The sequence below is a fragment of the Elephas maximus genome, chromosome 15 (genome assembly GCF_024166365.1).
Source record: "Elephas maximus indicus isolate mEleMax1 chromosome 15, mEleMax1 primary haplotype, whole genome shotgun sequence".
Lineage (NCBI taxonomy): Eukaryota > Metazoa > Chordata > Mammalia > Proboscidea > Elephantidae > Elephas > Elephas maximus.
This window is the reverse complement of record NC_064833.1, coordinates 67,665,563-67,809,741: the sequence shown is the minus strand read 5'-3', so window position 1 is coordinate 67,809,741 and position 144,179 is coordinate 67,665,563. Positions and strand designations below refer to the sequence as shown.

Below are 144,179 nucleotides of genomic sequence, written 5' to 3'. Positions count from 1 at the left end.
CCCTCCATTGTGATCCCTGTCGGAGGAGTCAGTGGTAGTAGTCAGGCACCACATAGTTGTGCTAGACTCAGTCTGGTGGAGGCCGTGGCAGTTGTGTTCCATTACTCCCTTGGACTAATCTTTCCCTTGTGTCTTTGGCTTTTTTTTATTCTCCCTTGCTCCAGACAGGGTTACACCAGTGGAGTATCTTAGATGGCAGCTCACAAGCTTTTGATACCCCAAACGCTACTCACCAAAGTAGAATGTAGAACATTTTCTTTATAAGTTATGTTATGCCAATTGAACTAGATGTCTCCTGAGACCATGGTCCCCAGCCCTCATCCCAGTAACTTGATCCCTCAGGGAGTTTGGATCTAAGACTAGCTCCAAAATTTTGTCTGGGGCTAACATAGCTCCCTGGGCTGAGACTCTTCCCGAGTCTGTGGCTTCCCTCAAATGGAATTTTCCTGGGATGTGGAGAAGGCCGAATGTAGTGGGCTTCAGAGCCCCATGTGGGATGCATTTGCAATCCCTTTACTGTGGAGTACAGTCTTCTGCACAGCTGTAATTAACGCCCTGCATTAGAAGCTGACAGGGCAGGACAGGGCTTGTACTTACATCCGCACTGAGCCCTAGTCTCTGAGTAGAAAAGAGGACCAGCCTTCAATTCTCTGCAGCCACACTGGGGTACAGCATCTCTCAGAGTTGTTTAAGGTTCTCGCTGTCTAAACGTTCCATTCATTTTTTGGTTCCCGTTGTCTAAGTACAACTGTATGGCGGGGGGTGGGGTGGGGTGGGGTGGGGGAATAGAGTGAGGGAGTGGACTGTGTGCTGGGAGAAGGCACTTCCAGGTAGGAATACCCAGGGTTATTCTTCATACAGTGGTTGTGGTGAATTGCCATATCTCACCAAGGCCAGCAGTGCGAAGAGTGAAGTAGTGGCTGTGGGAGGCCACTTAGCGTCCTGCTCTGGGGTTGACCACAGCAAAATTAATGAATTCGTCACTGCAACATTACCACTCACACACCCATGGACTGTTCTAATCAGAAAAGAGGTGAGGATGGAGACACTGTTTTGGGGGGGCCTCTGACCCAGCGACTGTTCTCTTTCAAGTGTATGATGAAGGACAGCACCTCTTGTCTCCAAAGGACTCCCATCTCACTCAGAATAAAATCCATATTTCTTGCCACGACCTCCAAGTCCTGCGTGTGGGAGCCCCTCCTGTTCTCTTTTCTATCCTTCCCTCCAGTGCTTAATTCATGCCAGTCTGGCTGGCCTCTTTGCTGATCCTGGAACATAACTGGCCTAATCCTGTCTCTGGGACTTCGCACTTACTGTTTCTTCTGCCTGGAGTGGTTGCATGCTTTGCCCCCTCTCTTTATTCAGGTTGTCTGCTCAAATGCCATCTCATCAGAGAGCACCCTACCTAAAATACTGCCCTCCCCTTGCTCACCTCTCACTCCTTTGTTTCTTTTCTCAGCACTTTCCACCATCTGAACTACGATTCATTATGTGTTTGATATGACATATTAAGTGTCTGTCTCCATTACCCAAATGCAGACTCCTTGAAAGCCAGTGGCATGGTGTCTCCAGCATTAGAATAGTGTGTGGCACATGATAGGTATTGTTAAAAAACATTTTGGAATGCTTGTTGGATGAGTAGGGCCAGTTTTCTCAAAAAAGTACTCTACTCTTACTGCTTCTGCTTACTTGCCTTCTATTCATCCTGTAATTCATGGCAATGCATTGTCACCCCTGGCTGAATGAAGGCCTCTTGCATTCATTCAGCCCTTTTCAGTTCCTACTCAACTTGAATTTTCTGAGCCATAGAAAGGGTATGATGGACTTTGGAGTGCAGTGTTGGCCCATAGTAGGCCCTCAACATATAATCGTTGACTGAATGGATGGTGGGGTTAGTTTTGTCAGAGAAGACTGGCAGCAGGCTAGCTTACCCATTAGAACATTGAAATTATTGATAAATTCAGGTTTGCTTACACCATTGTTTCCCTATTACATACCACACGAGAACTAGTTCCAGACTTACTTTAGGCTTCAGTTTTTTTTTAGAACTAGCTCGGTTTTTCTCTTGAGTCAAATCTGAAGGAGTTCATTGGACTAGTTCACCCGTAGGTTCCCTTCCAACTCTGATACACTAAAATGACTTCTACTGGGAGTAGAAACCAAGAGACTCAAAGGTGTATCCCAGCTCTGCCACTAAGAAGCTGAGGGAACTTGCACAAGTCACTTAGCCTCATTGAGCTTCAATTTTCTCTTCTGTAAAATAGAAGGAATATTCTTCTAAATACCTACCTATAGGGACTAATTTAAAGCATATGAAAGCATCAAATGCAAGACAATTTTTTTTAGGATATTAAGCCATGTATTTCTACATTTTATACCAGTTTGAAATAAAGGAGGACAAGTGTCAATGGCTGCCTGGTCTTGCTATTTTGAATCAGGGAAGGCCGTTATTAAAAATTGTGGGTGAAGTCGTGAGGAAATAATGTGGTGTCCTTAAATAACCCTAAGCATTCAGAACATACCAGAAGACTCTCCTAGAAAAGTGGTCTTAGAATTTCTTTTTGAAACCCAGACAAGCTGAAACAGGATAAAATTCCCTGGGCGGGGGGGGGGGGGGGGTGTGGGGGGGGGTTGGGGTGGGAGGGTGGGACGGGAGGTGGCTGTGAAGGCTGGTTGTGTCCACTGTGCTGGGTGCCTCAGCTCTGTGCTGTATGAGTTTAGGGTGTCACACTGAACATTCAGCTGACATCCTCTTCTGGGGCCATTGACAATCATAGATGAAGATGTTGCTGCTGTGATCTGGAAATCCAAGAAGTCCTTGAAGAATGTTCCAGACATAGAACCCCAGAGGCTGCCTGGTTTAATAGGCGCAGAAATGAACAGGAAGTAAGGAGACCAGAGCTAGGGAGAGAAGCTCTCTGTGGGCAGATGACTTACTGAGTGACTCGTAATGTCAGGTCCACTGTCAAGTTCTGGGAGTACAAAGATGAATAAGAAATGGTTCGTGCCTATAGTAGAAGAGATTGGAGAGAGGGTTTGGCATGATCAGGGTTTGTAGAAAAGGCCACAAGGAGATGTGGCCCCCTCCCTCGATGACTGAACACCAGTGAGTGCTGCGGGACACAGGGACAAAGGCTGCCCTGGCTGTTAGAGTGTGGTGCTCGAGGAAGCCTTGTCTTATCTCCACCCCTGCAGCTACCCCGCCAGTAATTGCATGTCTGACAGGGTACCCATTCTCCCATCTCTATACCATGGTAGCCTAGCTGCCACCCAGAGGTTTAGAGGAAAAGTATGAGTATGGTTTGAAAATGTGAGCACCCTGAGAAAGTTATCAGTCACATATGTGGTTCTGTTTGGTGGACACCAAAGGCCCTCTCACTTAGAAATAACTTTTCCCATAAACCCAAGTTACCTGAACTTTCACTTTTACAGGTTATCAATGAATGATCATTTGAAACGTGAAAAATCCTGCAAATACTTATAATAGCTAGTATCTGCTATTTCCTGAATGACAGGCTCTGTTTTAAGTGCTATACAATTATTTATTCATTTAATTCTCACCACAATCCAATGTGGTAGGTATTATTATTGTGCTCATTTTGCACACGGGGAAATGGAAGCACAGAGCTATTAGAAATCCTATCCAAAGAAGGTTACACAGCTAGAAAGTGGTGAAAGTGGGATTTGAATCCAGACAGCCTGACTCCAAAGGCATGCTATTAACTACCACACTATTTTAGAAAGCACAGCATTAAGCCTGATTAACAATTAGTTCCTTAGTTTAAATCACATTAGCTAATCACCCTGACATGACTGGCAAATGTTAGGTTACAGGGAGATTGGCATGCTTATGCACTGCTGGTGGGAATGCGAAATGGTACAACCACTTTGGAAAACGATATGGCACTTCCTTAAAAAGCTAGAAATAGAAATACCATACGATCCAGCAATTCCACTCCTAGGAATATATCCTGGAGAAATAAGAGCTGTCACAGGAATAGATATGCACACCCGTGTTCATTGTAGCATTATTCACAATAGCAAAAATATGGAAACAACCTAAGTGCCCATCAACAGATGAATGGATTAAAAAACTGTGGTACATACACGCAGTGGAATACTATGAAACAATAAAGAACAATGATGCATCTGTGAAACATCTCACAACATGGTTGAAACTGCAGGGCATTATGCTGAGTGAAATAAGTCAGTCACAAAAGGATAAACACTATATGAGACCACTATTATAAAAACACATGAAAATGTTTCCACACAGAAAGAAACAATCTTTGATTGTTACGAGGGAGGGGAGGGGTGGAAGAGAAAACACTTAACAGACAATAGATGGGTGCTAACTATAGTGAAGGGAAAGACAGTACACAATACTGGGTAGATCAGCACAAGGTGACCAAGGCCAAGTCAAAGAAGCTTCACAGAAACATCCAAACTCCCTGATGGACTGAGTTACTGATCTGAGGGCTGTGGGGACCATGGTCTCAGCGGACATCTAGCTCAATTGGCGTACATAGTTTTTAAAGAAAATTTTCTACATTCTACTTTGGTGAGTAGCATCGGGGTCTTAAAAGTTTGTGATTGGCCATCTAAGATGCTCTACTGGTCCCACCCCATCTGGAGCAAGGGAGAATGAAAAAACCAAAGATACAGAGAAAGGTTAGTCCAAAGGACTAATGGGCCACAACTACCACGGCCTCCACCAGACTGAGTCCAGTACGTCTAGATGGTGCCTGGTTACCACCACTGACTGCTCTGACAGGGATCACAGTAGAGGGTCCCTGACAGAGCTGAGGAAAAATGTAGAACAAAATTCTAACTCACAAAAAAAGACCAGACTTACTGTTCTGACAGAGACCGGAGAAACCCCAAGAGTATGGCCCCCAGACACCCTTTTAGCCCAGTAATGAAGTCACTCCAGAGGTTCACCCTTCAGCCAACGATTAGACAGACCCATAAAACAAAATGAGTCTAAACCGGCACACCAGCCCAGGTGCAAGGACTAGAAGGCAGAAGGGAAAGGAAAGCTGGTAATAGGGAACCCAATGTTGAGAAGGGGAGAGTGTTGACATTTCCTGGGGTTGGTAATCAATGTCACAAAACAATATGTGTACTAAATGCTTAATGAGAAGCTACTTTGTTCTATAAAGCTTCATCTAAAGTACAATTTAAAAAAATTGTTCTAGATCCAACTGTGTTGAGTGCTGCCTGGGGTCTTAAAAGCCTGTGAGCAGCCATCTAAGATACATCTACTGGTCCCATCCCAGCTGGAACAAAGAAAATGAAGAAGACCAAAGACACAAGGGAAGATTAGTTCAAAGGACTGACTAATGGACCACAACTAACATAACCTCCACCAATTTGAGCCCAGAACAACTAGATATTTTCTGGTTACCACCACTACCTGCTCCGGCAGGGATCACAGTAGAGGATCCTGGACAAAGCTGGAGAAAAATGTAGAACAAAATTCAAATTCACACACACAAAAAAAGACCAGGCTTGCTGGTCTGACAGAGACTGGAGAAACCCGAAAAGCATGGTTCCTGTACATCCTTTTAACTTAGTACTGAAGTCACTCCTGAGGTTCACCCTCAGCCAAGATTAGACAGGTCTATGGATTGAATTGTGTCCTCCCAAAATATGTGCTGTAAATCCTAACCCCTATACCTGTGGTTCCAGAGCCCTGGTGGTGCAGTGGTTAAGAGCTATGGCTGTAAACCAAAAGGTGAGCAGTTCGAATCCACCAGCTGCTCTTTGGAAACCATACGGGGCCTTTCTACTCTGTCCTATAGGGTCTCTATGAGTCAGAATCGACTTAAAGGCAATGGCTTTTTTTTTTTTTTTTTTTTTAATAGGCCAAAAATAACACACATGAGGAGTGTGCTTTGTAGTTCATTTCATGCATAGGAGACTAATGGGCATGCCAGCCTAAAAGCAAAGGCAAGAATGCAGGACAGGACAGGAAAACTGGATGAATGGAAACGAGGAATCTGGGGCAGAGAAGGGGAGAGTGTTGACACATCGAGGGGTTGGCAACCAATGTCACAAAACAATTTGTGTTTTAACTGTTTAATGAGAAACCAATTTGCTCTGTAAACTCTCACCTAAAAAACTCACCTAAAGCACAATAAAAATAAATAGATCACATTAGCTAATATTTAACAAGCATTTATGGTGTGCCAGGCACTACACTAAGTGATTTTTTGTCTATTCCTTATTTATCATTAATAAAACCCAGTAGAATACAACAAGAAACCCAAACCCGTTGCCACTGAGACGATTCTGATCACAGCTGCCCCATTTGTGACGGGGCAGAACTGAGCTCTGTAGGGTTTTCTTAGCTGTAATCTTTATGGAAGCAGATCACCGGGAGTTTCTTACATGTTGCCACTTCGTGGGTTTGAACCTCTAACTGTTTGGTTAGCAGCCTAGCGCAAACAGTTTGAGCCCTTTAGACTTGACGGCACACAATGACAACGACGATAACATGCTATTTATTATCACTGTTTTACAGATAAGAAGAAATAAAACTTAGGATAAATAATTACTTGAGGTCACAGAGGCAGGAAATATGGAGCCAGAATTTGAAATTAGGCACTTTAACTCTGTACTTGATTCTATAGTATCCTCCCAAAATTCATGTCTGCTCAGAACCTGTGGATTGAAACGGCCAGTTAGATGTTTTCGCAGGGAGAGAGGGCACTCTGGGGAAGGTCAGTCCAAGGGTCCTGAGGAGCTCCTGAGGGGAAGGAGAAGTGGAGCAGTGTGGAAACAACCTCTCTCATCCACAAATTACACCTGGGTTGACTCTGCCCGTCACCGAGCTCAGAATTTCAGGGAATAGCTTCACACCTTAAAGCCTTGCTGAATAGGCCAAACACTGTATCATTGAACTTTAAAATCAGGAAGCATTTTTAGGACCTTCTATTTCTGGGTCTGGGTATTTTAACATCCCACCCCATGAGATATTCGGGATCCCTGACAGGTAACACTATTATCTCTCTACTTGTACATTCTCATTCACAGGAACTCATTGCTTCTCAAGACAACCATTCAACTGTTAGAGCTCTCTACTACTGCAAAATTATTGAACTGAAATCATCTATCCCTAGGTAATTTTTATTTCTACCCTCCCTGGAGCTAGACAAATTGGGCCCCTTTTCTTCTCAGTCTATCCCCTCACCTCATCTCATACTAGGTTCCCCCTCCTCTCTGTGGGCTTCTGACACACCAAATTTCTTTCGGGCAATCAAAAAAGCATGTTCACTGCTGCCACAGGACCTTTGCTCATGCTGTTTCCTCTGCCTGGAAGGCTCTTTCCTTTCTTCCAGCCTACTTGTTAATTTTGATGCTTTCACGTCAACTCAATCATTTCCTCTGGGAAGCCTTCTCTAGCCTCTTTGACTTGGTCAAATCTCTCAGTTACATACTTTCAGAATACCGTTGTCTTAGATTAACTAGTCGCTCTCAAGGCAATTTGGACTCTGTGAGCCCACGTGTGTCAGAGTAGAATTGTGCTCTATAGGATTTTCAAGTACAGATTTTTTGGAAGTAGATCCCCAGGCCTTTCTTCCAAGGTGCTTCTGGGTGGACTGAAACCTCCAACCTTTTGGTTAGCAGCTGAGTACGTTAATTGTTTGACCCACGCAGCCACTCCTTGTATTAGGTTGTTGTTTGTGCCGTCAAGTTGATTCTGACTCATAGTGACCCCATAGGACAGTAGAACTGCCCCATAGAGTTTCCAAGGTTGTAATCTTTACAGAAACACACTGCTACCTCTTTCTCCCATGAAATGGCTGGTGGGTTTGAATCACCAACCTTTTGGTTAGCTGATGAGTGCTTAATCACTGCCCCACCAAGGCACTTTATCTTAGATTAGGTTTTCTAAAAGCTGAACCCAAGGCAGGGATTTGTGTGCTCATGATTTATTGAGGAAGTGTACTCAGGAAAGCTGGAAGGGAGGGAAGGAAGCAAAATAGAGATAGAGCCACTCAAGAATGTGGTTTTGGGTAAATGCAGGCTTCAGCCTGGTCTAAAGGGGAGCTCTGGACTGTAAACAGAACTGCAGAATTTGTCCTGCTGAGGCAATAGTGGGGGCTTTTGTACGCCTGCTCAGTCAGTCATTGGTCATGGGCTGCTGGGGCTGGGTGAAGTTCCAAGAATTTCCCACCGGAGATGTCGATAGACAGTCCTCTGGAGAAGGTTGCAGGGATGAGCCTTGAGATGAAGACTGGCACAGCAGCTGGGGGATGGGCTCACCATTCCAACAAGTGGAAGCCTCTGAGCTCTGGGTGGACCACCAACAGTGTATGCTACAATCAGGAGCCTTTCCTTCACAGGACTTGCCCAAGTAAAAATTTTACATTTACACATGTGGTAATTTGATTGAAATCTGTCTTTTGCATTAGAGAGAAATCTCAGTGGAGGTAGGGGCTGTGTCTATTTGTTTGCTAGTGTGATTTCTATAGTGCCAAGCACGAGGCTTGTAGATAGTCGGTGTTATAGTCAGTATTAGTTGATTTTATATATGAACAAATGAATGAATACAGCCTGTTTCCTCTTTTAGATGATAACCATCTCTTTTACTTTCATATCACCTTTTCCACTTATCAGCTTTTGGACACTTTCAATTCTCTTCTGTCTTACAGAATCTCTTCCCCTGACTTCCCTGAATTGCCCTCTCCATCTTGTCTAAGAATCTGCATCTTGATTGTTAACAATCCAGGGTGTATAGGCTTGTCCTTCAAGTACTTGCCCTCCAGAATGGGATCAGCCTGCATTTATAACAGCTCATAATTGCTGGGAGCCTCAAGGAAAAAGATAAACACAGCAGATATTGCTTAGATCAAGAATCCTTCCCTCATGTTCTCTCAACGTTCCTTTCTGGGTATCGGGGCACACAATGGTGAATTACGGGTTCTTTTCATTCTCCTGGAAATTTTCATGACTAACTTCTCGTTGACCATCTGCTACATCTCACTACCCTTCCCGTTACTCTTAAGACCATTGAGGATTTTATTAATTCTTGATACTCTATCCACTGATTAATTTATTTGACCAAAATCATATCGATTTTTGAAAGGTCAGGATCCAGAAACAGTGGGATAAGAGAAGGCTAGTTTTGATGGCAGAGAAGCTGTTTGGAGCCTAAAAGCCGTCAGCATGCTGCTGTGAAGAAGGTGGACACATGAGGATAGTGGGTACTGTGCAGGGAGACCTCTAGTAGACGACAGAAGTTTCTGAAGCACAGCTAGTCTGGTTCAAAATTCTCTTTCAGAATGACTCTGTTTGTTGGTTTAGGCAGTGGAGCTCCAGAGCCACAGAGCAACAATTCGTTACCTGCCTTGCAGAAACGTGTGTGTGTGTGTGGATATTTCAGTCAGTCAAAAATGATGACAATGATCTACTGTGTGCCAGGAAGTGTTCTAGGCTGGGAGTACAGCAGCGAATGTGAGGACTAAATCCGTGCCTTCAAGGAGCATTCAATTGTGATATAAGCTCAGACATTGATTTTGAAAGACTTTCTTGGGCAGGTTGTTAACCTCTCTGGGTCTCAGTTTCCTCATCTGTAAAATAATAATGACACATATAGTGGAACCAGCTCCTGAACATTTTATTGTGCAATTAGCTTGGTCCAGGTGCACATTGTTTAAATTCAGCCAAATGAGAGTCTTGAGTAAATATAATACAACTGTCCATTATTATTGAATTTACTATACATGGATACCCTTTGCCATTGAGTTGATTGCAACTTATAGTGACACTACAAGACAGGGTAGAATTGCCCCATAGGGTTTCCAAGGAGCACCTGGTGGATTTGAACTACTGACCTTCTGGTTAGCAGGCGTAGCTCTGAACCACTATGCCACCAGGGTTTCCATACATGGATAAATATTATTATTTGCTTTTTCCTCTGCTGATTTCTTGTTTACTCAACTGCTTATGGGCAGTGACCATTCCTGAAACTGTGCATCACCCAAAAGGCGTAATTGGAAATTTAGCAATAATAGATACTTAATGAATACTTGTTGAAGGAACAGCTTATTTTTAAGTGAGACACTTTTAGTCACAGAATGATATTCCTATCTTGGTGGGTTTGTAAAGCAGCAGTTTTTGATTTCACGTCTGAAGTAGACAACTGTACTTCCTCAGGACAAACACGCAAAGTGGGACCAGGCTGCAGTGTTTCTGTGGGAGGCATGCTTGGAATATTGAAAATGCCTCGTGGGTGCCTAGACACAACAACTGGTCCCTGGCACAGCTGCGAGAACGTCGTCTCCTCACGGAAGGACCCTAAGGGACAGAAAGAACACAGGGAGGGTGACATTGGTGTGTGGGGACACAGTACGTGCAAAGGAATTTCTGTCTGTTCCTGGATATAACATGTCTAACCTGATCGGGTGGCTTAATGTACTGAGCAGAGTCAGAGGTTGGAGACTTGGAGCTAGAGGTCACGGCTTCCATACCCCAGTACTGTAAATGCTGTATGTGTCTGGCTGATAATCCTTTGGTCTGTCAATATCGGCTCCCTGTTGTAGAAGCAGAAGCTGATGACTTCGAAGCTGTGTAACAGCAGAAGAATGCCTGTGGAATGTGGCCATTACTCCAACTTCTGAAAAATGCAATCATGAGGATTCTCACTTAGGTCGTCTAGCTCCAAAGACATGGCTCCCCAGGGCTGCAGGTTTTATACTGGCTGCCAATGAATTTCAGACTCAGTGTCAACATAGAAACCACTGCACGGCCTTGGAGCCTCTTGCGTTGATCCTGCAGCCTAGCCTGTGATATCAGATTCCAGGATGATGCCATTTTGACCGTCTCTAAGTTTCAGACAAAGTCAGATGAGGACAGCATAGGCAGGTGTTCTCACGAGCCCTTGGTTTAGGGACTTGTCCCTCTGGGCTTGAATAAAACAAAAAAAAATTTTATAGCTCAGTAAAAATTAGGATCCTTTTATATGTTGTGGTTTTAAACTTTGTTTTTATTGCTTATTAGACTACTTAAAAGGCCCAATAAGATTCATGAAGAAAAATAAAGATTTCCATGGTGTGTTGGGCTGTGTTAGGGAAAAAAAACAAAAGGACTTACATTAAATTTTTTGGTTAATTGTAGAAATAAAAGAGTTTATGGAACAGAATGTCTCAAAACCACTGACTGGGGTCCAAGGTCCTCAGTTCTCAGTTGTTTTAAAAATTTAAACTACTTTTTAAAATTGGAAAATGGAAACTATACATTGTCTTAGCCTAGGAAATAGAGCTTGAAGAAAGTTCTAGTGCCAGTGCTTCATTGGGAGGTACAATGCCAAGGCAGCCAGAGTGAGGAAAAAGGGTGTGGAGGTAGGGAAGGACGGAAGCAAATAAAAGGTGGTTGCTGCTGTGTGAATGGCTTCAGCCAGTTTCTTAGCCCCATGGAATATCTCTCAGGGCTTCAAACTAGTTGTTCTTGTTTGAACCCCTGCTGATAATTTGCGTTTCTAACAGGCTTCCAGGCAATGCTATTGCTGCTGGCTGGGGACTAGTTCTGAGAACCACTAGTAGAGCAGTGGCTCTCAAAATTTTTAATACATAAGAATTACCAGGGGAGCTTGCTAAACCGTAGATTCTGACTCAGTATCTCTGGGGTGGAAATGCATATTCTCAGCAGGGGCTCAAACCAGCTGGAACTAACTGGTTTGAAGCCTTGATATATCTGGACAAGACGTGCAGAAACACCATGCCCTGGAACAGTCCATCAGGGGGTGACTGAAGAAGAAATTTATTTGTTGGCTTTCTCCCATCTCCTGTCCTCCCATAAGTTGAAGTTCACCCCACAGGGGGTTATTGCCCCTGCATGTCCAGCTTGCATCACCTGAACTCTTAGCAGCTATTGGAGAAGTCAGACCCCGCAGTGTGATACTTCATCTGAAGCCATGGGAGGAACCAGAGACTGTGGCCACTTATGTCACCTGGTAGACCCAGTTTTTCACTGTGGAAACAGGTGGGCAGAGCAAGCAGAAATCTGAGGCAGCCCATAGGAAGTGTTCCATCCAGACATGGCAAAAAAATTGAAGCAACACAAGCTCGTACAGTAATTAAGTGTCCCTTCAAGACATCCAAGTCACTATTCGTAGTTTCCATAATCCCCTATGTATATCAAACTTTCATCTATTTTATAAAATTCTATCAGAATTAGATTTTGCTGCTTGTAACAGCTTAAACAAGATAGAGCTCTTTATCTCGTATAAGTCAGAGGAAGGCAGCCTCTTTGGAAATTCCTCGTTGTCACTTTGCTCCATTATACTTAATATGTTTCCATTCCTAAAGTTGCTTCATGTTTCAAAAAAGTTACTGAAGCTCCAACCGTTGCATCCATATACCAGGCTGGAAGGGGCAGGCGGGGAGAAGTATACCTCCTAGCCAAGTTAACCTCATTTAAGCAGAGACCCCTGCTCAAGAATTTCTACATTTGCTGTCCCTAGCAGCAAGAAACATCTGTTGCCACTGAGTCAACTTCAACTCATAGCAACTCTATAGGGCAAAGTAGAACTGCCCCATAGGGTTTCCAAGGCTGTCATCTTTCACATGTTTCTCCCACAGAGCAGCTGGTGGGTTTGAACCACTGACCTCTCAGTTAGCTAGCAACCAAACACTTAACCACTGTGCCACCAGGGCTCCTTCTAACAGCAAGAGAGGCTGGGGAATAAGACCCTTTAGCAGGGTACTTTGCATTCCAGATGAAGTCAGGGTTCCGTTAGTAAGAATGAAGAAAATAATGAATATTGGGTAGACAGCTAGTGGTTTCATTTCAAACACCTTCAGCATCTTGCTTTTTAAATGTAATGTACCTTAGACATTGTTCCAAAGTAATGCAAATAGACTTACTTCATTATTTCAAATAGCTGCATTATAGTCTACATGTAGAAATACTAAATTTACTTCATATCTTCCCTACGGGTAGCTATTCAAGTTATGTCCAATACTTTGGCTTTTATAAACAGCGCTGCAATTAATATTCTTGTACATACATATTTACTCACTATGTGGGTATATAAGGAAACCCTGGTGGCGTAGTGGTTAAGTGCTGTGGCTGCTAACCAAAGGGTTGGCAGTTCGAATATGCCAGGCGCTCCTTGGAAACTCTATGGGGCAGTTCTTTTCTGTCCTATAGGGTCACTATGAGTTGGAATCGACTCGAAGGTTTGATATATGGGTATATGTCTGTAGGAAAATTTACGAATGAGGAATGGATGAGTCAAAAGGGCAGCTGCATTTTACATTTTATTATATATTGTAAAATAACTCCTCAAATATGGGAATCTGTCACAGTTCACAATTACAGTTCACAATATATGAGAATATCTATTGCCTTCCACCTCAGCTAACACTATGTATTATTAAACTTTATGACTTTTTCCAGTCTGATAGGTAAAAATGATACCTTGTGGATTTGAATTTCATTGTCTTGATTTTTCAGTCATTACCAATGGACAAAAACAAAAACCAAACTAGTTACCATCGAGTCAGTTCCAACCCATGATGACTCCGTGTACATCAGAGCAGATCTCTGTTCAATAGGTTTTTCAATGGCTGTGATCTTTTGGAAGTAGATTGCCAGGACTTTCTTCTGAAAAGCTGATGGGTGGACTCAAACTTTTTGGTTAGTAGCTGAGCACTTAACCATTTGCACCACCCAGGGACTCATCAATTCCACCCATTTCCTGGCCCTAAACCAGTTTGGATCAATGGATATTTATACAACTCATTAAGATTTTACAGAAGGGAAGATTTAAATTCTCAATTTGCAATTCATTTTAGTACTGAAATATTTTTTAAATAACAGCTCTACTGAGATAAGGTTTGTACCTCATAAATTTCACCACTTTAAAGTATATAATTCAGTGGTTTTCAGTATATTAAAGCAGTTGTGCACCTATCACCACTGCATAACTTTTCATCAGCCCAAAATGAAACCGAGTAACCATTTTATAGTCACTCCTGATTCCCTGCTTTCCCCCAGCCCCTGGCAATCAGTAATCTACTTTCTGTTTCTACAGACTTGCCTATTCTGCACATTTCATATAAACAAACCAATTTGATGAAGCCTAAGTTATTATTATTATTATTTTACATTAACAAACAGAAATTTATTTTCTCATAGTCTAGTAGGCTACAAGTCCAAATTTAGGGCATCAGCTCTCTCTCTGTCGGCACTGGAGGAAGGTCTTTGTCATCAATCTTCCTTTGGTCCAGGAGCTTCTCGGAGCAGGATGCACTTTGCTCCCGGCTCTGCTTTCTTGGTGGTATGAGGTCCCTCTGTCTCCCTGCTTGCTTCTGTCTTTTATACCTCAAAAGAGATTGGCTAAAGACACAATCCAATCTTGTAGATTGAGTCCTGCCTCATTAACATAGCTGCTGCCTACCCCACCTCGTTAACATCATGAAGGTAGGATTTAAAACATTTAGGAAAATCACATCGGATGACAAAATGGTGGACAATCACATGATACTGGGAATCATGGCCTGGCCAAATTGATACACATATCCTTGAGGGACACAATTCAATCCATGACAGTGGGCCAATGGAGTCTCTTGGCTGCATCATGCAGGGCAGGGACTCTGTTTCCTATAATTCTGCATCCCCTGCCCCACCCCTTCATTCCAGAGTCTGAGCCCCTGGGAAGAGCGAGTGCTTAATCAAAGTAAATTCTCAACACTCCAGGTTGCCTGCATGCCGAGCCACCTAGTGGCCTCTGTTGCCAAGGTGTTTGCCTAGCACATGTCCCTCAAGAAGGGCACAGCTACAGGAACACCTGGAAGAAGGAAGTCTACTCCCAACTTGGGTGAGCAGCCAAGGCAGAGTTCTTGAGATGCTTCATATGCTCAGAGCCACTCAGAAACGGGACAGAGAAACGTCCATCATTTGCCATGGAGGGAAGCAAATGTTTCCAAAGGAGCCTACTGACTTCTTTCTACATTATTTTTGTTGTTGTTGCTTGTACTTTTGGTGTCATATCTAAGAAGCCATTGCCTAATCCAAGATCATGAAGATTGATTACCATTTTTTTCTCCTAAGAGTTTTAAAGTCTGAGCTCTTAACATTTAGGCCTGTGATCCATTTTGAGCTAATTTTTGTCTATGGTATGAGTCAGGAGTGAAATTTTTAAAACCATTTTTATAAAACAAGAAGTTTCTTATTATACCTAACCAGTATATTTTCTCCGTTTTAGCTCATTTTCTTTCTGTAGAGATTTTATTAATTCATTCATTTAACAAGTATTTTTTGAGCAACTTCCTTGTGCCAGGTCAAATTTAGAATACAAAGGGGAATAAGGAGTTGTCTCTACTTCCAATGAGCTAACAGTGGAAGAGGGAAAAAGACATGGAAGCTAACAGCTACTGTATGATATAGGAAGAGGAGGGGCACTTATTTCAACGTGAGGAGTTTAGGGGAATGTTTCTCTGGAGAAATGATGACTGACTTGAGTATTGAAGAGTAAGGTACAGTTTGTCAGGTGGACACGTGGAGTGGGAGAGGAGTGACATTCCAGAAGAGGTGAGAACACGTGTCAGGAAAGTCACAGACCCCATGTGGAAGCATGATGTATTTGCAGAACTGAACATGTGGTTGTTAGCAAACATGTGGCTGTTATCACGCGAGGTATCATGTTAGGAATTTGTGGTACAATGCTGGTAGCAAAAAGCAAAGGTGAGAAGTTATGAGGGCCTCAACTGAAGCAGAGGCAGTGGAGATGAAGCAGGGAGGCAGGTTCAAGGAATATTTAGGAAAGTTGAATTGGTGGGACTTGGTGATTAATTAGATTTGGAAAATGACTTGGAAAGTCCAATTAAATTCCTTCCATCTGAATTCTTAAATATGGACAGTTTCTTATCCTATTGCTAACACATCACTGGGTCAGGCTCATATTCCCTTCTTTCTTTCCCTCCCTCTGTCTTTTCTCCCCCTCTCCTGGCCTCCTGCTTCCCTTTCTTCTTTCCTTTCTCAACACTCTTTTGCAAAGTTATGTGGAGCCAGTCTATTGCAGGCTGGAGAAAGAAAGAACCCAGGAAAGAACCGTCAACGACAGAACCCAAGAGCCCTCATTTCCAGCACTGCTTTCCGAACTTGCCGCGTTGAGATCCTTCCCTGTGCTGAGGACGCACCAGATCCCAGTGGAAGCAACAGAATTTGCTTGTCTTGCTGGTTCCTTGGTAAGAGCTTTGCATGAGACTAGCAGATGCCTCACAAGGAGGAAACGCTGCTTGTTAGCATAGGAAATGCAGATAATTGGCATGCTTCCTGATGTCTGCCGACACTGCCCTGAAAACCAACTGCCATAGAGTGAAGCTTTTCCTCAGTGCAGCTGTGGCTCCCGGAACTGAGAGTCTGCTCTTCGAGAATTAGAAACATATTGATCTGAGCTGTAAAAGCTGATGGCTAGAGACAATCCAATTGCATATATAATCCAAGAGCCTTTTAGATTACACGGCACCAAACTGAGTTCTTTCCATAGACAAGGTAGGAAGGAACTTTAGCAAAAAGTATAATAAAAATTCTCAAGGAGATGAAATTAGAGCTTGAGAAAAGGCTTTCTAAAACTTAAGAACTATAAAAAAAAAATTTTTTTTAAGGAAATTCAATATAATAGTTGCATTTTGAGCACTTATTACTGCAAAAGGCCTTATGCTAAGCGTTACGAAGAATACAATGAAGACTGAGACTGTCCCTTCCATAAAGGAGTTTACAATCTATTGAAGAAGAGAGACTTCTAACTAACCATGGTACAAAGGAGGATGACGTAAGAGTTTATGTGGAGTAGGAATAACGTGTTTTTGCATATGGAAAGCCAAAAACTAAACTTGTTGCTGTCAAGTCCAGTCTGACCCATGGTGACCCCATGTGTTACAGAGTGGAACTGCTCCATAAGGTTTTCTTGGCTGTGATCTTTATGGAAGCAGATTGCCAAGCCTTTCTTCTGCAGTGCTGCTGGGTGGGTTCAAACTACCAGCCTTAAGGTTAGGTGACAAGCACAAGCCATGTGCACCACCCAGGGACCTTTTGCATATAGAAGGAGCCATTAGTTCTAAATGGCAGATAAAAGAAACTTTACAGCAGAAGTGCTGCTTCACTGGATTATGAAGGATGAGAAGATTTTCAGCAGGGGGAGGATGAGGGGAAGGACAGACAGGATGTGAATGCTGGGCTTGGGGAACAGTGTATATAGACTGTGTAGGAGCTCTGGTGGAGTAGTGGTTAAGTGCTGGCTGCTAACTGAAAGGTCGACAGTTTGAACCCATCACCTGCTCCATGGGAGAGAGATGTGGCAGTCTGCTTCCATAAAGATTTCCAGCCTTGGAAGCCCTGTGGGGTAGTTTTACTCTGTCTTACAGAGTCGCTATAAGTCAGAATCCACTTCACGACAAGTGAGTTTTGTTTGGGTGGGTGTGTAGACCAATGAGGCTGGAAAGATATCAAGAGGGAGATGGTAAAATCATGGAGGGCCTTGAATGCTATGTTAAGAAATCTGAGGGCCATGGGAGTGTACAATGTTAGCCACCCTGAGCGGTTCCTTAGGTCTGTTGGTTTTGTGTGCTGTCCATTCCAACTCATAGTGGCCCTGTATAACAGAGTAGAACTGTCTCGTAGGGTTTCCTAGGCTGTAATCTTTACAGGAGCAGATTGCAAGGTCTTTTCCTTGTTCAGCAGTTGGTAGGTTTCAATTCCTGACCTTTCTGTTAGCAGCCAAAACACTTAACCATTGCGCCACCAGGGCTCCTGTTTTGACATCAGACACACTTAGGTTTAAGGGCTATGTGAGCTTGGAGGTGGTCAGGCACTCAGAGTGCCCTTCTGTAATATGGGGAGAATGATGGCATTGTTAGCATATTTTTTAAAAAATGTAAGGATTAGAAATAATATACATAAAGGGTGTTTGGTGTCTGCTGCCTGAATAAATGGCCCAGAGAAAGGTATGGACAAGTTATCTCCATTTTGTTGTAGAGATAATGGGTGCTGAAAGAGTTTAAATAGCTTGTCTACGTTGCCTCATGAGTCAAAATCGACTAAATGTCAACTGACAACAACAGCAAAGCCGCCTCAACAGGTAAGAATTCCAGTCTGTGTGAGCCCAGAGCCCACACTCTTCCCATTGAAAAATTCTGGTCAACATGGAGACGGGGTTAATGTGGGGAGCTGTGTAAGTGCCGAGTGTGGCTGCCTTCAAGGAGTTGCCATCTGGTTTCATTAACAAGAGAAGCCGGGCTGGGTTAACTAAAGCTGCCACTCATCTTGGCTGTTGAGGGGCTCAGCCGAAGGAGCAGTCCCTAAAGAGGCCCAGCAATGCTGGGCTCCCTTTTCAGGAGAGAACTTACTACCCCACCCCCCACCCCCTCCAGCTGCCTGAGGCGCTGATAACAGGACCTCCACCACCAGCCTCAGTCTCAGTGGAAGGAAACGGCCTCACCCAAGGCATCGCCTCCTTCCAGAGAAGTCCACCCCCAAGGGCCAATCAAGGCCGGGTTTACAGGCCTGGGTCCTCTCACCAACTGAGTCGATTCTGAGGGCTGTCTCAGCTCCAGCTCCCCATGATGTTAGCTGAGGTCGTTCTTGGGATTGCATCTCAGCTCAACTTCTCCCTCTGTCCACTACTGCTCCTTCCACCTCCTTTCCACAGGTGCTGACCCAAGAACAATCCCTGATTGACAGCCTGGTCACTACTCTGTCTCAGAGTTGCCATCCTGGGGACCCAACCTGCGGCATCCAGGAGGGGTAGCCTCTGATCTTTCTGACACCAAGAACCTTATACTGGAAAGGCCTGATCCCGTGAATTCGAGGCGGCCTGTTTCTCTGCTTTCTTCTAATTTTTAGGGCAGTGAAGAAGCTGGTGTGCATTTTTGAATGAGGAGATCACAGGCTTAGAGCTAAGTTTTAAAGACTTGGCTTCATATCTATGTCAAGTACTAGCAAGAGTGGCTGAGAGGGCAGGAGCAGAGGTTGACCTGGGGCAAGTCAGCTTGAGACTAGTTTGGATGCTTCCATGACACACCTGGTGAATCAGAATGGTGGCAATGGGAATGGAAAAGAGGAGATCCTTTGAGACACACTGGAGGCAGAATGTGTGGGAGTTAACAATCCGTTGGTCAGAGAGAAGTCCAGTTTCAGCCCTGGGGGAATGGAGGCTGATAATGTCTTTTGTAGGAAACTGGGAAGTCAATTCTCACAAACCCCATGAGACAGGCTTCAAAAATAGGTCTGGTTTCAAATTCTAGCCTTGTTACTCCTAGCATATGGGTTGGCAAGTCACTTCACCTCACAGAGCCTGATTTGTGCTTGTCGCTTTTTAATTTGTAAAACCTGGGCGATGCCTACTTTACAGTGATATTTATTATAAGGAACAAATTAAATGAGAAACTATCACAAAGCACTTGTAATAGGCCAGCACATAAACAGTACCCAATAAGTGGCAGTTATTCGGTAGAGTCTGATTAGTGCCATTTGAGGGTGTTGTGAGAAGAAGGCCTGTGGAAGAGAGGAAACAGTTCTACTTGACCTGGTCAGGGAAGGCTCATGGGGGAACTAGCATTTATACTGGCACCACTTCAGGGTCCCCCATGTTTTAAAAGCCTAACCCTCCTAAGGAGTCCTTGGGTGGTGCAAATGGCTAAGCTTAGCTACTAACTGAAAGGTTGGCAGTTCAAGTTCACCCAGAGGTGCCTCAAAAGAAAGGCCTGGCAATCTATTTCCAAAAATCAGTCACTGAAAACCCTATAGAGCACAGTTCTACTCTGACACACATGAAGGCCCCATGAGTTGGAATTGACTTAACGGCAACTTGTTTAACTTCCTAAGTACAGAGATGAGTCAATTTATAAAATAGTCTCTGTTCTTCAGAACAGATGCATATGACAAGCATGAATACTGCGGATAAATATCTTTCATACCTACAGAAGGTTGGAATGATTTTCTTCCTATTATGACTATTTTGATAGCAGCTGAGTCTGCTGCTTTATCCATAGATTTATCATTCAACTATAGATCAATGGACTTTATCACGGCTGAGTAGGTAGTCTTTCTGTTGTCTTGGAGATAAGATAACTGAAACACCATTTGTGAAGAAGAGATGTTTCTGGCTTTTTGCTTTCCCAGGGTGTACAAGAGTTTTAATTGCCTTTTTTTCTTTTTCTTATCCTGTTTTGTCTTTCAGTAAATAAATAGTGGATCTTTCCAGCTAGACAATGACTAAGAATACTGATGTACTTCAGGATTAAACTTCTTGCTGGTTTTTTGTTTGTTTTTCATTTACCTGTGAGTTCAGCCAGAGGCTCAATTGCAAGGAAGCTAAACACCAGGAAGGAAGACAAAGAAACCCCATTCCACTTTGTGGAGGAAGAGGACTGTGTGATAGTGATTAGCAGCTGCCTCTCTTTTGCCCTGGTACCAGATGGCAAGGCCCAGGTTCCTTTTTGTAAAGAAAAACTTTGACTCTTCATGATGCAGCCAAAGATAGGTTAAGCATTTACAGTAGTTTAATCATCGAATTCCTTATTATAACACAAATTAGAAAAATTATGTATTTGATGGGATATTCAATGGCCTCTGACTCAGTGATGAAACCTTTGAATACCTAACCAGTAAACTAGTTGCTAATGAGTCACTTCCACTCATGGCAACCCCATATATGGGTCAGAAAAGGCCTGTACTCCACAAAGTTTTCAAGGGCTGATTTTTTGGAAGTAGATTGTCAGGCCTTTCTTTTGAAGCACTTTTGGGTTTGAACCTCCAACTTTTTGATTAGCAGCTGAGTGTGTTAACCATTTGCAGCACCCAGGGACTCAAGCACCTTACCCGTTAACCCACTGCTGTCAAGTTGAGTCTGACTCATAGTGACCCTATAGGACAGAGTAGAATTGCCCCATATGGTTTCCAAGGAGCACCTGGTGGATTTGAACTGCTGACCTTTTGGTTAGCCACCAAACTCTTAACGACTACCCCACCAGGATTTCCTCAAACACCTTAGTAGGTAGTAAAAAAAAAAAAAAAAGTCTGAATTAAAAAATTAATTTCAAAATATTTTCCTTAATAGAAGTAATTATTTAAAAGATTTCAACTAAAAGAAAAAAATCTACTGAATGGAATGTTGTTAATTTAGGGCCCTGCTTTAATGACTGGATATAGCAATTTTTGAAGTGAAGAGCAATTGATTTTTTTTCACTCTGCATTCAGTACATATCTTGATATCAGAGTGTTCTCTTGAACTTTGGACCTGTATATCCATGGCATTCCATCCATTTGATACAAGTCACAGATACCTCAGGTCCACCATGTCTAATACTGAATATGGTGTCTTCAGTTCACCTTTGCACACTTGCTCCTCTTCCCACTTTCTCTGTTTTCATTAAGGGCAAAAACATGCACCCAGTCCTTCAAGCCAGACACCCAGAAGCCATTCTTGGATCCTACTTTTCCTCTAGTTTCCACACCTAATCAATTACCTTGTTGGGCTAATTTTATCTCCTAAATGGAAACCCTGGTGTCATAGTCGTTAAGTGCTATGGCTGCTAACCAAGAGGTCAGCACTTCGAATCCACCAGGTGCACCTTGGAAACTCTATGGGGCAGCTCTACTCTGTCTTATAGGGTCACTATGAGTGGAAATTGACTTGACAGCAACGGGTTACAGGTTTAAATGTCATTCTAAACTTTTCACCTCCGCAGTTGCCACTCTAAGGTAAGTAACCAATCAGGACCTCTCATCTCCTAAATTAGCTCCCGGTGTGCACTCTGCCATCCACTAATTCTAAATATGGGTCGTTTCAAGATGCTAAGCAATACTTTTCTTAACCGTGGTAGATAATTGCTGGCCTTTTGGATATATTATTAAGTTGCTTATCAAACCAATTTTACAAAGCACTCAGCCATCATTTTTGCCAAATGGAAATGAGTGATATTTCAACAGGATTTCTACATATGTTCAAAATATCGTACTCTTCCACAAAATATTCACCTATCTTCCCCATGTTCAGCAAAGTAATATTAACAATGTAGGGGGAAAAGTTGGCCAGTCATGTCCTCAGGGCATGTTTTGGAAGATGGCTATCTAAACACTAGTGTGGGTGTCCAAAGGCAAGGTTATTTCAGTTTTATTCATCCATTAGTTAACTAACATTTATTGACCATCTATATGTGCCAGAGAGATGGGACAATGTCCCCACCTGCAAGGACTACCGATTCTAATGGTAGAGACAGATTGAAAAACAGATGATTGCTAAGAATAGAGTAAGGTGGTATGGAGGCTCTGAGGAGGGTCATTCTTCACAGCCTGGAATGACCAGGGAAAGCTTTCTGGAGCTGGAAAGCAACAGAAGATCTGAATTTGAGATCCAGTGCTGATTCCAGGTTTGGCTCCTTGTCCATTTCTGCTAAGAATATAATCAATGTGGTAGCCACTGGATTTTAACAATTGCATTGCTATTTTAATTTGTATTTCCCTGGCTACCAAAAGGTGGAGCATCTTTTCATTTTCTCTTCTGTGTATTGACTATTTTTACCATTTGTGGAAAATCTCAATATTGAAAATAAATGCTCTGAGGCAGATAGGAAACTTGTCTGAGCGTCTTTGAAAGAATTTATTTCCTAAAACCTACACACATCTCCTGACAAAAATAGGGACCAGGATGTTTTCCTAAAAGCCGCCTTGCTTCCTGCCGGTCTCTGCCTTTTGTCTGATAATGAGGTTTTGTCTTCTTGCCTGGTGGTCGCTAAGAGAGGAGGTCAGCAGGACATGATGGAATTTGTATTGCAGACACTGTTGTCATCTTTAACTGTGTGGGGTTATTTTTCTGTCACAACTAGGGAGAAAGTTACACAGATGGACAGAGGGAGTTGTATGTAGGCTTGGGAATGTGAGAGCTGTCTGATAAAACTGAAGCATTTGAGTGCACAAATCTTAAAGAATGAGGTCCAATTCCATATTCAGTTTGAGAAAGGTCTAAAGGTAAACCACTGAATGGGTGTGAGGATGACTTATTCATATGATAAAAAATGCATTGCCTTCTAGCCCAGAGACCAATGTCTTTTCCCCAATTAGCCCTGAAGACTCAACCTTTATGTTAACTTGCCCGATGACAGACAAAGGACTCTACAACAGTGCCTTGTGTTTTAATCTTTTGGTGGCCAGAGGACAGAGTGGCAGCTGCCAGAGATGTAGGGGAAGGAGCACCCAGGACGGGGAGCCAGAGTCACCTAGGTGTGAGTGAGTCTTGCCTTTGCATTTGTCAGCTGTGCTTTAGTAAACAACCCTCTCCACCTCTGGGCCTTGGTTTTCTCATATGCAAAAGGGGGGAAATACTTCCTAGTTCACTGAGTTACTGCCAATATCAAATACCATGATAATAATCTGCATTATGCAGATGATACAACCTTGCTTGCTGAAAGTGAAGAGGGCTTGAAGCACTTACTAATGAAGATCAAAGACCACAGCCTTCAGTATGGATTACACCTCAACATAAAGGAAACAAAAATCCTCACAACTGGACCAATGAGCAACATCATGATAAATGGAGAAAAGGTTAAAGTTGTCAAGGATTTCATTTTACTTGGATCCACAATCAACAGCCATGGAAGCAGCAGTCAAGAAATCAAAAGATGCATCGCATTGGGTAAATCTGTAGCAAACGACCTCTTTAAAGTGTTGAAGAGCAAAGATGTCACCTTGAAGACTAAGGTGCGCCTGACCGAAGCCATGGTATTTTCAATCGCATCATATTCATGTGAAAGCTGGACCGAAGAAAAATTGATGCCTTTGAATTGTGGTGTTGGCGAAGAATATTGAATATACCATGGACTGCCAAAAGATCGAACAAATCTGTCTTAGAAGAAGTACAACCAGAATGCTCCTTAGAAGCAAGGATGGCGAGACTGCATCTTACATACTTTGGACATGTTGTCGGGAGGGATCAGTCCCTGGAGGAGGACATCATGCTTGGGAGAGTACAGGGTCAGCAGAAAAGAGGGAGACACTCAACAAGGTGGATTGACACAGTGGCTGCAACAATGAGCTCAAGCATAACAACAATTCTAAGGATGGCGCAGGACCAGGCAGTGTTTCGTTCTGCTGTGCGTAGGGTCACTATGAGTCGGAACCGACTAGACAGCACCTAACAACAACAACAAACTGCCACCCAGATGTTAGGTATATATGCATATATATTATTTTTCACTGTTTTTTCTTCTCATTTTCATACCATACATACAGTCAAGCAAAGAGCCTTAAATGTTATTGGTAGTTAACTCTTGTTCATTGCTTCATTAAACTCAGCAGTGGTTCTCAAATTTTGGACCTCAGACCAGCAGCATCCACATCACTGGGAACAGGCTAGAAATGCAAATACTCATGTCCTATCCCAGGTAGGTTCCTGGGTGGTGTAAATAGTTTGCACTTGGCTGCTAACCTAAAGGATGGCAGTTTGAACCTACACAGTGACACCATGAAGAAAGTCCTGGCAACCTTTTTTCTGTAAAGATTATAGCCAAGAAAACCCTATGAAATAGTTCTACTCTGTAACACATGGGGTCACTGTGAGCAAGGCTGGATTACCCAATAAGCAACGTATGCAGGAGCCCAGTTGTGCCTTCCCACCAATCTGCAGTGCAAAATTTTATCTGTCCCTCACCACAGCAAAGATGTAGTGAAACCCATGTGAAAGTGCTCACCACAGATTAACAAGTAAATACAATTAAGCCCAAGCATACCTTGCTCAGTGCAAGCCAGTGCATACCGTGCTTACTGGTTAGTCTGCGCCTGGCCATGAGTCAGAGCTTACTCTGTGGCAATGGGTTTGGTTTTACCCCACACATACTCAATCAGAAACTCTATCGGTGGGGCACAGAAACCTGTTTTACCTCAAGGTGATTCTGATGCTTATTAAAGTTTGAGAACCACTGAAAAAGTCTCCTTCAGGTTGTGGTCAACATAGAATGAGGTTTGGTGAAAGAGGGAGAAAATAAAAGGTGTGTGTGTATGAATAATACAAAACCTATCTATATCTAGAATAGGCAAATGCATAGAAACCAAAATTTATTAGTGTTTATTTTTTTTTTTACCAGGGGCAGAAGGGAGGGGAAAAAGGGAAGTCATTGTTTAAGGAGCACTAAGTTTCCGTTCAGGAAGATGGAAAAAATTGGAAAGACAAAGTGCTGATCATTGCACAACAAGACGAACATAATTCATGTTACTGAATTGTACGTGTAAAAAATGTTGAAATGACAAATGTTTCATTATATTCTTACCGCAATAGAAAAAATTTAAAAGCTATATAAAGTCATGGGGTAATTTTTATCTAATGTTAGCTTTTTCCGTAAAACAGTGAATGAAACGTGTTTGAAGCAGGAGAATTGTTTCCTGTTACTTATTGACGAAAAGCGCAAGTTTAGCTTCATGCAGGATTTGAGATAAGCTGGACAATGAATAAGGAAAACCAAAGAAGAATTGATGCTTTTGAATTACGGTATTGATGAAGAATATTGAATATACTGCCAGAAGAAGGAACGGAGTCTATCTTGGAAGAAGTAAAACCAGAATGCTCTTTGGGGACTGGAGGATGGCAAAACTTCATCTCATGTACTTTGGACATGTTATCAGTAGGGATTGGTCCCTGGAGAAGGACATCATGCTTAGTAAGGTAGTGGGTCAACGAAAAAGGGGGAGACCCTCAATGAGATGGATTGACACAATGGCTGCAACAATGTGCTCAAGGATAACGATTGTGAGGATGGCGCTGGACCGGGCAGTGTTTCATTCTGTTGTGCATAGGGTCCCTGTGAGTAGAAACCAACTCGATGGCACCAAACAACAACAATCCGATGTCTACACTGAACTGAGGCAGATAAGTTCTTATCCTCTCTTCTTTTACTCTATAAATAGGAATCGCAGAACTTACAGATTAATGGTTGCTACAAAAAAAAAAAAAGTCTACTCAGTTCTTGGAAGATCTGACATTATGGTATCTTGTCCTGCTATTATTTCTGATTAAATATATTTTAATCTTATTTAAAGCCAGAGCCATTTGCCTGTTCAGAACCACAGGATTAAGCACAATAGCTAGGCCAATTAATGCATCTCTACTTATCAGTGAGAATCATGATGTTCTGCATCCATCAGAAAGTTTGGTGCTACCGCCAATGGTATAATCCTGTGGCAGGCCTTTGTCAGGTCCATTTCTCATACACCTTAATTGCATCTTTTTCTCACGCAGGTTTTGTGAGTAACAGACATTAATGAATAGTTATACCTGGTGAATATAATGAGTGTTCTGCATTACTGAATATTACTAAGCCTCTTATGAGAAATACATCAATAATTACCAGTGTGCCTTCTGATGACCATTAAGAGCTTTGAAGTTTGTCTGCCCTTTGCTTTTGAGAAGGAATCCATTTAAATGTATAAGCTTCAGTTGATTCTATATGCAGGGTACATTCCTTAGGGCAGGACCTGATACCTAATGGCAGGTAGTTTTATTTCAATGAATTTAAAGAAGCACGGATTAAGTATTAAATGTGTGTTGAAGGAGTAAGTAAAAATTGCTGATAAAGGTGAGACTATTTGGTGTACTGTGGTGGCTTGTGTGTTGCTATGATGCTGTAAGATATTCCCCCAGGGTGGACAGGTTTCAGCAGAATGTCCAAAGACAGAGTAGGAAGACAGGCCTGGTCATCTACTTCCAAAAATTAGCCAGTGAAGACCCTATAGATCACAACAGAATATTATCTGATACTGTGCTGGAAGTTAATACCCCTAGGTTGGAAAACACTCAAAATACGCAGTGGCCACAACAATGGACTTGAGCAAACCAACAAGCACACCAGCAAGATGGTGCAGGACTGGGCAATGTTTCCTTCTGTTGTATACGGGTACCCACGACTTGAAGCTGACTTGACAGTAGCTAACAACAACAACGTTAATTGTAATAGCTCTACTATTTGTGCAGTCTACTATGTGCCAGTGAGTTTATTGTAATCATCCAATTAGATTCTTACAAAAACACTCTGAGGCAGATATTGTTTGCATTTTATAGATGACAAAACTATCTTGAGAGCACATAAAAATGAACACATGATGTTTGGAGCTAGCATGCCCAGAGAATATGGGGAAGAATCAAAAGGGAGTGTATTACTGGTTCCATAAAAATGGCATCTGGGAAATTGAATACTGGCATGCTTGCACTTAGGCCGTCTTATGCTTCTCTATTTGAGTTAATGGTCTTAAGCTGACATGGTTTTCAAACTGCATTGGTGAATTATATGTGGATAAGAATGCTACTTCTGGCTAGGGAGAAGGCACAATGGTTAGGTGAGCTGGAGAGTTCACATTTTGCAGGGCACTAGGAGCCCTGGTAGTGCAACGGCTAAGCACCCAGCTGCCCAACAGGTTGGAAGTTCCAACCACCCAGCTATGGGCCAGTTCTACGCTGTCACATGGGGTCACTATGAGTTGAAAATTGACTGTACAGCACTTAGTGGCAGTAAGCAGTGTACTGAACACACAGGCAGTGTTAAAATTCCCGAAAGCTTGAAACAAGGTAGCATATAGGTTTGGATTGTTTCCATTGTAACTTCCTCAGGTAGTCTTTAGACTCTCGAAACAAAACAAAAAAAAGTACAGGTAAATTATTAATAGTTTCAGTGAACCAATGGAACTCAAAAATACAGCCTAAGCTTTTTAAGATTGATAATAGTATTTTGTGAAGAAAAAATAGACATTAGAAAATAACAAATATTTCTATGCACATAAATTCTAATCAACAGATGAAAGATAAACTATGATGCTTACAACAGACTACTACACAACGATAAAGAACTATGATGAATCTGCGAAGCATCTCACAACATAGATGAATCTGAAGGGCATTTTGCTGAGTGAAATAAGTCAATCACGATAGGACCAATACTGTATGAGACCACTACTATAAAAACTCATGAAAAGGTTTACACACAGAGAGAAATTTTGATGGTTAAGGTAGGGTGGGGAGCGAAAAACACTAACTAGACAGTAGATACATAGTAACTTCAGTGAAGGGTAAGGCAGTACACAAAACCGGGGAAGCCAGCCCAACTTGACGAAGGCAAAGTCATAGAAGCTTCATAGACCCATCCAAACTCAAATAGGGATCGAATTACTGGGCTGAGGGCTGGGAACCATGGTCTTGGGGGACATCTTGCTCAATTAGAATCACATAGTTTATAAGGAAAATGTTCTACGTGCTACTTTGGTGAGCAGCATCTGGGGTCTTTAAAGCTTGTGAGTGGCCATCTATGATACATCTACTGGTCCCACCCCATCTCAGGCAAGGGAGAATGAAGAAAACCAAAGACACAAGGGCAAGATTACCACAGTCTCTACCAGACTGAGTCCAGCACAACTAGATAGTGCTCGGCTACCACCACTGACTGCCCAGACAGAGCTGGAGAAAAATGTAGAACAAAATTCTAACAACAATAACAAAAAGACCAGACTTACTGGTCTGATGGAGACCAGAGAAACCATGATAGTATGGCCCCCAAACACCCTTTTAACTCAGTAATGAAGTCACTCCTGGGGTTCACCCTTCAGCCAAGGATTAGACAGGCCCATAAAACAAACAATGCATGTAGCTCAACCATGTATACAAGACTAAATGGGCACGCCAGCCCAGAGGCAAGGACAAGAAGGCAGGAGGGGACAGGAAAGCTGGATGAATGGAAATGGGGAACCCAAGGTTGAGAAGTGGAGAGTGTTGACATGTTGTGGGGTTGGCAACCAATGTTACAAAACAATGTGTATTACTTGTTTAATGAGAAATTAATTTGCTCTGTAAACCTTCATCTAAAGCACACACACACACACACACACACACACACACACACAATCTAACAGAAGAAAACCAAATTGTAAAGTAAGCAAATCTGGGGAAATAAAAATTGACACTGTCAAATGAAAAACTGTGTGGAATTCCTGAAGATTTCTTGTTTCATGACAAACTAGTTGTAGAGAACATCAAACCTTATTTTGATCACAGAAATATTTCATTTTTTTGATGTTTTCTTGTGTGAAATTACTTCTCAAATTCTTAGTTTCAGTGGACTACTGAGCAACAATGACTTACGTGACATTTATTCTTTTGAATATTGTATAAGTTTTCTAAACGCTGCTAGATTTTTATTTGGCCCAATTATCTGATATAAAACTGCTTTTAAGATGCTACCTCTGGTTCTTAGGTGCTAGATTCCCCCACCTGTTAGCTCTACAATAGTGCTCTGTTTGAGAATCTTCTTGGCCTTTATCAACTTCAAAAGCAGCTACGTGAACTCTAGATAATTGTTTTGATTGGAAGCTGTTTGTTGAAAGATGCCCAGAATATAAGAAAATTAGGTGACTTCTGGTTTCTTTTCACTTTTGCTTCTGTTTTTACTGCAGAGGGAACATATTTACCAGATTTTCTTCCAAATATGTGCCATAAATATGACATATTATCTTGGAACTGAAGATATCTATTGCTTTCCTTTAAGCTAATTATTACCATGAATTCCACTGGATGTTCAATATTGTTCTTGATATTTTATGCAGGAGTTAGCTTGGGGCAAGGCTGGAGACAAGGAAGGACTCGTCCATCAGCCTTATAATTTTCCTCTACTGAATTAATCTCTGCCTCCAAATATTTTCTCCAAAATTCTTTTAAAAGACTGATATACTCTTTACCCAATAACAAATCACAGGGTCACAGGGTCACTATGAGTTGGAATTGACTCGATGGCAACTGGGTTTTTTATTAGTGGAATTAGCACAAAAGTGAGGATCTGTGATTTGTTCAGGTGGTGATCGATAAAGCTGTTCATTTACTGGGTAGTATCAGTTTTTTAAAAGAACTTTGGAGAAAAGATTTAGAGGCAGAGATTGATTTAGTGGAGGAAAATTACAATGCTGATGGACAAGTCCTTCCTTGTCCTCAACCCCAACCTAATAGTTTCGTTAAATCAGACTTGGGATTCAAGAGACTATCGAGGACTATTTTGGAATACTGAGATACAGTACCAAAAGAATACCACAAAAAATTCGCCTAAATCTCTTAGGCAGTCTAGGCACTATGGGCAATTTCCAGGTTAATCCTTGAGACCAAGTTCAAATACACACAATGAACACACAAAATTAATTTATAACATGCCTCTAACTTCAAAATAGGAAGACATTATTTAAATGGTAAACTTTCGTGAGTATTTAGTATTTTATAAGGTTTAAAAAGAAACATATATAAATACCTTACTCAAAGTCACGAAAACAGTAGGACTGTAAACACATATTATTCAGAACTTTTAATAGACTCTGATAATAGGCACATCAACTAAGCAGCATTAAGGAGCTTATGACAGAGCTATGGAAATGGGCTCTTTCAACCCACACTGTTACCTTGAATTTCATGGTGTTTTCCTGGCTGATGAGTGACAGTGGGAATAATGCTGGCACCATATATTATGAGAGAGCACAAGATTTAGAATTAGACCCTGGGCTCCGATATAGATTTTTATAACTTTTCGGCTACATGACTTTGAGCAAGTCATTTAACTGCAGGAATTCTTCAACGGGGATTTTGTAAGAATCTAATGAGGCACTGATGTGAAAGAAAGTTCTTTGTAACCCAAATGTCTGATGTTTCCTTACACGGAAAATCCCACCTTAGTGTAGGGAAGGAACTCTCTCAGTGTGGCCTTTGATTTTCACAGTCAGACAGACACACTAATTCCCACTGAAGAGACAGTCATCTACCTAATAATTAACCTTCATAGAAAGGGCTTTAGAATAGAGTCTCATTATATTTTTTAATGTGTTTGAGACACTAATAGAAATAATTTTTCCTAGTTCCTATAATTTGTGGAAACCCTGGTGGCATAGTGGTTAAGAGCTACGGCTGCTAACCAAGAGGTTGGCAGTTCAAATTCACCAGGTGCTCCTTGGAAACCCCATGGGGCAGTTCTACTCTGTCCTAAAGAGTCACTGTTAGTCACTATTAGTTAGTTCCTATAACAAATAAAAGCTAACATGTACAAAGCACTTACTATGAGCTAAGCACCACTCTAATCGCTATGCATAAATAAGCCCAAATAATTCTAACAACAACTCAGGGAAGTTAGTGCTATGGTTATGTCCATTTTACAGATGCAGAAACCAGGGACAGAGAGTAGAGAAGGATCCACAATCATGATCCCAGCCAGCATTTCATCCATATTCACCGCATTCATCCGTATTCACTGCACTGTACGTATTTTTGCTCTTTTCTCTGATTCCCATACATCAGACCCCTGTAGTGGTTATTACAGGATACAAAAGTCCTTTTCTGTACTTTGGGGGTGAGAAGGAATGCCAGACTCAGATTATTCTCAAACCCGGGATAACGAAACACAGCTCATGAACCATTACACTGTACTGGCAGAATATGCCGTGTCTCTGGCCACATATGAAATTGGAAAGATGAGGCTACCTGATTTCCGAAGCATGGGAGGAGAGCTGCAACCTACATCTGAACATGTGCCTGGGCACGTGCTCACTACAGGTCTTGAGAAGTAGTTATTGCAGGAGCGTGGTGAATGCTTCCCAGATGCCCAAACACACCAGCTGCATGCTAGCTTTGGCTTCCGCCATCACGACATGTGGTTCGGACATGAATTTGGAATCAGTAATCTTTGTAGCACCTTGTGCTTTTTTCCCCTGCCTCAGAATAGCTTGTTCTGTGTTCCATTCCTTTAAGATTTGCTAAGAGATTAAGAGTTTAAGTTGAGAAATCCATTTATACCTAGAGGTGGTAACTCTGTGTATTATTTTGCATTTTACATGAGTGTCTCCGATATTTTAGCCCTCAACAGGGGTGACTAATTTGGGAATTTAAAAAGCACCATGGCAACTCAATGGAAGCTATTTTGCAGATGGTCCTTTTATTATACTACACAGGCAGCTTGCCTACATGTCGAGCCAGCTGAGGCCAGCACCTTGGATGGCTTCAAAAGGAACCCAGTGGCTGGAAGTTTTAGTGGCAACAAGTTAATTCAAGTGCACAATGAGCCTAAGCTTCCAGGAGTTTGCATAAGCAGTAGGGGTCATTGCAACATATTAATTTATTTGGGGCACAACGGTCAAAAACTTTAATTAATTGAAAAGTACCCATGCAGGAGGGAGATTTACTTCAACTCTGAGTTTTCTTTAAAAATAGCAGCAGACTTATATCCCTGGGTAAGGCACTAATCCAATTAATGAAGATATTAAACAGTGCCATGAATCTTATGTTGTTTCACATAAATATTTGAAGGGCTCAGAATGACTTTCTGCCATGTGGCTTCTCTGTGCATTTTTTTGGTCTGTTTTCATTCCTCTTGTTAAATTTTCAGTAGATACGTCTTTCAATACCACCACCACCAAGAATTTCCACATTACTCAAGACAGTAATTTACTTGCAAAGGAAACACACCTACAACTTTATTAATAACCAACTTCTTTTTTTATTAGAGCATATACATTTGTGAAAACTGTACATTATACATTTTGGTTTCAAGGATTATAAATAAAGGAACTCACAGGTAGGGAGTTCTTTTTCACAGCAAGAAACTTTAAATAAACAAAGTCCTGTTTTATTAAGTACATTGGCAGACTTCATGTGCTATCCAAAATGTAGTGTACAGTATAACAACCCATTAGAAAGAGCCTTTCATGTAAAATACAGCTGTGCACATTTTAGAAAAATACCAACAATTTGAGCTTTATTTTAAAAAAGCTTATAAATCATACATATATTTATAAATGGAAACAACATGCTCACCTTATAAACATATCCTTTAGTTATCTGTTACCCATTATTTCCAAAGCAATACGTATTTTAAATAAACACTTAATAAGAGTAAATATTTTATTTTTTTTTTAAAAAAATCATCTTTCCCAGCATAAGGGGCTATGGGGTCAGGAAGGAGCAGTGAGAGTATTGAGACCGATAGGAACTTCAATGTTTGTTCTTGGGTAAAAACGTACTTCCTAAATTTAAAAGTCAAACAAAACATAAAAAATAAATAAATATACAAGTTGTAAATTTCGTTTGCTCTCTCTCTGCTTTCTTCTTTATTCCATATTGGTCACACCCAGGATTCTCAACATATTGTACTTCTGCAAAAAACACCACCAGGTTACTACCTAGCAGGTGGTGAAGCATTCAGTCCATGCGTGTGCTAACCTAGGAGCTGTCTCTTCTGCATTGAAAAGGTAGCTAATAAGGTAGGAAGAATCTCTGATTAAGCCATGCAAATCTCAAAAGTAGTTAGGAATAGCTCCCGCTCCACAATGTAGTGTTTTAAAGAAACTTAATAAGACACCTTTCCTCCTCTGATTTCTTTTTAAATATTTATTTTTATCATGACCATATAGTTTCTCTAAGTAAGCATGCTGAGTAATAAGGAATAAATTATAAAACAGCAAAAATCAGATTATGTCAGAATAACAGAGGACTTCAAAAGACAAATATTTAAAATAAAAATTCTAAGCCTCTAAAATTACAAATGGACTTTGAAAAACACGGAAGGCAAATAATGAGAAGCAGTGACTTAACGAGGCTTTACGTACTACCTGCACGTATGCAACAAAAACTGAAGTGCGGGGGGTGGGAGGGAGAAAGAGAAGCAGTTATTAATAGCATCTTGCTTAACTTCCATGGGAATTAACACAGCCACTGACAAGGTTTTATTTCGTCGTAAAGTACGTCAGCAATGAAACCGAATCCTTTAAACACCGATTATAGCAATCCACGTACGATTCTGACTGTATTTCTTAGAATTCAGTCACCTTCCCACTTTTGAAATTTAGCACTACCTAAGTGTTGAACTCACTCACCTCGGACGTGTTAAAGATATTTCAAATTAAATGATTCCTTAGGAAGATATAATGCCTTTGAATTGCTAAACTTTAAAGATTAATAGCCTTTTACAGATTTAGGACAAATACGTGACAAGGAAAATGATGTATCTGTATCAAAAGAAACACATTTTCACTAGCAGTTTGTTGTTTCTTTTCCTTGAGAGGCAACAAGTGTGCTTTTTCTGGCCAGGACCACATGTTGTCTGTGACTCTACATCATATTTAAATAAACGGCAAAAATGAACATAGTCGTGCACAAGCAAAGGAAACGTTGTCTCCCAGAACATTCTAGGAGATGTTAAAGCAGCAGGTCATGGCATAAGACTGGTGAGTGATGCTGCTACCTATTTCTTCTACTGAGATAGGAGTGAACGTTGGAACCACTTCCACAGCAACACAATCCCGCGACCGCGTTCCTCAGGCAGTCGTTTCCCAGCTCCCTACTAAAAACGTCAGACGGTAAAATAGTAAGGCAGCTGTTGACTTCCATCAAAAAAAAAAAAAAAAAAAAGAAAAGAAAAAAGAAAAAATGCAGCTCCATACATTTCCAGTTTAGTCACACTCTGCTGGGACAGATGGAGTAGCCAATGCCAAGAACTTCGCCGGATGGGGCTGCTTCAGTAGATTTTAAAAAAGAATTATTATTAAGTTTTGCTCTCCAACATGGCTGCTTCCTTCAGCCCTCAGAGGACCCCAAAGCCACAAAGCACTCCAGGGGGAACTGAACAGGTCCTCTGGCTGAATTTTCCAAGTTTCATCTCTCTCGCGATCCCATCCTAATTCCAAGCCTCCTTCCCCGTGTCTGAGTCTGACTGAGGTGTGCCACTTAAAAGGCAGATGACACCACTGTAGAGAATTGTGGGCTAACACCACTAGTCGTCATGACTTCACTGAAGGGTCAAAACAGTTATATCACTAAGTAACTATGCTGGATCACATTCAGGCACAGCCAAAATTAAAGTGAAGGGCACTAGGTAGTTGTAAAAAAAAAATTATAAATTTGAATATAAGAAAATGTTATATATATTAGGATTTTATAGAGGAATTAAGGCTCTTTTCTTACCTTTCCTAATTCCAGTCAGGTTAGAAAGTGAACAAAAAGAATGGCTAACCCGATATTCAACAGCATGACCAGGACAATCATGACTGAATTAGGGCCCTGGAAGGAAAACAGAATAAAAGAAGTGTAACTTTTTCATGTTAATATCAATGTATAAATCTGTTCACAAAACTGACTGCCAATATATACATATATATACAAACCGAAAGTGCTGGAGTAAAGAAGTCATGAATAATGACAGCCATTCCAAAAGGTATAAAGTAAAAATAGCAACACTGTATTTACTTATTTTTTGCAATGCTATATTTAGATGGAGCCATTTCTGAACTTTCAATTAGAAATGAGTCTAGTATTGATCTAGCCTAAAAACAATTCTTTAAACAATTTACCTTATCGATCACAAAACATAAGATGACAGTCTGGGGGGAGACAAAGTTCACTGAAACTGGAACTAGGTGCTAATGGGAACTGGATTGGTTCCCATTTGTTGCTAAAGTGTAATTCAGATGAGGAGGAAGACCTGATGCCTCACAAAGGCAGCTGGAACGTGAGAGTGAGATCTGTAGGACAATAAAGTCTCCAAGAGAAAATTTAGGAAAAACTCAAAATGAGGTTTTCTGATGCTTGCTTTTTCCTGCTCCTTTTTTGGGGACAATATTCCCTCTTGAAAGTAAAAACTGCAAATGCGAAGTTGAACACCTTCACAAATTATTTTGCCAGTCTACATTTTAATTTTTCTGCTGGCAAACCACGTTTCAGAAATCAAGTTATATTTAACAAACTGCAGAATCCTATTTTGATAAATACTACTATAATAAATATCAGATAGTTCAAGATAACCAAACTTTTTTTTTTTTTTTAAATAAAAAAACCTCCTCTGACACATCTTTTCAGGTCTGGCCATGAAGATACAATCTTGGTATTTACTATTAAGATAGTGTCTAATTCTTAAACAGCATTGAAAGTGTTTGAACCGGCCGTTAAAATTAGTTTTATTGTCCTTAATTTACAGATGAGGAAATAGTTGCACTGTATTTGAATGTCAGATACGACTACACTAAAACAATGTTAGACTCCTCAAGATGCTGTATTTTTTTTTTTTTTTTGAGGGGGGGTGTCCAACTGCCATTGGTAAAGTGCCCACCTTCTAGGGTCTATAATTTCCATAGTATCAGAAAAAAACATGAAATGTTGATAAAGACCAACTGCTCTTTTAGAATCGTTATGTCCTAACTTAATAGAAGTCCTTCTCAATTCTGGTTAACTTAGAACATATAAATAATATATGAAACTCTTCTAACAGTAAATAACTGAGATAATCTTCTATCAATGTGACTCAGCCCAGAGATTAATGAAAAGCTCTTACTTCTACATGCTTTGATTAGCTTTTATTCAAGAGTGTGTTAAGAACTTTAGGAATCACTTGAAGTCCTTTGGGTCAGTGGATTTAATTCCTAACCCCCAAAGGTAACTTTGTGAAATGAAAGAAGAAGAGAAGTATATTGGGTCAGAACAATAAAATGTAGACTTTGGTGTTTTATAGGAGTTCCAAGAAAAGAGGAAGAGGAGAGAAAAGCCAACTTCATAAGGTGTGCCTGAACCTTTGACTTCCATTTCATTTATTCATTCTCGTAAGATTCCATGCATTTCCCTAACCCTTTTGAGTTGGATAATTTTGGGTTTGGATATTCTCTTGAGTTTGAATTTAGCTTACTATCTTCCTTCAAGTGTTGGCTGCATCTCCCGGCACTGGTAATACAGATTCAGTGAATAATGAGTGCTTTATCCTGCATATATACACTTTTTTTTTTCCCTATTGAAAGCATTTTGTTGTTGTTAGTCAAAACTGAGTCCATTCTGACTCATGGTGACCCCATATACGCAGAGTAGGACTGCCCGATATGGTTTTCGAGACTGTGACCTTTCAGAAGCAGATCGCCAGGCCTGTCTCCCAAGGCACCTCTGGGTGGGTTTGAACTGCCAACCTTTCGGTTAGTAGTCGAGTGCTTAACTGTTTGTGCCATCCAGTGACCTTGGCTGAAAACATATACACATATGTACATATTTACCCTACCAGCGTTGCTCCATTTATAAAGCTGCTTTTAAAGAGGACTCAGTGAGGATGGGAGTAAACCAGCAAAGAGAGGTTCAAACAGCACCAGGCGAAACATAAATTCTGGAAAGCTACGTTTAATAGGCAGATATCAAGACATGACCTCTGTGTTCTTCAGATACCTGGGCTGGGCACAGGCTGGAAAGCTTTAAGGTGAAGGCCCATAAATATGACTGTGGTGGCCAGCAGTAGCTTAAAATAGCAAAATGGAAAAAAAAAAAAAATCAGTCTTGCTTTTCAAGACGGACTGAGACAGGTGCAATAAAAAAAGCTGTTGCAGGGCAAAATCTATGTCTTGATTGGAAGAAGATTTTCCGGTGGTTATAAAATAAGATGTGGGAGGTTGGAAATAGAAGTAAAGGTTTAACTCAAGAAATCTTTTTTTTTTTTTTCTTTTTTCCAAGAGAACGTCCCTTATTTAAAACTATGAGGAATTTTCTGCTGGAAGCATTAGCATAGTTTATAACTACTTTATTTATAACTAAAAGCACGTGAAAAGCACATGGCTGGATTTAGTGTTAATAGCAAAGTTTAGTTATATGTATTTACTGTTATTTTTTAATTGCTTTTTTTTTTAATGTGAGGTTCAGATCTGAAATGATAAAGATCTTTAAGTTTTACATCAATTCAAAACAAAGACCAAGTAAATCTCAAAATAAACTTGGAAGCTTATCAGAATGATGGCTGAGAAAAAAGCACAGGCAGTTTTCAGAACTGGTTGAACTTCCTGATTGGAAGGCCCTTCGCTCATCTATTTGAAACGGCTTAAAAGATGTCTCTACTGGTCCCTACCACAGCTTCCATGTTGCAAATCCTACAAAGATTTTGGTATCACATTGAATGTGCTCCTATGGGACATGAGTCCACATGTAACCACTGCCCACAGAGTCACATATTTCCTGAGGAAGGTTGTGGGGTAATCCCTGCCAGAGCCCCCTTTCTCCTACCCTCCTACTACTTTGTTTTTAAGATTTAGCCTGCGATCCAGAAGATTTGCTGTATTTCTCGGAGGTCAGCCCCTCCAGCATAATCCTGAGGATGGATCAAAATCTATAAATTATTTATGCTTTCACTAGTAAAGTGTTGAAACAAACATAATAATAAAATAGCCAATGTTTCTGAGTACTTACTATGTGCTAGGCACTGTGCTAAGAACTTTATAAATATTTATTCATCTCGTCTTCGCAACAATCCTACAATATAAGTACAGAGAAAACCAAGGCACGGAGCAGTTACGAAACTTGCTCAAGACTACACAGCCTGTAAGCAAAAGAGCTGGGCTTTGAACCAAGGAAGTTTGGCACCAGAGCTCGTTACTCTTAGCCACTAGCCTATACTGCCTCAGTGACATAAGTTGGTTGACTGGAATTCCAGATTCAGTTTGGTCTTCCACCCTAAATATGGTGGTTCTGACTCAAACTGGATCTCTTGGTCACCCACAAAAAGCATTAAATGATTCATTCCAGTTTTCTCTTAAATGTCTGCTTTAGTTTCAGTTCGTTTCTATGAACTTTTCAACAGTTATTTATAAATGGCTAAATTACACAGTGTCTTTCCACCTCAAAATTGTATGTCATACTCCCTGATTTTAAAGGTAGTTCAGTGACTACCTTTATAATGATTTTGTCCTTTTCCAACCCTCTCGGAAGAAAATAATCATCAGGAGTGTGAAAGTCAGCTTTCCGTTACTGTTAGGAAGACAACATTTATAGTTAAAATCTTCACATGAAGGTACCCAGTCCGTCTTGACTTCTTCCTGTCACAGCAGAGGCAGGCTGAAGCTCGGAAGGACAGGGCTGCTCGGCCTTCTCTCTCCCTTGGGGTGTGGAAAGGGACCCTAGTGACTTCCTGAGCTGGAGGACGGTGGGCTAACACTGAGAGTCAGAGTCAGGAGGATTCTGCACGTAAGCCAAACAGATGCTTTTTCAAATAAAAAGGCTATAAATTTATCAAACATATTTGCTAGGATTGTTTTACAGAAAGCCTGCTACAGATAACAGTTGGGTTACTCAACTTTTCCTTAATGTATAAGACACTAGGGCATTCACTTCCCTTTGTGGAGTTCTGGAAGTTAATTGAACCCACCACTGGGTACCCAAGGTGTGAATTATATGGCCTGCAGTATCTGAATTTGCCTTATGTAAATCAGGCAAACTAATACTAATATAGACATAAGGCCTTATTAACCTCTGAATATAAATGCTGAAGGTCAAATGAGAAGTGAATGATTACATTCAACAAATTCAACAGTGATAAATATTATAATTATAGTATCCGGACACTGACTGGCACTGCACTGGGTGTTTTTGGGTGGACACTGACATATGAATGTTAAAAAAATTAAAAAAATGATTCTTTATTGAATAGTCAGAATCCCATAAAGTTATTTTGTTTTAAAAATCATTTATATCTATGGAGGTTACTTTCAGGAAATTAATCCAGTTAATCTGATTAATTTACATTTAGATAAATAAAAAAATAAGAATTTTAAAAAGGTAAGAACTAGTGTTCTGTAGATATTAGCAAAATAACCAAACCTAAAAAATGCCAAATATACATTCAATTGCTCAACCCTATGAGTAAACTGAACACATAGAAGTAAGAACCTGGTAGTTGTATTATGTTCTCATTGTTCAAAATGTTAATCCACACCATTATGCAAATGTGTCTCTATGAAGTTACTAGTAAACACTGGGTTGGCAGAGCCTTCTTCCCTTATTTAAAACCCAATACTTCTATTCCAAAGGCATGCAGACCTTCTCAATAGGTCAGTCATCCCATTTTTTCTCTCTTTTATCAATAAATACTTAGCTTTAGATTTTAATTCTATAGAAGTCATTCAACAAATAAATCTCATTTGAATGAGACTGTAGACATTTATCAGTAACAAAGAGCTTTCTGGTCCAATAATAAATACCTTGGATACTGAAAAACTGATCAATGAAAATTACTATCATCTACTAGAAAACTGAAATTGTAAGAACATATACTCTCTGAGTAGTTATAAGAACAAAGTAATTTTCTTAAATTATTGAAAAATTTCATTCTCATTTGGGAAAGAAAAATGGTCTGTCTACAAAGTCTGGCTACTAATGTAAAATTCAAATTAAATATTTACAAGAATAATTCACAATCGGCCTAGGAACAATACACAACCAGAATGCTTCTGGTCAGTGATTCCAGGTTCTAAACAATTTGTAAGTGTTCAGTTTCTACTCAACTTTATCATCTGCTAAGAACTTAAAAATCACATTTTCTGTTCAGCCGTTAATGCTATGATCCATATTTAGTTTCATAAGCTTTTCCCCTGTTTTCAGTTTTGTTTGGTTTTTTCGGCTTGTGAATGTCATTGCTGTTTGTCGGTAAGAAATGTAAGAGTGGAATGTTAATAAATTTCAATTTAGTTCTGTATTGTCAAGAGTTTAAAAATTAAAAAATAGACTGGTTTATAAAACAAAGCAGCAAGGATGGGGAGACTTCGGCTCACTTACTTTGGACATGTCATCTGGAAATACCAATTGCTAGAAAAGGACATCACGATTGCTAAAGCAGAGACCAGTGAAAACAAGGGAAATCCTCAATAAGATGGACTGACACGATAGCCAGAACAATGAACTCAAACATACCAATGATCATGGAGATGCCTCAGGGCCAGCAGCGTTTGGTTCTGTCATATATAAGGTCACAATGAGTCAGAGCCGACTGGTTCCATCATATATAAGGTCACAATGAGTCAGAGCCGACTGGCTCCATCATATATAAGGTTGCCATGAGTTGGAGCCGACTGGACGGCAACTAACAATATATGTACCTTGTCAACAATCGTGGGTTTTTTTGTCTAAAGACGTTACTATTGCAGAGGTCAAAAGGAGGGCCAAGAACTTAGAAAATGATGGTGGAGACCCCTTCCTATCTGGAGCTCTAAGAGTGGCAGGCTCTTGGCAGTGGCAGCGATTACTTTTTTAGCCATCACGGCTATCACAACTGAAAGTAATGGAGGTGCTGGTAAAGGGTCTAGCTTGCTAAAATGTGATACATAATAAGCTGGTAAAGGCTTACCTATCTGAATTATGTCTAAGGTGGGTGGCCAAGTGAATACAGAGGAATTTCTGCCTGGAGAGCCTTGATGTCTCAAGCTACAAATGTGTTAACCTTTGCGTTAAACCTCTGATCAATTACCTGTTATTAAGATGCACAGTATCCCATGCTGCTACCAGAAAGAACCAAAGGACAGGAAGGAGAAGGAAACACTTCTTAAAGAACTTACTGAATTGGCTTCTTTTTCCAAAGAAGGGCATGAATCATTGCTTGCTGGGTTCTTTGGTATTGCAAGTTCAGACTTCTTAGCTTTTGGCTCAGCTTTGCTTTCTTTGGCAACTGGTTTTGTCACAGATTTAGGGGGACTCCACTTGTTTGGTGGTGGCCTGTGCACCAGTGCTGAGGACTGGCTCAATTCCTCACCTTCCTCCACATCTTCTGGAGGGTGCTGGGGTGCGTTCAGTTTCACGTAGTAGCCGTGATACTGAGAATGCAGCTCCCCATTGCTGGGGATGGGGATGTGGTGGCGGCCAGAGTACTTGGACTGGGACGCGACTGCTCCTGTCTCCTTTGTGGGCGCCTTTGACATCAAGGGCTTATTGACAATGGCCGTCACCTGCTCGTCAGCCACACTCTTTTTGTCTTGACTGAGTCTTGCCCCTGAGCTGGGGTTTTGCTTCTTCATGGGCTTTGGGGAGGGAGGCTGGGGAGAGTAACCTTGTTTGGGACTTGGCTCAGGAGACACTGGGGGTGTCGTGCCTTTGCGATAAAAATGAGGAGATTCCTTTGGTGAAGGTGGCTTTTCTGGTACCTTTTCTTCTGGTTTTTCTTTAGTATCTACACCTTCCTGAGTTCTCTGTTTGATGTAATCAGGGCCTGCAAAAAAAAGAAAAAAAAGGCAACAAAAAAGGAAGTGATAAAATAAAAATAAAGGGAAAGGGTTGCACAAATTATCCCTTTACCTATATCTATACATCTATGTCAACAGATACATAAATATACATACACATTTCTTTTTTTTCCTAAATCAGATTAATCTTCTCTTTTAGGTTTATTTAAACAACGTTTTGACTAGGCACGAGCACATTTCATTCCCCAGTAGAAAATATTACTTATTACTAAAAAGGCATCTGATCTCTAAAATCCACATGATACTGCAAAAACGCAACAACAAAAAGACAAATAACCCAATTAAAAAATGGGCAAAGGATATGAACAGACACTTCACCAAAGAAGACATTCAAGTAGCTAAAAGATACATGAGGAAATGCTCACGATCATTAGCCATTAGAGAAATGCAAATCAAAACTACAATGAGATTCCATCTCACTCCAACAAGGCTGGCACTAATCCAAAAAAACACAAAATAATTAATGTTGGGGAGGTTGTGGAGAGACTGCAACACTTATATACTGCTGGTGGGAATGTAAAATGGTATAACCACTTTGGAAATTGATTTGGTGCTTCCTTAAAAAGCTAGAAATAGAACTACCATACGATCCAGCAATCCCACTCCTTGGAATATATCCTAGAGAAATAAGAGCCTTTATATGAACAGATATATGCACACCCATGTTTGCTGCAGCACTGTTTACAATAGCAAAAAGATGGAAGCAACCAAGGTGCCCATTAACAGATGAACGGATAAATAAAATACGGTATATTCACACAATGGAATACTACGCATCGATAAAGAACAGTGATGAATCTGTGAAACATTAAAATAAAAAAATTTTAAAAAGCGCTTTTAAAACAGTATATACCATTATTTCTATTATTTTGATAGACATAAAAGTTAAAAAGTTCTGACTCTTCTAATAATTGCACTGTTCCTCCTACTTGCAGAGCCGGGAGGTGAAATTCACATCAACAGAGCACTGGTGACAAAACCATAATTAATTATTCAAATTTCATGATATAACTAAAACATTGAACATACACACTTGAATAAAGACATAAGCTGATTTTTGTCTGTATTTGAAAATTTTATAAAGTATCTACACAATGAGAGGACCTGCAGCTGCCATACTTTAATGATCCTTCATCAAGTGGGCATTTAAACCTGCTACCTAGGAACACCTGTGTGGCTTAGGCTGCACTACACAAAACAACTTCCACGTAGTCCTTTCATAACCGTGAACACGAGGGATTCGCATTGGCGGTGTTTCTGGGGTCATCAAAGTCTCAAGATTTTTTTTTTCTTTTTCTGTATGTTTCACGGTTGTTTATGACCATCATACCCTGTTACTGTCGAGTTGATTCTGACTCATAGGGACCCTACAGGACAGAACAGAACTGCCCCACAGGGATTTCAAGGAGCATCTGGTGGATTCAAACTGCTGACCTTTATGATTAGCAGCTGTAGCTCTTGACCACTGCATCACCAGGGCTCCATAACGATCACAGGCTATTTTTATAAATAAGAAAATTTTAATTAAAAAAAAAAATGACTGGTCCATTATTATTTTGTGGGGAAATCTGGGGGCCAGTGGTGACTAAAGAAACAAGTGAGCAGTGAGCACCACACGATGAGAGTTTAAGGATTATCAGCGGTCCAGAAATGGGGGCGGTGGGGGGAAGAGCTTGGGGGTGTCAAAGGTAGTGTTCTAGGTCAGTGCCCTCCTACTATGTACTTTATCTCTTATCCCCTTTCCTATAATAAGGGCACCTGCATCGCTGGGCTCAGACTCCATCCATGGCCATGTTGAATTTCACTACTTAAGGCCAAGGTTACACACAATGCAACTGACTCTCCTCTTTACAAATGGGCAGGAACTGGCAATACGAGTATACAAGGGAGAGACCTTTCCTACCAGTTTACTTAGAGTTGATCAGCTCTTGTCAATTCCACAGCACTGCATCTGTTCAATTTTCTTCCTCCCTAATCCCTCAACTCAGCCAAACTAACTTAAAATATTTACAGACGGGCTCAAGAGTAATTATCCTCAATTGTTAAAAAAATCCATACTGCCTATTTATACTTGTAATTGCTCTTCCAATGGTGGTCTGAGTAATAATTTGTTGCAATCAGACTGCTATTTATTGTACCAGGTATTTGCCAAAATTTAAAGCCTCAACGAAATCTTATAAGTAGGTGTTATTATCCAGATTTTACTGATGTGGAAACAGAGTAGCTGGAAAACCAAAAGTCACATAGCTCCTGTGTATCCTTTAAGGTAAAATATGAAATATCATGTAATACATTAAACTAGAAATGAGAACTCCCAAGTATTCACCACTGGAGGTTGTACACAGGGCCAAAATCATGATGGTATTTATTTCTTACTCTCCATCCTTCAGAAACCCTAGTGCCTAGTGGTTAAGATCTTCAGCTGCTAACCAAAAGGCTGGCAGTTCGAATCTACCAGGTGCTCCTTGGAAATCCTATGGGGCAGTTCTACCCTGATCTATAGGGTCACTATTAGTCAGAACTGACTTGATGGCAACGGGTTTGGTTTATTTATTTTTTTTTTCTCCATCCTTCAAAAGGTAAATTTGCCCCTCAGGAAGTCAAGTTTCCCACATACGTCAAAATCGCATGTTAACAATTGAGATTTCTTCTCTAAACCTGGTAAGTACTCCCTTTCCCCTTTTTTTAAATTTCCAATTTTCTTTTAAATCCTACATAAAAAATGGCAGTAAGAATTCCTGCTCCACTGTGAGCGGCCACCTAGGATACTCCACTGGGCTCACCCCTTCGGGAGCAAGGAAGAATGAATAAAACTAAAGATACAAGGGAAAGATTAGTCCAAAGGACTAATGGACCACATCTACCATGGCCTCCACCAGACTGAGTCCAGTACAACTAGATCGTGCCTGGATACCACCATTGACTGCTCTGACAGGGATCACAACAGAGAGTCCTAGACAAAGCTGAAGAAAAATGTAGAATAAAATTCTAACTCAAAAAAGAAAGACCAGACTTGTTGGCCTGACAGAGACTGGAGAAACCCTGAGAGTATGGCCCTCAGACACCCTTTCAGCTCAGTAATGAAGTCACTCCTGAGGTTCATCCTTCAGCCAAAAATTGGCCAGGCCCATAAAACAAAATGAGACTAAAGGGGCTCACCAGCCCTGGGGCAAGGACTAGAAGGCAGGAGGGGACAGGAAAGCTGGTAGTAAGGAACCCAAGGTTGAGAATGTTACCATGTCGTGGGGTTGTTAACCAATGTCATAAAACAATATGTGTACTAACTGTTTGAGAAACTAGTTTGTTCTGTAAACCTTCATCTAAAGTACAATAAAAAAACAAAAACAAAAAACAATGCTGGATGAAATAAGACTGGCTGGAAATACAAAAAAAAAAAAAAGAATTCCTGGCCCGGGGAAAGGCATCTCACTGGAACTAGGAAAGGCAAATATTTAGGTAGGACGACTGCAATCATTCAAAAGGGGAAGCCTTTGTTTCAGAATTCCTTCTTTGTGCCCTGGGACATAGTTCTGAGAGAAAGCAGCAGCAGCACAAACAAGTGATATTTCTCTATCCACAGACTTATAGCTACTTTTTAAAACACACTGAGATTATTTATATTGAACTTTCATGGAAAAGCCCACCATTATGCTACTGCAGACTTATTTTTACAAAACCCCTCCACCACCTCTTCTGTGATAAAGGACATTAGCTGGTAGAGTATGAAGGCAGTGTGTTGCTTACATACTTTCCCCTCACCCCTCCACCCCAAATTCATCTGAGCTGGCTTTATTTGTGTTTCACTGTTACTCAACTTTACAGCATTACTGAAATACCCATGTAGGTATCGTAGAGATATACTATGCAAAGATAACTAAGAGGCAAGGCCTTGGAGCCAAAGGAGTCTGAATTTAAGCCACACAACAATGATCCAAGTGTACAAGTTATAAAGTACTTTTTGTGTCTTCAATCTAAGGCCATAAATGCACAAAATACGGTTCCATAAAAATGCATATATATGTGCCTATGTCAAGCATATTAAAGCACAGTAAAACCTAGTGTTTAACTTAAATATGGATACAGAAGAGCGGAAAAAATAATCCACTCAGCAAACATTAATAGTTACAGACTCAAAGGTGGAAGGAAAAGAGTCACTGAACCATGAGGAGTAAAGCTGGCACAAAGCCCATGTGCTTGTTTTGAGGTTGTGACATCATGATGATGCAAACTACCTTAGAATTTATCCTGATGGCCTTCCATCCTACCTGCATTCACCGCAGACAGCAGGTCAGAAGCAGAAACGGGAGCTGCTTTGACAGATCCCAACAAAAGTGACAGCTGCCAGTAAGGAACGGGCTGATGAAACAAACATAGCTACAAGAGGCTATTTATTTAGGAGAAACAGGCAATCCAATAAATGTTTGTCCAAGAAAAACTATTAATCATAATAATTTTAAATAATAATAATGACTTTTTAAAGTCAGCACTTAAAGGGATATGTTTACCTATCTGGAAAAAGGACAAACCCGGTAATAAGTGCACACAAAACACATTTTCAAATGCTTTTAAAAATAGAAATTTCCCTACCTCTTAATTTATACTATCATTAATAGGCCAAGTTGAGAATTATTTGGTCACTGGAGGAACTTGTATTAATGGACTTATGAAGTCATATTTTGGATTAATTTTGAAAGTATTTCTTATAATGCTTATTAACTGTCTAATACCAGTCTAATCACTTCTTTAGGCTTTCAGAAATCTGATGTTTTGCCTCTTTGGATACAGTCTTCTTGTCCTAAATATATGACTCTAACATGATCACTTATGTCCACCCTTCTAAAATGTGTCTTTCAGGAGTATTCATTCAGATTGATCTGATGATGATATGCAAAATCTGTTCTGCTCAAAGAGTTTCCTAGAAGAGCGGAAATCCTTCTAGCACCAACTTTTGGATTTTTAAAAGAATTCCTAGCTCTTGTTAATGGAGTCCCTGGGCACAAAAGGTTAAGCGCTCGACTACCAGCTGAAAGATTGGCAGTTCAAACCCACCCAGAGGTGCCTTGGAAGACAGGCCTGGGGATCTGCTTCCACAAGGTCATAGCCTTGAAAACCTTATGGTGTGGTTCTACTCTGCACACGTGGGGTAGCCGTGAGTTGGTAATCCAATCAATGGCAACTAACAAGCACAACTTTTGTTATGTACTCAGGGATGACTGGCTAGGGGAATAAGTGGACTCTGCAGAGTAGTGCCTTCATCTGCTGCCTATCAGATGCTCCTGGGAGTGAGTCCCCAATTTTGATTTAATACATCTGAATTGAACACCTTAATGTGTACAAATGCTCTAAGTGAACCTGATGCACCCAGTTACAAGCATCTGAAAGAATGCAAAAAAAAAAAAACCAAAAAATTTGTCGACTAGAGGTGGACCTAAGTCCAGCTTCATCCAACTATACCCAGTTGGAGGAAATGGTTCCAACATGGCACAGTTCAGCGAGGACTGGCAAACTCAACAAGGATATACAGTTAGATTTTCCAGAGTAGGATTAAGAGCTTTTGAAACAAAACATTTAATATAACACAGAGGACAGGAGTTTTTCCTGGACTACTTAATCTTGGAAGGCACCCATTGAGCCTGCCACTTGTTCTGTGTAGTAATGCGTGTCAACACTGCAATGCCAGAAACATAAAGTTGATGAGATGCAGCAGTTCATTAAAAAGACTAGTCAGAAATCCGGCCAGGGAGGAAAGATACACATGTTGATAGTTGTTGCAGTCAGCATTTTCAGCTGATTTTATAGACAGTACCAAGGAATCCTAAAGGATATTTTTCTCCTGGGGATTCATGCTGGGAAGAAGTCAGACACAGGTCGTCACATAATATTAAACAGCATTCAGCACATGTCATCCACCAACACTGAAAGGTTACTTGTTAGAGTTGGCAACAATGCTCGGAACAGATATGGCAGATGGATAACAGCAGGTTATCTAGCTGGTTCTTCATATGTGAGCCTCAGTGGGCTGGCTATGGGCACAAGGAGCACCAGGAAGATTCTCCAAAACAAACGTCTACAAGGGCAGTGCCCATATCAAATGCTTTGTAGCAACAGTAGTAGCCATTAGGAAGAAATGAGATATTTCCTATGGAGACGGCCAATCAGTGAAAGAGGACCAGATTGACAGATTCTAAATAGATTCTATAATGGGTACTAGGATCACTTGCATATCCTATGTGGAAAGACTGCTACTTTCCTATAGGACTTTAAAGCCACATCTGTAACAATACCACGACTTCTGAGAACACAGATATGGAACACCCATTGTGGTGCCTTGTACACGGTTAGCACTCAAGACACATTTGTGAAACTGAATAGACCAGAATAAATAAGTGGTAAGAACCAGAATACTCATGAATGATTAATTTCATGCCAACTAATGGATTACTCAGGTTCCCCTTTTCTATGAAAAAATTTATTCAGAATTTTGAGTTTGGAAGGTGAGCTTAGAGTCATCTACTCCAGTACCCTTCCCTTTTCTTAACCAAAAATATTACATATTAATGATAGGCACAGGCAATTATTTAATGAAAATATGCTTTGATTTCTAAAGACCTCTAATTCATACCAGAAATGCAAGTCTAGTTAACACTATCCCGTAATAAGTGGTAATAAATACTTTAATTTTCTCCTTAACTCATCAATGTACCTGAGGGCGTGCAGGCTCTAACACAGTTAAACAAGGCTTGTTGAGGATGTTCCTTGGGAAGCAGGCTGGCTATCTCCCAAGGGGCTCAAGGTAACGAATGTACCACATTCCAGGGCAGTTTTTCTCAATCTTTTTTCACCAATGACCAGCTCCCTTGCCAAATGATAAATATAAAAATTTTACACCCCACTTATTATCACCTGAAATTAAAAACAAAATAAGTACCTTGATCAAAAGGAAATTTAAACTGTGTGAGACAGTGCCATACGTCTGGCTTTTCTTACCCAAATCCCCTTACTTCTTTGGTGATCACCCCCCTCCCCCGCCAAAGTCTTATTTCTGCCTTCCTGGCTTAGAAACTGGTTTCATCAGCACTTTGAAGTAGAGCCATCCCTTGAGGCAGACTCACATTACCAAAGCTCACAAGGCTGATGTATAATACCAGAAGGCCAATTCATTAGCTTACCATGAGCAATGTAAATGTCACATGAGCCAGGGGACTTGTGCTGATTCCATCAGTGCATGTTCTCCCTGTTGGCAGACCTCCGCCAAAAGCTTAACCAAAATTATGAGGTTCCTCGTGAACATGGAATCTGGACAAAGAGCATGAGATGAATCAAATAGCCAATGGTATCAGGGTGAGCTAGCCTGATACATCATTTCCTTGGTCAGGATGATCTTGCCAAGGAAGCCATATACTATGTGGCAGCTTCCTGCATCCTTCCCCATAATACAAATTCCTTTGCCAATGCGAAGCCAATACTCCAAGGTTTTCGCTAAGGCTTCTCCTTCTCTGGAAAATGTTTGGATAAATTCTCCAATTTTTGCCTCTGTGACTTTCTCTTTCCTCCTTGTTGTTGTTAGGTGCTGTCGAGTTGGTTCCGAGTCATAGCGACTCTATGTACAACAGAATGAAACACAGTCCAATCCCGTGCCATCCCCACAATTGTTGTTATGCTTGAGCCCATTGTTGCAGCCACTATGTCGATTCATCTCTTTGAGGGTCTTCCTCTTTTTCGCTGATGCTCTACTTTACCAAGCGTGATATCGTTCTTCAGAGGCTGGTCCCTCCTGATAACATGTCCAAAGTATGTGAGATGCAGTCTCACCATCCTCACTTCTAAGGACCATTCTGTACTTCTTCCAAGACAGATTTGTTCATTCTTTGGCAGTTCATGGTATATTCAATATTCTTCACCAATACCATAATTGAAAAGTATCAATTCTTCTTAGGTCTTCCTTGTTCATTGCCCAGCTTTTGCATGTATATGAGGTGATAGAAAACACCATGGCTTGGGTCAGGCATACCTTAGTCCTTAAAGTGACACATCTTTGCTTTTTTTTAGCACTTTAAAGAGGTATTTTGCAGCAGATTTGCCCAATGAAATGCGTCATTTGATTTCCTGACGGTTGCTTCCATGGGTATTGACTGTGGATGCAAGTAAAATGAAATCCTTGACAACTTCAATCTTTTCTCCATTTATCATGATGTTGCTTATTGGTCCAGTTGTGAGGATGTTTGTTTTCTTTATGTTGAGGTGTAATCCATACTGAAGGCTGCAGTCTTTGATCTTCATCAGTAAGTGCTTCAAGTCTTCTTCACTTTCAGCAAGCAAGGTTGTGTCATCTGCGTAACACAAGTTGTTAATGAGTCCTCCTCCAATCCTGATGCCCCATTCTTCTTCATATAATCCAGCTTCTTGGATTATTTGCTCAGCATACAGACTGAATAAGTATGGTGAAAGAACACAACCCTGATGCACACCTTTCTGACTTTTAACCAGGCAGTAACCCCTTGTTCTGTTCGAATGACTGCCTTCTGATCTATGTACAGGTTCCTCAGGAGCACAATTAAGTGTTCTGGAATTCCTACTCTTCACAGTGTTATCCATGAGTTGTTACGATCCACACAGTCAAATGCCTCTGCAGTCAATAAAACACAGGTAAACATCTTCCTGGCATTCTCTGCTTTCAGCCTGGATCCATTTGACATCAGCAATGATATCCCTGGGTCCATGTTCTCTCTAAATCCAGCTTGAATTTTATGGCAGTTCCCTGTCCATGTGGTGCTGCAATTGCTTTTGAACGATCTTCAGCAAAATTTTACTTGTGTGTGATATTAACGATATTGTTAGATAATTTCCGCATTCGGTGGGATCATCTTTCTTTGAAATAGATATAAATATGGATCTCTTCCAGTCAGCTGGCTAGGTAATTGCCTTCCAAATTTCATGGCATATATGAGTGAGGACTTCCAGCACTGCATCTGTTTGTTGAAACATCTCAACTGGTATTCTGTCAATTCCTGGAGCCTTAGTTTTTGCTAATGCTTTCAGTGCAGCCTGGACTTCTTCCTTCAGTACCATCAGTTCTTGATCATATGCTACCTCTCAGTTTGTTGTACTGTGGTGGCTTGCATGTTGCTGTGATGCTGGAAGCTATGCCAAGGGTATTCAAATACCAGCAGGGTCACCCATGGTGGACAGGTTTCAGCTGAGCTTTCAGACTAAGACAGACTAGAAGAAGGACCTGGCAGTCTACTTCTGGAAAAACTAGCCAGTGAAAACCTTATGAATTCTTTCCTTAGATGTTTTAATACATTCAATCAGGTTGTAAGCAAATCTTGCCATTCTTGAAGCCACTCTATCACTTAGGACCACTGTACATATCTCTGTACCAATGTATCACGGGCTCAGTTTAAAGTTTAACTCCTAGAGGACAATCTTATTTCTAAGTTCTTTGGGGGTGACTCACTGTGTCACTCATACTGATGGCAGTTTAAGTTTCCGTGTCTGTATGCAATGATCTCTACCACCCATCTGTCAGTTTGTTGTACTGTGGTATCTTGCGTGTTGCTATGATGCTGGGAGCTATGTCACCCGTTTTTCAAATACTAGCAGGGTCACCCATGGTGGACAGATTTCAGCAGCACTTCCAGATCAGGACAGGCTAGGAAAAAAGGCCTACTGATCTATTTCCAAAAGTTAGCCAATAAAAACCTCGTGGATCACAATAGAACACTGTCCAACTTGCTTGCTTTGGACATGTCATCAGAAGGGATCCAATCACTGGAGGAGGACATCATGTTAGATGAATTACAGGGTCAGCAAGGGCAAGGGAGACCCTCGGTGAAAGGATTGGCATAATAGCAGCAATGATGGACTTAAACGGGCTGGTGATTGTGAGCATGTTTGGAATTAGGCAACATTTCGTTCTGCTGTACATGGGGTCATCAGGAGCCCGAGCTGACTTAATGGCAACTAACAACAACATGCAATAATCTGTATATACATTCACATGCATACATTTGTATGCTTTTTATTATTTATTAGAACTTAACAATTTGAGTGGTACAGCCAACTCATATGGCTAGGTTTTTCCCTTCATTTATAATGGAACCGTAGAACAGTACAGTTTTGCACTAAGAGCCTAAGATTTAACTGAGATGGTAAAATATCTGGAATATAACTGAAAACAGACAACTTACCATGATAGTGTTCAAAATGTATGCTTTCACAGACATCCCTTTTCCTAGGGTTAACAACTTCTACGCACAACACACACATTCCAAACAATGGAAACATTTATATCTGAGCTATGTAAATGAAATAAGCAGCCTGACTTAGAAAAGTACTTGAAAGCCCTTTTAGAAAACGTCTATCTGATTTGATCACCCTGTTAATGCAGGGTGGAAAGCATGAGTTATGCTCCCTTGGGAAGATCAATAATACTCAGTACAGAGAAGGCCTTCTACACAGTTGCCTAAAGGAAGTGCTGGCCGCGGGTCAAAGGGGGTTACAGCCTTTACCCATAGCTCTTGTCCTAAATAGGCCCGTTGTCATCTCATGCTGCCGTGATGTATTCATTACTGACAAATAAGTTGCTTATATGAAACTGTTTTAGCTAAGAAAGGGTGGAATTACATTTTCCCACAATATTTTTTTTCCTCAAATGCTTTTAGACCATAAAAGGCTTTTAAAACCTTTTAGTCTGTGAAACCAGGGTTACCTTCCATACTATTTACCTCTTGGTAACACCCCATGGAAAGCTATAGGAACCCCATCCTTCAGCAGAATTCACAACAGAACGAAGAAGTTATCATTTACAGACAACGACAGGAAGTTTGTTTTCTTTCTAACAGTTCAAACCCAGCGCTGTTTTGTGAAAGGGCGTTGTCTCTAACTGCAGTGGTTCTTCACAAGGGCAGAGCTGCTAGGCAGGAGCAGAACAATCACTCTTGGGTAGCTGAATGCTTTCTGCAGTTCTCACACCCTGGAACAGGTAGTTCACTGATGGACCTCAGTACCAGGAAGTGTGATTTCCTTTCACTGAAGAAAATATTTCTACCAGAGGTCAATACAAAAATTGCAAAGTTTCCTTTTCTTAACAAAATACACATAATTATTAAATGAGTTAAATTCCATCTGATGGTATAGAAAAGATGCACAGGAAAGACAAAACCCCATTATCATTGGTTGCCTCCCTTGGATTTGAACTATCACACATGTCACTCTATGATGACTGTATCCATCAATTAGCCATCAGACTGGGCCCCCTCCCACAGCCTTTCTGTTAGAAAAACTGTCTTCTTAACCTGGCCTTTCACTGTCTTCTTTCTTTGCAGAAAAATAAAAACTTCCAGGTCATTTCCTTCTTGTTCCTACATCTTTTATCATAGCCAAGTTTCTAGCTTTTAGGTGGATCTTACTATTCTTTGCACTTTGACTCACCTTGTTCATTTGGACACAGTGACGCTATGTGGGTTCCAATAATGTGATCACCTTCATGTGAACAAAACATGTATTGAACACCTATGTTGTGCACGTTGCTGGGCTAGGGACAGGGTGCTAGTTAGACACCTTGATTTAATAAAAACCAATAAGGAAAATCCTTATAAAATTTTTTTTTTATATTTAGAAGATTTGATGGGGTAGGTCCCTTCACCTAGAAATCAGTTGATATCTCAAAAAATCACTAGGAAGATTGTTTATAAAAAAATGGAGAAACACATACAGAAAGGTGACTACAGCCACTTTGAAATATAACACAAAAACACCAGTGTAGTATGAAAAAGGATGGAAACCGTCTACTAAGAAACTACCAGGAAGTGAGTTTCTAAACCTATTGCAAATAATCATTTATTGCTATTTCATAACATTTGAGAGGCAGATAACCAAAATGCACTTTTTTGAGGTTGTCATCTCCATTTCTTCCATCAGGACACGCATTTTCCTCTCAATCTGTGCAGTGGTCTTTAAGTCGTATATGGCTTTATCTCCTAGCCACACTCTTTGGAGCTTTCATTTAGATATATTAAAAAAACAACAGTCACAATACTTACTGGCTCTTCTCACACTGCTAACATTATTGTTCCAGGAGCCTCTGAATTTGGGGTATTATAGTATCTGCATTGACACTAACATAATTTCTTAGAATCAAATACTTCTTTTAGATTCCGGTTTTGTTTATTGCTACTGGCTCAACGTTTGTTCCTTATGTGTTGCTGGCGAGGAGTGGGGAGAGGGGAAATACAGAAGCGAATAACGCAAATCTCCAGTGCTATATTCTGACTTCAGAAGGTATTTGTTACCACGTCCTCCCACTTGTTTTCCAGATTGCTGTGACTCAAGACTCCCAGACCTCGTAGTTAAATAAAGAATGATGATCTAGGAAAAGGAAACGTCAAAAGAAAACTAAGAGCCAATGGCTTGGCTCCTACGTCTCCTCTGAAAGGAAAACTTTTACCTGGTTGGTAGAAATCAGGCGACAGCTCCCTGGCCACAGCTCTCGCGATATCACTCTCCTGGCGGGCGGCCAGCGCAGCCTGGTCCGCGGCGTCTGCTTTAACCCTTGCATGAGCCGTCCTACACAGGGCACAAGAGGGCAAGTCAGCCAAGGCGGCACTCAATTAAGGAAACATGAACAATCTGAAGAAAAGTAATGTTAATTATGATCGTGGCCCAACACCTGCAACAGCAAATTTTAGAATCATTTTGTTGTGATATTTCAATGAAAACAATATGAATGAAACTATAATTGTCCTTGTTCTTAAAAGAAATGAAAGTATGAACAAAATCTGTGCAGCTTGATGCCAAATCTGGCTTTTGAAACTTTCTGGATCAAATCTCCTGTTAATTTTGGTTGGCGTCCCCTCCCAAATTACTGCTGGTAGAATTAAAGCATATGAATCAATATAGTGTTCATGGGTTTCATTCCTACGGTGTAGAATCAGTGTAAGAATTTGATTAAGAAGGATCTGCCCAGTGGTGTCCAGGCAAATTGGCTCTCTGAAACAAAAGCAAAACAAAACTGATTTATAATTTTATTGATTACCAGTTTCTATCAAGTCGATTCAGATTCATTGCAAACCCATGTGTGTCAGAGTAGAGCTGTGCTCCATAGGGTTTTTGAATGGTTGGTTTTTTGGAAGTAAATCATCAGGCCTTTATTCTGGGTGGACTCAAACCTCCAACATTTCAATTAGTAGCTGAGCACATTAACTGTTTGCACCCAGGGACTCCATTTGTTGACCGTTGTTGTTGAGCGCTGTTGAGTTGATTCCGACTCACAACCGCCCTACAGGACAGAGTAGAACTGCTCCATAGGGTGTCCTAGGCTGTAATCTTTCCAGGAGCAGAATGTGGAGTCTTTGCTCCATGGAGCACTTTAACCATTGTGCCACCAGGGCTCCTTGTTTGCTGATTACCATGGTGTAAATACTCCCACCATGGCAGATTCCAAGCTATCAACTTTATGTCACTGAATGTGAAGTTGGGAAGAAATGCATGTAATTGGCTTTCAGTACCCTACAGGAGAAGGCTGTAGCACACCACGGGATCTGCCCTAAGAATGTGCTCAGGAGGCCAGTTCTTTGATGTTTAAGTCTGTTTCTCGTATGAAAACAAAAAGGAGCCAAGCAAAGTTGGATGAGGAGGAATTGCATCTCTTTCAGTCTTCCATCTCCTCCCTGCCCCATCTTCACTCAGTGAAACCTATCTTCCTAGAGGACCAGGGCCAGGGAGAGGGCAGTAGGGAAAAGAATAGGTTTTCTTACAAGACAAGGCCCAAGAAGAAGGATTTGTAGGGTAAAACACAGAACTTTAGGCCACCCACTTCCAAAGCAGAAGACCTTGTCCAATTAGTATTTAGATGATGATCACAGTCATCTATTTCTTATAATTTTATAAATTCTTTATACTTTTATTAGCACTAAGAAGGGTTATAGGTTACTCTAAGTAAAAGCTTAATAAAAAGTCTAAAAGAGATGTTTGAACTTATTTTAGAGACACAGAAGAGAGGAAAAGTTGGGAAATGGCATTGTGCTCTAGCTGGTCTAAGGGGAGAACACACAGGTGGCAACTGGAGGAGGCCAGCAAACTGAATGCCTGGGACCACAGGAAGAAAAAAGGGAGGAGCTGACCAGAGCCTGTGGGGCTAACTGGTAGAGGCCCCATTCACAAATTACTTTCTCCGACTCTCTCCTCTCAGTTAGTGCTCACTGGGCCCATTTCACTCCTACTTAGGACCAAGCTGAGCTTGGAGGGCTGAGGTACTAGAATGTAATCTTCATGAAGGAGGGCATTTTACATTTGGTCCTCTACTATATTCCCGGAAGCCCTGGTGGCATAGTGGTTAAGAGCTATAACTGCTAACCAAAAAGTCAGCCGTTTGAATCTGCCAGGTGCTCCTGGGAAACCCTATGGGGCAGTTCTACTCTGTCCTATAGGGTCACTATGAGCTGGAATGGACTAGACGGCAATGGGTTTGTTTTTTTGGTACTATATTCCCAATGTGCAGGACAATGCACAGAATACAATTGCCTGGCACATAGTATTTACTGAAGTCCCACTTGGTGAATAAAGGAATTAAAGATGCTTCTTTACAAACAGCTAGGTCATTTCTAAAAAATAAATAGATCAGCTTTCAATCCTCAAGCTGTTTTTTCTGAATCATGGAGCATGTTTTAGATGATCTTTGTCTATAGGGTATCGGCCATAGAGGGGACTGGATATGAAATGTGAAATGGAAACAAAATCTGGAGGGGAAGACCATATTCCTAAACAATAGGCTATAGTAGTCCACACACAGGTGGCCATGACTTTGATAACAGATAATGTTTTAGTCCTGTGTGTTGGGCTTGAGATGAATGGATGCACTCTGTTATGTTCTTTTAGTTTCTCAGAATCTCAACCCTTTTCTTCCCAGAATTATTTTCCATTTTATCTGCTATTCTTAGCTAGAGCCTAATTATATTGATGTATCATAATTGATGAAGCCACAAGAATACAACCATGCTGCCTTATAACATCTTCTAGCCCTTCCATGATAAATTTACAACACTCGAGTACAAACAATTTATTCTGATACAATCATGACACCACCATTTAGTCAAATAAATAGTAGTGTTAACACTACCACTTTTTACAGTATGCTAAGCAGAAAGAGAAGAACAGGCAAATACAGCTTAATTTTTCTTACAAATATATTTTGGAAGCACAGCATCAGTGGAGCTTCAGGTGATTTTTATACTTAACCCTTTACTTTTTTGCTTGTTCTATCCTGTAAGACCTAACAGGAAGGTTCCTTTCCATCAAGTACACCTGCCCTGCTCAGTGCTACTGCACAATTCTTTCTAAGATGAGGCAAAATCACAGTCAAGCCTGAAACCAGAGGTCTGCTCAAGAGCTTTTCGTAGCCCTGGGCTTGACAACGAGCAGCAGAAAAGGAACCCATCCTAAGTTTGCCGTTACCACCAGCTTTGTGTGGCCAGGCCGCTGGCATGTCTAGGTTTTGCCTAGGAGAAACCTGGGCTTGACTCTGGCTCAGGTTAATGAATTCATGTGTTCAAATCCTAGGCTCAGTTCCAGCACTACACACGATCCCTTTAATCAGCCAACTGGTAAGACACGCCATTGTTCATTGTTCATGGGGTTGGGATTGGGGGTGGTCCAGGCCAGAAAGTCTAGGTGGATAAGCTAAAACTCAAAGTGGAGGCCCTGCTGCTGCAGCTGGTCCCATGGAAAACGTACGTATACAAGGAAACCTGGGTACCCAAGAAGCCTTTCATTTATTTAAAAGACTGCTGTCGTTCACAAGTTTTCAGATCCTTACAAATTATTACATATAATTTCACCCATAAAATGAAATAAAACAACTTCTTTTAGTTTGATATCAGCTGTAGGCTTTCTATTTTTTTTTTTAACAAATAAAATTTTAACTCATTGAGAGTTACTACGTTTGGGTGAAGCCATCAAAACAATATTGAGACATTGACCTCGGTATCTGAATAAGCTCATCCAGCAGCTAAGTGGCTCCCCCTTACACATAAGCCTTGCAAAGGTCAACTGTGAACAGTGGAAACCGTAAAGGGGAAATTTCTGAATGCTAGGCATCGCCTGCATCTAAAATAAGTATTTAATTATAAATTATTTTTCCCATCAGAAATCTGATGAGTATCTGAGTTTTTTTTTTTTTAATTGGCTGAAATAGTGTTTCATAAGCTGTCGTGTCATTCTACTCAGAACAAAATAATCTGGCTTTCCAATTTTTCTTAAACATTGAATAATGTTTTTACAAAAAACATTCAATAAGTAAAACTGTATACAACATTCAGGAGTTTTGCTATTTCTACTTTTTATGTATTCTCTTCCTAACAATAACCTGCTTCAAACAATATCATACTATTTTTGAACATCTTTTTTTTTTTTCATTCGTTACATATTAAATCAAAGTTACTTTCCTGAGTGCTTCAGCAGAGGGTATGAGCTAATTTGTTAAAAATAAAGGCTTAAAAGTATTCGTTAAAAGTAAAGGGTTACAGATGTCATTTGCTTGGGGGTCCCAGTAATTACAGAAAATTGACTATTAGTAAAATTTAAAAATAAGAGCAATTGCTTATAAAAATCCAAATCTCAGGAGATGGGAATACCATTCTTTCAGTTGCTGAAGCCAAATACATTTGAGTCATTCCTGCCACCTCTCTTTTCTCCTACCACCTCCACTCTATCAGCAGCTCCAGTTGGCACTACCTTCAAAATATATCCTAAATCCAACTACTTCTCGCTCCCCCATGGCTTCCGCCCTGGTCAGAGCCACTGTCATCCTTCACCTGGGTGACTGCAATGACAGGTCTGTTCTCCCTGCTTCTATCCTTGAGGCCCTACAGACCATTTCCCTTCAAGATGTCTTAAAAATGCCTGAAGATAATAAAAAATTCTTTCCTAGGGTATGATATCACACATAAAAAAATGCAAAAAATATGACCTGTTAGTCTTCCTTTTGGACTGTTACATTATTCACTTACAAGAGACCTAGATTTGAGAAACCCAATTAACTTGTGCTTTTTTTTTTTTTTTTTTTACAGTTGTAGCCATTTTAGAAGAAATTAGTCCACTAGGCAAAGAATACTCCTGATATGGATAAAAACCACCGGGCTCCACTGATCTTAGTTACATATGGTCAGAGCATGATTTCTAAGTTACCTGCACCAAGAAAGAAACTGGTCTTCCCATCTTGATTTAGTTCTCTGATAGCACTGACCCAGCAAGGCTCAGCAGCTCTTCTTCCTGCTAAAGTGTACAACTCAGATGTCTGTCCCAACTTCTAGCTTTCAATCTTTCACACACCCATCTATTAATGGATATGGCAGATAAAGATTCTAATCTCGATTGGACAATGATTCTGCTAATGCCCAACCTTCAGAAATCTGATTCGGGTAGACTATTTCTTATGGGTCCCCATCTTTACTATCAGTTCTTGAATGTTAATTTCTAAGTTACTTTTTTTTTTTTTTTTACACACATACAAAAAAAGATAGGATTTGGAATAGTAACTTCAAGACGGAATTCATAATTCCTGGTTTAAAAAATGTCACATTAGCAGCATATTGTTGTCCTTTTTCCAAGGCAAGAGCTCCTCTCTTCTTTTCCTCTAAAAGCAGTATCAAGTTGTATAGATATAAAATGTAAACTAAGGGCTATATAAGTTTGGCATGTGATCTTCTAAGAGTCCACTTTTACAGAGGTGTTAGGATACAGGCTTTGAAAGCATCAGTAGTCAGGGACTATGCTGAACCCACAAAGTCTAGGTCACAGACACTTCTTGTCAATGAAATAAAGTCAAACCACATTACTTTGGCTGTCATAGAAATGCCTTCATAGAATCGGAATTAATATCATACTGTTGGCTTTTTAACAACGGCACATGGCAGGAACCAAGATTCATATGAAGAATGTTTATATATACCTTTTGTAAAATGCTGCCCATTGTCATATTGATAAAGACCCTAGGTGATAAATTTCTCTTAAGAATTTAGTGCCAGGAAAAAACTGGTCTCTGATGATAAATGAGACTGTTTCCCTGTATCATACACTAAGAACTATATAATCGATTGTTCCTGTTTTTGCTAAGCCACCAGGAAACCTGCAGTAAAATTATCGTCAACATATGTGTATAGTTCTCTAATTACATGGCTTTAACTCCGTGGACCCAATGTCAGGAATGCTATTATGTATGTGACTCATAACACCCTGCAAATCCTTTTTGGAAACTGACAGGATATTAAAAAACAAAAAAATTTACTCCTGGATTAATAAGCTCTTGTTATACTAAATTTTTTCTGAACCCTAGCTGCTCACAGTGTGTTAATGCTCAGGGGATGTATGAAATAACTTTGTGGGACAACAGAACCTACTATTCAACCTCTTTTATGAGACTTTTTTTTGTCTATAATCAGAACATTTTCAAATTTGAAAAATGAGTCCTCCTTCTTAAGTGCTTTACAGACTTTATTCCCTAACACTTGACCGTAAACTTAATAAGCTTAAAGGCAAGATTCTCTGGATACACTGGCCAGCTTAAAAGCACATTTTCTAATTCTCATTTGGAATATGCCAAGTACTTGGCTTTTACTTTATTCTGGGCTTTATACAACTTGTCTAAGATTTGCCTTCCTATGTTATGTAGTACATATGCATTGAGAAAAATCTGATGTAAACACATTTAAGGAACATTTCATTCTTGAAATGATTTCTGGAGAAAAGTTTACTTTTTTAATGTGGGTCATTCTAACATTAAAAAACATACCATTAAATGAGAATACAACTTAAAATATAATCACCTGATGTATACGTATTTATTGAGCATGCTATGTGCCCAGAGGCGGGTAAAAAAAAAAAAACCCAAACCTGTTGCCATGAAATCGATTCTGACTCACAGTGATCCTACAGGACAGAGTAGAACTGATCCACAGGGTTTCCAAGGAGTGGCTTGGTGGATTCAAACTACCAACCTTTTGGTTAGTAGCTATAGTGCATTGTAGCTTTTAACAACTGTGCCACCAGTGCCCAGAGGAAGTGAAGAGAAAAGACCAAAGGTTGGGCTCTCGGATGAGAAGTTGCTGCACTAATCCCAGTCATGGCACGATAAGGGTTAAAGAGGGTAATGGCAGTAAAGGAACAAAATAACCAATGGACACTTTAAGGGAAGAAGCGTAGGAACTTGGAAACATGAGGACAGGCTCCATGCCTGTTTTGCTAGCTCTTACCACACAGCTTGGCACAGAGGCTGTCCTCAACAAATTTTCAGTGGAATGGATAAATGAATAAAGAGGAGATAAAAATAAATGATAAGTCCAAGATGTCGAACATGGTATACAGACAAACGGTCTTACTACAGACGGAAACTGGCAGGTGGGAAGAGGAGACGGCTAGAAGAAGACAAGCTCAGCTTTAGAGAAGGAGAAATTTACATACCACAGGCATACACGGGGCTGTAATGCAAATTAAAGGTCAAAGCACAAATGCGGACATTATGAACACAGAAGATGAGTTCATGAAAGGTAGATGAGTCCACCAAATAAGTGAACCAACAAAGCAATGAACCAAGGACCAAGAAAAAAGTGTTCTAGGGACCCAGTGAAGGAAACGGCGAAGTCAACAGAGTGGTGGGAGCATGTAGGTAAAAGATGAACTTTCAGTAGGACTCTTCAAAGTTCTTGGATCAATCATGTGCCCCTCCTTAGAGTTAAGGGGGCCAGGTCCAAACGCGGCTTCCCCCTAGGGGCATTTGCACTTTTATTTCCCAGCTGATTGGATGATTTATGTGCTGTCATGAAACAATTACCATCTGAAGAAGGAATGGTTTGTTAATCCTGCAGTGTGCTGGAAAGGCTGAGCAAGGTGAGGGCTGAGAAATGGTTGCTAGACTGGATGAGGACCTTTGAGAGGCCAGTTCTACTTGAAGTCATGGCATTGGCCAGGCTGTAGGGAGCTGATGGGGAAATGGCAAGAGGAAGTAGAGGAAGCAGGTGTGTGCTACATGCTGGAGACTTTTGACCCAGAAAGGAAGGACAAAATTTGCACTATAACCAGAGGATTAGCTGGGTCAAGTGAAAAGACGTTTTACCCATGGGAAAAAGAGCTGACTACATGTCTGAAGGTGGGAAGAAAGACGCTCAGGGAACAGGAGAAGATGAAAAAGCTCTGAGAACGTGGCTATTGTTGGAGTCAGGTCCTAGATGAGCAGAAAGAAAGAAGGACTTCCAGATTGGATAGCAGGAAGCAAGGAGAACAGAGAGAGAAAAACACTGATGAGTCGATGCAATGTCTTGAGGTTATTTGAAGGGCTATCAGCTTCAAGGAGGCCAAGAGTGCTATGGGCTTTGGATCCAGACTGATCTGGTTATCATTTATTGACTGGGCACCTAAGCCTTGATTTTCTTTCTTGTAAAATGTGAACAATATTTAATTGTAGGACTGTTCTGGTATGAGAACTGATTGATATAAGTATTTAGCACTAATAGATAAATGGCCATTATTAGTACTCTGGTTAGGAGAATCTGGGGCTTAAAGCAAGAGGAAGATTTAGAATCAGCACCGTATATAAGTTCCAAGGAACGGAAGAACGGAGTATTGGAACTGCTGAATGAGACCAGGAGGCCCCGACTTCAGGCCCACATAATTCTGCATCTTTTTCTAGCAGGGCTCTCTTTGCTGAGAGAGGCAGAGAAGGTGGTAGGTGGCTGTGATACAGGGTTAGAGACTGGGAGAAGGGAGGAGGGGAGCATAACATAACTAACCACAGAGTTTTGGATGGGGAGGAAGTATATGTAGCCCACAGTGGCCTTTAGACCAGATAAAGAGAAAGGGTTAGGTTAGAATCAAGAGGAAAATGTGAAGGTAATTTGAAAATTCCGAGAGACTTAGGAATATATTTAAAATCACATAGCTATTCAGTAGGATGAACTGGGTGGAACACAGGTCTCTGAACCTTTACGATACAGCCTGGTAACTCTGCTTTGAAAAGAGATTTCTTCATTACGCTTCTAGATTTGTGCCTTAGCAAAAATTTGATTATTAATTTTCTAGTTATTTTTTCTTTTTGCTACAAAAATTCATTTATATCCATTTTTCTATCTTCTTATATTCACGCTTTTCCTTCAGTTTGAGCACCCTCTTCACTTCTCTACGCAATTCTTTAATAGATTTACAACTCCTATTAAAAAATGCAAATTTTGAGCTTTCTTCTACTAATATTTTTAAACCAGTTGGCTGACTTTCAAGTAAAATAAACACAGCTTAGAAAACATCTTACTAAAGATTATAAGAAAGATTTGGTTTTCATCAAGGTTATTCTTTAGCAGGAACATTTTTAGGTGGTATTAAAAATATATGGATTCATCCAGCTCATAGTTGTCTTCCCCAAATTGGTAATTAACACCTCCAAGTTTAAAATATGAGAAAATCATCAAGTTCTTCCTGAAGTCTTAAAAAGAAAGTTTTCTTCTTTTTCCTCACGAGGGTCTCAAAACATTTTCTCTTGTGATTTTATCTATTTTCAGCATTTGCTGTGTTAAACTGAGGACGGAAATTGTTCATTCCAATAAGCAAGAGAAAAAAATGATATCCAAGGATATCGAGAAAATGGAGGCATCAACAAATACCTTATTTTTACACAAATAACACGTGCCCTCCGTGTTTGTTTGCTGGGCACACCCTCCCTCCTAGAGGCACCCTCACAAGTGCCACCATGCCAATCCTCTTCCACATGTTACTGTAAAAAAAAATTAGCATAGTGCACTTGTGAAATTACTTCAAGGGAGAGGGCACAGCCAGTGAACAAATGCAGAAGGTACACGTTATTTGTGTAAAATACAGTAAATAAACCAGGGTGTTATGGATTGAATTGTGTCCACCCAAAATGTGTGTCAACATCAAACAGATACATGCATACCCAGGTTCACTGCAGCACTGTTTACAATAGCAAAAAGATAGAAGCAACCAAGGTGCCCATCAACAGGTGAATGGATAAATTATGGTATATTTACACAATGGAATACTACGCATAGATAAAGAACAATGATGAATCTGTGAAACATTTCATAACATGGAGGAATCTGGAGGGCATTACGTCAAGTGAAATCAGTGAGTTGCAAAAGGACAAATATTGGATGACACTACTGTCATAAGAACTCAAGAAATAGTTTAAACAGAGAAGAAAATATTCTTTGACGGTTACAAGACTGGGGAGGGAGGGAGAGGGGTGTTCGCTAATTAGATAGTAGACAAGAACTATTTTAGGTGAAGGGAAAGACAACACACAATACAGGAGAGGTCAACACAACTAGACTAAACTAAAAGCAGTTTCCTGAATAAACCAAATGTTTCGAAGGCCAGCGTAGCAGGGATTGGGGGTTTGGGGACCGTGGTTTCAGGGGACATCTAGGTCAACTGGCGTAATAAAATCTATTAAGAAAACATTCTGCATCCCACTTTGGGGAGTGGCGTCTGGGGTTTTAAATGCTAGTGAGCAGCCATCTAAGATGCATCCATTAGTCTCAACCCATCTGGATTAAAGTAGAATGAAGAACACCAAGGACACAAGGTGATTATGAGCCCAAGAGACAGAAAGGGCCACATAAATCAGAGACTACATCAGCCTGAGACCAGAAGAACTAGATGGTGCCCAGCTATAACCGATGACTGCCCTAACAGGGAACAAAACAGAGAATCCATGAAGGAACAGGAGAGCAGTGGGACGCAGACCTCAAATTCTTATAAAAAGACCAGACTTAATAGTTGACTGAGACTAGAAGGTCCCTGGAGGTCATGGTCCCTTGACCTTCTGTTAGCCCAAGACAGGAACCATTCCCAAAGCCAATTCTTCAGACAGGGATTGGACTGGACTATAAGACAGAAAATGATACTGGTGAGGACTAAGCTTCTTGGACCAAGCAGACACATGAGACTATGTGGGCAGCTCCCGTCTGAAGGGAGATGAGAAGGCAGAGGGGGACAGAAGCTGGCTGAATGGACACAAATACATGGTGGAGAGAAGAAGTGCGCTATCTCATTGGGGGAGAGCAACTAGGAGTATACAGCACGGTGTATGTAAGTTTTTGTATGAGACTGACTTGATTTGTAAACTTTCACTTAAATCAAAATAAAAATGAAAAAAAAAAGTGTGTCAACTTGGCTAGGCTATGATTCCCAGTATTATGACTGTCCACCATTTTGTCATCCGATGTGATTTTCCTATGTGTTGTAAATCCTATCTCTATGATGTTAATAGGTCAGATTAGCAGCAGTTATGTTAATGAGGCAGAACTCAATCTACAAGATTAGATTGTGTTTTAAGCCAATCTCTTCTGAGACATAAAAGACAAAAAAGAGAGAAGTGAGCAGAGACATGGGGAACTCATACCACCAGGAAAGCAATGCTGTATTCTCTGGACTGGGGTTCCTGGCACTGAGAAGCTCCTTGACCAGGGGAAGATTAATGACAAGGACCTTCTCACAGAACCGACAGCCAGAAAGCCTTCTGGTTGAGCTGGCACTCTGAATTTGGACTTCTAGCCTACTAGACTGTGAGAGAATAAATTTCTGTTTGTTGAAGCCCTCCACTGTGGTATTTCCATTATAGCAGCACTAGATAACTAAGACACAGGGCTACCTTTTTTTGTTTGTTTGTTTAATATCTTTAAATAAAAGTACTACTTTGTATAGTTTGGGTGGGCAAAGGCAGTTTTGAAGATGAATGCATGTACATGGAGAAACTTCATTAGAGATATTTCATTAGAGAAATGCAAGGTAGGATTCAAATAAAGTAAGCAGAAAAATCATGTTAAACTTTTTGGCTCAAATAATAGGAATCTTTTCCTCCTGGTTCTGGTGGATTGTTAATGATCTGCTTCAATATTATGGTGCTTATAATACTCGGAATATTCTTGACCAGGAGCCAGCTGTCAGCCTGGGTATCTACTCTAAACACATTCAATGAACTTTTAACCTTTAAGTATCTCCATGGTAGAATTAATTAATTCTGGGGCCCAGGATGCCATGACTGCTGGTGGGATTGATGGAGTCCTGCTGCAGTCACTGAGGAATGTAGGGCCTGCCTTCCTAAGCTCCATTCCTCAGAGACAGATGTAGTACCCTGAATGGAAATATTCCTCACCAATAAGAGCTTCAGACCAAGTCCAAAAACTTTCAAGAAGAATTCCAGGCACCGGAGGAATGCTGTGCATTCCAAGAACAAGGGGGAAATTTAGGATGTGATTTCCACTGGGTTAAGGACTTCCCTTGAAGGCCAGGAATTCAGAATCTAGTGATTGTCATCTTGTAACTAGGGAATGTCAGACTGAACTCTGAAACAGCAGGAAGAACTACCTGCCAAACCCCAAAGCCTGCCCTTCTCAGGGTGGAGAGTTGTTCAATGGTATTATTCAGGTCCAAAGCTTTACCTGCTGCTTGGCTCGTATTTGACAGCTGCTCTAGTTTCTCTGGAAACCCTGATGGCACAACGGTTAAGTGCAACAGCTGCTAGCCCAAGTGTTAGCAGTTCGAATCTACCAGGCGCTCCTTGGAAACACTATGGGACAGTTCTACTCGGTCCTATAGGGTTGCTATGAGTCGGAATCAACTCAAGGGCAATGGATTTGCTTTTTTTTTTTTTTTTTTTTGCTGGTGTCTCCAGGTTTGCCTCAGAGCATTGGGCTATAATTTCCATGTGAGATTTCCCAAATGTGCTAAGTTTTATCTGGTAGTAGATCACCGGAACTAGTTCTTCCTTCCTTCTCAATACAGTCACATTAATAAAATGACAATAGACTTGGCCACCCAAGGACAGGCCCTCACCTTACTGGCTGACCCTGTCCCCACCTGAACCAAAAATGTGAAAACTCCCCTTGCACATAAGGCAGAGAACACTGCAGCCATGAGAGGCTCTCTAGAATTCTGATGGAAATCTGTAAAACATTAATTATAATTTTGGATCAGAATAATGCTGCAACAGATACAATGGGGACTGAAACGTCACATCCCACTCATCATAGTTTCCATTCTGGCAGGATAAAAATGCAGGGCACAGAAAGCCCTTTTGCTGTTTCATGTGGAGTCCTCCTAGTTACCCTGAAAAGACGAGGGACATCGATGACCCCAGAAGTCTATCAGAGCCAGTCACGGTGGTCAGAAGAAGCCTATCCTAAAGGAACCTCCATCCCCTCAGAAGTAAGTGTGGCCCCTGCTGCGCTGCCCTGTAGACAGAGCTTCTTCCAAAGAGGAACTGGAACGCCCTGGGAGTGGCATTCATTTCTCAGAGTTAGAAGGGCACTTAAGCCTCTTTCCAACCAAGAAAGGAGCAGGAGACAGTACATAGAAGCTTGGGGTTGGTGAGCTGCTTGCTGTTCACATCTGTGCTCTGTTGGGGCTTTCACTAATGTTATAAACATCCTGCTGTTCCTTTTCTTCCCATTGACACTTTCAGGTTTCAGATCACTTTTGAATTTGTGTCTCCTAAAACAATCACTCCTGGCCTATCATTTTTTTTTTTTTTTTTTTTACTGCTGCCCAAATCCTCATTCTGATGTCCAGTATTACAGTTCTTATCTTTTCATGATTAACTATTGATATTTTTCTCCCTCAAACAAAACCTCAACATACTTAATGATTTACAAATGTCTAAAAGAAAGGCCTGGCGATCTGCTTCCAAAAATTAGCCAATGAAAACCCTATGGATCACAATAGGATATTGTCCGAAACAGTGCTGAAAGATAAGTCCCCTAGGTTGGAAGGCAACAATGGACTCAAGCATGCAGGTGATTATGAAGATGGCACAGGACCAGGCAATGTTTAGTTTTGGTCTGTGTGAGTCTGAGCTGACTCGAGGGCAACTAACAACAACGGCAGAAATGCTTTTAAAATACTGTATTCACTACTCAGGCACACAAGTAGAATGTAAATATCTGCTAATTTTTCTTTTCCTACTTATTATATATATTGCACACAACACCATCCTGCTCTGACTACTCTACAATTCTGGTGGTAGAGTCAAAGCTTCTTATCCCTTAAATTTCTGGTAGATGGTCACTGGCAGCAATAATTATTTATAAACATGAAGTTTCTCTGCAACACTTTTCTGAGATACCACAGTATCAACATCTCAAATGAGTGCTCTTATATGACACAGTGAAATGAAAAAGGTTCTGATGCTGGTCTGAGGTAGACGCTGCTGTCATACCCCGAGCCCTAAGACACTATGACGTCACCCCAAGTGACATTTTTTTGTATGATAAATAGCTTCTTCAAAGTTTACTCATTGAAATAACTTTTCCACGGTACCAGCATAATTTCAGAAAACGGCTTGTCTACCTTGGTTCTAAGACTCTGACTGCGGAAAGAATACATAAAAAAAATACATAAGTACAGGTAAATATATACATACATTTTTAATATGTTCTTTCTGGGTATATACAGTGAAACCTTCGACAGCTGAACTTGGCAGGATTGCCTTGTTTTTCTCGGTCTCGAAAGTTTTCCGACTTTGACAGGGTGCAGTTTATTAGTGGAAAATATTTGAGTTAAAAACCTTCTCTGACAGGCTTCTGCCTTACATAGATTCCAGCTTTTGCAGGTTTTACTGTATCATATTTGATTGAAACATCTGCACCAACAAATAACCACTATTTTGAGTGTCTGGAGGTTATTTTGTTTGTTTTAATTTGGGGCAAATACTTAACTGTAGCTATTATCTTCTATCTAATAAAACGTTCATTGGTTTTTTGAATCTGAGGGAACATGACAGAGTTGACATGAAGAAAAACTAAAAACCAACCAGCCAAACAAAGAAAACACTTCAGGAATGAATAGCTTAACACAAACACTAGATAAAAATTCATGTACTCACCGCTACCACTGCCGTGACAACTAGTTAACTCAGGGATGCTCACAATTTCTAATTATAATTTCATTATGTACAGTACCAGGCTCCTTTGTCAAATAAGGCTTTATTACAGGGTTATAATGTAATTCAATTCACGGGTTAAAAATATTTCCTACGCCTGGAAAACCTAATTGCAATGGTGTTGCCCTTGACTTGATGAGAAAACATTGAGGCTGCATTTCAGTCACCAGACTTAATTTTTAAAATAAGCATACAGTACACTTTATTCAGATTTTTAAATGTCGTTCTAAACTTCTGAGTGTTTTCCCCAGTCTTCTCTTCTCTGCTCTGGAAGTGTGTGCTGGACGGGATTTAAGTTATGAAGCAGAGGAGCTAGCTGCTGCTGTTACTCTAGCCTTTAACATCTATCTCAAAGCCCGTTTTTCCCATCCCTTGGCCAGCTCTTGGCAAAGAGCCTCACTCCCTGCCATTTGCCACTTGTTCTGGGCTATTTTAATTCTGGACAAGCTGTGGTAGTAGGCTATATTTAAATTGGCCTGCTCTGTGAAGAAACACGGCAAGTGCACGTGGCACCTTTTCCCTTTTTGACATAATCCAATCGGGCTCTGGCTTTGAACCAAGCTTTGTAAGGTTTTAGAGCATACATACTAGCTTGCCTTACTCCCCTCCCCCACTCCCCAGGTTTTTATCACCCCATAGGTGGGGCAGTGGTAGTCTCCTGGGAAGGAGTACCCATGGCAGGGGCCGATGGGGCAGGCACTGAAAATTTAAGAGTAAACTGAGAAAAATGAAGAATAATTAAAGGAAAAAAGATCTCACTGGCTCCTGGCTGAGTGCAATCAGAATATTTTTAGAATAATTTCTCAAAGACAAATTTCCTGACCAGGTTTGAATTTTGTAGTCTCTTAATACATTTCCTGAGAGAGCCTTAAGAGAAACTATAAAACAAAAAACCAAACCGACTGCTATCGAGTCAATTCTGACTCATAGCAACCCTACAGAACAGGGGAGAACTGGCCCATAGAGTTTCCAAGGAGCACCTGGCAGATTCGAACTGCTGACCTCTTGGTTAGCAGGCATAGCACTTAACCACTATGCCACCAGGGTTTCCTAAGAGAAACTATATGCGCATAAAAACCCAGATTTCTCATTTCTCAAGTTTCTGAGCTTTTGTAAGGGGACATTTTAACAAACACTTGGTTCTAGCTGCACTCCCCCCTCCTCCATCCGCTGCGATCATTTATACACTCCTGTGCTAGATAGGGAGTCCCTGGCTGGCATAATGGTTAATGTGTTTGGCTGCGAACCAAAAAGTTGGCTGTTTGAGTCTACCCAGAGGTGCCTTGGGAGAAAGGCCTGGCAATCTACTCCCCAAAAACCAGCCATTAAAAACCCTGTAGAGAACAGTTCTACTCTGACACTCTGTCAGAACTGACTCAACAGCAGCTGGTATTGGTGCTAGATAGAAAGTATAAGTTCTTGGCTGGAGTTCTGCTGTTGCCTGGGAGAAGAAAAATGGGTCAGAAATGCCCTCTACTCATTAAAAATTAAAAAAAAAAATTTAAAGAACACCAGCTGCTGAGATCTTATAAACTTTCAAAGCTATCCTAAAGCCAGAATTATCAATCTAGCATGAAGTTAACAATATAGACAGTTAAAACTTCTAAGGAAATATTTTACAAGTCAAGTACTTTTACCTAAAGATCTTACTGTACGTGAAGCTAGTATCGATCTACTCCTTTTGCTGGCAGTAGAATTAAAATCCAGACCAGTTACATACTCATATCCATCTAGTAGGTTTAGAGGAGCTGAAATACAGAAACCCAGATTTCTGCTTATTTACCTAATTTGCCTGCTGTCAGCCAAGTTTCTACTTGATTTTCTGCTGAATAAACTTGATCTTTGAGTATCCCAGAGGTAGTAAATAATAGACTGCGCTTTTGTTTTCTGGGATAAGCCAGAAAACCACCTTAGAAATGTTATGTGAAAAAAAGTATTCATCTATATAGACTAGGCAATTAATATGAAACCACTTTTAAATGCCCCTAACAAAGAAGAGGCCATTAGTAGACTTTTTGGTTACAGGTAATCAGGGCTAAGGACTTCCAAACTTATGTAAATAGTAGCAAAACAAAGATAAGGGAAATGAATCAAAACAGAGATGTTTATTTTTACTAGTGGGTACACAAGTGCTACTAAATATAGCTGTGATTTGAATATGACGAAAACACAACTCAAAATAAATCCCATATCACTTCTAGTGCTCTATATGCTTTCACAGAGCTAATTCCAACTTTCAATAAACGTCATATTCTTTCCTGAATGCATTATCAGCTCCCTGGTATTGTTTTAGGTAAGAAAGTTACTTAAGTTCTTCCTAGCTTTTCTTTTCTTCACCTCAGATATTGTCCAAACTCATTCTCAAAGGCAGCATGACATGAAAAATGTGAGACTCTTCTGCCATGAACTATACCCAGTAAAAACCATGAACTATGCGTAACTGTATTTAGCAATAAGTCATGTATTTACAAGTCTGGATCAAGAACCTGCCATGGAGATGCTGCCAATGAGAGTATAATTGTGGCTACATCACAACAGATAACGGGAGTATGATGTTCCTAAAGGAGCTTCAAATACTTTAATGTAACTGCGCTAACAGCCATCAGGATTTTCCTTGCATAAAAATATGTGAGGAAGACTCTTTCCTACTTGCTGGTCTGAGAATACAGGAGACAAGGCACTGAGAGAATTCTTTTTCCTAGGTCAGAATGAAGGAGGAAAGAGACAGCGACCAAGTCTGACCTCTTTTTACAATTTCAGTGATTACTATTAGCACTTTTAAAGACATAGTCCTAATAACTCGCTTATGATATCTTCTGCTTCCCTGAAATTACTATCATATAAAATAGGTACATATATAGATCATGTACATTCCTAGATTAACATAAACAAAGGAGTTAATGGGTCATTATTTCTAAGAAGGAGTCCCTGGGTAGTGCAAATGATTAATGCGCTCGACTGCTAACTGAAAGGTTGGAGGTTCACATGTACCCAGAGATGCCTCAGAAGAAAGACCTAAAAAAAAAATCAGTCATCAAAAACTCTACGGAGCATTTCCATTGGGATACTCACAGGAACATCACGAGTCAATCAACTTGATGGCAACTGTTTTTTTTTTTTAATTATCTCTAAGAATGACGAGGTAATGGAGGCGTTAAAGAGAAATTACATCACACTTCTTAAGGAGCCTAGAAGGAGAGGAACTGATATCAACACGCTGCTCTGAAGCTGAGAAGGTGCAAGCAGAAGATGACCTGTCACCTCTGCCCTCTGCAACGTGGGGTCAGCTTCTGCCCCTAGCAGTTACATGGCAACAACAGGACCATGTACAATATACACATATATACACAGGCTCTCTTCCTAGTCAATGACTTGAAGTCTGTAGAGAATATCACTGGAAAAATATAAACATCTGGGATATATTTATTGTATTAAGAAAGTATTGACTATAATGATGCTGATGATAATAACTGCTAACATTTACTAAGAGTTTGTTACATGCCAGGCTTTATTTGAATTATCAGTTCTAAGGACTTCATGTGGAATTTCTACTGGAATCTACCGGGGTATTAGCCACTGAGTGACAATAGCTAATTCCAAAGAAGATAAGAACTGTACACACACACGCACATACACACACACACACACACCATCCTAGTAAAGAAGTAGATTTTTCCTCTGGTGGTCTTTCGATTCTGTCTGCAAATACTTGGTTTTCCTCCTCATCTGAATTACTAAAAGATACACATACTCTTCCAGATATGAATTTTTAATTTCTCTTAAGATTTCTCCTTTTCATATGGGTTGATATTTGTATGTAATAACCTTTTAGGCACAAGCACAACTTTTGTTTAGATAAAAGTACAATCTACTGTATCAAGTAACAAGTGATTGTTAGGGCACTAGCTTTTCAAATGATTTTACGTCAAGATAAGGAATTTTCCAGGCTGCGACATCTCTTTCACACACTTTTAAAATGTTGAGGTGTTGCCAGTGTTGCTGTCTTTCGCTGGGGTTGCAGTGGGTGGCACACACCAAGCCCTCTACACGGGCACGCCACGCCTCTGGTGGTGGCATATGAAGCCTTCGGCCTGCCAGGCCACCCTGGGGCCACATTTGCCTTCTCATCCTGGTTCCTGCCGTGCTCCCGCCATCTGGAGGCGCTGACTGTTCTCTCCACACCTACTGCCCTCTGCATGTCCTTAGGTGTCTCAGCATTCATAACGTTTGGCATTGAAAACCTGGAAACCACTTAATCTACAGCATATTGCTACAGCCACAGGATAAATGCAATCTTTGGATTAAAAAAAAAAAAAATTTTTTTTTTTGGATTAGATTAGCATAATGGAAATTTCACGGTCTCCCAGGACTGGCTATCTAGATGCAGACACATTATTATTCGGGATGTACAGACTTCAAAAGTACCAAACTAACAGTATCTCTTACATTTTATTGGAACACACTCAAAGTTGAGTTTCTTGCTGTTTGTTTAATTCATTCCTATTACCTGGCCAACCGGCTGGAAGACATATATATTTATGCTTATTCCCAAAAAAGATGATCCAACCAAATGTGGAAATTATCAACAATATCATTAATATCACATGCAAGCAAAATTCTGCTGAAGATCATTCAAAAGCAGCTGCAGCAGTGTATCGACAGGGAACTGCCAGAAAGTCAAGCTGCATTTAGAAGAGGACATGGAAGTAGGGCTATCACTGCTGATGTCAGATGGATCCTGGCTGAAAGCAGAGAATACCAGAAAGGTGTTTACCTGTGTTTTACTGACTATGCAAAGACATTTGACTGTGTGGATCAAAACAAATTATGGATAACATTGCAGAGAATGGGAATTCCGGAACACTTAATTGTTCTCATGAGGAATCTGTACTTGGATCAAGAGGCAGTCAATCTAACAGAACAAACGGATACTGCATGGTTTAAAAGTCAGGAAAGGTGTGCATCAGGGTTGTAACCTTTTACCATACCTATTCAATCTATATGCTGAGCATATAATCCAAGAAACTGGACTATATGAAAAAGAACGGAGCATCAGTATTGGAGGAAGACTCATTAACAACCTGCGTTATACAGATAACACAACCTTGCTTGCTGAAGTGAAGAAGAGTTGAAGCACTTACTGATGAAGATCAAAGACTTCAGTAGGGACTATACCTCAACATAAAGAAAACAAAAATCCTTACAACTGGACCAATAAGCAGCATCATGATAAACGGAAAAAAGACTGACGTTGTCAAGGAATTCATTTTACTTGGATCCACAATCAACATCCCTAGAAACAGCAGTTGCGAAATCAAAAGACAAATTACATTGGGCAAATAGGCTGCAAAAGACCTCTTTAAAGTGTTGAAAAGCAAAGACATCACCCTGAGGACTAAGGTGCACCTGACCCAAGCCATGGTGTTTTCAATCACCTCATACGCATCCAAAAGCTGGACAATGAATAAGGAAGACTGAAGAATGGACACCGTTGAATTGTGGCATTGGCGAAGAATATTCAATGTACCATGGACTGCCAAAAGAATGAACAAATCTTGAAAGAAGTAAAACCAGAATGCTCCTGAGAAGCAAGGATGGCCAGACTATGTCTTACACACTTTGGACATGTTATCAGGAGGAATCAATCCCTGAGAAGGACATCATGCTTGGTAAAGTAGAGGGTCAGCGAAAAAGAGGAAGACTCTGAATGAGATGGATTGACACAGTGGCTGCAACAATAGGCTCAAGCATAACAATGATTGTGAGGATGGAGCAGGACCAGAGAGTGTTTCATTCTGTTGTACATAGGGCCGCTGTGACTCAAACTGACCCTACAGCACCTAACAACAAGAGAGCAAGTTCTAGAACCAGAATGCATGGATGTGAAGCTATCACCACTCACTAGCTTGAAACCAGGGCAGATTACTCAGGCTTTCTATGTCTCAGGGAAACCCTGGTGGTGTAGTGGTTAAGAGCTATGGCTGCTAACCAAAAGGTCGGCAGTTCAAATCTGCCAGGTGCTCCTTGGAAACTGCATAGAGCAGTTCTAATCTGTCCTATAGGGTCACTATGAGTCAGAATCAACTCAAAGGCAATGGGTTCGATTTTGGAAACCCTGGTGGTGTAGTGGTTAAGAGCTACGGCTGCTAACCAAAAGGTCAGCAGTTCAAATCCACCAGGTGCTCCTTGGAAACTCTACGGGGCAGTTCTAATCTGTCCTACAGGGTCGCTATAAGTCGGAATCTACCTGATGGCAATAGGTTTGTTTTTTTGGGTTTTTCTATGCCTCAGTTTATTCATCTGTAAAATGAAACAGTGGTAGAGCCTACCTGGCAGGATTATAGTAGATGATACATATACAGCCCTAAGAACTAATAATACAGACAAAGCCTAGCATAATAACCCCAAAACCTAAACAAGCTGCCCTCGAGTTGATTCAGACTCATGGTGGCCCCATGTGTTGCAGAGTAGAACTGCTCCATAGGATAGTCATGGCTGTGACCTTTCTGAAGCAACTGCCAGGCTCTTCTTCTGAGGCATCTCTGGGTGGGTTCGAACCACCAACCTTTTGGTTAGTAGCCAATCACTTAACCGTTTGTATCACCCAGGGACTCCAACATATAATAAGCACTTAGTAAATGTTAGTAGTTACAATCATCATTATTATAGATAATATTTACTCATTTAATAAACTTAAAATATATTGTTTTTCAAATAATATATTCACATGGTACAATAAAATATATATAAAAAAATACTAACAATGCAAAAAGTCTTCCTCTCATCTTTGGCTATCATTTACCCAGGTGCTAACCCAGCTACAGCCAACTAGTGTTACTGTTTTTTTTAAAAAGGATTTTTCCAGAGTTTAGGTAATACAAGAAAATAAGAATATAAAATTCCTATCTTCCCCTTTTTTAAACAAAATGAAGCAATACATACACTTCTGCACCTTCAAGAAATGCAACCAGAGAACGACTGACCAAGTAGAGAATAAGGCAATAATACTGTGCTAAACTCCAGTTTTTTTTTTTTTTTTTAAACTCCTGTGTCCTACCTGTGAGAAGCCACAGTGAGGGCAACCACCAGGGTGTTATAAAACAATCACCTGCAGGGGCAGCAGAGAGGTGATGGGCTTTCAGTCAGAAGACCTGCTTCTGGGCCCTGCTCCCACCATTTGCAAGCTGTACCGATTACTTAAAAGTCTTGGAGACTCAGTACTGGTATCAGTAACATGTTTATTTTGAGGCTATAATGAGAAGTGTGTGCAATCAAAAAAAAAAAAAAAAAAAAACAAACTCGTTGCCATAGAGTTGATTCCTATTTATAGCGACCCTATAGGACAGAGTAGAACTGTCCCACAGGGTTTCCAAGGAGTGCTGGTGGATTCCAACTGCCTACCTTTTGGTTAGCAGCTGAATGCTTAACTGCAGCGTCACCAGGGCTCCATGTATGCAAAAATTTTGTAAATTGTGAAGCAGGACACACACATATATACACACAGTTATTACTAGTTAGAAGGTTATTACTATAACCCCGAAGGCTGCTCTTTCTACCATGGAAACAACAGTATATGGATGTAGAGAATACAAAGTCCCTATTTCTGACTCAGTCTCTGTCCTGCCAGATGACATTCCTTGTCTAGGGTCACAAAGACCTGCGTTTCCTTGAGGAAGAAAGACCTGGTGTGGGGTGAGCTCTGTGCCTTAGATTTACCTTGCTGGACTTTCCCAACGTGAATCCAGTTTCTTTTGGAGCTGATCTAAAATTTTGTACACAAACATTTTTACCTGGCACTAGGCCTAAGGTTTGAAAATAAATGAGAAGTAAACTGAGATGGAGAATAGAGGATGGCCCAAAGATTTTTTTGGCAGTTTTCACTTCCTCAGAAGCAGACAAATATGTCCCATCCTCTGTAAACATGGCTGACAGGCTTTTTCACCTCTATGCTCCTGACACAGGCTTCGGCCAGGCCCATCTCTTCCTCAGGGGTCTGAGCATTGTTGTCTAGAAGCTCTGCATGTAGGTTTAAGGGATTTGGATTCTATCACTGTTCCGTATCATTTATGACCAAAGACTTCTATACCCTGTGCTATATTAGATTCCTCATCTGTAAAATTAAGGGGGAGTCCCTGGGTGGTACAAACGGTTAAGCACCGGGTTACTAACAGAAAGATTGGTGGTTTGAATCCGCCCTGGGGCACCCTGAAAGAAAGACCTAGTGATGTACTTTCAAAAAATCAGTCACTGAAAATCCTATAAAGCATAGTTCTACTCTGACACACATGGGGTCAACATGAGTCAGAACTGGCTCCATGACAACTGGCTTAAAATTAGAACAATTCTGATTTGTTTCTTACAACAAAACTTAATGTATTCTCTCCATTCAAAATAAAAAACAAAAGTGCATATGCTCTGGGCTGGGGGTACCTATCTCCATGTCTCCGACCTTCTGCTGTCTCCTTTTAACAGCCCCTCAACGAAACCCAAAAACTCTGTGGAACACAGTTTGAAAACCACTAGAAAACTAAACCGTTTTAAAGTTTCCTTCATCTTGAATATTCAACGACTGTGGTCTCTACACTTCCAATTCTAGGAAACCTCATTTATTTTAAATGACTAAAAACCATACCTCTCTTTATTGTTTTTAAGTGATAATAGTCTTCCTACTAAGTCTGATGAATTATTTTGCTTTGGTAAATAAAGTTAGAGGCATCAGATTCAAATAGGGACAGGGGAAGGAATAAGAATAATAAAGAATCCTAAACAATGACCTCTATACAACAACGAAAAATTTAATGAAGAGTAAAACATGAAGTTATATATATTTTGTAACACCGCAGATCACAAAGTCTAGCAATAGATTTTTACGTCTATGAGCATAAAGCTCCAGGATTCACAGTTGATTGTTTTAATAAGGGGATCTCTAATGCAGATCGCCATTTATTTTTTTCTAATTGTTATAAAAATATACATAGCACAACATTTGCCAATGCCACTCAGTCTTTAAATAACTCGTAACCTGCTAATTAAACCTGGAATTATTAATCATTACAATGACATACTGCATAAAATCTGGAAACAGAAAAACGTTGAAGATCATTGAGTTCCAACTCATTGATGTAGCTCAGGGAAGCTGGGCCTAGAGTAGTTAAGGTTACACCACACACACACACACACGTTTGTGCACATTGAAAATGTTTTCATTATATGAACCCAGCCTCCTGAATTCCAGCTTCCAGGGCATCTGCGGTGACAGCATGGTAAGAGGCATGATAACAGAGCCATACAGAATGCAAAGTACAAATACTCCTAACAGGTTGGGCAAAAGAGGTATCACTTCACCAGCCATAGGGTGGTGACAACCTGGGGGGACTTATCATCACGGGCTGTAAGAGCTCACCCTGTGCAGGGATGTGTTTTAAATCCGACTGCCACAAACAGGGCTTCCCTTCAGCAAAGTGGACGGATATTTTTCAAACATCTGTTTACAATGCATTCAACTTTCTTAGTGAGAAAACGTCTGGAGGGCGGGAAGGAGAGAATCATACAGAAAAAGGGTGGATGATACAGAAGGTGAGGAGGAAAGGAAAGTTGACAACGTATTGACTGCTGTGGGTTTGATGGGTAAAGGGTAACTTACTCTTTACTTATCAGTAAGTATTCTTGAGTTAAATTTAACACTGAAAAACTATTTTAAGTCCCCAAGAGAAACCTGAAAATTAAGTGCTATATTTATAATACTATAATGTGTGAAGGAGCCCTGGTGACACAGTGGTTGAGAGTTACAGCAAGCTATGGCTGCTAACCAAATGGCAGGCAGTTCGAATCCACCAGCTGCTCCTAGGAAATCCTACTGGGCAGTTCTGTTCTGTCCTAGAGGGTCGCTATGAGTCAGAATTGACTTGATAGCAATGCATTTGGTTGGTTTTTGGACAATACTGTATGTGTGTATAGACAATACAATAATATAAACACCCATTTCAGTCAATTTCGACTCATAGTGACCCTAAAGCCAGGACAGAGTAGAACTGTCCCATCGGGTTTCCAAGGCCGTAATCTTTATAAAAGCAGACTGCCACATCTTTTTAAAGTTTAAACTGCTGACCTTTCAATATGTATATATAAATATAAATAATACTGCCCTCTGATTACTGAACATCTGTATTTCTGGAACTTTGGTAAGCATGGTACTTACAAAATTATTGTGTTGAACATTCACAATGACCCTGCAAGGTTATTCCTCTATTTTATCTATAAGGAAACACACTCTGATAGGTGGTGATTTGTCCAAAGTACATATCAGTAAATAGCAGAATCAGGATTGAACCCAGGCATGTTTAATTAAAAAGCCCATGCTGTTTTTTTCATATTATGCTGTCTGACAGGTGGACATAATTAAAAAGTTAGGAGGGAAAAATATGCAAACTTATGATACCTGTTTACTTATTTTACTGGTTTTTGTCTTTAAGTCTTAAACATAATCCTGATAAAATGAACTTTTATGAAGTTGATCATTCAGATAAAAGCGATTTTTAGCAATTCTATGAGCTATAGATAAAACTAATAATCAACTAGAAGTCATCTAGCATTGCTGAACCAGCTATGTTTAACATTATCCACCCCTGGATAAGAATGTTACCCGTGGTCATTTGGCCCTGTAAGGCTTGCCTTAATATAGTAGGGGCAAAAATCCACACTGATCCTTCAGTGAGCCAACTTGGTTAAGAGAGCTGAAAATACTAAGCGGACAGATGTATTCACCCAATTATTTCAGTTGAACAGACCAGCCTTAGTTTCCAACCAATCAAAAGAACCCACTCTTCTTTAGAAGCAAGTGTCTATAGACAATGTTCTAACTGAAGTTTGATAAGAACATCCTGTTTCATGAGAGTTTGTCAAAGATGCTAAAGGCCCGACTGTTGCTGGAATTCCACGTACCCAGCCCTGGGCTCACCATAGCACATGCCAGATTCCTTCTCATCTGAGCTGTGTGGTTAGTGGGAGCTACACCAACCCTGACCTAACTCATTCCACAATTATCCCCTCATATTCATAGTGCAATGATCTTAGGTCATGGGCTAAATCTTCTTTAACACAGTTGGATTTCCCCCTCCTACATCCTGCCCTTTTCTTACAACTACTGATGCCGCCCACCACCACCCTTTCCCTTCTCATGAGGGCCTAACAACAGCAACCTTTGACATTACAACAGAATGGAAGATGGGGAGGGACTACACAGAAATTACCACATTGGCTCTGAGAAGTGCAGAGTTGGAAAACATCTGAGAAGTTGTCTAATCCAATCTGAGGTTGAAAGACTTTCTTAATGTCCCATCAAAAAAAGAAAACCAAAATCAAAACCCCATTTGCCACTGAGTCAATTCTGACTCATGGTGACTCCATGTGTGCAGAGTAGAACTATAGGGTTTTCAAGGCTGTGGCCTTTCCTAAGCAGATAGCCAGGCCTGTCTTCTGAGGTGCCTCTGGGTGGGTTTGAACTGCCAGGCTTTCTGCTAATAGTCAAATGTTTAACCGTTTGTGCCACCCAAGGACATCTCATATTGTTAACTCATTTAATCCTTTCAATTTCCCTATGAAGAGGGTTCTATAGATATGCTAATTTTATTAATGAAGAAACCAAGTCTAAGAGGTTAAATAACTTGCTCAAGGTGGAGTCAAGACTTTGCCTGACTCCAAAGTGTGTGCTCTTCCATACTCTATGACCTTAAAGCACAGTGTGTGAATAAGCCCAGTGCCCTTTTCGTGCTTACTCGTCTAGACTCTTCTAAGTTTTGTCTATCATAAAGACCCAAACTATTATTAGGGAAGATGTGTGAATATTTTACTCAAAAACAGAACACCCAGGGGCTATCTGCCCAACCACAGAATACATTCCACACTCCATCAGAAAAGTTTTTTTTTTTTTTATTCTGTGCCATTAGGGCAGAAATGCTGAGAATATTCATGCTGTGGTAGGCGCCCACAGTATTCCAAACCATAGAAAACATTTTAAATTAAAAATTTTAGAATGTACACATTTGAATTTAAATAGGTACCAGAATATTTTACTAAACTGCACCTTGGCTTTTAAAATATAGTTGAGCACAATGTTTACTGTAGTATTGCTTGTGAGAGCAGGGTCTTGGAGGCAATCTAAGTGTCCATCACCAGGGGAATGGTAAGCGAAACGTATCACATGCCGACTCTGGAATACTATGAAGTGGTCAGAATCAGGGAACCAGGTATGCATATGACCAAACCAAACCTATTGCCATCGAGACAATTCTGACTCACAGGGACCCTATGGGCAGGCCAGAATGGCCCCATAGGGTTTCCAAGGCTGTAATCTTTACAGAAGCAAACCACCACATCTTTTTCCCTTGGCGCAGCTGGTAGGTTCGAACTGCCAAACTTTCGGTTAGCAGCCGAGTACTTAACCACTGAGCCACCAGGGCTCCTTACGCATATAACCAAACCCCAAACGAAACCCACTGCTGTCAAGTCAATTCTAACTCATAGCGACCCTACAGGACTGAGTAGAACTGCCCTATAGGGTTCCCAAGGAGCTCCTGAAGGATTTGAACTGCCGACCTTCTGGTTAGCAACTGAACCCTTAGCTACTAAGCCACCAGGGTTGCCATGCATATAACACCATGGATAAATCGTAAAACGTAGAGCTGAGTGGCAAACTTAAATAAATAAAAATATACAAAATGTTATTAATATATTAAAAAATGTGGAAAACAACACATTTCTCTTTATCATCATCAAAGACACATAACAAACGTATATTACTGAGCGCTTAAAATGGAGAAGGGAATGGGCCTGGGAAAACACAAAGAGAGAAAAAGGGAGAAGTCTTACACTGACGGTTGCATACCAAAGGCCAGGATCTGAGGAGTGTAATTACCTCAACCTTCTGCACCAAAGGTTAAGAAAAAGAAAAGGAAGGAAGGGAGACAGAAAAAGGAAGAACAAGAAGAGAAGATACATATATACACAGGCAGTGGATGGGTACAACTTAGGAACCCAGGTCATACCTTTTTCTCCACACATTCATTCATTTTTATCTTTTAGTTCTATTTTATTTTGTAGTAATCTAATATACAATCAGGATGACACAAATGGCTAAGCCCTCATCTACTAACCAAAGCGCTGGTGGTTTGAATCCACTCAGGGGCACCTCAGAAGAAGGGCCAGACGATCTATTCCCGAAAAGTCACAGCCGTTAAAAACCCTACGGAACACAGTTCTACTCTGACATACATGGGTTTACCACAAGTCAGAGTCGACTTATCGGCAACTAGTGGTGAATACGCAATCATGGGTTTTGAAAACTTCTTTAATAGGTGCAAGTAAAGTGCACCCCCACCGCCCTGCAAGCCCCCCTTACAAGCCCTGCATATTAGAACTGAACCCTTGGATTTCTTCTTGTAAAAGATACCTCATTTTCTTTTTATAAATATATAGACTGGCAGAAGATAAGCATCACAGAACCCAGAGACCAAGGAAATGAAAAGAACAGAGGCCAGCTAGTGACTGAGTCTCCCTCCTTCCCTCCCTCCACCTCTGCCTCACTGCACTCAGTGAAGCCAAGGTGCAGCAGTGACTGCAAATTCCCTTCTTTTGGACCCTGGCCTCCCAGAGCCGTCCTGTCTCCTAACCTCAGCCCAGTCATCGAGGCACTGTTGGTGGCTGGGGAAAAAGCCGTCAGGAGCCAGGGGTGGTGAATGAACTCCTAAACAAACTCTCCACTGACACATCACTAAAAATAAGTATGCTTACATGCATAACACATTTTTGGACCAGTAAGCTAACTCTCTCCCTTATCCTCTCTAGAGACTTACGTTGCATTCTTATTCTGCTTTATAAAAACAGAATAATACGTAGGTGCAACAACTCCGAGCATGGCAGGCTGTAACTTTGATGTGAGAAATACACTTCTGCCGAGAAGTTAAGGCAGAACAGAGAGGATGGACGGCCACTGTGTATCAGCTGCTCGTCCGTATTCCGGTCAAGCGCTGATAAGGCTCACTTGGGCACTGCCTTATTTAGTCAGACTTCTCTGCTGAAACACCGGTGCACAGTGACAACTGCGCATGCTATTATGGGTCCTTCTCCTTTCAGTCATCTGCTGACACACCAATTAAAAAAAATGTCTCTGTTATTTAAACAGCCTCTTACCTTTCCTACCACCAATTTTTCTCCAAAGAATAATGACAAGGACACTACAAATAAACCTGGGTATGTTTACTTGGCAAAAGAATTCTCAAAGGGAATACTAAAAACTAAGTTCTAATCTGTAAGGCTTTTTTTTTTTTTCTTTTCCAACACCAAACAAATTATATTGTTGTATATTATTACTCTATTGGTCTGGCTAAAACTACCTATTTTTTTTCATAGACCAGTAGTATTACTATTTCTAGTGGTATTATTTTTAAGAAATAGACATTGTGGTATGGAAAAGGAATCTTATATTAGGAACCAGTGTCTTGATTTAGATCTGATTCTGTCATTGGCTGCACCAACATATAAAAATCTCATAACACATTTATGTATACAAACCACTATACATATTGGAATTATTTTCTATAAGAAATCTAGCACATAAGTCAATCTTAACGGCTTAGAGAATGAGCAAGCTCTCTAGGTACTGATATGGAATGAGCTACAATACATAAAATTAATTTTAAAAAATCCACGATGCAGAACAGTGCGTCATCTGAGCTACAATCCTTTATCTGTAATTCCAAGATCTAAAAAGCTTTAAAAACCAAAATTTTCTTTTTCTAAGCTTAGTGCCAAAACTTATTTGATAGCAATGCCTGAATGGAACTGATATGAAAGTTTCTTTTTTGGGCTCTTGTTTATCCTACTTAGTGTGAATATTCATGTTTCACTGGAGAATTAATGTGTTTGATTATTGGGTGCTTGGGGTATTATAATATATGGTACATGTATCATACTGCTTTTCTAAAATCTGGTAAGTTCTGAATTCTAAAATACATCTGGACCCAAAGGTTCTGGATAAGCAACTGTGAGCTTGTAGTACACAACCATCAGTGTAAAAGGGGATAAAACATATATTTGTATGCATAAACATCAGCAAATTTTCATGAAGATACCAATAACATTGGATGTCTTCGGGAGGAGAGCTGGGTGGAAGTAGCAGGGAGATTTATCCTTCACAATCCACACCATTTTAAGACTTGTCCATTCATACATAAGAAACGGTCTAGTAAGAATTATTGTGAGTTAAAAATTGTATTTGTTCCCTGCATTGTTAGAGAAAAATCTATCTACTCGCTGTGATGAGACAAGAAGACGTAAAAGTCAGAAATCGTGTGCTACTAAATTTGAACCATGTTAAAATGCACCAATTCAAAAAGTAAAGGAAAAAAACAAAAACAAAAACCTCCATAACACCACTTACAAACATGACAAGAGACTGGTCTCTCTACTTAAAACACACTCTATTAACAAGTCTATAGTAGGCAATGTTTCATACCCATCGTCAGTGGATTTTGACCAGCCCTTCTCAGTCACCATGAACTCCAATTTCTCTTGACTCATTTAAGCATGTCCAGGTCTTTCCAATGCTGCCTTCCCTTCCTTTAAAACACTGTTTACAGTTCATTTCTTCAACGAAGCTTTCATCTCCTGAACCCATCTGTGGTTCCTTTGATTATACCTGTAACTCTATAAAACTTACGTAACTGGCCAGATGCATGTTTACTTTTTTGTCCTACCTTCTCCACTACGTTGGAAATTCATGAAAGTTGGCATAAAGTAATCTGGCTTTAAAAATGTACCTGGCACAGTTTTTCTTACATTGACGGCTAATTATATGGTGTGTATCTGTGATGTTCCTCATGAGCCTTCCAGGGCCTACCCAAATGAAAAATAAACGTTTTTTTTTTTTTAGGTGATAAATATTTGCTAAACTGAATTGAGCCTATAAAAGCAAATCATTTCCCAGAGGCTTTATAAAGAAAAAAAAGAAAAGAATCAAAGCAAGTTTTAGAAGGCTCCAATACTCCCTGTATTCACTACTACATATGTACAAGATAAAGCCCTGTGCTGAGAGGGAGCACAATGAATTACAATTCCCGGGTACTGATGAATGCCCTGATGGTGGAGAAACCCAGTACATTTTAGTGCTTTTGTCCATTCATAACAAGAAATGGGCTAGTAAGAATTACTATGTGAGTTAAAAATTGCATTTGTCCCCTGAATGTTAAAGAAAAAAGATATCTGCCCGTTGTGATTAAACAAGAGGACCTAAGTGTCAAAATCTTCCCCAAAAATTGCATGCTACTAAATTTAAAGCAGTCCAAATCCTTATGCTTTCTTAGAATCCCTGAAATCACTTCAATATGCGTTTTAAAAAAGGTCACTAAATTGTATTAGTATACATATTCCAAGGAGCCCTGGTGGCGCAGTGGTAAAGAGGTCGGCTGCTAACCAAAAGGTGGGCAATTCCAACCCACCAGCCACTCTAGGGGAGAAAGATGTAGCAGTCTGCTTCCTTAAAGATTGACAGCCTTGGAAACCCTACAGGGTCACCATGAGTTGGAATTCACTCGGTGGCAATGGGTTTGGTTTTTGTTTTGTTTTTTTGATTTATGTTCCATTTAACAATTTAGCCCAGTTTCTCTCTCTCTTTTTTTTTTTCAGGTAGAAAGCAGAGGCTGAAGAAGTGAAATTCCATCTAATGAAGTAAAATTTCCTTCTATAAACTTTACTCATGTCCACAGTTCTGCTGTGGGTAATAAACCTTTGTATTGAAAACCATAAAAAAAGAAACAAACTATATTTTCTCTTTTCAACCTTGGAAATTAATGCTACTGAAGACTTTCACTTTTAAACTATGTCTATATAGGGTTGCTCTGGTGGTGTAGTGGTTAAGTGCTACGGCTGCTAACCAAGAGGTCAGTAGTTCAAATCCACTAGGTGCTCCTTGGAAACTCTATGAGGCAGTTTTACTCTGTCCTGCAGGGTCGCTGTGAGTTGGAATTGACTCAACGGCAGTGGGTTTGTTTGGTTTTCATATACGGTTGCTATCAGTCGGGATCTACTCAACAGCAATGGGTTTGGTTTTGGTTTTATATAATCACAAAGTAAAGCTAAAAAATTTATATAATTTTTAGTAGGTATTATTGTTTTGTTTCAGCTGATAATCACAGATTTTTGTAAGCCAGAAAATCCTTAGCAACAATTTTAAGTCAATGTTTTCACTTTACAGATATCAAAGTTTATTTGGATATGTTCTATTTGCTAAAAACACTGTAAGGTGTACAATTATTGAGACGACCTGGCTGGACTTATATAGGAATCCCTGGGTTGTCAAATGGTTAATGTGCTCAGCTACTAACCAAAAGGTCAGAGGTTTGAGCCCACCCAGAGTCACCCTGGAAGAAAGGCCTGGCAATCTACTTCCAAAAAATCAGCCACTGGAAACCACGTGGAACACAGTTCTACTCTGATACACATGGGGTCACCAAGAGTTGGAACTGACTCCAGGGCAACTGGATTTTTTCTTTTTTTTGATGAATACTCGACAGCAATAGGTTTTTTAAAATAATGACATAAATACAATATAGCCTAATAAGCACCAAAATAAAGGTCTGTGCCTAATGTCCAAGGAACAGAGAGGAAGGAGGTAGCCCCCAGGGGGAGCTTTGGCAGGGACTGGTTTCATCCTCCTGTCCTCCCTGGATCCGGGAGAGCTAAGCCTCTTGCTGCCCTCTCCAGCAGAATTTCAGCTTCATCAGCACTTACACATTCTTTGTTTCATCTCATCATTCTGTAAGCACCTGAAGGCGAAAGGCTGCCTTTGAAAGCCCATTTCTTGAACAACTTGTATGGTGTCTGCATGGAGTTGGCATTCAACGAACATTCAATAAACTGGGTCAATGAACGAATTAGGGGTAAAAATGGGTGAAGTAAAGCTAGACATTCAGAAGGACAGAGGATGGTAGTCTAGAGGTGGAAAAAAGGGGCACATGTGGGCAGGAGCAAGAAAAAGAAAGAAGACGGAAAGAGATACTCAAGGAGCACATGAGCATTCCAGGAAATGTTTTACCAGGAAGGCAAAACAAAAAGAAAGTTAAACTCTTGAACAACTTCTCAAGAAAGGTGAATGTGCATGTTATCTTTAGTACATACTAAGTAAAACAAACAAACAAACAAAAAATACCAAACCCATTGTCATCAAGTCGATTCCGACTCACAGTGACCCTATAGGACAGGATAGAACTGCCCCATAGGGTTTCCAAGGAGTGCCTGGTGGATTTGAACTGCCGACCTTTTGGTTAGCAGCTGAACTCTTAACCACTATTCCACCAGAGTTTCCATTAAATAAACAGAGGGTATAAAATGATTGACACACATAACTGTAATGATATTCTGAGGATATTTTAATGATCTTTTGCTCACACATTTCAGAAAAAGCTAGTAAATATTTTAATTATGTACAGCTGACTTGGCTTTAAAGTTGCCTTTCAAGCCATACACTCCTTTTGTGCATGGAGTGAGGATTTCACCTAAGAGTTCGTTGCCTGGCAAACATGGACACACCCACATGTGCAGGGAGTGAATGAACTATCAGAAAGGAGGCTGCTGGGTAAACTCTGAAAGACACCAATAGAGCAAGCCAAAGAGATACAACTTTTACTAAAACTCAGGACCCATTAAACCAAGCAACCTTCAATAACGGGAAGATACATTTTCTACAGAAGCCTTCCTGTTTGAGAAAATGGAGCAATAGTTTGGTTAGAACTGATTTTCCTTTCTTTACAGGATGTAAAGGAAATAAATGACTATGGTGGCTTCACATGATTGTAGCCATGGCAATGACTGTCTGTATCTATACCATACAGCAGTAGCTACAATCTGGTCCTATTCAGAGAAAGACCATGGCACAAATCTGTTTAGCAAGAACAAACACAAAACAGTCTAACAGACTTTTAAAGAAAATCAAAGCTCGATTAAGGGAACAAACAAAAAAAGCGATTAACAACCCCAGAAGTATTTAATTGGAAGCTGTATAATAATCACAAATCTTGGGCAGCACTTAGGAATCGGTACTCCCCGCCAGGATGTGGGTTACAAGATGCTCCCCACTGTACTACTGTTTTACCATCCACCGCCCCGCTCCTATACCGGCTTTTGTCCCCTTTTCTCAGAAACCCTGATGGCATAGTGGTTAAGTGCTATGGCTGCTAACCAAAAGGTCGGCAGTTTGAATCCACCAGGCCCTCTTTGGAAACCCTACGGGGCAGTTCTACTCTGTCCCATAGGGTTACTGTGAGTCAGAATTGACTCGACAGCAATGGGTTTGTTTTTTTTTTCTTGGGCACTTTGTTCTGCCTGCCCAAATCCTTCTCATGGTTCGAGATGCAACTCAAACATCTTTCTCACAAGAAGTCCTTTCCTGATGCGCCCACATGGGCAAACCCCCTTCTTTTAAGCTTCTTTTAAACTTCATCCAGCACTTAAATAACATTCTGAAAAACACAACTGAATCATGCTGACTGGTTATATTCCACGAGAATTAGCTGCCTGAGAGCCACGACGCTCTCTTACTCACTTCTGAACCCTCTGTACGCCCAGCAGTGTTTACTCACAGAAACAGCAACAAGTACTTATGGCAATAAAGGAGAATGGTCTAAGTCTTCCATGAACTGTCTGTCATATGACACATGGCATATGGGTCTGTGAGTACTGACTTCTAGTTTCCTATTTTTAACTTAATTCTGATGTCACTTTTGCAGACTGCAAAATTTATCCAACTGTATATTGAGAAAAAGACTGGTTTTAGTTATTTCCCTAAAGTCTAAACAGACTCACTTAGAAAAGGGATATAATGCAGATGTTTTAATAATCCTAAGATAGACGTTTCATGCTGTTTGCTTTTTTTAAATTAAATAGCAAAGTAATAAAAGAATTTCTTAAAGAACTTTTTTGTAATAAAATATTGTTAGATTCAATTCTGCCAACCCAAAATATGAGTTAGAATCCTAACCGCTATACATGTGGATGTAATCCCATTTGGGAATAGGGTTTTCTTCGTTAATGAGGCTAAACCTATCACTTCTGAGTTATACGCAGCAGCAGAGACACAGAGATGAGCAAGCACAGATAAGGGAAGATAAATGCCATGGCACATGAAGATCACCAAGGAACTGAGGAACTCCAGGGCTAAAGAAGCCAAGACAGGGGTCTTCCCCTAGAGGTGACAGAGAGAGCCGTCCCCTAGAGCCGGTGCCCTAAATTCAGGCTCCTGGCCTCTTAAACTACGAGAAAATAAATTTCTGTTCTTTAAAGCCACCTACTCATGGTATTTGTTACAGCAGCACTAGGAAACTAAGACAAATACATATAACAAAAAGTTTGCCATTTTAACCACTTCTGAATGTACAATTTAGTGACATTAATTACATTTACTATGTTGTGCTACCATCACCACTAACCATTTCCAGAAGTTTTTCACCACCTCAAACAGATATTTAACGTTCTTTAAGCAATAACCCTCCATTGCTCCCTTCCCTGCTTCCCCCATTACCTGGTAACTAATTAACTTTTTGTCTCCATGAATATGCCTATTCTAGGTAACTCATATACATGGGATCATAAAATATTTGTCCTTTTGTGTCTGACTTACAACTCAGCATAATTTTTCAAGGTTCTTCCAAGTCATTGCATGTACCAGGACTTCATTTCTTTTTATGGCTCAGTAGACCTAGCTTTTACATTATTTTCTCATACTTCAAGAGACGATTTCTTCTGAACAGGTGGGCTGAAGTGGTATGAGGTATGGGAAGCAAGAAATGCAGACACATATGTGGGCAATTGTGTTGAAAAGCGAAGTCCAATTGAGTCCTGTTTAGCCAGGCAACACCCAGGACAAAGACACAGGTGTTTACCTCAAAGCTGTTTAAACTTCCATAGGAGAAGACACGCAGTGGTGAAATCAGGGTGGTCTGAGTCTCAAACGGGAAAGCTGCATCATGAATATGTGTCTTTATGTCCACAGTTTGCACACACCCTTCAGGAACCTCAAACAGAGGTGTGGCCAGGTACACTGTGGACTGGGGTTTTCCTTCACATTTGTTTGCAATGTATTATGAGAAAACCACTTACCCCATTCCAGAATTTGGTGGAGAACCTCTACAGTGCTATCTTTCTCAGGCCTATGAATGCCAATGAACTTCCATTAAACCAGTAACTATAATAGGTATATTATCTGAACTTCACAAAAGCTTTAGGTAGATAATGGCAAAAGGGTCTTAAAGGCATTATCATACCCCTGTTGCTGTAGCTGTTGAGTTGATACTCTGCACCCCATGTGTGCAGAGTAGAACTGCTACATAGGTTCCTAAGGCTGTGACCTTTTGGAAGCATGTTTCTAGGCCTGTCTTCTGAGGTGCCTCTGGGTGCGTTTGAACTCACCAACCTAGTAGTTGAGCACTTAACCATTTGAGGCACCTAGGGACTCATCATATCCTTAGATATTACCAACGAGCATCTTTCTGAGTGCCCCACAATAAAAGCTCAGACTTACACAGTGCTTACTGGTGCTGGGCATGGTTCCAAACATTTTACACACACAACCCTGTAAGGAGATACTATTAATTGTCACCCCATTTTACAGATGAGGTAACTGAGGTTTGGAGAGGTAAAGTCATTTGCTGCAGCTCATCTAGATAAAACGTTTGAAAGAGCCAAGCTCTGAAGCCGTTCTGGCTCTGGAGTCTATGCTCTTAACCACTATACCGTAATGCCGAAAGACTTCAAAATAACTTCCTAAGACCCTCTGGGCAAAACCAGGCTCATTCTAAAGATTTGTGTGAATAGGTAAATTTAAATTTCCCTCCTGAAATTCTCTGTGATGAGCCTGAATTCACTTCTTCCTTGATTTTTGGCAATGATAACTGGATTAGAGTTCATTTCCGAGCTTCTCCTCCCAAGACCAGACTGACCAAAAGTGGGGAAGGCCCTTTATCACAGCTGAAACTATGGAATGGTGCCAGGCACACACCACCACCCACAAGATATTTCTGCCAGAAATAGGATAGTTTGACCCAATTGCTAGAAGATGCTGGGGGCCAAAAGAAAGGCACCTCCCATTTACGAGCTGGTAGTTTCTGGACAGACTCCGTTCTAACGCACAGACCAGGGCGCTCCTCTGCTGCAGGGGTGGGCTGCCCCAATCTGTGCTGATTTCACAGAACCAGCTTCCAAAACACAGTGCAAGCCTCACTCTAGTCTGTGCTGGGGGATGTGAGGGGACCACCTTGCAAATCTGAGGGAGCTCCTTTGAATGTGGAAGTCAGAGGAGCATCGGAACCTGAATGGCACCAAAACGAGCAGCACAGTGGCTGCAAGGGGAATTATGTGAATGAGCTTTAAAGTCCAGGACCTGGAGACTTATCTGCAGCCTGATGTCTTCCTACTGAAGACAGAGCTCCTCAGCTCCCCTGGCTCCTGCTCCTCAGCAGTGCTTTAGGGCTGCTGAGTGACCAAACTGATGATATAAACCTACCTTATCCACCTCTCCACTTAAGTTCTCAGGGAAGTGTTTGAAAGCTGTCCAGGTAAACAGGGACAGGAGCCAAGATGATTCGACCACGGTGGATGAAATAGGGCAAACAGCAGGCCTGAATGCACCTGCCCTGATCTACAGACAACTAAGCTAAAGTGAGCCAGAATGAGCTCCTTGCAAAAATTCTACATCAACCTTGCTTCTCTCAAGAATTCCTCCTCTTCTCTGGAGCAAATTTCTTTCCTGGTGATGCTCCCACACGCTGCCTGAACCACGCAGCTCTGGTTCAGTTTCGAGCTCACTGCTAGTTGTTTACATATCCACCTCCATTCCTCAGTTAGAAGGTTCCCGAGGATAGGGGCCTTATCATTTTCATTTTCGTTTCTCCCAGGGCACCTGGTAGACTGCTTCGCACAGAGCAGGCAGTCAGGAAGTGCTGGCTAAACTGATTATAACATTTACTCTAACACGAAATGTTTAATATTCTCTTTCCTCTACCAAGATTTACCAAGTGCGCACTGTTCTCAGCACTTCGAATTTATTAGCTTGTTCAGCCCTCACAATAACCCTGCAAAATAGCTACTACTGTTCTTTCTTCCATTTTGCAGAGGAAAGAGAGTGGGAGATGGAACGGTTAAGCCACTTGAACAAGTCACAAACTCATCAGTGGCAGCATCAGGATTTGAACCCAGACTGTCAGCTGCATAGTATGTGTTCTTAACCACTAACTCCGTGCCTTGCCCCTCTGTCCCCTGTAACTACACCTACATGAATGACAATAACACTTCAGCAAGGAAGAAACAAGCAAGACCTCTTTATCCTCCATGCTTTTATTCACACCATTCTCTCTCCTTGACAACCCTTTCTTTCTCTTTCTATTCATGGTGACTACTGGCTTGTCTCCTCAAGACCTGTTGGGAAGTCATCCCAGAGAAGTCTCTCTTGGTTCTTCCAGGCAGTGAGGGTTCCTCTGTTGGACTCTCATATACACTGAGTCTTGCTATATTATAGCTCTCATCAGATCATGTAACATCTGCTGCTTTTCTCCTCAATCTCCCGTCCTGGAGCTCTCTAAGGGCAAAGGCTGTCTCTTCACAATACTTAGCATGAAAGTATTCAACAGCTTTCGGTTGTACTGGTTTATTTAGCACGTATTAAGTGCTTCCTCTACCACCCATTTGTCAGTCTGTTGAACTGTGATTGCCCTCATGTCGCTATGGTGCTGGAAGCTATGCCGCCATTATTTCAAATACCAGCAGGGTCACCCATGGTGACCTTTCAGACTAAGACAGACTAGGAAGAAAGACTGGTGATCTACTTCCAAAAAGTAGCCAATGAAAACCCTATGAATCACAATAGAATATTCTCTGATACGGTGCTAGGAGATAAACCCCCTAGGCTGGAAAGCATTTAAAATACATAGTGGCAGCAACAACGGACAACAGTGGCAGCCCAGGACCAGGCAATGTCTCCTTCTGTCATATATAATGTCGCCATGAGTCAGAGCCAACTCAAGGCAAGGAACAACAAGTTCTACTCACTCTGCTGGGTCATTTGCATATACTAATTTTACCAAACTGTCCCAAACTCCTGTGAGCTGGGTGCCAAATTTCCCATTTTTTGGATGAAAAATCTGAGGGTAAAAGGACATGTAGTTAGGCAACAGTTGAATAAAATTTTCCACCATGGCTCAGCCTGGTGATGTTCCAGGGACCTTCTGGCATCCTTGCCACAAACACAGGGCAGGGCCAGGACCATAAGGGTCTCTTGATGGTCCAGGGAGGGGGTAGGACCCCTAGGTTGGGAGCCAGCTGGAGCTCTAAAAGTGGCACTAATTCATCTCCACATCTCTCAAGCCCTCCAGTTTCACCTGAGCCCTGGGAAATCCATGTGACTCACAATAAAGGACTTTTAGTAATGGATGATCGCTTACATTACACTGAACAACATCTATGCAGCAATCTCAGAATTTATACTGTTGAGCTGATACATGAACTGCTCAGAAAGTTGCTCAGACTTTAGCCTTGTACTTAGAACACCAACTGAAAGAAGATAAATCAGTCAAAATCAAATGCTTAGAGTACCCACAATGTTTTGAGACCTGTGGTAGGTTCCATGTAAGGCATAAAGGATATAAATATTTTTATAAGCTATATAAACCAGTTGAGGTCAAGTTAACCCCGACTCATGGTGACCCCATGTGTGTCAGGGTAGAACTGTGTTCCACAGAGTTTTCAATGGCTGATTTTTTCAGAAATAGATTGCCAAGCCTTTCTTCTGAGGCATCTCTGGGTGGACTTGATCTGCCAACCTTTTGGTTAGCAGTGGAGCATGTTAACCATTTGCACCACCCAGAAACTCCATTAGCTAGTATACAGAATATCATTAATAAGCCTAAATGAGGTCTAAAAACTGAAGTCTAAAGACAATCTATTAATGATTATCATTTTCTTTCCTAGTGTACTGTAAGCAGGCATCTTATTTTGGGCACAACCCCCACAAAACACAGTTCTTACTAAAAGGATTCTAGCTATTATAACATTTGTGCTTGATTATTAGGAAAAACTTTTAGTAACTCTGTATGGCTTTACAGCTTATTAATTCAATATTTATTAATTCAGGCTTCTAAAAATTATTTAAAATCAAGTGAGCAGAATCCCGTACTAATGATAAAGATGCCATGGGTGAGGGTGAGAAGGAACAGAAAAATTCAGGGAAAAATTGCTTTCTTGAGGGAGTGGTATAATGGATGCTTCTTTCATATTCCCAGCCGTGAAAATGTCCTGAGGAAACCCCATTATGCCCAGCCCATTTTATGTTCCTAACGGTCTTTACAGAACTACTTGGGGCAAAAAAAAACCCAAAAACATAAAACACCAAACTTGCTGCTGTGGAGTCAATTCCATCTCATAATGACTCTATAGGACAGAGTAGAACTTCCCCGTAGGGTTTCCAAGGAGCGGCTGGTGGATTTGAACTGCTGACCTTTTGGTTAGCAGCTGAACACTTAACCACTGCACCACCAAGGCTCCCTGCTTGGTGCAGAACCTGTAAATATATCAACTTTCCTAAAAATTTCAGTTTTTTCTAACAAAGAAGTTTCTTGTTAACCTCCATGGCTTGAAAACTTAAAATTTCACACCTCTGGCTAATTCAAGGTCCTTATATAGCAAAGGAAACCCTGGTAGCATAGTGGTTAAGAGTTACGGCTGCTAACCAAAAAGCTGGCAGTTCAAATCCAACAGGCGCTCCCTGGAAACTCTATGGGGCAGTTCTGCTCTGTCCTATAGGGTTACTATGAGTCGGAATCAGCTCGATGGCAACAGTATATAGGCAAAAATTATCAAGCATGACTCAAGACAATCCATGATTTTGAACAAGCAGATTATACCTGAAAAGCTTATGATATAAATAATTTTTTTTGATTCATTTAAGAAACGTTCACTATTTACTAAAGAAAAAAATTTTTTTTCATATTTTCCTGCCTTATGAGCAATAAGAAAAACTGCAGACTAGAATAGAAGATACATTTGTAACCAGTATCTTCTGAAGTGGGTTATCTTCTGAACAGAAAAATTAGACTGCTCAACAAGATCCTGTACTTCATCAAGCACCCTGACCTGCCTGCTTTCTGGCAAGGAAAGGTGGTTCCTTGGGATTGCTGATCAGGCCCAGCTAAGCAGGGGAGCCTTCTTAAGCAAGGACTTGCCACAGCTTTGGATCTGCAAAAAGCTGGATCACTCTCCTGGATACACCAGCCAGCTCTTGGAGCCCATGGGATTCTCTGTTGCAAACCAGAGAGGGCGTTCATCAAAGTGACCAGATGGGAATATGCTAACATAGGAGGTAAACCCTGAGTTAGGGCAGGGACCAGGGAAAGAAAAGAAGTAGGAGGTATAGTCGAACATCATAAACACAAAACAGATCCCAACTCCCTTTGGTTTTGTTCCTAAGCTGAACCCAAGTGCTCTTCATGGGCCTCCCAACTCACTTATCATCCTCCATTCTACCTACTCCATGTGGGTAAAATGCCCAGTAATGTCCTTCCAGAGACACAGCCCTGGATGAGAGATTTGGGGCCCTGAAATCAGCCACTGCAAAGTTTTCACACTCTTAGTCTCACCAGTAAGACAAGGATCCTCACGCGAGGCATGTGCTTATTCTCTTACTCTAATTTGCACACATAGCAACTAATAAAAATGAAAAATGCCTTTTCTGTGGTAAAGAAAGTCATAGATATTTAACTCTGTTTTTATATAGACTTAGTCAAAGACAATGGGCAGCATGAGAAGAGCTAATTAAAGCTCTAACTACAATACAGCTATCTAGGCATCTAGGTATTGTGGCTACTCTAAAAAAAAAAATATTACACCTTAAATAAATAAATCCGCTGCCGTTGAGTGGATCCCAACTCGTAGTGACCCTATAAAACAGGGTAGAATGGCCCTGCAGACTTTCCAAGGAGAGGCTGGTGAATTTGAACCGCCGAACTTTTGGTTAGCAGCCAAGCTTTTAACCACCACGCTACCAAAGCCGAAGCAAACCCGTCACCATCAAGTTGATGCCGACTCACAGCAACCCTATAGGACAGAGTAGAACTGCCCCATAGGGTTTGCAAGGAGAGGCCGGTGGACTCATACCATCCACCTTTTGGTTAGCTGCCAAGTTCTTAACCACTGCGATACCAGATCTCCTTAAATAATAAAGGATTTGCTAATTTGATTTGATTTGACGCAATGGAATTATGCAAACAGAGTGAAAAGTTAATGTTTATAACCAAATCAAACGTTTGGTATCTCGCCTTAGCTAAAAAAAAAAAAGCTTAAAAAAAAAAAAAAAGCCTGGTATAAAACAATTCCCTGCTTCTTTCCATATGTGAGTCACTATCTCTGACTCTCATCTATTTCTCTACCCCAACTTCCTGTACTCGCTTTCCTACCATCTTTTCATTATAAAAGCAGTTTTTCTTTTTTAATTTTCTTTGGAAGTTCTTATATGCACAAGGCTTCAAATACCATTCTTACATGAATCTCATGTGGCTCTCTTTACTCTTGTTCCATCTGAAGAGTCCACGCATCTAAAGATTCCTTATCCTGCTCCCCAAAGTGTCTCCTGCATTATTCATGGTGCCGTTTGTGCTTTTAACTAACTATACTCATATTCTTAGAGTTTTAACTCCTTTGCATACATTCAGGTAGTTTTTTCCTTGATAAATTTTAACCATCCAGCTCTTTATGCCTGGATTGCTTTATTCATGCCCTTGATGTTTTCTCCCTTGTCCCCGACTTCTGCTTTCAATCCACCTTGTGCACGGCAGCTAAACCCTTCTACTCAGAAGTTGTTTTTCTCATGTTACTAACTTCCCCAAAATTCTGAAATGTCTTCTACTTGTGTGTTGCATAATACCTGATTAGTGCTTTTAAGATCTTTAACAGTCAGGCACCCCTTATCTAATCGTCCTCTTCTCTCGCCATGACTCAGCTGTGCTCTGCATCACTGCAAAGCAAAACATTACAAGTTTTTGAAGACACACACTGACCCCAGAAAGGGCTTGAGTACATTTCTGTACACACATTTGCAAGACTTTTCAAGAAAGGATGAATCTCCAGAGTCTAAATCTGACAATAGGGCTAGAGCCAGTGTCTCCAGCCTCCTACTCTCAGTGTTTTTATTCTTTGCTACGAACCAATGGCATTAATTTTTAGAAATTTCAGGAGTAGTACCACTTCCGCTTTCCACAAATTTATTAACTTTCTGGATCGTATTTTTCCTGGGGGATGAGAAGGAGGATGGTGAGAAGGAAGTGTTGGCTTTGAAAGATCCCTGTTTTCAAGTTCTGTTGGCATAAATATGGGAGTCATGAGGGCACATTCACACAGAATATAAAGAGAAGATTAATGAAGCTAAAATTAAGATCGACTCCAGCAAACCACAAAGACGATATTACCCACAGATAATGAGCACTGATGATCTCTACTGCCTTTGAGCTTGTTATTCTCTACAGGCTCTGAGTCATCAGATATGCTATTCTTCCCCCACCTGGCAAAAACCTTCATTCGCCTCTGTGACAAATCAGGCCTTAGCTTCCCTTCAAAATGTTCAAGGCTCAAATTCTTTATGAAATCATTCCACACCAGCTCCAGCTGGCACCAGACACACCAGTTATACCAGAAGCCCCTTTATTCATGCCACCTCCCTAATTTCTCCCCTTTTTCTAACAGGTATTTCTTTAGGGCCAGCATTTATACAGATACACCCTTACATAGATGCTGGTATGGGGGGGGATGCCTGTTAGAAGCTTGTTTTATTTTCTTCCTTCTGTTGGCTTACGCCTTCTATTTCCCTTGAAATATATTCAAGATCTTATTATTGGGCCCTGAATACAGTTGGAGGCTCTGTAACTGTTACAAATATAGCAACTGTAATTTAAGGAAAACTTTTAAACAATGAACTTTAGTAACTGAATTTCAACACCACAAAATTAACAGAATCATTGGAGATGCTGAAGCAAAAAATGAAACCCCCTAAGTATGCTCTTCTTTCCCTTGTTATCATCTATGGAATTATGTAAGCATTAGTGACTGTCCGCTTGCTCTATAACCAGATTTCAATAATTCCAACAATACACTGAAAGTTATTGATTTAGTGAAAAATAAGAATAAAATATTTTTTAAAAATGCTTTTATGGTCAAGTTCATACAGTAACATTAAAAAAAAAAAGTATGTGGCCAAATTAAAAGAAGTCTTTAGAAATGATTAATGAGCAAGTTAATCAATTCTTTTTTTTAATTCCTATAAGACCAGCTGTTTTTACATTTACCTAAACTGCTTTGAAACTATTATGGAGGGGGGCAGAGTACAAATAAGCAAGTGACTGGCTGGCTGTGTCGCTTTGCCTCATTACTGAATACTTCCTAAATGTATGACTCTAAGCTTGTGGAGGGGCCCAGGTCATGCTGGTTTTTTCTCCCTTCTGGTCTAGCACGGTACTAAACGTACAAGTACTTCATAATACTTCTTAGATAAACAAGAATGGTTGGGATGTGAGCGGTGCTCTTGGAACACTCATGGATACTTTAAAATGGTTTTAGTTTTGGTTAGATGTTCCTGGAACCCTGGTGGTGCAGTGGTTAAGAGCTCAGCTGCTAACCAAAAAAGGTCAGCAGTTTCAATCCACCAGCCGCTCTTTGGAAACCCTATGGGACAGTTCTACTTTGTCCTGTAGGGTCACTACGAACCGGAATTGACTCGATGGCACCAGGTTTGAATTTTTTTTTTCCTGGTAAATGTTCCTAGCTACAATTTTGTTTGCCCAGTAGGACACTTTCCCTCTCAGTCCATCATCTTTTATTAACTGAATAATTTTAATAAGAATCAGTGCTGGCATTGCTATGTGAACTCAGGTTCAAAAACAGAGGACATATCAGGGTAGGATGATCCAAACCTAATCACTTCTGAGTTACAAGGAGCAGTATAGACATAGACATCAAGCATAAATGGGGGAAGATAGATGCCACGTGAAGATCGCTAAGGAATGCCAAGGCCACAGAAGCTGAGACAAGGATCTTCCGCATGAGCCGGCAGAGACAGCCTTCCCCTACAGCCAGGGCCCTGAATTCAGACTTCTAGCCTCCTTAACTGTCCACGAGAAACAAAATTTCTGTTCTTTGAAGCCACCCACTTGTACCGTGTTATAGCAGGACTAGGAAACTAAGACAATTATAAAAGGAGACCCAGAAACATTACTTGATTAATGTGTTTGAAATAAATCATCCATATCAGATAATAAATGAATCTCTTCTTTAACTTTATTTAGGAACCACAGAGTATCAGACACACAAACATCCTAGACTTCCCTCTGTTCCTCACCCACCATCCGGTCCATCAAATCCTGACAATTTTATCCCTTGCTTCTCTACCACCCCTGCCTTTGACTGAGCCTTTATCATCTCCCTTACAGGCCAGGCCTCCAGTTGGTCCTGCTTAAATCCATCCTCCACAAAGCAGGCAGATTATCCGTGTCAAAGGCAGATCACTCACTGCTCAAATCCCTTCAAAGACTCGCCAGTGCCAACAGTAGACAACCCAAGCTTCCAAGCTTCCAAACTTCCACCACCTCACTTCCTATAATATCCCAACTTACACTTATCAAACTTTAGTGTGCCACAGAATCACCTGGAAAGCTTGTAAAATGCAAACTTCTGGGTCTCACCGAAAACCAAAACCAAACCGGTTGCTGTCAAGTAGATTCTGACTCATAGTGAGCCTGTAGGACAGAGAACTGCCCCGGAGGGTTTCCAAGGAGCAACTGGTAGATTCAAACTGTGGACCTTCTGGCTAGCAGCCGAGCTCTTAACCACTGTGCCACCTGGGCTCCAAAACAGAACTTCCCCATAGTTTCCAAGGCTGTAATCTTTATGGAATCAGACTGCCACATCTTTTTCCCACGGGGCGGCTGATGGGTATGAACTGCCAACCTTTCGGTGGCACTTAACCATTTTGCCCCCAGGGCTTGTTGAGCATAATATACATGGGGAAATGCCTACAATGCTTCCCTGGGTGGTGCAATTGGCTATTAACCGAAAGGTGGGCAGTTCAAATCCAAGAGCACCTTGGAAGAAAGGCCTGGTGATCTGCTTCCAAAAAATCAGCCATTGGAAATGCTGTGAAGCACAGTTCTACTCTGACACACATGGGGTTGCCATAAATCGTAATCAATGCGATGTCAACTGATGGTTTACAATGCTTCTGTATCTGGAAACACTGCCAAAAACATTAATTTACTGCAAAATAGCTCACTTCAGTGTCTCTGTATCTAAAGAACACTAATGAGATACACTACCAAAAATCATAACTTACAGATTCCAGATATGGAACAATAAATTCAGCTTTTAAAAAAAACACTAGCCATCTTCCCTTTATCACTATAAAACTTGTTTATCTTTTATATAGGTTGTTGATAGCATTCCTATTGTCGGGGGAAAAACTTACTTGCAGAAACATTTTGTTAGGTTTTCTTAATTTAGTCCATGTCTGCTATGGACCTCAGGCTTAATCACAGAAGACTCACAGAGCTAGACAAAGGGAAGGAGTCGGGGGTTGAGGGCATTGCAGGCAGAGGGCTGCCTAGCCAAGAGCCCCCGTAGAGTGCGGAGCTCACCCAGGCCTGGGCTGGGCTACGTGCCTCCCCATGGGCCCCTCCAGCCCACAGCTCCCCACCCTCTCAGCAGCTGCTACTCTGCACTGTAGGGTGGGGTCCCCGGCAGGGTACTCGCTCTTAACGACAGGTTTTGTTTCTTATTCATCTCTGTATTCCCAGGGTCTAGTACCATGTTTGGACAGAGCTGGCACTAAATAAATGTTTGCCGGATGATGTTTCTTTAGCATAATAATTTGTGAGAGTGATATTTTGTTCCAATATGCTGCCAAGAAAGAAAGAGTCCAACAGATCTTGCACATTGGGTAGGTCCCTTAAGCACAAATCTTGGAAAGCACGTTCTCAAAAATGCAAGGATAGAAATTCTGATACCTGACTACACTGGCACCGAGCAACTGATTCCTAGTCATTTAATGTGAAAATTGCTTTACCTGTACCTCTTTAGAAGAGCTACATCTAGTATTGTATACACAGAATCCTTTTTCCTCTGTGTGCCCCTTAAATGTCTTTGCTCTTCAGGGTTCAGATCTGAGCTCTATATGTACAGGGAAAATCTCTCTGAGTTCCAGGCCCATTTCTCCTCTTGTCTTTTGGGCCAGCATTCAAGAAGTCAAACATCCAAACTCATCTTCCTCCCTAAACCTGTACCTTCCTCCCCGGTCCCTGTCTGAGTAAGCAGTTCTGCCACCTACCCAGTTGGCCAAGCCAGAAACTTAGGAGTCACTCTGACTCTTTCCATTCTAGGTTCGCCCCACTTATTCAACCTACAAAGTCTGCTTTGGAGACTTTCTCACATACATTTACTTCTTTCCACCCCTACTGCCACTGCTGAACTCAGCCCAAGCCTCTAACCTAGATTCCTAGTAAATGGATTCCTGTTTAATCTGCCTCCAGTTTTATCACCCTGTACTTCCCCCAATCCCTATGCCAACTGAAGTCAGAGAGATCTTTCTCAATTTGATGGTGTAATTCCTCTTTTTTTTTTTTTTTTTTTTTATGACCTATCAATAGCTCCCCCTTGTCATTGGGATAATGTCCAAACTCTTCCTTGTAAATCGGCAAACCAAAAACCAAACCAGTTGCCTTGGAGTTGACTCACGCTGGCAGCAGGTCCCAAGCCTTTCTTCTCAGGCACCTCCGGGTGAATTCGAACTGCCAACTTTTCAGTTAATAATCCAACATTTAACCATCGCACACCCAGGGGATATGGGTCAGCAAGGCCCTGCTTACTTCTCCACTTCATCTCTCAACACCTCTCACCTAACACTTTCTTTCCAATCATACCAAATATTTTATTGTACCCCACATACATGTGGGCCTCTGTACTTGACACCCCCCATAGCTTCTGTAAAATATCTACTTCTCCTTTGGTTCTCATGCCAGATGCCACCTGCAGAATCTTGCCTCCAGCCCCAAGGCTATGATGAAGCCCCTCCTGTGTGCTCCTTAAGCTCAGAGCAAGGTGCCAATCATCCAATAGGGTAACTGCTTTTTGTATCATCCCAACCAGATTCCATGATGAAAAGAACTGAGTCTTAGTCATAATTTTGCACTTACATAGTAAACAATAAATTAACGTTAAAAGAGTGGTTAAAATGAATATTTCGCTGACGTAAGACGCAAACCATATAAAATGGGCTGGCAACCTTGTCTGCCTTTCCTGCTGCTAATCCACACTAAAGTGTTAACTAATGTTGTTAACTGTTGACAGGTAAGGCCTAAAGGTACCACCCTTCCAGGGCATATGGGTTTTTACAAGGTAATCTAGCAGCGAGGAGCTCTGGTGGCACAATAGTTAAGCACTAGGCTGTTTGAACCCACCAGCCACTTGAGGGAGAAAAGACCTGGGATCTGTTCCTGTAGATTTTAGTCTAGGAAACCCTATGGGACAGTTCTACTCTGTCCTATAGGGTCGCTATGAGTTGGAATTGAGTCAACAGCACACAACAACAACAATCTACCGGTGTGTGGTGCAACTGACTCTTGAATCACTAGGTTGAACAGGAAGCAAGGGGAGGAAGCACAAGTGACCAGGACTGGTGGGAGGGTGGATAATATCACTAGCTTTCTGTGGGGTGTCCCCTGAATGTGTTTGGACTAACAGGCCCCCCACTGTATCTCAAACCCATTCTCTAGCTGGACAGGAGGGAATGCATAAAATGTGCAATTACTAGCTCAAAAAAACTCCCACACCAATGGAGACAAAAACGTAATCCAATTTGATGGACTTGATACAGTAAAATTCTGCAAAAGTTTTCTTTTTACTTTATTCAAAAGTTTAAAAAAATTAACAAAATTATTTAATCTCTGGCAAAGTCTACTATTTTAAAAATACTAGGAAGTGAATTAATGTATTTCACTTGGCTTGAATAAGTTTCTTTTGGCACAGATGAAAATGCTAAGATTTGACTTCAGAGAGGTGTACTACTTTGGAGGCAAACTTGATTCCTTACATGTTAATTAAATTTCTGATAAAGATGCTTATTTTGAACTGAGCATATTACACAAAGAAATACAAAGCACTGGCTAAACTAAACTAGGAGGGCAAAATTATTAAAAGCTTATTTGGTTTTATTCTCAAGAAGCTGTTGTACTAAAGCTGAATGACTTACATAAATACCTTTGGCATTTGTTGGCTCCTGCTCCTAAACACAATGTTCATATTTCATCTATAATAAGAAAAGCATCTCAAAGATTTGCAAGGCACCAGTCTTGCAAGCGTCCAGTTTGGTGTCTTGAGTAAAGTGAGATTGGCAGAGTCAGCTTAATCCATAATGGAAAGTTGTGAGCAGGGTGCCTGGGCTGCCTGGCAGCTGCTGCTCTGAGGAGTCTCCAGCTACACTAGCCTGCCACTTGTCCCCAAACATCGTTTATCTGGGTCAACGCTGAAATTCACTCAGAGCATATGTGATGGGCCCTTAACGCATTCACACTCTTACCCTTGGGACTTTCCAGAAAACACGCTATGAAGGTGGTTCTCATTTCCAAGGAAGCTATACTAAAAATGAATGCGCTGCTTTAATTCTTCATGTTTACTGAAAGAGGGAAATGTCATATTTCAGAGCTAAATGAAATGGGATCTGCTGAAATTTATACCCTTTAAACAAAGTTCAGTTAAAACAAGGCCAACATGTGCCCCCAAAACCTAGCTTATCTTCACTCTAGGTTTACTGGGCTGGGAGGTTTCCACCACCCCACCACTGTCTTCAACCAATTTTCACCACATATATCTCTGCAGATTTGAGTACTGTCTTAAAACCTAATCACACCATTTAGAGCATCTCCTCCTTGTCTTCCCCCCGCCCCCACCCCAGTTTAATCTAAGTGGAGAGCAATGCCTGAATCGCCAAAGTTTTAAAAAATTATGCTGTAAATGTCTGGATAACTGTGTGACTTTCCCATTTATTATGCCCCAAGACTAATTTTCGTTAAATTCATATCTGCTGAAACTACTTGTTAATTATTAAAACACAAGCCCACCTCAATGCCTCTGAGTTTCTGAATGCGCTTGGATGCTGAGTTTTTTAATGAAAGCTCTTTAGAAGCAAGATATCCTAAGGCCGTTTTATCAAAGTTCTCATAACATAGTATGTTCCTGTATTATGTGTTAAACAGTGAAGAGATATAAAATCAGAGCTGAAGGAGAGGAGCTGGGCACAGCCGTTTCTCTGTGCTCCCAAGTTACACCTCTGGGGGATCTTTATATCCACACTTAACCCCTTGCTTGGGGGCAGGACAGAACTGATGCCTATGGCACCATTCTGGTTTACAGCTGCTCCTTCTGCACGCCCACACAGAGAGAATGCTCAGTGGTTGCTGCGCCCAGAAAGAGGTCCTGGGCTCCTTGACAGGGAGAAGATGTGAGGGTGTTACAGCTCATGGGAAATGGATATTCTAGGGTAAAGAGGGAAAACATGTATTTAAAATTTTATGTACAATACAAAAATTATAATATGCATATAAATACATATGGCATTTCCTCCACTGTTTTCAGTCTTAAAAAATAGAATTGCCTGTTAACTGTATACTGACTTCACATAGATCTGAGGCTGGGAAGGGGGTGAGTCTTCATCCAGACTCATGTCTCCACACAGGTGGCTAGGCTTGGCCAGTTTAACTCCTTTCCTTTTCATCTTCTTTCTTTCTGCTTCCCAAACCTTCCTTCCTAACTCCATTTTTACCTCTATCCCAGTCTAGCTTCTTGGTCTTCTATCCACTTTGACTTTTGAAGATGGTATCTGTAGGATTGAAACATTTTCCAATTGCTTAACTATATATAAAGAGCACTGGTGGGGCAGTGGTTAAGCAGCCCAACTGCTAACCACAAGGTCAGCTATTTGAACCCACCAGCCCCCTCTTTGGGTGGAAGACGTGGCAGTCTGCTCCTGGAAGGATTATAGCCTGGAAAACCCTATGAGGCAGTTCTACCCTATCCGATAGGGTTGCTATGAGTTGAAATCCACTCGACGGCATACACGACAACAGTGTGTCAAAGGAGTTCTGGTGGTGCAAGCGTTAAGCGCTCTACTGCTAACTGAAAGGTCGGCAGTTCAAACCCACCAGCAGCTCCACAGGAGAAAGATGTGGCAATCTGCTTCCATAAAGACTACAGCCTTGGAAACCCTATAGTGCAGTTTTAGTCTGTCCTACAGAGGGTCACTATGAGTTGGAATCAACTTGATGGCAATAGGTTTTCTAACTGTATACAAGCAGCCCCCAGGTTACAAATAAAATCCATTCCTAAGTCTGTCTCTAAGTCTAATTTGAAGGTAGGTTGGAATACATACATATGGTTCTTAAAAGCATCAGTCAAATGTTTGTCTCAGTATATAATATATATTTTACCCTTTTGCACACTGGTTAAGAGCTACAGCTGCTAACCAAAAGGTTGGCAGTCTGAATTCACCAGACGCTCCTTGGAAACCCTATAGGGCAGTTCTACACTGTCCTGTAGGGTCATTATGAGTTGGAATTGACTTGACAGGAGCGGGTTGGGTTTTGATTTACGCATATAAAACACTTAAGAAACACTTCTAAACCGTTCAATTTTTTTTTATGAGCATCACAAAGTAGTGTGTCCATTTGATACCGCGAACCATTGTATTTAACTCAAAATTTTAATACAATAGGCTTTATGATGGTCTGTTCTTAAGTAAGAGTTGTCTGTAAGTCAGACGTTTGTAACCCAGGGATTGCCTGCATAGTGATTTATAGTTTACAAAGCTCTGTGATACCATTCTCTCATTTAACCCTCAAAGCAACCCTACTGGAATAGATGAAGCAAATTCCAGCCCTCGTTATAGTAACGTTTCTAAGACTCAGGGCCTGATGCTTTAACCAAGCCTCTGGAATCTGTAGAAGCATTGGTTATACTAGGTGAGCAGAGCATCAGGCAGCAAAGACACGGACAAGGAAGAATGAACACAAGAGGACTAACCAGAGAAAGTAATTAATGTTCTCAATAGCTAAAAATTTACACATTTCTGATGACATTTTTCCCCCTAAAATTTCTCTCTCTACTTCAACAGCTTCTTCATGAAAATAACTTGCAAAAATCACTTATGCTAGTAACTGAAAATTAACCAAAGCCCCAGTAGAAGAAACAGAAAATTCATGGAAAAGTATATCCTAAAATGTTTTTCCAAGATATATGACCACTAACGTGACAAAAAAAAACAGAGATAGAACACAAACTATCTCTTTGCAAAAGAGAAAGGGAATCCCTTTGTCTGACAGAATTTAAGAATTTCAAATTACTAGCCCTTCAAGTAATTTGGAAGCGGTTGAACTTTCTTCCTGAAACTGATATTAGTATATTTAATTTGGATCCATAATGGGTAGGACTCAGGATTGACTTTGGGGTTTTAATTACTGATAAGGGAAATGTGAATCAAGGCAAATAATCTTGTGAGGAACTGCTCTACCACAGCCATCTAATTTTTTTAATTGTATAATATTACTTGAGCTTAAGAAAAATGACCGAAGTGGCAGGACAAGAAAAACTTCCAGAAGGAAGTAAGGACAGCTGAACATTTAGTGAACTTAGATTTTTAAAAAGCAGTAAGCTCTAATGTTCTGACTTTTTCAAATATTTAGAGATGTCAAACATGTAGGATAGTGAAGAAAAAAAAAAAAAAAAACCGAAACCAAATCCATTGCCACTGTGTCAATTCTGACTCACAGTGACCCTATAGGATAGAGTAGAATGGCCCCACAGGGTTTCCAAGAAGCACCTGGTGGATTTGAACTGCCAACCTTTTGGTTAATAGCCAAGCTCTTAACCACTCCATGAGGGGATGCACCAATGTTATTCCAGTTGTAAGAGTACAAACTGACTTCCTGTAGTTTCCAGGTCTGTAAGGGAATTGCTCACACATTATTGGACCAGCTCATTGTGAAAAATGGGGACAACAGTTTGGTTTCACCTTCTGACATCTTAATTATATTGACTTAATCTAGGAAAATGGTACCTTTAGCACATACTTGCATTTTTTTGCACTTCCATGACAAATTATAGCATGATGAATTTGTACAGATAAATCTCCCTCTTTAAAGCTATGGTTTATAAATGCCCAGCAAAACTGAATTGGAAGTACTGGCAGTTTTCAGACCCTAAGCAGTGAGAATTTAATTCACTCGTTCATCAAATATTTACCACAGCAGTTATATGTGCCCTAATCTAAGCTGGCTGCAGGATATACAAAGGTGAACAAAGATGCCTTTAGGGTTTGTCCTTCCCAACCTAGTTGGAGGGAGATAGTAAATAAATATACTGAGATACAATTCAGACTAATAAACAAAAACCAAGCCTAACCCATTGCTGTCCAGTCGATTCTGACTTATAGCGACCCTATAGGACAGAGCAGAACTGTCCCATAGGGTTTCCAAGGACCAGCTGGTAGATTTGAACTGCCAGTCTTTTGATTAGCAGCCTTAGCTCTTAATCACTACACCACCAGGGTTTCCATTTAGACTAATGGGGGCACTGAATTTAGATTGAAGGGGATGAGAGTGTAGTTGGTGTAGCTAAGGGGTTTTGGAAACCCTCCCTGAAGAAGTAACTTCAATGCTTAAGCCTGAGGACCTAGTAGCCTGAAGGGTGGGCAGGTGGGAGGACATAAGGGCACTGGGCAGAGGAACTGAATATGCAAATACTTTGAGCTGGAAGAAAGCTGTCCTGGGAAAGCATTTTGAAGGTGGGAGGAGGGGAGTGGCATGAGTTGAGGGTGGAGAAGGCCGCCAGGGCCACCAGATACAGGGCCTTAAAGGCACATATTCTAAGTGCCAGGAGAAAATCACTGAAAATACTTTGAGTCGGAAGTGTCCTGATCCAATTCACATTTTAAAAAAGATTACTCTGGCTTTTGCGTGGAGACCTGATTTGGAGGAGTCAGGAATGGGAGCACAGAGTCCAGCTGAGAGGCTGCTGGAATAATCCAGGCAAGAGATGACACGGCTGGGACTTAGGGGGAGGGCAGCAGAGGTGGAGAGAAGCAGAAAGACTGGAAATGTATATCTGGGATACACTTCATAACTTCTGAATTTAAAATTGCAACATGTTTTATTATATTCCCTTGTCAGCAGTTGCCTAGAGCTTTCTACAAGAACCAAGAGTTTTTGCTGTTGTTTTCCAGTGGTATCTTTGGAATTTCCCCCCAAATAATCTGGGGAGAGTGGTAAGGGGAACAGTTGAAACACAAGGATCCGTGAGCTGATAATTGTTTAAGCTGGTATAGGTACATGAGGACTTTAGCATATACTATTCTCCATATTATTCTCAGTGTTGAAATTTTTTAATAATAGAAGTAATTTGTATCCTATTTGGCCTCAAGTCAAAGGTCAGTTTTTTTTTTTTTAAAGAAAAGTACAGTTTTAAAAAATCCTACAGGAAAAGTACATGGCGCCTTTATATTCAAGTCCAAAATTGGGAGACATTAAGTCCCACCTCTAGTTCTAAACAGACATGCAGCAAGCATATGGGTGTTCACCAGCTCGGTTGCCCATGTGTCCCTCCACATTCTATCTGGCTACTTCCATCTCCCTATAGCTGTGAAGGCCACAGTGGGGAGAGGCTGGGGCAGGGGCAGAAGAGGTGCCCTCCTGACATCACCTGTTTATGTACTGCTGTTACCACCTGAAAGGGCCTAATGGGGGAGGAGAGTCTGTCCCCATCACTGACACTCTGCAGCAGCTCTGGGAGCTGCCCAGCCAAGTACCCTTCTAGGTTTAGGGAGGCTGGCCACAAAGGCAGTGGGAGTCGGTGGGATGGAACAAAACCAGGTGCCATCAAGTCAGTCCCAATTCATGGCGACCCCATGTGTGTCAGAGTAGAACTGTGCTCCACAGGATTTTCAGTGAATGGTTTTTTGGAAGCAGATTGCAAGGCCTTTGTTCTGAGCTGCCTCAGGGTGGACTCAAACCTCCAACACTTCGGTTAGCAGTTGCATATGTTAACCATTAGTTATTACTAACTCTCTATCCTCTCACTTTATTTTCCTTCTTCTAATCTGAGAAAACAAAGCTTGTGCGACCAGACACCTGAGATTCTCAACAATGTTAGGACAGCGCTCTCCCGTTCCTTTCACCATGGTTTTTCTATCATCTTGGATGATAATTATTACTTCTAAGGCTCAGATCCAAAAACCAAACCCATTGCTGTAGAGTCAATTCAACTCACAGTGACCCTAAAAGACAGAATAAAACTGCCTCATAGGATTTCCAAGGAGCGGCTGGTGGATTTGAACCACTGAGCTCTTAACCACTGCACTCCACGGCTCAGATAATGCATTTGGCTGTTAACCAAAAGGTCAGCAGTTTGAATCCACTGGCCATTCCTTGGAAACCCTACGGGGCAGTTCTACTCTGTCCTATAGGGTTGCAATGAGTCAGAATCAACTCGATGGCAACGGGTTTGATTTGGTTTTTAAGGCTCAGATCATACAAAGCTCTGTTTCTGTCTATATCCTCTGTAAATGACCTGCTTGTTTCCACTGAAGTGTGGCTTCTAAGGGTCACTTCTCATTTGCTCTCCCAACCAAAGGCCTTACCTTAAAACCCTTTCTTAAAATATTTTTCCCAAGAACTGTAATGTCTTTGAACATCTCTTATAAAATTACTGGATGTTAAGAACAGATAGGATAAAAACTGACCAAATAAGAAATATAAGTGAAATGACAGAAATATTTGAAAGAATTATTGGAAGCAAGAGCTAATAGAATAAAAATTGAGAACAAAAGAAGCACAATTGAAAAGACAGGGGGAATGGAGTGATCCTGGGCCCCTGAAAGTGGGGGGCTTGGACCCGACATACTCTCACATCTTAGACATGGCTTTCAATCTTCTCTATCCAAAGAGATTCTGCCTGATATATTTTTCTGGAAAGTAAATTCACCATATCAGGGGACCATATTCTACCCATAATGCACTAGACGCACTCCAGTGACTCAAAAGAGAGTCTGATTTACCAAGTTCTTACCAAAGGGTAACGAGCCCTGGTGACACAGTAGTTAAAGCACTCAGCTGTCATCCAAAAGGTTGGTGGTTCGAACCCACCAGCTGCTCTGCGGGAGAAAGATGTGATAGTCTGCTTCTGTAAAGATTTACAGCCTTGGAAACCCTATGTGGCGGTTCTACTCCGTCCTACAGGGTCGCTATGCGTCGGAGCTGACTTGACAGCAGTGGGTTTGGTTTTTTTTTTTTTTACCAAAGGGTAAACCCTGATGGAGGAAAGATTGTGGGCCCTGGGGTTGTGTCCAGGCTCAGCGCTCCCTGGTCCCATTGTCTGACAGTAGTTTCTTCATCTACACAACAGGGCTGTGGAGATTACCTCACTAGCATAGAGCAGACTCTGTAAACGTATGCTTATGTTCTTAAAATTGTTCAGAGTTGCTCTTCTATTTCTCAAACATGTCTTAAAAAACGATGTTAGACCTTTTCTCAATTCAAGGTGATGATTTTCACCCTCAGGAGAAAGACAAAAGGGGAATAAAACATTTTGTTAAATCTTATAAACACAGTACCTTTGGGATCAGAACAGAAACCTAAAGAAAAGCTTCAGGGGTCAGCAGATTATTGGCTTCCTTATAGTCTTCACTCTTTAAGTGCTAAGCTGCTAGTAAACTATCTGTATCTACCAATTCTATACCTACTACGGTATGTGTTCTATTAACTGTTGTGTCATCTTCATATTTCTTGTTCTATTAAGAATTAAAGAGGGGCCCATAATATACCTTCAGAAATAAGTCTCCTGTGGTTCACTGGAGGTAGCTAACACTCCTTCATCAGAGAAGCAAAGGAAATGTTCATAGATCTACCATATTTTCTTAACTCTTTAGGTCAGAGTTGATTGGTTCCATATCTCCTGGATTTCCCAGAGGAGACATTAGTACAGGATACAATTATTTTCCTTCGGAACCAACCTAAGAAAAAGTAGGGCGATGGTACAAAGGCAGATCCATTTCCCTACGGCTTAAGAAACAAAAATCTCTGAAGCATAAAAAAGAACCAAGATAGAATAACGATTAACACTGTCTGGGTGGACTGTCAAACTGAAATGGCTGATAATTGTTAACACACCACCGACTCCCTATCTTGCTAAGATGAACTAGTGATTTCGACAGCAGCCACCGCCAGAAGCTGTGGTTTCTAGCTCTTATTCTGCCATGGCTGGGAAGAAGGGAGAGTATCACTTTATGCTCTTCAACTTTTGATATTTAGAAAAAAAAAAAACACTAACAACAGTAACTGCTAGAAGGGCCAGAAAGAGCTAAGCATACACAATCAAGAGCTATAAACGGCCCTGGTTTATGCCAATGATATAGTTTAAAGTTCTGCTAGGCAGAAATCTCTGAAACCTTAATAGAAGCTTTTTCTTTATTTTTTAAAAAGTTTTTTTTTTTTTTTTTTTTTTTTTAAAGAATGTAGAATGCTCAACTCAGAGCTACCATGAGGGAATCTTTCAGTTACTCTCTCCAAAAGCTACTTGGTCCTTCAGCTACTTCCTCCAAAAACAAGTCGCAAAACTCTGTATCTAAAGCATTCTTCAAAGCAAGGAATCTGCAAATGGGACTAAGACAATGAAAATAAGTAAAATATAAAAGGTCAATTGAGCATTTTTAAGTAGTATAATTTTTAATAAGTAGTTAACTGGCCAAGAGTGTACAGTCTTAAGGCAAAGATTTCCTGATCATAAAACTATATATTACAGTACTCCATCTACTTCAAAAAGACTTCAACAGAGAGAATGTGGCTAGGACTTGGTAAGAGTTTTATGATGTTTGTGGAATAAGAGATTATCTTTGCATCACAGATGGTCCTTTTCTGTTAGGCAGATTTCCTCTACTTTTAACTACTAATAAAAGTCGATAATTAGAACAAGCTATATAAAAGTCATTTACTAGAGTGTCCTCCACAGGTTTACTTTCTATCTGCCAAGACTGAACTGCCTCTAGTATATCACTAGGTTGTGAGGTGAAAATAAAACGGAAGAATCCATAAGTGCACTTAACACAAGATGCTTGTTGCTAGGTGCCATTGAGTCGATTTCGACTCATAGCAACCCTATAGGACAGAGCAGAACTGCCCCACAGGGTTTCCAAGGAGTCGCTAGTGGACTGAACTGCCAACCTTTTGGTTAGCAGCCTAGCTCTTAACCACTGCACCACCAGGGCTCCTGAGGGCATAACGAAAGGTATATCACGAGCTCTAAAAGTCGGCAGAGGACTAGGGAAGCCAGAAAGATTATACGTGCTGAGTATCATATCTACAAGGAAACTGAAAAGCAAGTAGATCCAAAGCTTGGTGACCAGAGAATGCTACAATATAAAAGATGCTCGGCAGAGAAGCCAGGAGAGACCCTTTGTGAAAGTTTGTGCTGATTAACAAGAAATATTAACTTTACAATGGAAGCACCAGTAGTCATAAATAAAAATGGAAAACTTCATAAGGGCTTTTAACATAGTATATACCTAAACATAAGGAGCCCTGGTGGAGCAGTGGTTAAATGTTCAGCTGTTAATTAAAAGGTCCGCGATTTGAACCCACCAGCTGTTCCGCTAGAGAAAGATGTAGCAGTCTGCTTCCGTAAAGACTGACAGCCTTGGAAACCCTACACAGGCAGTTCTACTGTGTCCTATATAGGGTTGCTATGAGTCGGAATAGACTCGACAGCAATGGGTTTAAATCTAAGCGTCATGCAAAAAAGTGACTCTTCCGTGTCCAACTAGTGTTTCTTATACTCTGAAGTATTAGGTTAAACCATATGAAATCGCCCTTTTTTTGTACATCAGAAAGGGCACATATTGAAATTTCTAATATGTGACCTTTCTGATGTACAGAAAAAAGGCGATTTCATATGGTTTAACCTAATACTTCCAGACTTCTGAAGTCTCTTTCTTTCTTTTTTTTGAATGCCCATATTATAATGCTGCTATTTATTTCTGGGAGCCCTGGTGGCAGTGGTTAAGAGCTACGGCTGCTAACCTTAGCAGCTCTTAAGAGCCATAGCTCTTAACCACTGTGCCACCAGGGCTCCCAGAAACAAACAGTAGCTTTATAATACAGCATTCAAAAAGAAAGAAAGAAGCTTCAGAAGTCCGGAAGTATGAGGTTAAACCATATGAAATCGCCCTTTTTCTGTACATTGGAAAAGTCACATATTAGAAATTTCATATGGTTCGACCAAATAAAAAAGTATGTTCATTAATTTAATGTTAAGAGTAAAATCCTGAGGAAATTATCATTTTTTGGTGGGTTCGAAAAGAGGTTTACTTTTACAGAAAAGTATTATTACTGAAGCAGGAAAAAGATGTTTCATGCTCTAGGCTAAATTTATGCCTCAAGTCACACAAAACTGTGGCCAGTCAGTACGCACTTAAATAAGCCTAAAAATAAAAATATCCATTTATAAACTTCTCCTTTTTTTTTTTTTGTCAAACAAATGACATCCATCCCTAATAAAATTTTATTCCCAATAGATTCCTCCATCCCTCTCTCTTGATCTCTGAACTCCGCTATTAACGGTAAAACTTCAAGCACATTTTCCTGCTAGGCCCACATACACCCCATTCTCAATCCATTATTCACTCACTTTCTCCTACTCACTTCAGCCCTTCCCTACTGCTCTACTTTCTTCCAACCTTGGCACAGCCACAGTCCCATCTGTCTCTGTCAGCCTCCCCACCCCCCCAGTCCTCCATTCTTTTCCTTTTAACATACGTACAAGTGATCTAATCTTTACTGCATAGAACGTGGTGATTCTTGGGAGGCTCAGCCTCCCCCCCTTTCCCATGTAGATGAGCTCTGCTATTTTAAACAATGCATGCAGATTTTGCCGTGTAACTTTCCAATTTTGCCGCGTTTAGATCTTGGTGGGCTTCTCAATACCCATTCTGCCTAAAAGGCGCCACCAAAAATAATTTGCATTTTATGCTTTAATCTGTGCACAGCTCAACTTAATTATCAGAATAAAGGTACACATTTTAACTAGATATGTTTTCATGTGGATTGTTGGGATTTTTTTTTTTTTTTCTGGCACACACAGTGTAGTGCTTTCTGGGGCAGCGATGGATTTTTTTTTTTTTTAAGTAACTTCCAGACTCATGAAGATGTACAGAGCCTGACTGAAGTCCATCATGCTATTTAACACCAGGAAAGTGACAGAGGAGCTCAAATGTGCCTTCAACATTTTTGATGATGGAAAATCAATTTCAGAACAGTGCGGGTACATTTTAGACTCATTGTATTAGGCTTAATCATTTTCCAGCTTTGACTTTTGGCTGTTGAGAACCTCTTTGGTGGTGTCTGTCGCCAGCGGATTGACAAGCAATATCTGCCATCCCATTGGATTGAACGACCCGGCAAAACCATCCACCCTGTATTTACATACCTTGAATTTGCTATTTCAACTTTGGTTCTTGCCATGGCGGCTGCTCTTTGAGCACCTTCAATTGCTCTGTCCACTTTCTCCCTAGTTTTTGTGTTTCTTATTGGTATGAGCTGCTTCCTTATTCCACGGACCAGAATATTATTTTTGTATTTTCCCTCTTCTTTGGAGCCATCAGGAAACACGGTACAGCCATATCCGTGCCTCTTGTTATTTGCCCATTCGCCTTCATACTTCATGCCGTTGGAGCGCTCGCTGATGCCGAAACCATTGCGCTTGTCGTTCTTCCACTCGCCCATGTAGGTTTCCGTGGTGGTGGCGTCAACGTGGTCTTCCACGGGGCAAAAATCACAATCTACGTCGCCGAAACTAATCGTGGAGTTGGCATCGCTGGAACTGATTCTGCTCATGGCTGCGTCGCTGCGGACCGAGCTGCGCTTGCTGGAGATCGAAGACTTGGACTCCGACTTGCGGAGTTTCATGCTCCCGAGAAGTGAGCCTCTTCGGAACAGACCGCCCTTCTTCTTCCCAGCCGAGAGCTCGGAGTCTGCGTGGAAGTTGAGCACAAAGCCACCGCGGGTGCCTGCCGGGCTGTCAGCGGCGGCCGCGGCGTCGTGGAGCACGCTGCCATTGCTCTGCTCGCTGCGCAGCGAGGCCAGTGAGGTGCGCAATGGGGAGCGGATCACCGTGGCCATGCCGTAGGGCACGCTCTGGCGCACACCGTAGCCGTGCCGCATGCCACCGGCCCACTGGCCCTGGTAGGTACCTTCAAGAAATGGCAAGAAAGCACAGTGTGAGTAGGGGCTGAAAGGGGGTGCGAATGTCTGCAAGCAAGGGGTCATTAGCACTGGGAGAGCCTAAAGGCAGCACGCAAGCCCCCGGTTAAATCCGACACATTTCTAAGTCAATCCTAAGGAATATTTTTCATTCACTTGTGAATCCCCGCCCTGTAATTTTAAGTCTATGGCTTTAATGTGATTGTATAGGATTTCCCAATAGACTAGTAACGTCTACTTTTCATTTTAAAGCGTGTACGAGTGTGTCAGATGAAAACCACCGACTTTCGGATATACAAAGTGATTAGCAAACCACTGTCCTCTCCCCGCTACAATTAACACGTCAATTTTCTCTTCGGAAGGTAGTGTAACAGTAGCAGATGAAATGAGCTCTATTTGTGAATTTTATTCTAATTTTACTAATTTAGTTGAAAAAGTCTTAAATATGACTTTTAGGTCTATGTCAGGATAGCATTCCAACAAGCACAAAGACAGCATTATTATTAGTGATCTGATACTTGGAACATGTGTGTTACCTTTTCTGAGGGTAAGAAAACTGTTTAATATTTAGGATTACCGATTAAGATCGGGTGAAACTTTTTGAGCAAAGAGTGACTTGACAAATACATGTACTGAATATACTGAACTATTATGGAAAAACGAGGAATTAAATTTGTCCCACTTATTACTTGTCAAATCTCTTCCTTCTCCTTGCCCTTCTTTTCATGGGTTCCCCTATTCTCTAGTCTCTGCCACTGAATGGTGAATCACGTTACAGAGTAGAAGCACCTTGAGGGTAGGAATTACCACCTATAAGCACAAAAGTCCCAGACTCCAGGCTTGTATGGCCTGGGTCTGTAGGCGTTGACACTTACAGATTCTGGATGTTCAATGACTATGCTTAAACAGTAAAGAGGTATGGTAGCTAAACAGATTACACTCTTTACCCCTTGAGAAACTGAGATAAGAGCAGTGGAAACCTTCTGCTCGTACCATCATGGCACTAATCTCGGAGCAGAGATGTATTTGAAGTGTGTTAAGGCTAAGACTTTGTTGACACCAAATCACTTTTTCAATGACTGTTGTGCCTTTTCATGAACAGGATGAGCTCTCGTTGACAAGCACTTGTTTTCAATAAGTCTATTAAGTAAGTAAGCAAAGATGTTTAAAAAAACAAAACAACTGGCGCAGCTTTTAAAATAGTTTTAGGAGGATATGAATGTTAAGATTAGGGAACTCAGAATTTTCTTTTAAAAATCAGGCCAACTTTAATTAAAGGGCAATTAAATGTAATTATACAAGGAAAATACCAAATTTTGAGTTATCGTATTTTTTTTTTTTTATCCACCAAAAGCAGCTATGTGGAAAAATTTTAAATGTTACTATTTCTGTATTACCCCTAACGACTCACGGTATCACAGAAAGTAATTCATGATTACAGGCTGTCTTGACCTTCTTTAGTTTCTGATCATATAGATCCATCATACAGTCACTTTGCATTTGATATTGCCATGCTCAGATTTCCACTGAGTGCCAAACATGTATTTTTAAAATACTGAGTAAGAACATCAGTGACTGTGTACCATTGTAAGGAGAGATTATTATTTTGCTGCATTTAACAGTTAATCCACAATGTCTCCAAAGTAAAAAAGTTTTGACCTTCCGCCTTCTCTGTTCAATTTGATATATTTACATCTTGTAGACATAGCCAATAGCAGGTCAACAATGAAATACTAAATGGGTCTGGTACTGTGTCATAGTCTGGATAGACGTGAAAATCTTAACTTGACATCTATGAACTTCTGAGCAGGTGGGTGGGCCATAGCTTTCTCAAAAGGATTGACCTCAAAGTATAAGACAGATATACAGAACATTTCAGTTTGACAGGTTTCCTACCAAATACTAACCATTCCGAAACACCACCACCTCAACAGGGAACTGAATTATTAGGAAATTCAACTATGATTATTCCTCCGCCTATATAGATAAAATTTAAATTTCAAATAAAAGTTATACAGCTTAAATTAAACATACTAAAACAAATCATCTGATAATATTTAGTTTGGAATTTTTTTTTTTAAAAAAGAGAAACACTGTAATCATAGCCTTTTAATTCTAACCTTCTACATAATGACAATTTAATTTTGGTGTTAACAATTTCCAAAGGTGCTGTCTGATATTAATAAGTATCTGTACTTTTTAAACACAATCATAATACCTTGGTAAATGTTTAATACTGAGGGAAAATGAACAACTAGTTTTCTTAAACAGATATCTCCAAAAGTAAGACTAGTATCTAGAATTTCCAAAGAAGCATTGCTTGAAAATCCAAGCAGTTTAAAGCAACAGCAAATATTTAAAAGGTTTTAGTCTTTGCTTAACCACCAAACAGGCAACAGGGTACACAGGCACTGGCCATATTCCCATGCTATTCTGTTAAAGCACAGTATATGGTAGAATTCCTCCGTGGAATTGCTAGAAACCTACTTATAGCCAAACTGTTAGCAGTTCATCTGAAATTTAAAATAGGTTTGGTTTAGTCAATGAAGCTAGAAAAAAGGGCCTGTTTCTTTATGAAGCAGGTGGGTTCTAACTTCTTCCTGCTGCTCAAATAAAGTTCTAATTAGTTCCTCTTGATTCTTTAAATATAGATGAGTATTTCACAAGTGTAAAAGTTATTTTTACAGGTTTTGTTTTAAATTATGTTCCATGGTTTTTATCTGGTGCTGGTTTTCTCGATATAGGCATTTTAACAACACAGTCTTGAGGTGGAAAGCATCCAGTTCGGAATGAATTTCAGTCAAATTTAGACTGCACTATGCTAAACTTGAATGGGTATGTATAAGTACGCACATAGTTAAGAAGGCAATGTGTCTCCCTAAATATTTTCGATAGCTTTATGGTAAGTGGAAAAATGAAGCACAACAGATCAGAATCCGCGCAAAAATATGCTGGGCACCAAGATTTGGATTTTATTGTATGGTTCTCGTTTATTCTCAATATTCAGGAGGTTTTTATTTCAGCAACACTTCACACAAGATCACTAATAAACGCTAAGTGATACTTCTCACATGGAATTACTACTTCGTTCCTCCTCCAGTTTAACGTCACCACAAAATACATGGAATCAGATTTTCTTAAATCCATTAGAAGCTGCACAGGAAGGCACATGTAGTAATAGGGAGAGTGGAGGCAAAACCAAGCTAGAGCTTAAGTAAGAATACGGAAAGTGATATTTCCCATTTTGACCAAAATCTTTGTATAAAACAAGTTATAACAAGACACTTCCATCAGGACCTCCATTTTGCCATGACAGGCAAAGCTATGATTAAGGAGTTCCTAATGAAATGAAGTGACATCTGAAAGAAAGGAGAAAATTGACCTGCACAGAGTAGACTTTCAACAGGGATTTTAAAACTTTATTTCTTCCTAATTGTAGCATATTAGATGATTTTAGAGGAGAAAACCACAGTACTATGGTGATGCCCAGTTTTAAGATTTTTTTTTTTTGGTTTGTTTTTTAAAAGTTAGTCTTAAAACAGAAGGCAGATTATCCATAAAGCCATGCTGCATAATTATTTAGGCTCCTACAACACACAGACGACCTTTAGCATGCTATATATATTTTGATTATTAGGTATAATGAATACTCTAAAGCCAAGAGATTTTGTTTAATGAATACGAACTTTAAAAGACATTTTATTTTTAACCTTCCCAAACTGAAGTGAGAGAACTATTCACAGCCTTCTTAAAAGGTTATAAAACAATGCACACATTAAAAAAATAAAGTTTGCATTCCACTTTGAGCATGGGATTTAGTTAAACAGAGCTGAGGCCTCCAATAACATCCAATCACAAACTAACATATTTGTAGGGCTGTCAACCAAGGCACTCTATGCCCATTCAAAACATTTAAGAGCCTTAATTAACTACTGTGGAACTTAAGACTCCTATAAAAAAAAATATAGCCCACATTAAAGTGTTAGAGAAAGTTTTTTGTTTTTTAAATCCATCAGAAAACCATTTTCTTTATTTATACTGTAGGATGGAAAGATGTCCTTTTCAGCAAATCCTACCATTCCGCTGTTTTGCATTTGAAACACCGCCTAAGTGTTCTGAGTAAGTGAAGTGTACAAATTGTATAAGCTTTTACATAAGCAATGGCATAACTGAGGCTGCAGTGGGCTGAAGAAACTTTTAATTGGATCCCATTAATATCCTCCAACTCTGAGCTGCTTAATTGCAAAAGGTGACATTGCCTCTTACAACCCTTTTCAATTAAAAATGATTATGTTTATTATCAGAAAATTTATTTTGCCAAAGCATGAGTCATTCATCTTTCTCTGCTTGATACACAAGGAAATCCGTCAGGTTTTGACACCTGTTTCAATAATATACACTTTCCCTAATTAAAAAAATAAAAGAACTTGTGTATTATATACACAATTTCTTTGGCAAGTACTGTTAAATATTAAAATAAGGTGAAGTTTTTTTCACAGCCAGGCAAACTGTTTGGGTCATACACCTTAATGCCAACCAGTGTTTCAGGGCTGCCGCCATTATCAGGAGTGATGTATCCCTGCAAATTTAGCAGCTACCCAGGCTAGAGGAAAATACGTTTCAAATGTTTGTTTTTGTAGACGTAGACTTCATTAGTTCCCCATTTATAAAACGTTTTCAAGTAATTTGTCCAAGGAACTCCAAGTCAGCAAAGACTACTATTTTCTTGACTGAAAACCAGTAAAGAACCGAATGAAAACGGAGAAAAACCCACGCTCTCTGAACCCCGTCTGCATCAGGTGGCTGCTCCTCTCCCCTAAGTAGGAAGCTTCCAAATGCACCCCAAAAACAGTCCAATTCCCCAACATCCTAGTTATGGGGTTCTGGCTTCTATCTTTAGGCTACTAGATGGCCAGAGTCGAAATACGACTCCACGTGAAACCAATCCGGTGAACGGTCAGCACGCACCGTCAGCCCCACAGCTTTTCGCTCTAACTCTATGGGAGTGGCAATTTCAAACCCGGCCGGGAGAGGGAGGGATCAGGAACGTAATGTGACGGGCTCAAGTGACAGCGCCCTCTCTCCAGCCCAGCCCTCCCGGTGGCAGTGCAGCGCTGGCGCTGGCCAGGTATATTCACGCCTCGCTCCCCCGGGTGTGGATATACGACCCGCTCCAAGAGTGGGGTCAGACCAAACCCTCGCGCACCAAGCCGGTCCCAACGCACCCTCTGGGGGAGGAAGAGCGCGGAAGGTGGGTGGGAGGCTTCCCCAGGTGTTTTGGCGGGTTTCCGGACACGTGCGCCTCGAGTCCGCCCCCCTTCCCCTCAGCCTGGGCAAAGCCCTCCGCACCACCTCGCAGGGCAGCCGAGCCGCCTGCGACGCCGCTCACCTCCGTCCCCGTAGGTCTCCACGCCGTACCCGTCCTGCAGCCCGTTACTCCAGGTACCCTCGTAGCGAGCGGGGGTGCACAGGCTCTGCCGGACCCCATAGCGCCCCTTGAAACCATGTGACCACTCCCCCCGGTACATCCACTTGCCCTTCGTCTCCACCCCCAGCCCGTGGCGCTTGCCCTGCGCCCAGTAGCCTTGGTAGGTGTTGCCGCTGGGCCAGGTGTAGCCGCCAACCACCTCGAAGCCGTGCGACCAGGAGCCGGAGTACTCGCCCTGGCCCTTGGGCCCCGTGCAGATGCCATGCCCGTGCGCCTTGCCCTCCTCCCAGCCGCCGCAGTAGGTGCCGCCATCGTCGAAGTCGAACCTTCCGCCCGTCATTCGGGGGGCAGCCCCGGCGCGCTCCCCGCGGGGGCACGGACACGGGCAGAGCTGGGCACGGCAGGGTGTAGGTCGGAGGTGGGGGCCCGGCGGGCGAGCTCGCGACAGCGCCCTGGGCAGCTCGCGCCGCCGCTCGGCTCCAGTCCGACGCCGCCCCCGTCCTCCCCTCCTCTTTCGCCGCCGCCACCGCCGCCTTCCTCCTCCTCCTCCTTAGCTGCCGCCGCCGCCCGGGCCAGCGCTGCGCGCGAGAGGACAGCCCAGGCTTCAGAGCGGACCTTCAGCTGCTCCCGCCCGCCCACGTGAGCCGGGCACCGCCCCGCGCCCGCCCCTCGTCCCCTCCCCGGCCGCCGAGGCCCGGCCCCGCGGCGAGCCCGCCCACCGGGCCCTGCGCCCAGCCCCGGAGCTGCGGTCTCCCGGGCGGGCGCTGAGGGCCGGTTCGCGTGGCGCGCATATGTTCGCGCAGCGGGATGCCGGTGTGAGGGCCAGTGTACCCAGGGACGCTCGAGAATCTCTGCCTGTAGATGAAGGCGCGGCTGCATGCGTGGGGGCAGTTTGCGGGCTGAGGAGCCTCCTGTGTTTGTGCTTGGGGTTTTAAAATGCGGTTAAGCTCGTGTAAATGCGCCCACGTGTGTGTTGAGGCAAAACTCATGTATGTGTGTTTGTCTGCATGGGGCTTGTAGTTGCCCTTTTTTTGTGTGTGTGTGTGACATTCCAACGTGTGTTCTGTTGCGTTTGTCTTGTTCAGCTGTCATCATGAATTAATAGTCCCCAGATATATGTATGCATGTGATATAAATCTGGCAGCCTAGATATAATTGTGCAGAATGTTCTTTTCCACCTACCCATTTCAGTGCACATGTGTTTGCATTTATTTAACGCGTGTACTGTGGGAGAGCAATACAGTTTGAAAAAGCACAGAATAAACTGGTTAATTTTTTATTTGTTATGATTAAGAGGCTATTGTTAATGTCTGCCCCTTCCCCCCAATGCTGAATTTCTTCTTTTAGCAATTTTAGAAATTTTTTTTCAGCCTGGAGCTGTGTACCCAACAGGCAAAGGCTCAGTGTCTGTATTGTAGAAGTGTCTGGAATGTACACCTGGTACCTCTTCACTGGTATCCACAGTTTAAAAGAGTAAATAGAAGCTTTCAAGGATGAATATGGTAAGTAAAACACTGCTCTAAGTTTACAAAGAGTGTGTGACCTACAAAACCCGGGACAGGTGTCAGCTGATCTACTTTCCAGCAGTAATTCTGCTTTCTTGAATTCACATTAGGCAATGCTTTTAAACTTTCAAATCTCTATTTCACCGTCTTCCAAATGGGTATGACAGGATTTGTCTTTTCCTCTCTATGTTAGGTAATACCTGAGTACTGTAGGTACAGTGTAAAGCCAAGAATTATAGCCTTAGTAATAAACAAGTTGAATCAGTCAGTGTATCTGATAAGACCAGGCACCGGTTTGATCCTCACCTTCAGAATATCCATGGGAGACATGTCTCTGGGGCTCACAGCCAGGGGTTTTTGGTTGGTCTCAGGGATACTACTTTGCAGGGTATTCATGGTATTCTTTGGGCTGAAAGGCCCTTGGGTGTGTGGGTGAGCATCAGATGCTGCCAAATGTTCTCTCACCAGATATTTGATAATCAGATAAAAACACAAGGGCAGATGTCAGGGAAGACAGCAGGGAAAGAGTAGGCGAAACTGCACAGAAAAGAAACTGAAATTGATCTTGATTGGCTCTATCCAGGACCAGAGCTGGCCTTTCCTGCTTATGTGGCTGAAATAATGAAAGAAAAAATTTCAGTTTACACAGAACCAAATCACCAAAGAGAATTACAAACCCTCTCCATGGCACTGCCCACAGAGTTTCCAGGAATAGGCTTACCCTAGTGGCCTGAAATAATTAGGCATCTTGCTCAGCATTTTGCCGTGGACTGGGGATTGATTTAGGCCACTGGGAAAACGAGGGCCCAGGACTTGGCAGCTGAGCCAGAATCCCAGTTCTCTGCTATGGGGTACTCCAGAATCAGTATCTGGTATAGACAGACACAGTCCCATCTATTTTGGGGTTCTGTATGATATGAGAAGCAATGTGCTTACTCAAGTCAACATTTTTTTTTTCTTTTTAAATTGTCTTCCTCCACAGAATAACTTTTGTCCTTTCACTCTTGGTTTTTTTTTGGACCTATATATGTCAGGACTCTTGTTCTTTAAGAGCTAAGTTTTTGTTTGCAAGCATGGTAGAAACATTTCCTTTTTCCTTTTCCTAAATAGCTCTCTAGCTCCCATGCAAACGATGAAGTTTTTGGAGTACACAACACAGGGCAAGTTCCTGGCTTCTGTAATGAATGCCTAGTTTATCTATGTCCCTGGGTGGCGCCAGTGGTTAACAGGCACCTCAGGAGAAAGGCCTGGTGAACTACTTATGAAAAAAATCATCCATTGAAAACCCTATGGAGCATAGTTCTACTCTGACACACATGGGGTAGCCATGAGTCAGCTGGTGCTAGTACTGGTCTGCCTGTGATGGATGGGCAAACAACGGTGGTATAAGCACCTCTGGGTAGAATATGGAGATTTGGGGAGGACTGAAAATATGGCTGTTTATCTCTTAATCTTTTCTTCTCTTTATTCCTTTAATTAAAAGAGAGAAACCACCACCAGAGACTCAAATATCTGCTCTTAAATTTCAATCAATTTTAATCCTAACCCAACTCTGCCATTGCCTCTCTTCGTGGAAAAAAGTCTATTAAATTTTTGGTACCATCCTAGACAACCTTTGGCAAGGTAACTGTCCAAGCCATGTATCCATTTACTTGTTGCATCACAGTGCAGCATTTCCCCGGTCACGTAGATGTATTTATTAAGGTAAATGTTCAGGTTCAGTTGTAATAGTTGGGGGAGACTGGAAGGAGGCCCAGGATGAGGACGAGGTGCTGAAAAGATGACATAGCAGACAGTAAGCAGTGGAAATAATGTTGCAGTTTAGTAGTCAGGGTTAGTAATGTCTTTATTTTCCCTCTCATGCTGAACCTTTGCCCTGGGTGAGGAGAGGGTGAATTTAGCTTCAAGAAGGGATTAGTAAGAAGAGAATATGAATGTTGGTTTGACAGGTGGGTTAGGGTAGGCCATGAACCTACAGGGAAGGCCAAGAACCACTCTGGCAGTTTGTTGCCTCCACTTTGAAAGCCCAGCTATTACATTTTTCCGTCCTAAAAAGCCTAGTAAGAAAACATAAGCCACGTCGAGTGTTAATAATCCAGTAACAGCATGTTGGTGAGGATGTTTTGTTTAGAATTTGATCTTGTTTTTTTAGTGATGGTGTGATTTAGAATTTTTTGCTCTTCATTTTATTTAAATATTAGAATTAATTACTGAGAATTTTAAATAAGAAATTTACAAATTACAAAATGCTTATCTGTGGGTATTTTTAGTCCAAACAACACGATTGCATACAATTAACAATTACATGCAATTTAAATTACTTGATAATATTTTACTAGTCAAAATGAATGTTGCTAGTACATTTGTAATGATAGCATTCATGAAATTTTAAGAAATTTGTCCACAATAATTACAAAAAGTAGGAAATATGATCATAAGCTTTGAAGACAGATGAAGTCAGAAGAGGAAGAGAATCCCAGAATAAAAGCCCTTTGAAATTTTTCTGGCAAATACTATGTGTGAGATACTGTGCTAAGTTTTTTACCTGCATTAATTTATTTAAATCTCATAATAACCCTGTTACGGATTCAGTTGCATCCCCCCAGGAGTAATGTTGAAGTTCTAACCTTTGCACCTGTAAATATGACCCTGTTTGAAAAAAAAGGGTTCTTATGTTAATGAAGCCATACCAAAGTAGGGTGGGTCCTAAACCTAATCCCTTCGGAGTGGTGTCCTATAAAAAAGAGCAGAGTAGACACAGAGGCACACACACAGTGGGAAGATAGATGCTGTGTGAGGACTGTCTACCAACAGAGGAACACCAAGGATTGTCGGCTGTCACCAGAAACTAGGAGAGAGGCTGACAGAAGGCAACAATATGGCCAGGACTCTGATTTGGACTTTTAGCCTCCAGAATTGTGAGAAAATAAATTTCTGTTCTTTAAAGCTACTCACTGTGATTTTTTTTGTTATGGCAGCACCAGGTAACTGAGACAAACTCTATGAGATTAGTACTAATATTCCCATTTTAAAGAAGAAGAAAATAAGGTTTAGAACATTTATTTGCTCAAGACCGTTCAAAGTAGAAAAGGTTGAACTGGGATTCAAACATATATCTGTCTGACTGTACAGGTGGTTCTCTTTATTCCTCATTGGTCTGAGTGTGAGAGCACGTTATCCGAAAATCCAAATCCATTGCTGTCGAGTCAATTCTAACTCATAATGACCCTATAGGACAGAGTAGAACTGCCCCATAGAGTTTCCAAGGAGTGCCTGGTAGATTTGAACTGCCGACCTTTTGGTTAGCAGCAGTAGCACTTAACCACTATGCCACCAGGGTTTCCGAGGGCACACTGAGAGCCCTCTCGCTGGGGGAGGAAGCAGTGGTGGAGAGGAAGAAGGGGGTGGTGAAGATGACTTTGTTCTTATTTTTTAGAATTGCTATCTGAATGAGGAGTCCTGATGGTGCAATGGTTAAGAGCTATGGCTGCTAACCAAAAGGTCAGCAGTTGGAATCCACCAGCTGCTCCTTGGAAACCCTGTGGGGCAATTCTACTCTGTCCTATTCTGTCTCTATGAGTCGAAATCTACTCAACAGCAATGGCTTTGGTTTTGGGTTTTGGTCTGTCTGGATGAATGGTGATACTGCTGTCTAAAATTTTCAAAATGGAGGAAGAAGCATAAGTTACAGGAATGGGGGAAAACATGTTTGTTTAGAATAGAATGATCTGGGAATAATATTCTAGAGGAGATATTCAGTAGGCAGTTGAGTAGTAGAAGAACTAAAGCTAAATAAGTAGATAAATAATTCTCATTTTTCTCTTTTCTCCACAGCCTTCGTTCAGTAGCACCGTCTTTTGAGTCTTGCACTCTTCACTAATGCCGTGTTTGGTCCAACCTTCACCATCTTCTCTATTTCACTCTCAGGTGTTCATTGAGGACTGGTTGCTCGTCCCAACTCTTCTTCCACATACTGTGCCCTGCTGTTGTCCCAGGCAGCTTTACCCTGGCTTCCCAGGCCATTGCCTTTCTCAACTTCATGACCTTTATCTTAAAGTCTACTTCCTCTGACACAGCCCGGATCTTATTTTGACCCAGATGTAGGTCAGTTCTAAAAACTAGAACTTTACAATTCCTACTCTTTGACAAACATCCCTTGTCTTTCCCAGCCTCAATGAGCAAACTGTTGAACCTTATCAAAGTTTCTACTCCCTGTCCTCCTGGCCCACTCTCTTCCCTCAAGGCCCTAGTGAGTCATTTCAACCACACTCTCCCTGGCACTCAGTTTCCTTTCCATAGTGACCTTTAGGTGCATCTGCCTACCTGGGTCTCTAGTCCTAAGCCAACTCCTATGTCCATTTCTCGTCCTCTGCACCAAGGAAGACTTTACTGGAGATGATCAGATCATTTACCAGTTGCCATTTCCTCAGCCGGTCCCTTGACACCGCACAGCAGATCTTTCCCCACGTAGCTTCCTGTTGCTTATCACTGTCCTTGAGCCCTCTCATCCAAAGCTCTCACCTTCTGAGCAGAGGACCCTGTCTTCTCCCTCATGGAGGAAACAGCTAACACATGGGAACACCCTTCCCTTCCCCTCCCTTAAAAACTTAACATTGATTCGGATTTTCTTCCTTTCCACAACCTACCTCATCTTAGAGGAATAGATGTTGTTTTTCCTCTTCCAGTTCTGGGTCTGTTTCTCCTCTCTTGAATACATTGTGATCTCTTCCCTTCCGGCCAACAGTCATGCTCATGTGTCTATCATATTAAGACAGTCATCATTTCCTTGTCCTATCTTCACTTCAAGTTCTCTACACCTGTTCTTCCTGACACTGCAGATCTTTTCGAAAGAGAATGTCACATTCATGCCTTTACCTCCTCACCTGGCATTCTCTCTTTTATTCACTGCAGTTCGCGTTCTGCTGTCACTATTCTAGTGAAGCTTATTGAGCCACGAGGGACCTCCTGTTTCACAGATACCATGGCATCTCCTCATTTCCTCTCCTGCCAGCTGTATGTTTGATACTTGTGAGCACCCGTCTTCCTCTGCTTCTGTGCAATCCATATCCCTTGCTTCTCTTCCTCTCTGCCTCCCACCACTTCAGTTGTCTCATTCCCTGTAGTGGATTGAATTATGTCCCCCCAAAAATGTGTGTATCACCTTGGTAGGCCCTGATTCCCAGTATTGTGTAGTTGTCCTCCATTTTCTGATTCTAATTTTATGTTGAGAGGATTAGGGTGGGATTGTGACACCACCCTTACTCAGGTCACCTCCCTGATCCAGGGTAAAGGGAGTTTCCCTGGGGTGTGGCCTGTACCACCTTTTATCTCTCAAGAGATAAAAGGAAAAAGAAGCAAGCAGAGAGTGGGAGACCTCATAACACCAAGAAAGCAGCACCAGGAGCAGAGCATGTCCTTTGGACATGGGGTCCCTGTGCCTGAGAAGCTCCTTGGCCAGGGGAAGCCTTCCTCCAGAACTGACAGAGAAAGCCTTCCCTTGGAGCCGATGCCCTGAATTTGGACTTGTAACTTACTTGACTGTGAGATAATAAATTTTTCTTTGTTAAAGCCATCGACTTGTATTTCTGTTATGGCAGCACTAGATGACTAAGACATCCCCTTGGGTATTTTTCTTCCTCCTGTCTTTTAAAGGTTGGTTGGTATTTCCCACAGTTCTGCCTTTGGACTTCTTATCCCTTTCTAGTCTCCTTAACTTTAGGCTATCATTTGTATTCTAAACGTTGGCTTCACGGTACCAGAATTTGGTATACTTGCTGAATATTCGTTGGCTTATTTTGTGCAACCATTTAGCAATCCTGCCCTAGGAGCTAACAGTCTAATTTAGAAATAGCCTAATTCCGATATAAAAAACACTAGCTGAGCCTTATTTAAATCTCAAGGACAGCACTGTGATGTCTCCCCATTACTTGTCCCTCGTGGCCTCTGCCTGCTTTTCTGAATGGGGGAAGCTCCATGTAGACTTACACAGTATGTGTGTCCAGTGATAAGGCTCACAGGAGGTTTCAAATTCTGAAAATGAAAAAGTTAATAATAGATTAAGATAGAGAAGGATAGCCGCCATTAAGTCAACATCAACTCTGACTCTAGCAACCTTAACGTACAACAAAACAAAACGTGGCCTGGTCCTGCATCATCCTCATGATCACCAGCATGTTTGGGCCCACCACTGAGGTTACTGTACCAATCCATCTCACTGAGGGTCTCCCTTGTGCTCGCTGGCCTCAGTTTCACCAAACACGATGCCTTCTTAAGCAATTGATCTCTCTTGATGACATGCCCAAAGCAAGCTAGTCAGACATTTTTCTGTTGTGATCTATAGATTTTCATCATCTAATTTTTGGAAGTAAATCATGAGACCTTTAGTCTTAGTCTGGGAGCGCCTCTGAAACCTGTTCAGCATGGGTGACCCTGCTGGTATTTGAAGTACTGGTGGCATAGATTCCAGCATTATGACAACATGTAAGCCACAAAAGTATGACAAACTGACAGATGGGTCAGTTTAATGCTAAAGGGAGACTTAAAAAGAGGTAGTAAGCTTAAAGACAGAGTACATTTCAGGCCTGTATTGAAGACCTAGTACCTGAAGCAAACCATAAAATGCGTATGTATATGTATACATGTGTGTATAAAATCCAGTTGTCATTGAGTTGATTCTGATTCATAATACCCCCATGTGTATATGCATGTGTTTGTCTATGTGTGTGTGTATATATGTATATATAATTATAGTGTTAGGTTTGGAGACATGGAGAAGTAAGTTGCAGACCTTGCTCTCAGGGTATAAAATACCTTTAAAGAACCAGAAGTTAAAAAGTACAAGAAGACAACTAAACGTAGCAAATAAGCACCAAGTGTCTTAAAAGTTCAGAGGGTGGGGTGATTTTGTAGGCTGCAGTGGCTGAAACAAGAGCCAAAACAATAAGTTCAAACGTACTGACCATTATGAATATGGCTCAGGATTGGGCAGTGTTTCCTTCTGCTATACATAGGGTCGCTGTGAGTTGGAATCAACTGGACAGCAATTAACAACAACAACAACGGTTGAAATTGTTTTTGGGAATCGTGGGCATATTCTTCAACTTTGTGGGCAAAGTAAAACGAACATCTTTCCAGATATCTATCAAGGAAGGATTTTCTTGAGTTAAGTGACACCTGCAAAGGGAAGGAGGAGGTGGAATCCATGTCTGTGATGGGGAGAAAAGAGGACACCTGCTAGGAAAGAGGTGACTGAAATCTGAAGAGACAGGATAATGAGTTCATTTCCCTCATGTGGCAACATTTTATTCTGAAGATATAGCTGAAAGTCAACTCATTATTTGAAATAGCACAAATTGGGGATGGCAAGTGAATAAACCCAAAAATCAAACCCACTGCCATCAAGTCAATTCCGACTTAAAGCGACCCTATAGGACAGAGTAGAACTGCCCCATAGAGTTTCCAAGGAGTGCCTGGTGGATTTGAACTGCCAACCTTTTGGCTATCAGCTGTAGCACTTAACCACTACGCCACCAAGTGAATATAAAAGCATATTTGGGAGTGTTGGTACTAAGATATTATTAAAAGTTGTGAAAACTGATGAGATAACCTTTTCATAAAGAGGTTGAGCGAAAAGGGAGGCACAAGATACTGTTGAAAAGCTCAGCAAGGAGCTAAATGATAGCTGAAGGAGAGAAAAGAAGAAACAAAATTATTAGGCTGTAAATTATAATTGGGAAATGAATAGTTCCAAGAGCTCTGGAGCAGGATTTGAAACAATAGCTAATAATGGAAAAGCCTTTCATCTGACTGAATGACAAGACGGAATGTTTTTCCCTTGCCAAGTGTTGGAGTCCCAATCCACATACCACCTCAACACACACACCTCAAAGCCCTTGTTGGATTCTTCAGATACCGATTGCATTCCAGATAAAACTTAAATTCCTCTTCCTTAATCATGCTCTAGCATTTTTGTCATCTCTTGCATTTTACTTATTTCTTTCACTTGCCAAGCACTTTTTAAAGCTTACTGAGACTCAGAAGTTCCCATGTGGTGGCTATGGAGGTGCACTGCTCAGAACCTGCAGTGAGGAGAGTCCTTGGCAGACAGCCTCCAGCTGCCACAACTTCAGATCTGCTACACTGTTCACATCAAGGCCTCACTCTCTCCAGGATGTCCCCTCCAAAGTAAAAGACAAATTGCTGCATCTTGTATACCTGAGTACAAAAAAGGAAGCCCAGCACCTGGCTGGCCTCTCGGGTTCTAGAAGCAGTACATACCATTCTTAGAAACTGCTCCAGTCTATATACTGGATGACATGGCAGGAAGGCTGCCAGCTTTGAGGGGTTCAGGTAGGAGAGGGTTTTGCAGCGGACTCAGGTTATGGTGTAAGCAGCCTGCCCCTTGGGAGCTGGATCCAGCATATAACTCAAATGGTGTTGGAGGGGTCAATGGTAAGAAAAGATGCAACATAGAGTTTAAGACAAGCATCAGTGGGACAATCACAATGCCAGTCCATGGGGTTCTGGAGCAAGACTGTGCCATCTACAGCAGAGAGTTATGTCTTTTATTATTTTATTTTTTAACTCATATTTACTCCTATCCTGTACCCCCTGGTAAACCACTAATCTTTTGTCTTAATAGATTTGGCTATTCTAGATAGTTCATAAAAGTGAAATCATACAATATCCTTGTCCTTTTGTGTGTGACTTATTTATTTTTATTGTGCTTTAAGTGAAAATTCACAAGTCAAGTCAGTCTTGCATACAAGAATTTATATACATTTTGATATGTATTCCTAGTTACTCTCCCCCTAATGAGACAGCAGACCCCTCCTCTCCACCCTGTATTCCCTGTGTCCGTTCAGCCAGCTCCTTCTCATCTTCCCTCCAGACAGGAGTTGCCCACATAGTCTCAAGTCTACATGAGCCAAGAAGCTCACTGCTCACCAGTATCATTTTCTGTCTTATAGTCCAATGTGCCTGACTTATTTAAATCAGCATAACGTCTTTAAGGTTTATACATGTGGTGGAATGTATCAGAACTTCATTTCTCTTTATAGTTGAATAATAATATTCCACTGTGTATATATACCACATTTTATTTATCTGTTCATCTGTCGATGGGCATTTGATTTGTTGTCTTTTGAGAAACAGCTCCTGGTATGTTCCTGGGCCTTGGTAGAGAAGGAATGCTTCCCCATAGGATATCAAGCGGCCATTCATCTGGAATTGCCCATTATGAAATGGGTCCTCTTGGACCTGCCAAGACAAAGTTGCACATACCCAGAAGCAGTCTATTGTAAGATGGTATGGTACATCCAGGGTCAAGCTGAGCAGGACCAGAGGGGACAAATAAGCTGCAAAAACAGGTTACCCAGAACCCTATGTTAGGCCAGGCCTGTACCAGTGTGCCTTCCCCAGCTCTCAGCTATGGGTAGATTGGGACCCCAACCAGCTGAAGGAGGATGAAAAGCCCACACTTGCTTTATGGATGGATATGCTCAACATATGGATGAAGCTGAAAATGAATGGAGGCTCAGGAGTGGTGTTGAAAGTGTAGAGAGGAAAAACCTTTCCAATGGACAGAGCTGTGAGTGGTGAACCTGGTTATCTATTTTGTACAAAAGAAAAAATGGCCCAAGGTGAGAATATATATAGATTCCTGGCCATCTGGCCAGAGGCCTGAAAGGAAAAGAACCGGAAGATTGAAGACATGGAGGTCTGGGGTAGAGGCATGTGGAGGGACAAATGGGAGTGGGCACAAAGTGTGAAGATTTTTATACAGCATGTTAATGCTCTCTATGGAAGAAAAAAAAAAAAAAAAGAGGCAGTTAAAAACCAAGTGGATAAAATGACTCAGCCAGTTGGCGTTAGTCACCTTTTTTCTTCAGCCATCCCAGATATAGGACAGTACACGAACTTAGTGGCCATGGTAGCAAAGATTGTGGTTATGCATGGGTCCAACAGCATGTATTCCCACTTACCAATGCCAATTTAGCTATTGCTGCCTCTGACTGTCCAACCTGCCAGCAGAAGATCGAGAATACCAATCAGCCACTTGCTGGCAAATTGACTATATTGGGCCCCTTCCAGCATGGAAGAGCCAGCAGTTTATCCTTACTAGGGATAGATACTTATCTATGACACCTAAATACAAATGGATGTGGGTTTGCCTTTCCTGCCCAAAGAGCCTCAGCCTGAACCACCATTATCCAGGGACTTGTGGAATGCCTCATTCACAGACATGGGTTCTCACACAACAAAACATCTGAATACAGGACTCATTTCACAGTGAAGGAGTTGAGGGGATGAGCCTTGACCATGGGATTCACTGGTCTTATCACAGACAACATTACGGCATACCTCTCTTATTTGGGAACTGCCAGTCTCATAGAATGCTGGAATGGCTTCCTAAAAGCACAGCTGAAGTTGTCTGGTAGAAATCTGCAAAGAAGAAGTGTAAAAGCCTCTTCCTGCTGATGTACTATACAGCATATGCACTAAATTAGACTTCTACATGGCTCTATATTCCCAATGGGAAGAACAGATTAAGCCCAAGACCTAAGATGTAGAAGCAAGAGTACCCCACATACAATCATATCCAGTGACACACTTGGGGTCTTCTTGCTTCTCATCCCTGCCACTTTGAGCTTTGCTGGGTTTCCAGAGGAGGAGCATTCTGTTAGAGGATAAAGAAAGGATCCCATTGAACTACAAACTGTGGGAGCTGCCTGATAGTCCCATTGATTCCTCGTGAACAAATTAATGGAAGTAATTAACTCTGATCAGCAGGAAGAGACTTTTACGCAGTGGGGGCAGGGAGGAATATGTATGGAATCCAGGTGACCCAATTGGGAGCGCCCTGGTACAACCTGCTCCATTGTAACTATGAATGCACACATACAGCAAACCCAGTCTGAGAAAGGTATGACTTACCAAGAGTTCAGACCCTCCAGGAATGAAGGTTTGGTTCACCACCAGGTGAGCCACTAGGACCTGCCGAGGTGATATCTGGGTGTAAGGGGAATTTAGACAGGACAGTGAAGGAGGCAGAGGATGAGAAACATTGTGTAACCAGGATCAACTGCAGAGATGGGAATGCTACTTGCCCCACTAACTTCTCCTTTCTAAGGTTCCCCTCAGGAGGAGAGACCCATGGGAGCTTCTCCTGAACATGTGTGGAGAAGATCTTAGCAAATGCAAGGGGATATTGTGGTGGCCATGGGTGTGGACTGCTCAGGTATTCCTTCAAGAGAACTCATTTCAAGGAGGGTGGTTGGTGGGCAGCCTCCAGCAACTTTGTGTTTGGACCCCTGCAGCGTTCGCTGAGGGCATGCTCTACCTACGCTGTCTCCAGCCAATAAATGAGCACAGTAGGCCACTGAGCACTAGATCTGGGTCACTCCTTCGCAACACAGCCTTACTCTGATGGGTTGTATAGTTTTTTATGCTGCAGGGTTACATTCTGAGGCTTAGCACTTAACTCTTTCTCACTGTTAGCACTCTGAGGTTCCTCTACCTAAAGCTCTTGCCTTCCCTCTTTCCTTTCACAGGTTACAGACTTGCATTGTGATTCAAAGGCTCTCCAAACCTACTCCTGCTACCTCTGGTCCTTATCCTGTTCCCCCCAGTAAATCTCTTGGATGTCTAATTCTGTACTAGCAACTGCTTCTTGGAGGACCTGAACTGATACACCCAATGATCTTTAAAATACTCACACACATACATACATGTTTACGTTTATATGTGGGTCTTGGTCCAAGAGAAATGAAAAATCTGATTCAGAGCTTAACAAAATTTAATCAAAATTAAAAGTCATGATCCTTTAAAGAGAATGAGGAAGCTCTCCATGTACTGATATAGAAAAGTCCCCAAGATGGAAAAAAGCAAGGTATAAAACAGTATATATAGGATGTTATATTTCAATATCTTTGTATGTACATAAAAACCTGTAAAGATGGAAAGAAAAGTAAAAGGGATTGAGGGTGGAAAACCTCACTGAAGAGCTTTTTGATTTTTTATTTTGAACCTTGGAGATTGTATTACCTATTAATAGTTAAATTGAACATACCAATCTTCAGAATATTAGCATTTTATTTAAAATTTTAAAAAGTTTTATATTTGGTTGAGTAATACTTCCAACTGGCATACAATGCAATAACATATGTAAAGCAATGAGTGGACCTAATGAATTTTAGGACCCTCCAAAACTTAGCATTCCAAGTGGAAAAAGACTGCCTGGGGAATCCAGATAGTATGAGTGGTTTCTGACTCACCAACTAATTGAAAACTCTATAGATGATCTAACTGAATGTGACAGAAGTGGACATTTAAAAACCTCCAGCTGTAACTGAGTCCAGTACAATGAGATGGTGCCTGGCTACCACCATTGACTGCTCTGATAAGGATCGCAATAGAGGGTCCCAGACAGAGCTGGAGAAATACATAGAACAAAATTCTAACTCAAAAAGAAAGACCAGACTTGTTGGCCTGACAGAGACTGGAGAAACCCTGAGAGTATGGCCCCCAGACACCCTTTCAGTTCAGTAATGAGGCCACTCCTGAGGTTCACCCTTCAGCCAAAGATCGAACAGACCCATGGAACAAAACAAGACTAAAGGGGTGCACCAGTCCTGGGGCAGGGACTGGAAGGCAGGAGGGAACAGGAAAGCTGGTAATAGGGAAGCCAGGGTTGAGAAGGGTTTGTTAACCAATGTCATACAGCAATGTGTGTACTAATTATTTGATGAGAAACTAGTTTGTTCTGTGAACCTTCATCTAAAGTTCAATAAAAAAATAAAGTATAATAAAATTAAAAAGATTTTTAAAAAGAAAAAATAAAACCCCTCAGCCGTATACTCAAGTATCAGCCTTTCTGTGTTTGCTGGGAAGATCTGGGACCTGATGGTCTGAAAGTTTTGCTGCTTCTAGAAAGAAGTATGCACTACCATTTCCTTCTTTGACTTTACAGCCCAGGCTAATTTATGCCCCATTCCCACATCTCAGATCCACGTTAAATATTCCATTAGGACAGTGATACTTCAACAAGGTGCAGGTAAGAATCCTTGGGTGTGTGTTTTCAAAAGGCTTCATACTCCCTTAGCAAAATCTGTGAGAGACACCCTATGACATACATTCTGAGAACTTCCCCAGCGATCCTAATGTGTTTCTCTGATGAAGAATCACTTCTGTAGGACAGTTTCCAGAACTACCCTGGTAACAGTCGTCAGGGGCACTTGTTAAGTATGCAAATGCCAAAGTCTCTCCTTTAGTACATTCTGATAGTTTGGGTTAAGTTGGGGCTCAAGAATCTTATTCTTGAGTTGTTATTAATTCCAGGGGAACATGCTGCAGGGTAATCCCCTCATGAACTATCTTAGATTCAATAAACTGATAAATTCAAAGTGGCCTGATACAGGTGATCTTAATATTACTTGATCCTTCTTGCATGAGTTCTCTTAAGGTGCTTTGAAAATTGTAAACAATCTCCTCTCATTTTAAAAGTAATATTCAAAAGTACCATGCATGAGCCTGCTTCCTAAGGTAAGTGTACAATGGACAGTGTATACTTACAAACAAAACTAGCCATTAAAGAGGTGGCCATGAAACCGAGACCAACAAAAATAGTAACTCTAGACCAAGTTAGACTTTGGTTTCAGAAGGTCTCCATTGCCTTGGCCAGTGTCTTTAGAGCCTGAACCGAGGAGGTGTGCTGTCTAGAGACCGCTAGCCTTAAGAAGTCTGTCTCCTTCACTCATCTTAGAGAAGCTGCAGGAGACACTAGGCCAGGACAAAGCAGGTAAGAGCTCTGTCCTTGGGTTACCATACAGCAAAGAATCTCTGGTCCCAGCTCTTGGGATTTCCAGCCAGTTTAGAATTGTGGACTTGATCACACTGGTAAATTTTGCATAGCCTTGGATTAGCTGGGAGTTGTGGCAGCTGGATGCACTGGCTTGCCCCATGTTTCACCTGGATTAGGTGGTTTTCTCGTCCATCGCTCCTAGGTGCTTTGAGCAGTGTAGAGATGGGAGGAGCTTAGGGTTGAACACACAAGAAGAGAGCATGTCAAAACTATCCCAGAATGTCCTTACAGATTTTTTTTTTTTAATTTTTATTGTGGTAAAATATATATAACAAAAGGTTTGCCATTTTAATCATTTTAAGTGTGCAATTCAGTGGCAGTAATCACATTCATTATGTTGTGCAACCATCACCATTATCCGTTCCCAAAAGTTTTACGTCACCCCCAAACAGAAGCTCAGTAGCCATTCAGCAATAACTACCATTCCCCGGATTTTTTTAAAGGTGCTTTTTAAAATTATCTGTTAGATTTTTTTTTAAAGTGAGCAAATGGTCAAGTGACTGCTGAATCACATGTATCTTAAGAGCTATTCTGTCCAAGCAGTAAGTGAATTTTGCTAAAAGATCTGTAGCTTTTAAAGTCATTTTTGTAGTGTTTATGGTATATATTTTGTCCCTGATTAGTGTCTGTCTTAGTTATCTAGTGCTGCTATAACAAGAATACCACGAGTGGATGACTTTAACAAAAAAAAATTTATTCTCTCACAGTCTAGGAGGCTAGAAGTCTGAATTCAGGGTGTCAGCTCCAGGGGAAGCCTTTTTCTGTCGGCTATGGAAGAAGGTTTTGTCATCAATCTTTCCTTGGTCTAGGAGCATCTCAGCACAGGGACCCCAGGTCCAAAGGATGCATGTGCTCCTGGCTCTTCTTGCTTGGTGATAGTGAGATCTCTCTCCTCTCTGCTTGCTTCTCTCTTTTATATCTCAAGAGATTGACTCAAGATACAACCTAATCCAATAAATTGTGTCCTACCTCATTAACATAACTGCCTCTAACCCTGCCTCATTAATATCATCCAAAAAACCATTGCCGTTGGGTCAATTCTGACCCATAGTGACCCCATAGGACAGAGTAGAACCACCCCATAGGTTAGCAGCTGAATTCTTAACCTCTGTGCTACCAGGGCTCCACTAATGTCATAGAGGTTAGGATTTACAACACATAGGATAATTACATCAGATCACAAAATGAAAGACAACCATACAATACTGGGAATCATGGGCTACCCAAGTTGATACACATTTTTGGGGGACACAGTTCAATCCATAAGAGTGTCTAAGGAGGATGTATGCAAATGTTTCAGGTTGTGATTCTCTTTCATCTTAAAATAACATCACATGTTACTTTTCCTCAAGATTTATTACTCTTTTGATTGTTCTATGTTAATGTAACACATTAATTAAAAGATTTTAAAATGTTAAAAAATGTCTTTTTCCTTCTTTTGGTAGTCTTAATGCAATCTTCAGCATTGTCTTTTGTTTATTCATTCAATATATGTATGTATAATGGGTGTTTTCTAAATGGCAGACCCTGTAGTGGATATAAAGTCATTAACTCCCTGTCCTCATGGGACTAATAGTACAGTGGGGAAATATATACTAAGTCAATATTTAACTTCAAGTTGCTGTGCTATAGTAGAAAAAATAATGTTATAATAAGCAATATCAAGGCACACTTCATTTAGCCTGCAAAGTCAGGGAAAATGTCCCCATCCACCCAAACATCCATCGTTCATCCACCCTTTCATTCATCCATCCATACATTGACCCGCCCACTCACCCTCCCCCCCCCCCCACCCCATCCATCCACCTATCCATCATTCCAACAGATACTTCTTAGGGGCTTCTTTAAGGAAGTGACATTTAAGCTGACTCTGAAGAATGAGTAGGAGATAGCCAGGAAATTAAGCAGAAGGTCAGCTGGAGAAGAGGAAACAGCTTTGAGGTGGAAAACAGCTTGAAAGAACTGAAAACAAGACAGTGGGGCTGGGACTTGAGAGCAAGGAAGAGGATCTTGGTGAGAGGTGATGGTGGAGAGGGAGGCAGGAACCAGGGCCTGTTTATGATCTTATTCTAAGAGCACATAGTTAAAAAAGAATGACTGTTCAGTCACTCCTACAATTGAGAAAGGAAAGGAGGAGCAAGGGTAATATTGGAAAGAAAATATGAAATGGGTGTTAAATGTCAGCCCCTCCCTGCTGATTCTGATAAATACCCTGAAACAAGATGTGATCACCTCTGCTACAGAGTGTTTTTTAAACTAAAAAAATCCACAAATGGCTTTTGAAGGAAAACAAGTTTATCCAGACCCCTCTCCCATGGTGTTTTAAATAATTTCATTACTTTAAATGTACAATCATTGCATGTGTGTACTTAAATATGTAAAACCTAAAACAAAGCATACCTATGTGTGCTTTTTGTTTATTTGCAACAAAAAAACCAACATAAATTAAAAACAAATACTATTGAAATTAATGACATGAATTTAACACGACAGATGATGTTTTGATGGAATGAAATTGCTGCTTGCGTTTTGAAATGTTTCGGCACTGCCTACATCGGCACACCTTCTCCGGGTTCAACACATCTATCATTCTCCCAGATGCCGTTGAGGACTCCTTATGTGTTCTATTATGAAGCCTTTCTTTATGTGGTGTGCTAGGATACCATTTGGGTATTGCTTGGTGGAGATGCATCATGTATATGTTAGGTCTGCCTCTCTTCTCATTAGATAGAAATGAAGTAGAAGGCCACTGTCAAAGTCATCCTAAATATAAACACACCATCAGCCACCAATACCAAGTAACAGTACAGGGAGATAAAACTCCAGAGAGAACTACCAGACCCCTTAGAATACCCTGGCCCACTCCCAGGGTTGTGTGGACTTCTGTTTGGAAAACAATTTATAGAGAGTGGGTTATTCCCAGAGTCTTCCTAGAAGGAAAAAGGGAAACTATTCCTTCCCACATAGAGCTATGGGGACAGGATAAATTGTTCCTTCTAATATTCTAATGGGATCATTAGAACACAAGCTTTAGTAGGGCCAAGTGGCATCAATAGGATCTGAGTATAAGGAGAGATCAAGTTGGGTGAGGTCACAGTCTTTGTGGTTCCTGCTTACGGTATCCAGGAGAGACATAATTAGAAGGAGGCGACTGTGAGATTTTTGCTTCCCTGGCCATGTGGCTGAAAGAGGCTTAGGGCACAAACCTCCAAAGTCAGAGGCGCAAACTGATCCATTGGGACGCTGGACCTAAATATCAAAAGCCCTTGGAAACCTTAGCCCTGCTTGCCCTCAGGAACATGAAAAACAGCTCTTAAAGGAGTTTAAGTGGGGCTCTGCAAGACTGAAACCTCTCGACAGGGTATTCAGTATAATTTACCAAGTGCAAAGAGCAACCAATAAAAGGAAAGCACATTTGATGACAAGGCAGAAAATGGCGTAGCTACCCAATTGTCCTGCTGACCAAAGGGTCAGCAGTTCAAATCCAACAGGCCCTCCTCAGAAATTCTATGCGGCAGTTCTACTCTGTCCTATAGGGTCGCTATGAGTCGGAATCAGCTCGACAGCACTGGGTTTGGGTTTTTTTTGGACCCAGTTGTGATCATGGCTCAGGACTGGGCAGCATTTCTTTCCCTTGTGCATGGGGTCACCATGAGACAGGGGCTGCTAACAACAGTCAATGGCAGCTAAGGATAACAATTTTAAGGTAAGCAGGTTAATATATTTGAAATGTTAACTAAAGTTAATTTCCACTGTTTCAAATTGCCACTAGTCTTCCCAGTCATTTTTAGAGTTTGGAGAGATTTGGAGAGGAGCTCAAGAGTTGAAAACTGGGTGGGGATAGAAATTCCCAGCTATATTGAGGATCTGCGGGCTGAAGAGTCTTATATTCTACTTCCCTCCTGGACATCTGAGGGGAGGGGTGGCAGCAGCCTCATCAAATAAGCAGAATCAAGAGGCAGCCCCTGCAGGACAGAGGCGATGGTGTTGGGTATTTAGGCAATGTATTAGTTCTCTAGGGCTGCCTTAACAAAATACCACAAACTGAGTGGCTTATAAGAACAGAAATTTATTGTCTTGTAGTGCTGGAGGCTTGTAGCCTAAATTCAGAGTATTGGCAGGGACCTGTTCTCTCCAAAGGCTGTAGGAGAAGATCCTTTCTTGTTCCTCTTAGCTTCTAGTAGTTCAGGCATCTCTCTTGACTTGCAGCTGCAGCATAACTTTGTTGTCACATGGTGGTCTTCCCTCTCTGTCTGTCTCTGTGTTTCTCTTTTATAGGACACCACTCAGATGGGATTAGGACTCACCCTACTCTGGTATGCCTCATGTTAACTTAACTGATCCACCACCTGTCTGTCAGTTTTTTGTACTGTGGTGGCTTGTGTGTTTCTCTGATGCTAGAAGCTATGCCACTGATATTTCAAATACCAGCAGGGTCACCCATGGTGGACAGGTTTAGTAGAGCTTCAAGGTTAAGACAAAGAAGAAAGGCCTAGCAATCTACTTCTGAAAATTAGCCAGTGAAAACCCTATGGATCACAGAATATTGTCTGAGACTTTGACTCGCTTACTTTGGACCCATCATCAGAAGGGATCTATCACTGGAGAAGGACATCATATTTGATGAAGTGGAGGTCCAGCAAAGGTGAGGGAAACCCTCACTGAGATGGATACCAATGATCATGAAGATGATGCAGGACTGGGCAATGTTTCATTCTGTTATACATGTGGGTTGCTGTGATTCGGAGCTGACTAGATGGCAACTAGTAACAACAACAACTGATAACATCTTCAAAGACCCTATTTCCAAACAAGGTCATGTCATATGTTCCAGGGGTTAAGACTTCAACATAAATTCAATCCATAATAGGCAGAGCCTGAGATGGCCCTGTACTGGAGTGTAGCACTGTCCAGTTCCACCTTCTGGATTAAGGCACTCATTTCCCCAGCATTTGGCAGCTTATGGCTTGCAGTTGAGTCCCTCCCCAAGAATTGCTCTAGGCCAAAGAGGACCACCTAGCCCAAGGTCATGTGAACTGAACTCCCTGGGGGCAGGCCGCATCCAGTGACTGGTTGGCTATCGTGGGGGATATAAAGGTCTGGTCCCATTGCCTCATTTGAAACAACTCTGAAAGGCCTTCCCAGCTTCAGAGCTTCCAGTACATTCAGCCTCTTTTCAACTGCATGGCATTTCTAACTTTGGTGTCTACTCAATCCAGCTCCCTCCTTCCTTACAGGTATTGTTCCAGACAGCATTAGCCCACAGACCTTCTGTAGGAAGATCACAGAGTCTGTCTCTTGGGAGAAGTTACCTACAACAAGCCTTCTAGGTCTCTGTAGCTCTGGGATTGGGGGCTTGAAGTATGGAGGAAACTTAAGAAAAGTTCTCCTGACCCAATTTAGGTGAGAATTATGAGCTGGTGGGCTGGCCTGGGGGTTGCTGTTGTGTGGAGAGAGGTAAGGCTTTGGGTTGACATCAGAAAGCCAGACTGAGGATGGAAGACATGGTTGAATTTCAGAGGATCAGTTAGAGCCAAGACTGAGTGAGATTTGAGGAAGAGAGATGGGTGGCCAGGTGCTGATCGTGACTGGCTGTGCTGGAAGAACAGACCACAAGTGAGCCCAGATATGAGCCCTTCAGCAGATGCAGCAAGGCCAGAAATCAAGTCCTGAAGTTCCAGCTGGACAAGACACCATAGAGGAGGCCAGTGAGGAGCAGAGTATTGTTCTCACACCAGATGGCCCTCCCTGGAGGCTAGGTGAATATAAAGCCACCCAGAAAATTAGATCCATTCCCCATCTTCCCTCCCACCACCGGAAGGGAAGGAAAAGGGCGACTGGGCATTTACCCCAAAGACATTTGTATAATACTGGAGGTGGCTGAGGTACCCTGAAACGGACAAAATTGGGTTTTTTTTTTTTTTCACAATGGGAATGGATACTTAGAGCTGTCAATTTGGGTCACAGGGAATAAAACGGTTCCATTTGTACATATCTAAGATTTGATGGTGTAGAGATGGGCAACTGAAATGAGGGAGAAAAACTGAAACAGTGTCAGGGAGGTCCAAAAAGCCATGTATGTGATAGAATGGATATGCCATTGCTCTAATGCTAAGACGCATGCACTGCTCTAAGTGCTTGTATTTAGACAATTCCATTGCTTATGGACTTTTCAGGTGAAAATTAGTCAAGCTGCCAGCTGACAATGCACTTTCAATAATATCCTGATATTGAAAAGTATTTCCCCAGCAGAGAGCTGGAAACACTGGAATCTGGAGCAGAGCTCCTGTGGATTGGCATTTTAAAGGTGAACAGGTTGAAGATGAACAACTGATCCAAAGACAACACGTTAGAGTGAGGCTAGGAAAGGAGAAAGGCTTGCAGCCAAGGCTCCTGTTCTCAGCCTTTTAATTTTTCCAACTGCTTTTACATACATGCTTCTCATTTAATTCTCACAACCACCTATGAGGTAGTAACTAGTATCATTTTATTTTATGGATGAAATGGAGGTTTAAAGAGACCCCGCAGCTGGGATATGGTTGAGCTGGGATTCAAACCCAGGCAGCTGACTCCAGAGCCTATGCTTTTCTCTACTGTCACAAACTGCCTCCCACTCTACTATTCTGTTTCTGCATACATTACCAGTTGAGTTTGCAGAGAGTCACAAGGCGTCTGAGAGTCATTTTGGCAAACTAGAGACATCTATTGCCAAATACAGATGATCAGCCAGGTGGGGACAAACATGGAATCCAAGGAGTTACAAGCTGTGGCAGAAAATTTTTGCAATTGTTAAGGAATAGGGTTAGTGATGAAGTCAGGATCACTCATTTGTTGCGTCATGTAATGCATGTTGTAATTGGTTATTTCTGTGTCTAAGTTCTTCGTTTAGAAAACCTGTATATGGTTACGTCCTAGGAGCAGCCACCTGTGGTATTTTTTGCCTTGTATCATTGTGTCCTTAATAGGAGTTTCCATGGCTTGTCATTTAGTCCCTTCCACGTCACAAAACAGGAGTGTCTTAGTAAGGAAGCGTGAAGAAACTGAGATCCACGCACAGGCAACTGACGACCCTTCAAGGTAACATTTGGACACTCCCAACCCTCAGCAACGAAAGACGCGACGTCTGCCAAAGTTCCAAGCTGTGTTTATCAGTCAGGTTGTTTTCTTCCCCCATTCATGTTTCCTTTCCTTAGCAAATTTACCGCCGATAGCAGTTTATGGTAGCCGTAAAGAGCGAACAGCGCCCATATAAAATATAGGACGACAGAATTTCAACCCGTTAATGACACACAGCAAATTGATTTAGAAACACTCAAGAACTTCTCCTTTTAACTCTCCTTCTGCTAGATTCTATTTGTATAACTGGTCTTAGCCTTCCAGGCTTGGAGGGAGTGGTGAAAGACGAACGGGCAGTGCTCAGCCACAAGGGGAGAAAAACGTCATCCAGCCCCCAGAATAGAAACAGAAATAAATATGGCCATGTCGCTCTTTTGCTGAGGCCGAAACGACAGACAGGATCACATTTGCAGCACCCAACAGGCCTACTAGTTACAAAGGGCTGGGCTCAGGGGGGAAACATGTATCAAAGTTGACGTTAATAGAGAGGCTTGTTTTCTGAGCTCTGACTTGTGACAGCAAGGAAGGCACAGGACCCACCGAAGTGCTAGAGGGGCTCAGCATCCTTCTGGCCACAAGGAAAAAGCGCGTTCTAAATCAGCCTCTAAGACAGCTGGCTTGGGGCTCTTGAGAGCTGAGCAGAGAACTTCCCTGCACGTCTGCCTGAGAACTTGCTGTTATCTGCAGCTGCCACAACCATCAAGGCACATGCGTAAGGAGGAAGGTGAAAAAGAGGGCTCAGTTATTTAAAGAGGGCCCGTCGGATCCCAGCCACTGCATTCTACATCATCAGCACCTTTGTTCCAGGAGGTCTTGGAAGAAGGGGCGACTCCCTTTCAAAAGTGCTCCAACAAGCCACTTGCCTCTAGACATTTCTGGGACTCCAGGGCTTCATCTTTATCTGCCCATTTCGCCACTTTCTTATAATATATGGCCATCA

General features: G+C 41.2%; 1 protein-coding gene across 6 annotated transcripts; it reads right to left on the bottom strand.

The window, feature by feature from the left end:
• Window positions 1-32,497: 32,497 nt before the first annotated feature.
• On the bottom strand, window positions 32,498-121,282 carry JPH1 (junctophilin 1). Of its 6 annotated transcripts, none has more exons than XM_049853843.1 (6): window positions 120,719-121,282; window positions 114,557-115,319; window positions 54,473-54,591; window positions 41,344-41,990; window positions 34,967-35,062; window positions 32,498-34,346 (listed from the first exon to the last, which is right to left on the bottom strand). In XM_049853843.1, the coding sequence occupies exons 1-5, from the start codon at window positions 121,095-121,097 to the stop codon at window positions 34,982-34,984; spliced, it is 1,989 nt and encodes a 662-aa protein (XP_049709800.1). In that variant the 5' UTR covers window positions 121,098-121,282; the 3' UTR covers window positions 32,498-34,346; window positions 34,967-34,981. The 6 variants fall into 6 exon arrangements, with proteins under 6 accessions (XP_049709800.1, XP_049709797.1, XP_049709799.1 ...); XM_049853840.1 differs by having other exon boundaries at window positions 32,498-34,515; window positions 35,016-35,062; XM_049853842.1 differs by lacking the exon at window positions 32,498-34,346 and adding an exon at window positions 34,425-34,793.
• Between the last annotated feature and the right edge of the window lie 22,897 nt (window positions 121,283-144,179).

Coding starts and splice junctions, on each gene's coding strand:
- JPH1 (XM_049853840.1), bottom strand. CDS start 121,097: ATGACGGGCGGAAGGTTCGACTTCGACGATGGCGGCACCTACTGCGGC. Junction 35,063..41,343: donor TGGAAAAAGAAGCCAATTCA/GTAAGTTCTTTA, acceptor TTTTCCTTCCAG/GGCCCTAATTCAGTCATGAT. Junction 34,516..35,015: donor GTCATGCTGTTGAATATCGG/GTTAGCCATTCT, acceptor CTACTGAAGCAG/CCCCATCCGGCGAAGTTCTT.